At 42.5% G+C, this 117370-nt stretch overlaps 2 protein-coding genes across 2 annotated transcripts; both read right to left on the bottom strand.

Annotated features, from left to right (window-relative positions):
* Positions 1–38979: 38979 nt before the first annotated feature.
* On the bottom strand, positions 38980–110018 carry UGP3 (UDP-glucose pyrophosphorylase 3). Its single transcript, XM_086784831.1, has 17 exons — positions 108543–110018; positions 108208–108394; positions 107975–108124; positions 84755–84916; positions 84485–84657; positions 84258–84324; positions 83944–84107; positions 83504–83662; positions 82534–82625; positions 82347–82441; positions 82056–82133; positions 40629–40724; positions 40452–40526; positions 40258–40349; positions 40009–40171; positions 39678–39738; positions 38980–39442 (listed from the first exon to the last, which is right to left on the bottom strand). The coding sequence occupies exons 1-17, from the start codon at positions 109436–109438 to the stop codon at positions 39321–39323; spliced, it is 2832 nt and encodes a 943-aa protein (XP_086640957.1). The 5' UTR covers positions 109439–110018; the 3' UTR covers positions 38980–39320.
* On the bottom strand, positions 63321–64659 carry LOC147611764 (uncharacterized). Its single transcript, XM_086785034.1, has 3 exons — positions 64288–64659; positions 64021–64182; positions 63321–63915 (listed from the first exon to the last, which is right to left on the bottom strand). Exons 1-3 carry the CDS (start codon positions 64657–64659, stop codon positions 63631–63633), a joined length of 819 nt encoding a protein of 272 aa, XP_086641160.1. The 3' UTR covers positions 63321–63630.
* Positions 110019–117370: the final 7352 nt, after the last annotated feature.

Below are 117370 nucleotides of genomic sequence, written 5' to 3'. Positions count from 1 at the left end.
TAGTGTGGCCTCTTTCTCCCTCTCTAGCCGATAGCAACCTCCACTCTCCTCTCCTTTGCCCACGTGGAGGGGTTTCACTTGTCCTTTATCTTGTACATATTTGTTGAATTTAAAGGGTTTTGTTCTAGAACCTCTAAAACTTTGTATGTGTTTGTATCTTTAAATTTTAAATTTGGAGTTATTTTTCAAAATTTGAAGGTGCAATTACACTAAATCCTGGTTTTTTTCAACACTATCTATGCGATGTGCTCCTCTCTCTCTCTCTCTCTCTCTCTCTCTCTCTCTCTCTCTCTCTCTCTCTCTCTCTCTCTCTGCCCAGGTTCTATACACACATATATATACACAAATATTTATGTATATATGTGTGTATGTACACACACACGCACACAAATATATGTATGTATGTATATATGTATGTACACACACACACACACACGCACACAAATATATGTATGTATGTATATATGTATACGTACATACATGCATATGTATGTATATTTATGTGTATTATATTATATATGTATGTATATATATATAATATATATAATACATATGTATATATATACATGAATGTGTGTGTGTGTGTGTGTGTGTGTGTGTATACATGTGTGTGTGTGTGTGTGTGTGTGTGTGTGTGTGTGTGTGTGTGTGTGTGTGTGTGTGTGTGTGTATTACTAGATATATTATATGTGGCAATGAAGACTAATGAAACAAACATCCACACACTCAATAATCCAATGATTCATTAAGTGAATAAGCAAGCTAAATTTACTCTAGCAATGCCCCAACAAGAAGATTGCAACACATATAGCAAAGCCAAGCAAATCTAGACCAATTAAGCGTATTACACAAGGTTAAAATCCTCTTGTCAACACATTGTTGTATAGACAATATGAAAATTAGAAGTTAGTGATAAACTATGTAAGTTACTCTTAAAATCCAACTCCAAAAACACAGTTAGAAATCCACTTTAGCGTAAAACTATGATTAATCATCTCACTAATTAGGATGAGGGACAAAAAATAGATTACTATTTTTTGCAGTCCTAAATCAGCCCAAACACATAGTGTTGTAGGGCTTGATCTCCTCATTCTAACAAGGGTCTCGGATTTCAAAGTTAAGTCCAGGAACTCAAGATATGAGCAAAATAATGGCTATTGTAAAAGACTAAATTGATTTCAACTGTTAATTTATAATTAATCGTACTTAATTGGCACCAAATAGACCCACAAAATTAATCAAAATGCTTATAATAATGATGTGAATATAATGCAAATCTAGTGGATTAGAAATGGATTAATCAAAGACCCCCTTTTTGTTATGCTTTACAAAGTTAATAAAGAGAGATAATAATTAATTAATATTCTAATTAATGCATAGATTAAGGTGAAAATATATATAATGTGATGCATTGCTAATACCCAATATATAATTAATACCTAATAATTAATTAATATTCCATTGAAGTAGCTTCCATTGTCACCCATGGTGTTGGATGTGGAATTCCTTAGACAAACCCCTCATAGTAAGAAGCTATGGTGGTACGAGATAATAACCTCTACAAGCTCTCGCACTCTCACACTCACTCTCACCACACACTCAAGAGATAAGGTAGAGTAGAGAAGCTAGTGCTCTTAATCTCACACAAGGGAAGTGTCCATTCTCATTAGTTGAGTTCTCTTTTATACAATTTACTAAGTGCTCGAGCACTCAGACTTGGACAGTCGCCCTTTGTTCTAAATTGTGTATATGTGTGTTCTAGCTAGTCTTGCAACTTCCTGATGTGGGTGTTCTAGCCAATTCGTTGGGAACTAGCTCCTTTGTCAACACAAGAATTCTTCCTTTGTGCTAAGGGGGTAAAGGAAGAGGTTTCTATTCCTAGATGTAGAGGCGAGAAGAGAAGAGTCTTCATGATGGCTCTCTCACAAGAGGTGGATGGAGAAGAAGCTCATGAGAGGAAGAAACCTACACTCAAACCTATTCAAGCATGAGAATGCTTCCTTTATGCTAGGGGATAAAGGAAGAACTCTCTATGCCTAGATGGAGGCAAGAAGAGAAGAGCCTTCATGGTGGTTTTCTCTCACAAGAGGTGGATAGAGAAGAAGCTCATGAGAGGGAGTTAAGAGATATCGAGAGACACAGACATAGAGTAAGAGGGATACAGACTTAGAGAGAGAGAGAGAGAGAGAGAGAGAGAGAGAGAGAGAGAGAGAGAGAGAGAGAGAGAGAGAGAGAGAGAGAGTATGTTCAGCTCTTGAAGAGAAGTTGTTAACACCATTTTGGGCTTTACAAAGGCACTCCTCACTACATATGGGGGAAGTTAAATAAGTATTGTATAAATGGAACTCTAAAAGTTGTATATATTATGAGAAAAGTTGGTAAATGACCACGCTTAGTAGATTAGGGTTAAGTTTGGGCACCCAAGTTAAAGCTGGTAAATGACCAAGCTTAGTAGATTAGGGTTACATTTGGACACCCAAGTTGTGAATAAGAAGGGAAAATTATATATAAGTGAATTTCTCATAATGAAAATCACAATCCCCCTTTGTGCTTATTGAGTTGTGCTCATCTACTTGCTCTTGGTCCATGGCCTCTTGGTCATTGTGTGAGAGTGAGTGAGAATGAGATAAGTGAATCCTTGTAGCAAGGAGGTGTATCTTCTTGGTGGTGGCAATCAATAAGAAGAAAAACACATAAGATTGGAGCTAGCAACCATCATTAGTAGAGCTTGGAGGTCATGAATCCCGAGTGGGAAGCAAGGTAAGTCCCCTATGATGGTTGTTGTTTATTCCACATTTGGTAGAATGGTAAGAGTTCTAGTGAGTATGGAAATGAGCGATAACATTTTTGGCATCACTATTGGAGATAGCTATTTTACTATTGGTTCAGCATGCCTATGCTAGGGTTACACAGGTCACCCACCTATAGTGGGTGATAGGTGAAGGCCATGGTATTGGGCTGTGTCTAGAGAGACAGAGAGAGAGAGTGATAGAGAGAGAAACATAAATTGCAGAGAGATGATATTGCACGTAGAAAGGCAATGATTGATAAGTGTTGAACTCATAGAGTACATGCCTTTTTGTAGGTATAAAACTTTGTCTTTTGACTCACATTACACACTAATAAGACACGCACACTTACACATACAAATACACAAACTTAGGTATACATATAGAAGGTGGACACACACATGAGACTCTAAAATACCCAATAAACCCTTTTGGAGCAAAGGTAGAGTGACTTGAGATAACCCGCATCATGATCTATGACGAATGATGGCCTCTAGACGTGCTTCCCATGCCAACTTAGAGGATTAAGTTTAAGCATGGTTTAGAGGTTGAAGTGAGCACACATAAGCACACTCACAACTTTACGTTCAAACATGGCCAGAGGCTCTAAGTCTAAGCATGGATGCATGGCAACTCAGAGGTCTAGGGACCAAGGCACCTACATCTTGGAACTTCCCTTCCACGCTTAATTTGTGGGAGCTCCAAACCCCCCTTACTCTAAACAAGGTAAGCATTGGAGATGGAGCTTTTATACAACAAGGTGATACAAACATTTAGAAAAGAAAACACGAGGGAAAACATAACACACACAAGATTGTTTTTTGAATTTTGGGAGACATCTTGGGTAGAGACCCTAACTGATACACATAATACAAAATTTATAAATTCTGGGGAAATCAAGGTGAAATGATGAAATCCCCCCTCGACACTGGTGGTGTAAGCTTTTTCGATGTCTTTTGCATGGCTCAACATCTTGGAGCTCAAGTGTGCAAAAGGAGATAAGGTGTATGTTAATGGTGAAACCCCCCCTCAAAGCCAATGGTGTCACTTTTTATGGTGTCTTTTGCATGGCTCAACAACTTGGAGCTCAAGTGTGTAAAAGAAGACAAGGCACATGCCACCTAATGTGGATGCAAATCTTAGTGAAGCCTTTATTATTGATGATGGAGAATTCCACGGTGGCGATGACGTTGTTAAAATGGATGAAGGTCATGATCAAGCCCAAGCTCTTTAAAATCTCATTTTTAGGCCCATAAACCAATTTGTGTAATGCCCATCTGAACATCTACTTGTCAAAGTATTGTTGCATCAAAATCTTAGGCCTTAGGTTTGAAGGTTAGTATAACCTTATCTTCACAAGACCTTAGGAAGGTGTGGCTATGAACACATGTAGTAGTTTGCCCGGAGGCACTGATCGCGCTGATGGGGCATTGATTGTGGGGTCAATTTGAAGTTGGTGGGGGTGAGTAGCACATAGCATGGATTGGGAAACTAGTGTAGTGTGCATAGGTGCAAGGCCAAATTAGCTATGTAAAGAGTGGCGCTCATAGGAGATTTATGGTGGCAAAGGTTCTATTGACACGTTTATGGGTGAATGGCTACACAATCAGGATAGTAGTCATTGTTGCAAAGGTTCAAGGCAGTGGGCAAGCGACTAACTACAAAGTCATGTGCAGTGTAAGATCCCTCCTACCCACGTTATATATATATATATATATATATATGGCTTAAAAATAACAAAATCATGTACTTTTGAAGAAATGTAAAATGTGTAAATAGAGTGAACACATGGGAAAATTGCTATGAGATCGGTAAAAGTCCTTTAAAAATGAATATTTTGGTGGAAATTTTGATTTTTACCCTAAATGTGTCCACATGCCCTAAGAAATTCCAGATGGAAAATATAGGAGCACTTGTGCCCATGTGTGAAAGCACCTATTTGAAAAATCTGAGTCCATACTTAAATTCAGAGTGTGGGGTTTACCCTAGAGTTATGTGCTTCGTAAAAAATCAAGAGGTTAGCATCATAGAAAACCTAATTGGATAAAAAGGATTAATGTGTATGCACCATAAAATTAAACGAATAGTCAAAGTTTAAGTGGGCTAAGGTCCAGGCTAAGGTCCAATGGTAAATGGATTGGCCACACATGGTTTTTTAGCTAGGTGGTAAGTGTACATGGTTTTGGGGCTAGTGGTTTGGTGCATGGGTAGTGTTGAGCTCCTTTAACTTGAGTTATAGGAGTGCATGGTGGGCTCATACTTTAATAAGCCTTAGTCTAGCCCCTTTTTATGGATTTAACTTAGTGAATGTGGAGTGCATGGTGGCTAGAACTCCTACATACCATATATGGTAGATTTCATGCATGGGAGATGGGTGAGGGCTATATAAAGGGCTCCCATTTCCTCATTTTCTCCCACACCTAGTAAAAGCTCTCCTTTTTGCTATTTATTTTACCTCCTTTTCACCTTACAGTACTTATTAGCCACCCCTGCATCATCTAGTACCACCTAGACTAGCTATATAGGCCATTTATGCCATCACAATTCGGAGCGTGTGGGCATTGAAAACATACATATACTAAGCTTTAGCCTAGTATATTTTTTAAGGTTTTGGAGGTTGTTTTCTCACCTTGTAGCATACATATACTAAGCTTTAGCCTATTTACAAGTAGGTTATCAAGCCTTACATTAAAATGTTTAAATTTATACAAGTACATAGTCTTTTTTAGACATGTACTTTATACTCTAGAGACCATAAATGAATGAATTAACCTCTCTGTAGTTATAACTAATTTCACCCTGAGTAAATGATGTTTCACATCAAGTGTGAATCGTGTAATGAATTAATATAGTAAATCCTAGGATAAAAAAGCTTATAATCTGGTTTTAGCAACTCGCCTTAATGACTTTAGGAGGAGTAGCCTTGTAAAGGACCATAAATTATTTACAAATGGAATAAAATTAGGGGATTAAGATTTAGAAGGCTATGTAGAGATTGGATTATTTAATTAGTTGCGCACATGAAAGTAGTTTTTATTCCCTTTTCATATACATAGATTTAGAAGGCTATATAGAGATTGGCTTATTTAATTACTTGTACACATAAATGTAGTTTTTATTCCTTTTTCACATATAAAACTTTTTGTTTTTTCCCTAGATTGATATATGTAAATTTTAGGATAAAAGAGTCATTAAATTAACCCTAAATCTAGCAAAGAATTAGTGAGAAAAAGAAGTTAAGCCTAGAACTAAGTTTAAATGTGCTTATGTTGTATAAATCACTTTGCACCCTTGTGCATAGGAACACTGCACATATTAAGAAAAAGACTCTAGTAGAAATGACCTTTAAGGGAAGAACGGATTTGGAAATTTGAATATTTATTCAAAGGATAAAGAAGGGTTGAATAAAGAAAGGAAACACATTCAAAGATTCAATGGAGAACTAAGACTGTCTCATTAGATCTTGCAATGGTTTACCACGTTTCACGATGCATGTGTGATGCATGGTTACTTGATCATATTCGATACTTGTTTAAATACTACTTATTTAAATATTGTTTATTGTGGAGCTTGTGAAGATACCACACAAGTTGATGTGTGATGCCAAGTGGATGCCATCTGAGTGGTGAATCCTATCACGAAGATGGTCGTCTGAGACCTTGATCTATCTTGATGGTTGTGGTGTGCTCCTAGTGGAGTATAGAGGCAGCTCTCAAGTGTACCGGCAAACAAGTCTAGGCTAGATATACATGTCAATCACAAGACTTTGGTGCAATCATAACCTAGAGTGTTTGTTCCTTGTGAATGGTATGGCCATAGGAGATATGAGACTTGTGGGCCAACGCAACGGATGTAGCACAAGTTAGAGTGCTCATGCTCTTAGTGGTGCATATCTTTCTAGGTCCGAGGAGTAGAGGCATGGTGGGAGGAGTTTTTTTTCCTTCCCTAGCCTTAGACCTAAGATCCTCCCATGGGTACCTTTTTTCCCTGCCCGCAGAGTGCTTTTTTCCTTCCCTCAACTAGCCTTAGACCTAAGATCCTCCCATGGGTACCTTTTTTCACTGCCCGCAGAGGTGCTTTTTTCCACCAGTGGGTGATGCCACCAAAGGGAGCACCTAGTGGGGGTTTGAGCCTAGAACCTAAGATAAACATCTCACCACTTGAGCTACCACCTCATTAATGGTGCGAGGATACATTTTGCATATATGTGACGTTTTTTAATCTAATATCTAGATGGTATTCAAGAGTTTTAGTATGATATTTAGAATGTATATTTTTCACTACATTTTAATGTTTAAAAGTTTTAAGTTAAACGTCAGTTTTTCAAATGAAATGTGTGCCATGGAGTGTGTGAATTGTTTTCAGTAGGGTGTGTGAGTAATGAACTAGGAATATCAATTATGGGGTGTGAGTTCATGCCAGATCCATATGCCTCGGGGTAGGCCGGCAGGCTAGATCTAGATTGGATGGGGTCTAGGCTATGCCTATGGATCTAGTTGAAGTAGAAAATAGATACATAACTAGAAAGTGGGTGGTAGGCTAGACCTGAATAACCAGGTTCTTTCCAAGCGAAAGTAAAATTTGATTGAAACACTTAGAAAAATGGGTAAATTGGGAAATCAGACTCTAGGAAATGATGGAGTCAATCCAAAGGTAAAGAGGTAGCCTGCTTTCATGATCAAGGATTAAGGCATTGGTGTGTGTTATATGTGATGTATGTAGCTTCCAATCACCTCTTACTTGTGAGAATAGTGAAGGGACATTCATAAGAGGAATCATATGCATTTCTTGGTGTAAATATTTCCTTGGTAGGTGCGAGATGCATGCGGTGGTTAGTTAGCCAAACACTAGGCTATTGTTGCGGTCAACCCACAATGCACGTGAAAGGATCAGTGGCAGCAGGTGGAGCGGTCAACACACAACACACGATGTGAGCACCACCTCGGGTATCACACATGTGAAGGCGATGGACTGTAACCACTGTAGAGCTATTTGCCAAGATTAAGAAGGCATAGTTTAAAAGGGTGACCAACTACTGCAGAGGATATAGAGTATGTGTGCCGACTCATTGTCTGAGTGGTTGTGTAGTCTTGTAAGTTCTCAATATTAGTTGACAATTATGTCATGAAGCTTGATATTATGTTAGAATCTTGCAAGTGGTGATCTGTACTAGGTACCTATTCTGTGTTACTATGTAATTCTTGATAGCATGTTAGAATCTTGCAATTGGTGATTTGTACTGGGTAATTCTTCCAGAACGAAATTAAGAGCACACTTGCCATTACTTTTCTCTTATGTGTCACATGTTACTCTGTGATGTCTAAACCTATTGTGTTTCTGCTTAAGTGTACATGCTGTGTATGCCAAAGTGTGAGTGTGACATGGAAAGGAGTGATCTAGACTAAGAACTGGGAAACACTGTGCTTAAGCCTGCCCAACTAAGCGAAGATTGGAATGTTTCCCATGACCACGTAAGGGTTGGTGTTTGCGTCCACAATCTTTGGCAGGCATCCACACAGCTCCCATGGCATTGCCTGGCTAGTCTGATACACCAAACTGCTATCTTGCCATTCCGATAGGAAAATTAGTGATGAGGAACACCTGGGGATCCTGCTGGGGATAACTACTGGGTAGCATTCCACACTAGTGGTGGGCAAGGGAAAGTGTGAATCCATTTAGAACAAATTCACGGTGAAACCACAATATGAAAGGAATTTTTTGAAAAAGTCAATATGAAGATCCTTTCACCACACAACCCAACTAGATTCAAGCATGCTTCTCGTACATTTAAAAATCTAGAGAAGGTGGAAAGTAATGCCTTCCAAGAGACCCGCTAGGAAGCTCAAGTTGGGAGTACTTCGTACCGTCATAATCAAGAAGACAGTGCAAAAACATATGCTAACCTGCACAAGCAAGAGGAAGCATCAGAACTTAGGTACAATTTGGACCAAGAAAAGGAGTGCCAAGAGTGAGAAGCAGTGCACAATCGTGGTCTGGAAGACCTAGAAAGGGTGGAGCAACCAAACTAAGAAGAACAGCCACAAGAAAACCCCTGAAAAAGGTTCAAGGGAGCCATGGGATCAACCAAAAATTTCCCAGTGTTCTTAGGTGATAAAGGGAAAGATGCAGATCTACATGTGAGGAGGTTTGAGCAATATTGGAAAGTGGCAAGACCTTGGGATTAACAAGAACAAGAGCTGAGTAAAATCTATAGAGATGCCTTCATGAATACCTTCAAAGAAGACAAAGTCACAGAGTGGGTGTCAAGATATTAGGACAACCATTTCTAGACCTATGAAGAAGTCATGATTGACTTTTTGGAAAGATTCCACAAGATCAAGTCTGCAACTTAACTCTGTGATTGATCAAATGAGATAGTCCGACAAGAGGACATGGATGTGGAAGCTTATGCAACCAGAGAAGAGTGGCCGAACAAACCCAACCCTCGATGCAAATTGTTGCTGATTGGTTTGTCCAAGGGCTTAAGCCGGACATCTATGCAGCAGTCAGCACAAAGCAAGCGAAAACTAAAGAAGAATTCAAGGAACTGGTGGAGCTAGTCAAAAAGGAAAAAAAAAGTTGAGAAAGGAGACAAAAGAGGAAGCCCAGGAAGAGCGTCACCACTGAAAAAGAGGACGATTTAATGACTCTCGCAGGATACTCCAGTGTGGCAGTAACAAAAGAGAAAGACAAAAAGAAGAAATCTGAAAAGGTACAAACAAGTTACAGAGAGTCGATGCAGCAGGTAAAGAAGCTGGTGCAAGAAATGAAAAAGGGCAAAGGTGCAGATTTTCGGAAGAATATGTTTTGTTCACAATGCAAACAAGAAGGCCACCTCAAATAGGAATACAACATGCCTCTAACTTGTTCCATTTGTAACATGTACAACCAGAGTACATGGAACTGTAGGTACAAGATGGCAAATAGACCTCCTATGGTGAACAACATAGAGGGAGTGGAAAGAAGACCCCTTGGAATGGGAAGGTATGGGAATAGAGGTTGTAGAAATTTTTCAGAGAGAAGAGGCCAAGGACGTTCCAGAGGAACCACTAACTTCACATGCTACTATTATCAAACAACAGCCTAGACATACCAAAGCAGAATGTGCCATGAAGAAAAAGCATGATGAAGAAACATAAGCAAAATTGATGCAGCTCATGGAGAATTCGCCAAGTGCCAACATGATGGAGGTAGAGGACACACAGATGGAGGTTCATAACATCCTGGTAGTAACAAGGGCTAAGGCAAGTGAATTTGGTGTAGTGATAACTCCGCTTGGTAATCAAGACTCACCCAAAGGCTGTAAAGAGGTAGTTGTGGACTGGGAACATCAGGAAAAGTTGAGAATTCAAACTGCTAAGGAAATAGAAAGAAGGCAAGGTAAGAAAAAGGAGGATGACTCAAGAAAAATCACTGCAGATTTTTCGAAAACAAGTGGAAGCAAGCAAACGGAGCACTTTGATAAGGAATGCCTAGAAGAAAACCATAAAAATGCTGATTGGTTTTGCAAACAAATGTGATGTTAATGCTGCTAGATAGACAGGTTTGGCTAAAAAAAGTATTGGATTTATGTCCAAGGTTCAAGGCCAAAGTCCTAATTGCAGGCATTGAAGGACTTAACAAAGAATTGAAGCACATGGTGGAGGAAGAAACCCCAGAATGTGGCAATATGCAAGTAGAAGGACCACCAGCATCTAGAGATGATGAAGTGGCCAAAGTCACAATTCAACTCAACAATGTTCTCATTAATGATGCAGTAGTGCATGGAGGGTCTAGAGTGAATGTTGTCATTGAAGAAAATGCATTGGGATTGGGACTCAGGTGGGAGCCCATTCAGTTCAACATAAGAATGGCTGATAATAGGATAGTGGTACCTAAGGGAATCATTAAAAAATGTCTCAATGAGGATCAAACAGGTTGGATTCAAGGTCAACTTAGTGGTTATCACTATAGAAAACCACACCAGATCTTATTAGGTATTATTAGGAAGGCCCTGGCTGAGACATGGTAAGGTAAAACAGGAATGGGGTAGGAACATAATCACCATTAGAAGGGGAAAGCGGAAGGTTCATGTGGATCTCACTGATGCAACGAAGCTAGTAAAACCTGCTCAGAGGCCAGTCCTTCCATGCCGAAACTTTCAACATGTCAGAAGGCTTTAATGATGATGAAGAGACCAAAATACTTCGCGAACATCCAGACACCTGGTCCCATGTACATGATAAATGTGGATGAAGCAATAAGGCAACATACAGAAACAAAGGGTAGAAACGCAGAAGTAGCAAATGATTAAATAAAGAATAAAGAAGCAGATTCTGGGAAAGCCATGGAAGAAATTAAGTGGGCTCGAAATTTGGAGCAAGAAGGAGAGATTTAAGAGATCCGGGATTGGGTGCAAAAGAAAAAGGAGAACAATGCAGCTAAGGTGATCCTAGAAAAATTACAGGAAGTGAATTTAGGGGAGGGAAAAGAAGAAAAGAATGTAAAGATCAGCCTAGAACTGGAAGATGAATTCAAACAGGAGTTAGTATCCCTATTGAAGGAATACCAAGATGTCTGTGCTTGGTCATATGAAGACATGGAGGGCATCGACCCTAAGCTCTTCCAGCAAGCATCAACTTGAAAGAAGGAGTTATACCTATAGAATGAACCAAATTATGTAAAACAAGTGAAGGAAGAAATTGACAGATTATTGAGGGTAGGTTTTATTGTACGAGTAGAAAAAACTGTCCGAAATCTCCTATTGTAGTAGTCCTGAAAAAACATAAAGATCATAACATGTGTGGATGACCACACAAGATGAATGTAGCAACCAACTTAGATCCTTTTTCGCTCCCTTTCACGGACTCCCTAGAGGATGAGGTAGCCAGAAAAGAGATATACTTCTTCCTAGATGACTTCAACAGATACAATCAAGTGAAGATGGCTCTGGAAGACTAGGAAAAGACTACTTTTGTCACTGAATGGGGTGTCTTTGTGGCAACTGTCATGATGTTTGACTTGAAGAATGCACCAGCTACCTTCTAGAGAATCGTGTAGGAAATCTTCTATGACTACCTCTGATAGATTTTATGAAAGATTTTGTGGATGATTTCAGTGTGTCCGGGGATAAAGCTAAACACATATATCATTTGAGGTTATGTTTACAGAGATGCAGAGATACAAGGCTGAAGTTGTGAATCCGGCCAAATGTGTATTTGTAAGAACACCTAAATTGCAGAGTATAGGGACCTACAAGCGCTCGTGAAAGCTCACCTCAATCGGAGAACATGAGTCGGAGGGTGCTAGCGGCGTAGCCCTGGGAGTCGATGCCTGCTCTAATACCAATTGTTGGAATTAGGGTTGCAGGAAAGCACACAAAGCTTGGAGAAGAAGAAACAAGAATGCACACAACACACAGTGTATTAGATTGTGTCAATGTACAAAGATAAGTTAGCCCTAGAATGATGGGCGTATATATAAGCTGGGGGAAAAAACCTCCTAAGGAGGGAAAAAGTATCCCGGCGGTCCTAAGTGTGTTCACACACATCACTGCCTATATATATGGCAACAAAACTGACCCAAAAATGGTCAAAAATTGACCAAACTGATCTGAAAAATTCTAGAATCAATTTGCTTGGTTTGAGGCTCGCTTTTTCCTATAAATAAAAGCCTCCCCCTTTGTAAAAGCTTAATAGTGTTTATGCACTGTTACTCTACTTCTCCCCAGAGCCAAAAACATTGAATTCACTTGATAATTCACTTGTTTTTGACTAATTCCTCTACAAAGAATTGGTGGCCACTCTTGATCCAAATAGAGCAGAACCCTCAATCCCTCAAGCCAAAGGAAAGCTCACAAAAACTCCATGTAAGTTAATAAGTCTACTTTTTTTTTAAATTTTAATCTATGGTTTTCTGATTTCTTTGCTTTTTAATGTGAATACGGATGTTAAGCCTTGATGAAAAGGCTTCCCCCTTCTCTTCATTAAGAATTTCAGCCTTTCTTTATCCTAAAATGGGTAAAGAAAAGTTTAACAAATAAATTGAGTTAAACTTTTCTTATTGATTACTCTTTAGAAAGTGAAAATTAATTAGATTAGAGTGCTTTATTTCATCTTGGGATTAATTTTAAAGTAAATTTAGAATGTAAAAATTGAGAAATGGTCAGCCATACAAAGGAGGTTATGGCATAATTTTCTTAAATTTTGTGGAAATAAGTTTTATCTTTATGTTATTCTAAAAGAATAATCCCCACCGTTTGTGCATTCTAAAAGAAATTCTTTGTATTTTTAAAAGTGTTATTTTCATTAGATTCAATTTCTATGCATAGAAAGATGCATATTGGATAATTTTTTATTATAAAAGTGTTATTTTCATTAGATTCAATTTTTATGCGTAAAAAGATGCATATTGGATAATTCTTTATTATAAAAGTGTTATTTTCATTAGATTCAATTTCTATGCATAGAAAGATGCATATTGGATATTTTTTATTATAAAGGTGTTATTTTCATTAGATTCAATTTCTATGCATAGAAAGATGCATATTGGATATTTTTTTTATTATAAAGGCGTTATTTTCATTAGATTCAATTTCTATGCATAGAAAGATGCATATTGGATAATTTTTTTATTATAAAAGCGTTATTTTTCATTAGATTCAATTTCTATGCATGGAAAGATGCATATTGGATAAATTTTTATTATAAATATGTTATTTTCATTAGATTCAATTCCTATGTATAGAAAGATGTATATTGGATATTTTTTATTATAAAAGTGTTATTTTCATTAGATTCAATTTCTATGCATAGAAAGATGCATATTGGATATTGTTTTTTATTATAAAAGTGTTATTTTCATTAGATTCAATTTCTATGTATAGAATAAGATGCATATTGCAATTCAGTGTTTTGTGTATTTCTATAAAGGCTACACTGTCATAGAAAAAGTGCCAAGGTGTAATGTTTCCACCACATCTTTAGGCTTTAGTATTTACATGCAACCCTTTTACATGTAACCACTCTCATTCGTCCTTATCTTCATAACTACTTTAAAGGATAAATAAAATATTAAGGCTTATCACCTTATTTTTTTAGATCCATTTACCACACAACATAGAAACAACCTCTTACAACACTAAGGCTATTAAACCTTAATAATAATTATCAGATCACAACAGCTTGTTGCTGATGGGGATGACACAATGTCTTATAGTTTAAAGTCAAGGGGTGAAGCTACTATAAGAGACCACAATACCCATCCTAAATCCTCTTACAAGGTTTTTAAGACCCAATTAGGCTGTATAAAAGGGCAATGGGGACAGTTTTCCAATGCCCTAAATTCCAAAAGACAAGGATTCAATATCCTCCATGCATGATTTACGGATCAAGCAGACCAAAAGGAATATAAGGGCTATGAGGATAAGTGATAAAAACATGGATGAAGAAGATAGACTCTATGAGGATAAGTGATAAAAACATGGATGAAGAAGATAGACTCTATGTAATGATGCTTTATATTTGTGATCTCAATAGTCGGATAAGTGATAAAAACATGGATGAAGAAGATAGACTCTATGTAATGATGCTTTATATTTGTGATCTCAATAGTCGGATCGTGGGCTTGGCAATTTTTATCACCCAAAATTTGACCAGAAATTGATTTCTTCTCTCAAAATTCAAGTTGATATGAGGATAAGTGATAAAAACATGGATGAAGAAGATAGACTCTATGTAATGATGCTTTATATTTGTGATCTCAATAGTCGGATCGTGGGCTTGGCAATTTTTATCACCCAAAATTTGACCAGAAATTGATTTCTTCTCTCAAAATTCAAGTTGATATATTGATATGAACTTTAGTATAGTGAACTATGCTATACTATGAACTAGAGTGTATAGTGCATGGCCTCAGTTGTTGTAACAATTTGATTAGAAGCTGATTTCTTCTCTCAAAATTTGAGATGTTATATTCATATGAACTTTAGTAGTATATTGAACTATGCTATACTATGAACTAGAGTGTATAGTGCATGGCCTCAGTTGTTGTAACAATTTGATCAGAAGCTGATTTCTTCTTTCAAAATTAGAGATGTTATATTCATATGAACTTCAGTATAGTGAACTATGCTATACTATGAACTAGAGTGTATAGTGACTCCAAGGCCTCAGTTGTTGCAACTAAAATTATGCATATTGGTAGGAGTTTCTCATGTCTCTTAGTTGCCACCCCTTCCAATCATGTCAAAAAATGACCAAGGTTACCTAATTCAAAAGTCATTGGTAGACTGAAAATTAGGGAGTATACACAAATGACATATAAGGTCTTAAGTGTTATATATATACATAGACATATACATGTGTGTGTGTGTGTGTGTGTGTGTGTATACACATATATAAATATGTGTATATATACACGCACACACACACACATAGATATATATACATACACATATTTATATATATGTATATATATATACACACACATATATGTATATGTATGTTTGTGTGTGTGTGTGCGTGTGTGTGTGTGTGTGTGTGTATACACACACACACATATGTATATGTCTATACATATATATACATGTACACACACACACACACATTGGTATGTGTGTGTGTGTGTGTGTGTCTATATATATGTATAGACATGTGTGTGTGTGTGTGTGTAAATGTTGTAACAAATATATATTTGTCTCAAATGACATTCGTAGGACTCGGCGGGAGCTTCTGTCTCATATTTTTGGCACTGTAGATATGGATGAAGTGGTTGATTTGGAGTCCATGTTTTTAGCTATGGAACTAACAAGGCAGTAAAGGCAACTGGTAAATGGAAGACTCTAGGATGGGATGGATTGACTGTGGAGGTCTTTTTGCAATTTTGGGATATGCTTGAAGAGTAACTTTTTCTTATGATCAATAAGGCTTGGAATTTTCCTTTTGCTTGGTAAGAGGGACTGGTAAGACTGGTGCCAAAAAAGGATTTGTGATATGACTAGGAAGACTAGTAAGATTAATCAATGAGGATTTGTGGAATTCAGGCGTCATGCATTCTACTTGGTAGGAGGGACTGGTAAGACTAATCAAGGAGGCTTGGAATTAGGGTTTCATGCCTTCTTCTTGTTGGTAGGAGAGATTGGTAAGATTGGTGAGGCTGGTGCCAAAAAGGATTTGTGTCAAAAACTTTTTGCTTGGCGGCCTATTAACTTGATACCACTGATTCATAAATTCATTGCTAAGATGATCACTAATTGCCTCAAAAAGATCTTGAATAGGGTCTACATCCAAAGTAATATGGTTTTATGTCTCGTAGACAAATAACACAACATTGCTAAGGTCTATGTTGACATAGAGAATGCAAAATATACCAAGCAAGATGTGATCTTATTTACACGTTGATATTGCTAAGGCTTTTGATACATTCCAATGGGATTACATTGCAGAATTCATAGAGGAGTCAGGTTTCAATCCAAAAATGCAAAACATAATTTATTGGTTGTATATCTAGATAGCACTATACCCAGATGTATTTTGGAAAAAGGCTTATCCTCTCTATGGGTTTAGGGTAAATCTATTCAACAAGGTTGTCCTCTCATTGCCCTGCTCTATATACTATTGCTACTCAACCCTTCTTGAAATATATGGATAAGCTCATTGAGACTAGTAGATTATATGGGCTTTGTCTACCTGATGGTTGGCATTTGGTTGCTTAGGAATATGTTGATGACTCTTTCTTCTTTCCTGATAATATGCAATCAGATCTACAATGTCTCATGAACACCTTGCATATGTTTGGAATGGTAGTAGCAAGTCTTTTTATCAATTTTTAAAAATCAAAATTGTTTCCTCTTATTTTAGCGAAAGCTAATTGGCACTGCATTCTAAGACATTTGGAATATCCTATGAGATGGAATATTTCACTTCATGATGCTATAGATTGGGTACTGCAAAACTTATTAAGTCAGAATATTTGAAACTCTCTACTTGGCCACGTCATGTCAAAATTGAGAATCGTCTAATCAATTTTGAGGGCTTACATTCAATTTTTTCTCCCTCTTCTAGCATGGTCTAAAAACCAAATCTCTTGTTTTATGATAAAAAGTATTGAGATCTTTTGTCAAATTTCTCATGATCTTTATAAGGCATCCTTGCGTCTCTTTTAGAATGAGTTCATATGCTCACCAAAAATGCATGGAGGTCTTAACATTTTAAATATCCATTATCATGTTCTGGCATGCAAAGCCACTCTACTTCCAACTTTTCTCGTGCAAGAATATGCCTGGACACTTATGATTGTAGCTCTCTACTTTAACGTAAACATAGATGCATTTGACAAATGGTAGCTAACTCACTAGGGACTTTTATTTGGCTACATGGAGGGTAAGACTTCTAGATGCCTTTATGGAACTTTTATTTGGCTATATGGAGGGTAAGATTTCTAGATGCCCTTATGGAACTTTTATTTGGCTATGTGGAGGGTAAGATTTCTAGATACCCTTATGTCTCTTGTCTCTTACACACTAAACGCTTGTTTTGCAATATATTCAATGGTCGGGTAGACCTCTTAAGTCTAGCAATTATTGGAAATAGGGTTGCAGGAATGCACATACACACATACACAGTGGAGAAGCTCAAGGGAGTACATAATGAGATAATAGATAGATAATGAATGTGTGTTATACAAAGAAGATAAGTATACCCCAAGATGGGTGTATACCCCAAGATAATAGATAGATAATGAATGTGTGCTGTACAAAGATGATAAGTATACCCCAAGATGGGTGTATACTAGGACGGGTGAAGAAAACCTCCTAAAGAGGGAAAAAGTTCCCCGACTGGTCCTACATCATTATCAAATATGGCTATAAATCCCCCTAGGAAGTGATGATGTGAAAAAGGGGTGAGCTGGTACCTAAAAAGTACAGAGATGTGCCAGGTTCTTTGGAAGGTGAGAGGGAGCTCAAACTAATCTCCAAATGGAAGTAAGTCCAAAGCTTTGCAAAAAGCTTCAAACTTCTCTCATGAGAGAGCCTTCATGAATAAGTTTGCCATGTCCTGTGTTGACACATAAGCCAAGCTAATTTTCCCTCTACGGAGCATCACTCCCTAACATAATGATAATGCACCTCAATGTGCTTTGTGCAAGTGTGAAAAATTGGATTTCTCGCAACTACCATAGTGCTCTGAAACTGTCAATAAAGATGGTAGTGGCTAACGACTCGCCAATACCCAAATCAGCACAACAATAAGGCATCTGAGCTAAACACACTCAAGTGTAGCTATAAACGTTTCCCTATAACTAGTTTCATAGCTAGAAGTGGCCACAGTGGATTTCTTCTGGTGGCTGAGCCATGATATACATGAATCACCAAGGCGAAAGCAAAAACCACTTGTGGACACTCGTATCTCGTAACATCCAGCTCGACGCTTGAATCTGTAAATGTATGCAACTGTGATTTATCCCCCTTGGGATAAAACAACCCAAAGTGCTTAGTGCCACAATGAGTTGCTTCTTGCTGAGCCATGATATACATGAATCACCAAGGTAAAAGAAAAAACCACTAAAAGCAAAAACCACTCGTGGACACTCATGTCTCGTAACATCCAGCTCATTGAGTCTATAAATGCATGCAATTGTGATTTACCCTCCTCGGGATAAAACAACCCAAAGTGTTTGGTGTCCTTTAGGTAACGAAACACCAATTTGACAAATTGCCAATGCTTTGTACCTAGGCTATGAATAAATCTAATCAATATTAAGACCCCATTTGAATGTCAAGCCTGGTGTTTCATAAGAAGATAAAGCATCCAATAGCTTCTTAATATAGGCCAGCATCAAAAGGGTCATCTGTATCTTCAAGACTTTAAGTTTCTTAGTGCCAACCACAACATTCCATAGCCCTTTGGCTACCAATACATGCCGTATCATATAGGACCATAACGGGTAGTTGGTCCCGTTAAGCTTATCCTCTCAATGGGGATAACATCTGAAATACATCACTATCTACCATTTCTGATAATACCCAAATAAGTAATCACGCAACCTATAAGTACTTGATGCAATCAAGATGGCTCCTAAATAAGGCCACTAACAATGGAGACGTGCAAGGTGTATGAAAGAAATGTAGGGTAAAGTGAGTAGAAATTTTACTCGTAAGATATAGAGATCAATGCCACTGAAGTGTAGCTCAGAGACAAGATCCGATTTGGTGGAGTGTCTGATGATGCTTTAACGTACCCATCTGTAGTAGATCTAACAATACTACTCCACAATCTAATGAAAAACAATATAAATGTGGTCCCCAAAGATGTCTGCACAACAGATGATCCAAGAAGACAAGCGACTCGGGTAGGCAGCAGCAAAACAAGGACGAGAAGCATATGCCTTGATACCAAATGTTGGAAATAGGGTTGCAGGAATGCAGGCGCACACACACACACACACACAATGGAGAAGCTCAAGGGAGCACACAATGATGATAGATAGATAATTAATGTGTGATGTACAAAGATGATAAATACAACCCAAGAAAATTTATGTGCTCATTGGTGGAAACAAAACCTAAATGTGCACGCACGCACGCACGCACGCACGCACGCACGCACGCACAGACACATAGAGTAGAGAAGCTCAAGGGAGCACACAATGAGATGACAGATAGATAATGAATGTGTGTTGTACAAATATGATAAGTATACCCCAAGAAAATTTGTGTGCTCGTTGGTGGAAACAATACCTGAATGCACACACACACACACACACACACATTGTAGAATTTGAAGGGAGCACACAAAAATTTGGCATAGTAAATTGCCACTCAAATCTACATTATTTTTGTGGGGATGCTTGTTGGGAGTTCTCCCAGTTGGGGAATTTCTTGAAAAAGAACATATAGCTACTGTGAAATGCTCTTTCTTATTGTTGAATAAAGAAAACAATGATGCATCTTCTTTAGTCTTGTCCGGAGAACAAAATTTTCCTTCAACAAATTTCACACACTCTTAAACTCCGATTCCCAGAGTATTCCTTCTCTAGATTTTTAGCTTTTTGGCAAGTAGCCTTCTAGATTGGATCATGCACGATGGCCTTTTCTAATCTAACTAGATATTAGGCATTGTGGACGATATAGAATGTAAGAAATTAGTTGATTTTTCATTCCATAACAGTTGCAAGCTATTACTTTCGTCAATCCTTGCATTAGTCTTTGCTTGGTAGCATCCACCTCCATCAAATCTATGATGGCCACTTGGCTTTGTTTTTAACTTGAATCCTCTAGGAAGTTTTCCCTCACCTTGAGGGCTTCTTTTTTAATATAGTAAAAAAAATAGAGCTATTACCCAAAAAAGTGTGTGTGTGTGTGTGTGTGTGTGTGTGTGTGTGTGTGTAGAACCATTTTACTACCCTTTTTACTTCCCCTACACAGCCATCGTAGCAAGCCCTACATGCGCATAAAGTTCTTTTGGAAGGGCAAGTTAACCAAATTGCTACACCTCAGAAAGCATTGGAAATGGAAGTGTCTTTTATAGAGGAAGAGTTCCATGATGCCTTGCGTGGTTTAGGAAAATAAAAACCTCCTGGCTAGGATGGCTTGACAGTAGAGTTCTTTCTTCAGCATTGGGACTCTCTAAAAAATGAAGTGTTGTAAATGATTAATATTTGTTGACACTCTAGTGTGCTACCGCTTTCTTGGAAGCAATGGGTTGTGCATTTTCTCCCTAAAAATAGTTGTGATAAATTGGCAGATTGAAGACCTATCACCCTTATGCTGCCTATCATTTACAAGCTATCACCCTTATGTTGCCTATCATTTACAAGCTAGTTGCTAAAATGTTGGTCAATAGATTGAAAGATGTCCTTTATGATGGGCTACACCTTGCTCAATATGGTTTTGTGCACTAGGCGACAAATCATGGATATAACAAACACCTACAAAGGCATTGAATATGCTAAATACACAAATTAGGATTACTCATAATGCAGATAGATGTTGAAAAGGCGTTTACACAATTCAATGACAGTTCATAGCTCAAGTGATGACAAAATGGGTATTGGTCTAAAAATGAGGAATATCATATATTAGTTGAATGAGGAAGAGACAGCTCAATGTATTATTGGAAATGAACTCTTTGCTCCATGAAATCTTGGATAACCTGTGAGATAGGGATGTCCCCTAAGTGCATTGCTTTATGGGATAGCTACTCACCCATTGCTCTTGCACATGGACAATTTAATTGTGGAAGGGACGCTCCATGGTATTGAGATTACAAGAGCTAGTCAATTTGTTAGTCAAGTGTATGCAAATGATTCTTTCTTCTTTCCCAGGAACACACGACATGATGTCAATGCAATCATGGATGCATTGAAGCTATATAGTTAGTTGTTGGATTGAAGGCTAACTTTATTAAGTTTGAGTTGTTGCCTCTTAAAGAATGTGACTAGCATTCCATTCTTTGGCCAAGTTTCATATTGTCTCCAAACTAGATAGTATGGCATCTTGGATATCCTATTGGATGGAAAGTTTCTCTAAAGCAAGAAAGGCAAAGGGTTATGGATAAGCTGAATCATAAGATTGAGTATTGGAAATTGTCCACATGACCATTGCATGTACAACTGTGTATTGTCCAATCCATTATCATGACCTATATTCAATTCCACTTGCCTCTTGTGCCTTGGTCAAATAAGGATATTGATAGTTTTATTTCCAAAGCTTTAGAATGTCTATGGCACACAAAAATAGATACAAAGGCCATGAGATTGCTCAAAAAAGAAATTGTGTGCACTCCCAGAATAATACAGGGAGACCTGAATATACTCAATATTCGCTACCATAGAGAGGCAACTCTACTTCTTGAATTCCTTCAACAAAAGCCATCTTGGACTTTGATGCTGGCACATTCGACTACGCCAAAGAAAAGAAAAGATTTAGGAGGCAACTCTACTGCTTGAATTCCTTCAGCAAAAGCCATCTTGGACTTTGAAGGCCATATAGTGAGTTGCCCTTATTCCACCAAGCTTATACATGACTAGCAAATACTTCTTTGTTTTCTTTCTTGGGCGGCGAGCAAACCTCCAGATAGGGGCAATTGTTCACGAAAAGAAAGTATTCACTAGAGTTGAGCTTTTCAGTATTCATTGGCTACCCTAAAACTCAAAAAGGCATAATTCCTCTCCAATTTTGGTGTACACGTAGTTGATGATGATGTTGATGATCAAGGCAATGTATTCTCCACAGGTTATCAAAAAATACAATCTAGGTATGCATCACATGCATGTATGGCAAGAAGTAATTTCTACATTACAAGAAATTTAGCAAGTGCCTCCACTTGAAAACGAGGAAAGATTTAGAGACTGGAAATTTCATAGGCAACTCCCAAGTTATTCTCCTTTCTCTTTCCATCATCTCACGACAACTGCAGCTTATAAAATTTTTCTCCCCCCCACCTTGGATGCAAACACATGTGCAAATCAGTTGTGGCATATAAACAATCCCCTTCTCTAGTGGAAAGCCTCTTTAACTATAGTTTGGAAGAGCAAATTGCCTCTCAAACGATGACTTTTCTTGTGGAGATGTATTGTGGGTACATTCCCAATTCGCAACTTCTTAGCTAAGAGAGAAACATTGCACCTACCTATTGCAAAAGGTGTTCTCATCGCCAAGAGACAGTTATTCATTTGTATTGGGGATTCCCCTCTTCTCGTGCTCTCCTAGACACACACTGTCAAATTTGTTATAGGGATGCCCCTCTTCTCGTGCTCTCCTGGTGGACAGACAGTTAATGCAATTGAGAATGTGATTTCCCAACAACTTGGAGAAATTCTTTTGGATGTTCTACCAACTTTCTTTCCCTTTGACATGGTTTTGCTTTCTTGGACTAGAGATTGGGATCTACCATGCACGAAATCAATTGATTTTTGGCCATCAAGAGATCATGTGTTTTCCATTTTTTAGGAGGTCTCTATCTCTCACTTTGAGATTCTTATGACCTCGGAGATCATCCTCTCAACAACTAGAAGTGTTTTTCCACTATTTTTGATGTTTGAGTAGTAGTTGTCCCGCCTTGGAACAGCTATGATTGTACCATACAATCCTTAAAGAAGCAGTGGTTTCACAAAAAAAAGTGTGCGTGTATGTTTATGTATAAATACAAATATGTGTGTGTGTGTGTGTGTGTGTGCACGTGAGCGCTTACCTACTACGACTCTGCTTGTCTACGTCTCTGCTCACCTCCTGTGACCTGCTCATTTGTTCGTATGCTTGATGTGCAACCTACTTTCCTACTCGTCTACAACTTGCGACCTACATGTTTGCGTCTTACTACCTGTACGTTAGCTTACTGCGACTTGCGTTGCTTCTTGTAACCCTTCAATTTTCACCTTTTGTTTCTCTTCTCGGCACATCCCCTTCTCAGTGTGTGTGTGTGTGTGAGAGAGAGAGAGAGAGAGAGAGAGAGAGAGAGAGAGAGAGAGAGATTTTATTAACGTCTTCCAAAAGACCGAACTTGGCCTATGAAACAAATCAGTGTACCTGTGTGGGGTATTCTCTGTCATCCAAACAAAAAAAAAAGTACTAAACTAAAAAGCTGAATTTGGGTGTGCAATAAGTGCAATGAGTGGGGGAGGGGATGGAGCTCTACTACTAGGAGAATGCAAAGCTATATGCATGGAGTATACAATCATGATATTCAACCTAGCTAGCTCCATCCTGTACCATACTACTGGGGATATAAAATGGTATACATCAATGAAGGGGGTGTCCACAGCTCCCTGAAGAACATGCCTGGGTCTGCTCTAAAGCGAGCCAGTCGCTCCGCACCCTCTCTAAGAAACTGAGCTCTGATCTCTGTCATCTCTCTCTGGTATAGGCGTGGTGTCCAAAAACCAGGTGTCCTCTGTCTCCTGCGGGCTCTGAGTGTCTCTGCTCTCTCTGGAGAGTAATTCCCTACTGTGTAGGGGCTGGGAGTTGGGTGGATCTCTGAAAAAATGTAGTAATGTGTGTCTGTCGTCCCCCCTCTGGAGTTGTCTGAGCCTGTAATGATGTCTCTCTGGGATGCTGTATGTCTAGAATGAATCTTCCCAGTATGCGCTGGTCTGCTGCCTCAAAGATCTGGCGCAGGGAATGTGGCTCTCTGAATAAAATGGGATATATCTCTCTGATGACTGTATATGCTCTGCATCTGCATACATAATGCTCCTCACTCTCCACCTCCTCTCTCCACAATCTGCATACCCTCTCCTCTCGGGGGATCCATGCTGCTTTGCCAGTCTCGATCTCATCACATCGATCTCCAATCGATGTGATGAGACTCTAAGATCCAATAGTTAAAAGGGAGCCCTGTGTAAAAAGCCCTCCATGTATCTAGGCCTCTCTATAAATCCATCATTAATGATACTCATGAAGTGATCTTTGTGGTATAGCATCTTCGGTGTGGAAGAGGCTATGTAGACGATATCCATGTCTCTCGTGTATAGAGTTGCCATAGGTCCTGTCTCAGTACTCTGTTCCTCTCACACTATGAGAGAGATGGATATGTGGTGCATCCCTGTCATACTGGAGTGGTGGTAGATGATCCATGTCTAGGCCATGCTGTGAGAACCAATGTGTGACCTGTGCATACCATGATCCTCTGTCTCCTCCTGCCTCAGTAGCTAGCTGTCTAGATGCCTCAAAAGCTCTGTATGACAATCTATCCTATGGCATCTCTCTGAATCTGTCTAGCAGGCATATAGTCTGGAATATGGCCTCTACCATCATAGGAGGCGTAGCAAACTTTGCTCGGATAATGTCATGAGGTACTGATGGTTTGTTGCGTATCATGCGTGCCATCATGAGGGCCTGTGATCTCTCTATCTATGTCCACAAATGGGTAGCAAGGCCTGGCACCCATACCGCTGCTCCATACATCAGTGTGCCGGTGTGACTAATGTGTCAAATAGCCACCCCTTCGTCTAGGGCTCCTGAAAATGCGCCTCGTGGCACTGTCTCTCTAGCATAGCCAATGCTGCATATCCCCATGTCAATCTAGCTCTGGCTACTGCTGCTGAACCCATGGTGAAGCACGTGGCTGCTATGTAGAGAAGGTAACCCCTAGGTACACGTATGATGTCACCACCTCCACCTGGCGTCCTCTACGAGAGTGAATGTCAGCTCCTGCTGCCCTGTCTCGATGTATGAAAGACCATAACCTTGGTTTTCCCAAGGTTCGACAACAGTAAGACCCCTCTATGTGCAGAAATCATTGAGTGCATGTAGATGCTGCTGTAGACCTCCTGGAGACTCAGACACTAATACAATATCATCAGTATAAAGCATAATATGTACTGAGGTACCTGCTGCTAGATCAACTCCATCTCTGCCTCCCCGTGTAATGAAGTCAGCCACCTCATCAATATATAACCCAAATAGCATGGGGGAAAGTGGGCATCCTTGCTTCACACCAATGGTGCTAGCAATAGTCTCGGACATAACTCCTGGGCATCTGACTTGCCCAAAAACCTGCTCATATAATGCATAGATGCCCCATGTCATATCTGCTAGTATGCCAAGAGACTGTAGGTGCTGAAAGAGCCTCTCTCGTGGTACTGTGTCGAGCTTTCTCTTCCTCACTTTGGCCTGATCAATCATACATCTCAAAGTGAATACATGGTCAGTGGTAGAGAAAGCTCTCCTGAAGCCTGCCTGCCCTTATGAGCGTGAACGTGCTTGCTCAGCATATAAGCTAAGCTCTTGCTCCAACACTGCACCATAGAGTTTGGCCAACATGTGGCCAACCATAACCGTCCTCCCTGTAGTTGCTCGGATCGAGCAGATCCCCTGTTTTGTGGATCGGCACAATGGTATGCATCGTCCACTCCGCAGGCAAACCCTCTGCTAGTGCCCTGTTAAATAGGTGTGCAAGAAGAGGAGCCAAAGAATCTACTGCATATATGAGATGCTCACCTTGTAGGCCCATATGGTCGGCGGCCCGTCCATGCTGTAGGCGGCGGATAGCTTCCTTTACCATCGAGTGGGTAAAGAAGCTAGCTGTGGTAAGTCGAGGCTCCTGTGAGGTATAGGTGGCTGCTGTGGGGCGTGGTATAGGCCCTCTGCATATGTGTGCCATGTCTGTGGGTCTGCAATGGGTGTCGGTGTCCTGGGCTCTCTGAAGTGCCGCCATGAGATAGGGCTATCTCTACTTATCAAGAAATGGAAGATCTCTAGCTCTTGTATCTCTGCGGGCGGCGAAGGCCTGCCTTTTGCGGCGAGTAAGTCTCCTCATCTCTCTCCTCGACTCCTGCTTTGTGATGGCTCCCAAGGCTTTCTGTATGCAGAGCCGTGAGTATAGGGCTCTGCACTCCTCATCATACCATCTAATCTAGGCATAGTCTTAGATCTCGTAGGCTCTCCTGAGTGGACACGAATGTGGGAAGCTCTATAATGCAGCCGTGTGTGTAGGAGTTGTTATATGTACATTATGTGTGCTATGTTATATACACATTATGTGTGCATATACTAGGAGGCTAACCCACATTAGGCTTGTGAGCATGGGAGCATGGGAACAAGCTCTAGTGGAGCATGGGTTAGGACTAACCTTAAGGGTTAAGGTTAGGGTCAGGCATCCAAGGGTCACACATGAGGAATGGAAAGTCAAGAGTCACTTGAGGGCCCTCCTATATAATAGGGGCATGGGGCACACTCAAGGGGGCTTGGAGGTTTGGGCTCCATGAGGCCAAGGCTATGTTATGCTCTCTTTGTAGAGGTTCATATCTACTCACCTACCATTTCACACTATAGCTATATGCTATTGGATTGTGTTATACCTCTTGATGGTATGGGACATCAAGGTAGAGGTATGATGTATTTCATTCATTATTCATGTGTGCATCCCTTGGGCTCGGGGGTGGTTGGGTGGTTGAGTTTATGCCTGATTTATGCATGTTTATGCATAACAATTATCTAGAGAGATCTTAGGGTTTTAACAGTGGTATCAGAGCAATCTCTATTTAATTGTTGATTTTTTTTAGTAAATTTTAATATTTACTAATAAAATGTTATCTTTTGTTGATTTGTGTTGATGAATTGCACGTGGATCATCGATTTGGTGATTGGAACGTGTGTAACTATAATTCAATGGACGAATCGACGTTGCGGGGGAATACCGTGAGTTAATGCTATTTTTCTCTATTTTTTATGGTTAAAATTGAGCATTAATGGAATTTTTTACAAAAATACCATAAAGTTTATGGTGGATATTTTTGTAGGATGGATTCCTTGAATTTCTAGAATTTTTAGAAATTTTTTCCTAATTTTTTAGGAATTTTCTGAGCATTTTTATGATTAAAAATGTATTTTTATACATTTTTTGCGGGTTTTTTCCGCGGGAATGCAATCAAATTTCTGTCAATTTCTACTGAAATTCAGTACGGGACCTCATGTTGATGCATGAGATGCTCTCCCGTGTGCGTGGGACTCTCTCCGCCTCTCAAATCTGATTTTTCTTTCTCTTTTCTAGGTGAAAATTCTCTTGAAAATGATTTTTTTAAACATTAATCATAATTAATGCTAATTATGATTAAGGGTTTAATAAAAAGCTTAATTAAAGATTAAGCTAATCTCTCTCTGATTAAGAGAGAGAGAGAGAAGAGATTGAGGAGAGATGGAAATGGAGAGGAAAGGGAGGAGAGAGGGGAGAAGAGAGAGGGGAGAAGAAAGCTAATCTCTCCCATGCATCCACGCGTAGGCGACAGGGGGGGGGGGCTGCGCTGCAGCCGGGCGAAAAAAATCGCCCCCCCCCCCCCTAAAAAATCAAAACCAAGTTATAAGCTTATTAAAGCTTATTTTTTCATTTTTTTAAAAAAATGAGTTTTTTATTTAAAAAAAAAGCTTTTGAATATATTTCAAAAAAAAGCTTGGAAAAAGCCTGAAAATTACAGAAAAATTTGGGATTTGAGGAAAAAAAATCCATGAAAATTCTTGGAAATTTTTTATTGAAAAATTTTTGGCTTTTCATCTTTCGGAAAACCTTTGGCTTTCCGTTTTCCCGAAACCTTTTGGCTTTCCGAATTCCGGAAAAACTTTTGACCTTCCGTATTCCGGAAACTTTTGACCTTTCACATTCCAATTTTTTTTGTCTTTTCATTTTCCCAAAACTTTTGGCTTTCCGTATTCCGGGAAAACCGTTGGAATGCCGAAATTTTTTGACCGTTCGTATTCTAAATGCGTTCGGGGTTGATTAAAAATTTCAAAAAATTCTTGAAAATTAGTGGAAAATTAGACAAAGGTTATTTTAAATTTTGGAAAAATGTGGGGTTGGTGTTTGGCACGTGGTGTGTCCATTCGGGCGCCCGTGACCATTCAAATTCTTTTAAAAATATATTTTTTGAACCAGAAAATTAGAAAAATCCATTAAAATTAAAAATTTTCATTGGATTTGAGAATTGTCGGGCGAAATTGGAAATTTCGTGAACGATGGGATTCTCAGGGAAAATTAGAAAATTTCTAGAAATTATTTTTAGAAATCCTAAAAATTGGTATTTTTAAAATATCAATGGTATTTTGGCAAATTAAATTGCTAAATTTTTTTTGAAAAAATATAGGTTTGGAATGCCATGAGATAGGTTTGGTGGAATTCAAAATTATTATATTTTGAGGCCCTCATAAATTTGGGAAAATTTAGAAAAAAATCATGATAATTCTTTTTCTCGAGAATTTAATATTTTCGAGGGTTATTTAATGTTGAAGTACGTTTTCTCGTGCTGACATTAGATATATGCGATTTATTCGCATATTATTAATACGATTATACCTCGTATTAATGGATATTTATGTTTGGATTAATTTTAAACGATGTATTCATGATTTTTTACCATTGTTTAGCCATTCTTTTTGGACGTGTTCCTTAATTTCTTTTGATGGCTATAATTTTCGTTCAAAGTGTGTTTCACCTTTGACATTTTTCCATGATAATTTATTTTGGCACTTATTAAAGTGTGGATTGTGCTTAATTTCTTAAGCCTGATATAAACTCTATCATGGATTAGTTGATCGGTCTGTTTTGGTGGAATTTTATTGGATGTTTTCCAAGTTTTATATGGACTCATCAGGTTCTGCCTAGATCACTTATGTCTAGGGTTTTCTTATTGAGTGCTACACACATGTGTTACACTTTCTTACTTTGGAGTTTTATTTGAACAACATAACGTTCATATGCTCCAGATTGATGAGTTGGCCACCAATTTAAATGCTTCTTTTGGCATGATTATTGTCCATTAGATGGTATGCATTGATTTTTATGATCAACTATGGTTTTTATGGATTGGAATAGCTTCTATGCTTTTATCCATGGTTTTATAAGGATCTTTTGATCTTTTGAATATTTACATATGCTTTGAAGGTAGCATTTGCCTTCGTTTTTTACACGTAATTTTGGAGTATATTTATTGTACTCTTGTGTATATTCCAACTCGGATACCTAGTTACTTATATATCTAGGTGAGTTATTATTCTACCCTAACTTTATTGTGTTTTGGGTAGTTATCATTAGAAAGGCGCCAAAAATTCAATTTCTTTTCTAATGATGTACTCATAAGGATTTATTCCTTGATGTAGTCTCAAGTATATAGAGACATTTTTAGTATGTGAAAGTTTGGATAAGGCCATCTTATTCCTTTTACACAGGATTTTATTTATATTTTCCTAGACGGCATACTAAGGAGTTTCAAATTGTTAAGATATGTATGAGTGGTATCATGGTGGTATGGGACGCTAGGGATCCCTCACATATATTATCTTATGGGATAATTTGGGCTCAAGATTGTTGCTTTGCTTACATCACTTAGCATGTTGACCTCAACATTCAAAGACAATCTTATTTTCTAAATTCACTAGAAGTTATAGTGTGGGCATTCTCTAGATAAACTTCTTTTATCTATAGCCTGCATGTTTTGATGAGGGTAATCTCATCGGCATTTTCACTTGTTGAAATCTCTTTCTTTAGAGTTCAAACAAGTTTATCTTGTTGTGTTCGGATAAGGAAATTTGGATTCTTCCTTTGTTGGCATTTCTTTCTTTAGTTCCGTACTTTAGGTGATTTACACAATCAACCTGATAGGTTTACGGATGGACATATGTGACTCATCGAGACGTTGATGATTCTCTATGTTGATATGGATAACTCGAGACGTTGATTATTCCATATGCAGATGTGGATATGTCAGGGTGCCGATGAATCCCTGGTTTCTGCTGTTATAATGCCATGCTTTCCTACTTTATTCCGAAAGGTTTACAACGAGGAAGTTACTTTGAATGTGAATTGTTCTGATCATCCGCAGTAGTCTGATGGACAGAGTGTATGAATCAGATTATAGTGTATATGCTTTGTGCATATGTCTCTAGAAAATCATCATATTGGGAAATATCTTCCAATGATGGAATTTGCCTATAACAGTTCTAAATTTACGGCTTTTATTTTAGTCCGTGCATACTTATGTATGGGTATCAACTCAGGGCACCTATTGATGTCAGTCTTAAGAACATCGAGCTTGATGCATCGAGGGATTTCTTGCGAGATATGCAGGAAATTCTGACCGAAGCTCGAGATTCTATCAGGAGTGCTCATGATAGGGCACGGTTTTATGCTGATAGGGGACGCTCATCTCGGTCTTTTGAACCAGGAGCGTTGATTTATTTTAATGTTCTCAGACTTTGTCAATGGAAAAATGCTCGAATTTATCTCCTAGATATTGTGGTCCATTTCGAGTTATATATCGGATTGGCACGGTTGCGTATGAACTAAGACTACCTCCAATTGTTAGGGTTCATCCAGTCTTTCATATCGATAGATTGAAAGGGAAACTGGGAGGTGAGGATGACACAGTTACTCCTCAAGAACTCGTTGAAGTCGATGAATTATCCTATGTTCCACATGAACCTGATAAGGTACTTGAATTCAGGGAAAGGAAACTTTGTAGTTGACTAATCCCTGAGGTTAAAATAAGGTGGAAAGATAGGGAAATTGAGAATTCGACTTGGGAGTCAGTTGAGATTGTTCAGCGCAGTTCTCCTTCTTTTCATTGCAAGAGTGCAATGTTTTGAGAGAGGAGAAGTATGTTATATGTACATTATGTGTGCTATGTTATATACACATTATGTGTGCATATACTAGGAGGCTAACCCACATGAGGCTTGTGAGCATGGGAGCATGGGAACAAGCTCTAGTGGAGCATGGGTTAGGACTAACCTTAAGGGTTAAGGTTAGGGTCAGGCATCCAAGGGTCACACATGAGGAATGGAAAGTCAAGAGTCACTTGAGGGCCCTCCTATATAATAGGGGCATGGGGCACACTCAAGGGGGCTTGGAGGTTTGGGCTCCATGAGGCCAAGGCTATGTTATGCTCTCTTTGTAGAGGTTCATATCTACTCACCTACCATTTCACACTATAGCTATATGCTATTGGATTGTGTTATACCTCTTGATGGTATGGGACATCAAGGTAGAGGTATGATGTATTTCATTCATTATTCATGTGTGCATCCCTTGGGCTCGGGGGTGGTTGGGTGGTTGAGTTTATGCCTGATTTATGCATGTTTATGCATAACAATTATCTAGAGAGATCTTAGGGTTTTAACAGGAGTGATGCCAGCTGGGCTGTAATGGTATCCATAGGTGCCAGGGGATCCATGAGTAGGAGCCCATCCTCTACTCTGCCCTAGTGTATATGTCTGCCATGTCATGTGTGAAGTAGATGGTAGTGTGTGGTGTCGGTATGTGGGGGGCTGGTGATACTGGTGATCTAGCTAGTGAGTATGTATGATCTGCCCTAATAGGACGAGGTGGGATGGAGAATGAGGTGACAAGCTGTGATGCCTCCAAAGACCCCATAATGTTGTCTACCACCGTGCCTCCGGTTCGTGTATGACCCCCATGTGGGAAGCATATCAGCCCTCCTGATCCCGGCCACTGTAGCATCCCGTTATAAATAACGAGACGATGCCTGGCTCCCAACTCTAGTAAGTGGTCCCCATAATGTCCTCTGTCTGGTCCAGTGTCCTCTGATGCTACCCGACTAGCCCCTATCTCCTCTAGATCCCCATGTCATCATAGTCATACACCTCACACTGTCTGCTCTGTGTGTGGGCATTGAAGTCACTCGTAAGAAATACTTCCCCTAGTGTAAAATAATGCATAATCTCCCCTAACAGACAAGTGTATGGCGAGGCTCCTGTCTCCTCCTCCTGTGGCATGTCCTCTGTAATGACATAGGAGGATCCTGATGGAGGAAAGTAACATAGGGCTATGTATATAACCCTGTCCTGTGAGAGTTGTAAGCTGATCCACATGTATCTGGCCTCTGGATCCTGTGCTACCACTTTCAGTCTCCCCTGTAGCTCTCGTCTGAATAGAACTGCTACTCCCCTCGACCCTCTCGAGGTACCCTGGCGTGTGGTCCTCCTATATGCTGACTCCCACCACTGGAATCCCTCTACTCAAGGTAGCCCTCTCTCTGGGCTCTAATGTGTCTGTGTCAGAAGTATGATGTCTCTCCTCATCATAACATGCTCCAGTCGTCTAGGCTGCACCCATAGTGAACCATTACGGTTCCATACTGCCATGTGTATCTCTATCAGCGGCCTGGTCTCTGTGTCCCATAGGCCCCAAACCGCTAATCTTTGGGCCGACCATCTCGATAGAAGGCCTTCTTGCCTTCTCTCCTCGCGTGTAAGACATGTGGCATGCAAGCTCTCCTATGCTCTAGCTGCAACCTCGTGAGATCATTATCCAAGAAAATAGGAGCTCCCTCTAAGCCTCGTAGTATGACCCTCTTCCTTCATGAAGGTGACCCTCTCCGTCTCTCTCCTGCAAACTGTAGGATGATGGCTCGCTTGCGTGTTGAGTCTTTCCCGGCTCTCCATGCTTTGGTTAAGGGGAGAGGGTCCTCTTCCCTGTAGCCTAGCTTCATGCATAGAAGCTGTCCATCTTTCTCGGGAGTGGAGTTGGGTATCTCGGCTATGTGACTCAAATGTTGAGGCGGCAGGCATGCCTCATCTTCTCCTCCTCAATGGTGGTGTGAATGATTTGAAGTTCTTCCCTTTGAGTCTCCTCCCTCACTTCTTTACGGATGTTCTTCTTCACCACCTCAACCCATCCTGACTGCTTGGCTTCGAGTTTTCCCTCCATGTCCTTTGTGATCTCCTTGGAGATCTCTTCTTTGATGGCCGTGAGAGTGTTGTCATTGATCTCCCCTTCTTCCTTCTCGATGTTCTTGACGGCTACCAGTTCCACTTTCAATGCACTCACCTCCTCCTTGAGTGCTGTGTTCTCTTGTTCAAGGTCCGTGACCCGTGCTTCAAGGGCCATGATGTGCCGCTGTAGTTTGTTCTCCACCTCATTGAGGTTGGAATTGGATGTCTTCTTGTTCTCCTTGATTAGTGCCTTCATTGCCGTCTCGAGGGCCTCGAGTTTCTCTTGGAGACTCGGTGCCATTCCTTGAGATTACTCTGCAGTCCTTCAGCAGGCAGGGAGGAGAGAAAGAGAGAGAGAGAGTTATGTTGCTGCCTTGGGGGCCTGAGGAAGGGTGGGTGGGAAAAGGAAGGCACAAGGCTACCGGACAGGCAGACGGGCCAGCATAGCGCCAGCAAGGCAGCGAGGCAGAGGGGCTAGTGGGCGATAGTAGCGAAAAGCGGGCGGCGAACAGAGATGCAGGCAGCGAAGAGAGAGAGAGAGAGAGAGAGAGAGAGAGAGAGAGAGAGAGAGAGAGAGAGAGAGAGAGGGTCGGTCTGTGTACAGTGACTTCTACAATCATGGCGGCTATTTATGAAAAAAAAAAGGAATCAAGAAAGGAAGAAATGACATTTCGAAGTCAACAATTCAGGGGTGCTCCATAACAATGAAGATGCTCAATTTGTTTATGATGTGTTGGATGATGAGTTTGAACATATTCATAGAACCTGGGATAAGCCTGTACCTACTCTCAAAAACAAACTCAAGGTGCCTTGTGTGGTCTGGCCAATCAAAAAATATTCACAAAATGTAATCATAGTGTTCTTTATATCGGGTAGAATTCCCACGGCAAGTGATGTTGCAAAATGGCTTCAATCTTTATTGGGTGTGGCAATTATGTGGAGAGAGTGTATTATGCAGACAAAAGATTTAATGAAGTGCTGCTCACCCAAAATCAATACAAGCTGTCTGCAGACACTAGAAAAATCGCCATTGTACCTTGGAAATCAAATGGTGCATATATTACCATGGATACCCACCACGAAAGATTATCAAGGACTCATCAAACATAGATGCCCTATATAGGTGGAAGTAGTCAACTTTCCAAATTAAATGCGAGAGGATTTACCTAGGCTTGCTACTTCTCTTGGTACAGTCATATGCCGACCTCCTCCTTTGGGTAATAGGAACAAGTTCTGTATCCTTTGGTACACAACTCAACCCACGCCCTCGTTCATTGCAGTGGAAGTAGATGAGGTTCATATGGGTGAAATTTACTATGAGTTGTTAAAATGGGGTGTATTTGTTGGTGCATGTTACAAGTGTGGTAAATTTGGTCATATGGCCACTCAACGTCCCATATTGTTGCATCCTCCACCACCTGCTGTTGTGATCTCACATTCAACATCAAACGTCAATGTCAAAGTTCAGGTACCTCCTATCAAAGGTGGGAAAACTGATAAGGCAAAAAAAAAAAGCCTTGTCTCTTAATGCAAATGTATCCTATTCACAAGATGCGCAAAAATGCAAAGAAAAGGGAAAAGAAAAATTAGCAAATGATGGCTAAAAAACTAGTGTCGCAACGCAAGCAACCGCTACCAACATGAAACTAGGCCCTGGATGCTTCCTTCTTGCACATGGTTGCGTCAAATTAGCAAATAAATATTGTGGGCAAAAAGTGGAAACAAATGGTGGAGTTGCATAGAACGCAGACTCTTATGGAAGTGCAAGAGATGGAATTGCTAATGTAGGCACATGAAGATGAAATGCAAGAAAATATGTTGCACAATGATAATGGAGAATACATGCCAATGGTGGCAAATGCCTGAGCAGGCTGTGTCATCTACTTTTTTGTACATATTTCTCTTGGTAGTCCCTCTTAAATGCTTTACGTACCATGTCAATGGCCTCCATGATGTAAATAAATGGAGGTATTTTTTATTCTATGTAAATATGATGGAACCAGATATAGTTTGCTTGCAAGAACATAATCAGAATTTGCAGGTTATGGCATGTTTTATGCAGGCCTGGGTGCATACTCAGGAGTTGCCTTGTTGGTCAGACATGACTTACAACTGATTTTAGCACATAATGACCCAGATGATTGTTGGTTGGTGGTTCAATGTCTAATTAATGCTTAGATGTATGCATTTACAACTCTTTATGCGCCAACTACTTCAACTAAGAGAGCAACGTTATGGACGGAGATTTGTGACTACCCTTGGCTGCATAATGCTTTCTTGTGTGGGGATTTTAACAATGCCCGTCTCAACAATGGGAGAACTCGTATGGACATTCGCATATGCTAGCTTCTGAGAGATTCCGTTGGAATGCAATGATAAATACTTTACAGGCTGTTGATTTGTGGACTCAAATGTGTCCTAGGGCGTCTAGCTTCACGTTCCACCACAGGGCTTTTTCTCAATATCAAGCCCACCTGGATAGATGGTAATTATTACATGCGGATCAATATGATGATTTTATATACAAAATTTGAGTTGATCACTCACAAGTGTTAACTAATCTTGTACCATTGTGGATGGAGCTATACTCTGAACTACAATTAGATGATCGCCCTTTTTACCGCCGTCGTCCACTTCTCATCAATAATCTTTACCTCTCGCATGACATTTTTTATAATTTGGTCAAAGAGGTCATTACACCGCGAAAGTTGCAAATATTGAAAAGTTTGGATTTTGCCTAGTATCATTTTGTTCAGAGGATCCAACTCAACATTAGAGACTATGGTCACTAGTAAATGCATGAAGAAAAACAAAGAGTCCATAATGCAAAAGCAACTTGTCAAGCTCTGGCACAGCTTGCTTACATGAGGAATCTTTCGGTATCTGAAGAGGACGATTTATACAATGCAAAACATGCTCTTTCTGAAAATGACATACGTAAGCTAGAAAAATGGCAAGTCAAAGCCACGCAATGGCCATTCAACGATAAGGGATTCTCTTCAAAGGATTTATTCAAAAGTGTACATTTTGAACACCAAAAAGACACCATTAAACGCGTCAATACCTCAACGCAAACTCGGACGACATGTTCTAAACAACAATTGGCTGATGAGTGTGTGTCCCACTATGAGCAATGTCTTTGCTACTATATGTCCTTCTAATGCGCAAGTTCAGGCAACCACCCCAAGGATCAATTTCTCTCTCATGTATAGTATCCCAAGAAGAGGCATTCTCTATAGAACAATGCTTCACCGAGGCATAATTGCAAGAGGCAATAAACAATTGGGCACTTGGAAATCTCCAGGTCGGGATGGTTTAACTATGAAATTCTTCTTGCACTTCTAGGATGACCTCAAACATGCGTTGCTTTTCAGGATAAATGATGCTTGGTGTACTTGGAAGATGCCCAAATCATGGAAAGAAGAGCTTGTAAAACTTTTCCCAAAAAAAGGTATGTGAGACCTTTGTTGATTAGCAGCCATTATTTCTAATGCACGTAGTATACAAATTGGTCACCAAAATGTTGGTCAAGAGGGTAAGAGGGATACTTTATGCAAGCTTACACAAGGCGCAATATGGTTTTGTCCCGTGAAGACAAAGAACGAATAACATTGCAAATGCCTACATCAAGATCGAATATCCAAAATATACAAAACAAGATGTGCTTATTTTGCAAGTGGACATAAAGAAGGCCTTCGACACAATGCAATGGGATTTTATTGTGGCGACCATGTGCAAGATGGGCTTTGAAATTAAGATGTCCAATCCTGTGTATTGGTTATATCAAGGCAGTGAGGCATCAGGTATTCTTGATGTTGAACTCTCTAACTCGCGGTCCTTGCGTAAGTCCTTACGTCAAGGATGCCCTTTGAGTGCCTTACTATATGTCATAGCAACTCATCCTCTACTTCTATATATGGTTCATCCTACTTGCCAAGGTGCACTTCGAGGTCTTCAATTGCCATCAAGCAAGTATTTTATGGCACAGGCTTATGTAGATGATTCCTTCTTCATGCCATGAGATGATCATCCCCGCATTGTGATGGATGCCTTGGATTTGTTTGGTACAACTACAAGTCACCAAATTAACGTCTGAAAATCCAAGCTTATCCCTCCCGAGCCACAAGTTCGTCATGATGTCTTGTGGCCAAGGACTCTTGTTCCCTCCAATCAACTGGTTAGATATTTGGGTTACCCACTTGCATGGCACACGTCGTTCAAAATCCATGTTGATTGGGTTTAGCAAAGAATAAATGCTAAATTGCAATATTAGACGTTGGGTATAGTGCAGTCCATTCTCATTGCATATATACAATTCTTTTAGCCTCTGCTTGCTTGGCCAAAGAAGCACTTGGATGAGTACACGTCTACTATACTAGAGATACTTTGGAAAATCAAGCACAATATTAAAGGCCTCAAACTATTGCAAAAGGACAAGACAAGCTATGTCATCAAGACATCATGGGGGTGTCATGATTCTCTACCTTCATACTCATGTCATTGCCAAGAAAGCCACTTTGCTCGCTGAGTTTGCAACTCAAAAACAACCTTGGACACAAATGTTAGTAGCCATGTACACCACTTTTAAGTCCGCCACATTTGGTGCAAGAATCTCCAACTACTAGGAGGTGGTTTTTGGACACTTTATAGAGAAAATCCCAGGCTGTCCCTTCAGCTCTAGATTAATCACGGACTTGAAATTGCTAATAGGGAAACTAGAATGCCATGAAAGATCACTGGATGTTGGAAACACCATGCACCTAGAAAGCATACATTGGAGAAAGTTGTTTCGAGCTTCGTTCGACCTTCTAGAACCAACGAAAGCTTGCTTCCTATCACAAAAGAGTGTACATTTCGTGGCAGATGTGGTCAACGATGAAGGCTATGTTAACTCTTTCCCAAAAGCAAGCTATAGGTATGGGTTAGGCATGCACTACAAGCCTCCATGGCACTCATACACACCTTCTTACAACCTTTGCAACCAATGCCTCCGCTAAATCATGAGGAGCGATTGAAGGATTGGCGGGCTGCTTCACCTCAAGCTACAAGGTTACAAAATAACAGTTAAAAGGGTATATATCATAATGCTTGCTCCTCCTTCGATTGTGGATCATGCTAATGCGCTTTAAACAATGCACGAAACAGATATATGGTTAGGGTGACGATTTGAGAAGGATATGGCAAAATGGTTGGCAAAGACTACTCCTTTTGGAGATGCCTTTCGGTGTATTTTTCGAAGAGAGGTACACTACTATGGCAAGAGGCCACCGTTGCATGCTACATGATGAGACAGTGCCTCATTTGCTATGGTATTGTGATTTCTCTCCTGTCCTACCAGAGAGACTCAACGCATCTTCACATGCGATTTCTAAGATCTCATTTTGGGAAGACATTCTAGCTTTGCGCTCAGATTCCACAATGATATACCAACTTCATGGTATTCTTGGCGTGGACTACTTTTTCGGGATTGTGGACAACATGTCCAAATAGAAATCAGATGCATTTTGGACACATTCTCTGGATCGATACACCTACTTCCGACACTTGTTGCGATGGTCTCTACATGACCGCCGAAACTTGCAACAAAGACAACTAGCAATACGTGGCCTCCTTTGACTACTTCTAGGCAATCAATGCCATGAACCCTATATAGGGACCTCAGTTGTATCATGATGTTTTGTTTGTGGGTTTTTTTTTGGCTTTTCACCTCCCAATGAGGATTCCCACTGGTAATGTAAGAATTACTAAAAAAGTGTGTGTGTGTGTGAGACTGATTTTTTGCATATTGTATATATATATATATGTGTATGTAAATATTCATGTGTATATATGTATATATTCATGTGTTTTGTGTGTGTGTGTGTGTGTGTGTGTACATATTCATGCATGTACATATATGGCTTTAGGAAGGCAGCAGCTGTTTCGATGCATATTTAACTGCATCCACCATCACCGAGTTTTCAAGCAGACGACATATCTGGCATAACAGACATACCAGCCCTCCATCGAAGCACCATGATGGAGGTTCACTACTGTAGTAGCAATGCAACATTTGTAACGGGGCTATAGAAGCATCTATTATCAATGCTATTAGAGATATTGAACCAATTTATACCTTACAAACCAGTATAAATCTTCCTAAATTGAGAATTCTTTTTAATAGTTCTAAGATGGCTAATGTACATGGTTCTCCTTTCTACACGAAGTTGCCTTGGGAATACACCAATAAACCATCACGTTAAGAGTGAACTCACGATAATGAATGATATAACTTACATTTCCTTCATCAAGGTGATGAAAGAATTTCAGCAATGGGAACCCTTTAGAGAGACTCACCATTGTCCCAACAATTTACATGCTTCTCTGGCAGAGAAGGCTACCAAGGGAAAACTTTAGTTTTCCATTGTTTCCATGGTTAATTGTACATACCCTCCATCTTGCAGTGTGTACTGCCAATGCCAGGTTCCAGAAGGCATTGCGCCCGTACACAGAGGATGCAATGAACAAGAGATACCTGGAAGTCATAACATGGAATAGGTCCAAAAGTTGAAATCATTATACTCAAATAATGCAGCACATTCTATCTATAATCCAACACATTCAACGCATAATGTCTGCAAAATGAGAGACAAAATAATGCAGCAGCCAGCTATTTTAGTTTTGCAAGTCATGTGCACACTATTAGAATCATCCTGTGAAGGTGTGATTAAAAACGGCCAACTATATCAGAAATGGAGAGACAAGTTTACCATTGTTGCCTTGTTCCACCCTCATTCTATACCCATCGGATACTTCAAATGTGTGAGAGCCCTGGGAAACAAAACAAAAAGAGGGAAAAAGAAATAAAAAATATCAAACCTCTGAAACCAGGTAAGGTAGGACTCAGGCAGGTAACACAGGGTCTGCTGCCCATCAGCAGGACCCATCCAACTGCCATAAGCCTTGGACGGCCACCCATGACCTAAATTTTAGATGGGCAATATAAGCCCATGCAAATCCCCACCCACTGTCGTCTGTAACCAGCAAAGGCACCTCATGAGAACACGAGAGCATGGACGAGGCGACAAAAATTATAAATACCAGCAAAGTCACGTCATGAGCTTCAAATTCTGCATTGCCGTGTAAAACTATTCTTAGGCTTTCTAATCTCTGCACTTTATGTTGCCAATACACATTCTCCTTGGAACTCCAGTCCACACCTCTGTTGTGAATATACACTCTTTGCAGCTTACACCTTCCACACCTATTGAAGAAAGGGCATTCTGGTTACAAACACGCTTCTAAATGTTCAAGATTTGGACTGAAAATATGGCCTGCTTCCATACTTACCCTTCTCCATAATGAAGAATCTTTTCGCCATATTCACACTCCTTCAATGAGCCTACTGCATTCTCAGCAAGAATCACCAGACTTCCATCTAGCTGTTAAGGGCAGTGCAGCATGCATCAGAAATCAACATGTGCATTCAAAATTCTCCTTTCGAAAAATGGAGAGCCAGAGAGTTGGGTTAGAAAATCAATTACCTGCACGTCTTGCCAGAAAATCTCCGCAATCTCGAGTTGAAGCTCGGATCCCTTGCTTATCGAGCCTCCGTGTATCTGGTAGCCAAGGAGTTTATAATTCCCAAAAATAACCCACCAGGAAAACTCCAAAAGCTATGTGAATAGGTTACTCAAAACAGCAACGTCACCCGCTTGTACCTTTTGTCTAACAATACTCCAAAGAGGACCTATTGCTGGGTGTAGAAGCACGATAAAGGGAGGCCCTGATTCAATGTAGCATTCATTGCTTTCCATCTGCACAAGGCACGTGGACATGAGAACAACGATGAATACATTTTCTTGAACTCTCCCAAAAATGTATACGTATTTCTTAAAAACTCTCTCTCTCTCTCTCCACAGGCCGGGCTGGTCCCACAATGGCAGGCGTTTTGATCCCCCTACTACTTTATGCACATGACATTGTCCTTTCAGATTCAGCCGAGGGGCTTCAGAGACATTTGGTGCCTTACAGGATTTTTGCAATCAGCAGGACCTTACTGTTAACCTTGGTAAAACCAAGGCAATAGTCTGTGATACCTCCTGCCCCTACACATCAAGATTCAGCTTCACATGCAGAGGGGATCCTGTAAAGATTGTCTCATCCTAAGTCTACGTTGGTGTCACTCTCACTGCCCACACTTCCCCATGGTTCTCACAGCACATGTCAGAGTGACACGAGGATATGCAGCATTGAGCTAACTTGAACAGTAGTGCTTACAGGCACATTTCCAAGAGCCCAAGATGAAGGGTTGGCTTTATGACACCCTCGTCACACCAGCCTTGATGAATGGAGCAGCCTTCAGGGGACCATAATCATCCGATGAGAATTGGCAGCGAGTTGAGAGGCCCCAGGTCATGATGTTCTTTCCTATGATCGGCAGCAAACCATCAGTCCCACACCAGATCATCCGGGCAGAGTTTGCTGCAGCCCCGATGATAGTGGTGTTGGGGTAAAGGCGTTATGCCCACCCTTATAGTGTGTACAAGCCCATAAGTTATAGTACATAGTACACTTAGTACTTTTAATGTACTAAGTGCACTATGTGTACTAGTGCAATATACATGTGTGATAGGGGAGTTACACACTCATGCTTTTCATGAGTTGACTTATCCCCACAACTCTCTCTCTCTCTCCCTTGCTTCTCTGTGTATGTCTCCCATGAATGAACTCTAAACCCTAATTGCTGTTTTCTCCCCATCAACTGGTATCAGAGCCTAGAAGGCGGTGCTATTCATCTCTTCTCCTTGATAGCTGAACGAGCTGCTTGCTTTGCTGCTGTCATACTCTGTGGCATCAACACTCGCAGCAAGGCCTGCAGGGCATCAACACTCGCAGCAAAGCCCTTTAGTGTGAGCAGCTTGTATCAAGGTCACAGTAGCCAGGCGGGCGTTGAGCCATTGGCGAAGGCAGCAGCCCTAGGCGACCTGTAGCGTGGCTGAGGCAGCACACGTCCATACTCAGGCGGACACGGAGGCTGGTGAACATTCAACTAGTTGGGCGTTCAACTGGCTACTCCGCGTAAGGGGCTAAGCTGCTGCGCAAGGAAGCCAAGGCGTAAGAGCTCCGTTGGGCGTTCAACTGGCTACTCCGCGTAAGTAGGCGAAGTCACCTTCGCCTACGTGGCTGGGCGAAATCAGGTCAGCCCACACAAGGCGTAAAACTCTCGAGGGGAGGCGTAACAAAACCAGCGCTGGGCTTTCGTAAGAAAGCACCAGCATTAGAAGTGCCCCCCCACCTGCACAGAAGCCTGACGAGCAGCAGCATCAACAGCAAAATCGACGCCCTCCTTTCCTGCAACAGAAATCAACCTGCAAATCAGAAAAAAATCAAAAATTTCAGAGGTATTTGCCTCTAATTTTTTGCGAATTTCTTATCAATTTAATCAATTGAGCAGGTACAGGTGCCCAATTGCTCAATTTTTGAGCAAAATTGGCAAAATTGGGTGACATTGGTCACAATCAGGATCAATTTGCAGGAAATTGGTCAAATCAGGATCAATTTGCAGGAAATTGGATGTCGAAATTTGGGGCTTTTGATGTAATTGTGCAATTAAGCACTCATACATGCTGTATGATGTGAAAAATCGCACATTTGGGCAAAATTGCAGCAAATTGCAGTGCAAATCAAAGGGCTTTTGTGTCGATTTGGTTGATTTGCATGCAGGCAATCGCATTTGATGCTGTGGATAATGTGCTGATGCCTTACAAGCACTCAATGTGCCTGTAAATCAAGGGGCTTTCATGTATTTGATGTATATGTGGCCAGGGGAAAGCATCGTGAACACTCTGGATGCCTTCATGTGCGTCAATGTACCATGCATGATCAGAAATTGATCTCAAATCAAGGGGCTTTTCAAGTTTGTATGCTTGTTGAGCTTGGCAAAGCAGCAGGCAAGACATTTATGCCTTGAATCCTCAAAAATCAGCTTGCAGTCAAGGGGCTTTTGCCCAATTTCTGTTCGGGACTGTTTTATGCAGTGTACAGGACTGTAAAAGTCTGATTTTCACTCATTTGGACAGCCAGGAGAGCATTTATTGCTATTGTACCTACTGGTACAGATTTGGCACAGCTTTGTGCATGTTTTGGCATGGCTGTACACTGTTTTGAGTGACCAAAAGATTCAATTTCAGCTGCTGAACTTGCCGGTACAGGTTTGGTACATCATTTGTAAGCACTTGGTACTGTTGTACAGTACTTTCAAAGGGCAAAAGAGCACATTTAAGGTGCTGTCCAAAATCTGCAGCAACCAGATTTTGGTGTTTTCATCACATAAAGTGGGAGAAAAGTTGCATTCTTGCTTCCGCAGTGGGAGATAAAGCTTGGGAGAACATTTGTAAGCACTTTGTGTGCTTTGGGTGCAGTGTTTGCACATCTTGGGTGCAGTTTTTTGCACATTTGCAGGGAGTCAGGCATTAAAGGTTGCATATTGCTATGGCAACCACAGGTGAGAGCTCTTCATTGCTTCACATCAAGAAGCTTGAAGGCTCGCATAATTATGATATTTGGCAAACCCAGTGCTACAATGTGTTGCTCCAGAAAAAGCAGCACAAGCCTATCAAAGAAAGGGGTGTGATGCCCGCTTCTCTTACAGCTGAAGAGTGGGAAGATATGGATGAGCTGGCAAGATCTACTATCATGTTGTCTGTGTCAGACTCATTACTTTTCAGCATTCGTGAAGAGAAGACAGCTTGGGGAATGTGGCAGAGATTGCAGGACTTGTATGCCCAACAAAGTGCCTCAAGCAAAGTGTATTGGTTGAAGAAACTCATAGGTCTTCAGATGAAGGAAGGGGCATCTATGACAGCCCATCTCAATGAGTTTAATGGTATTGTCAGCCAGGTCATCAATCAAAAGTTGGCAATGGACGATGAGTTCAAAGCCACTTTTTTGTTATGCACTTTGCCAGAGAGTTGGGACACATTCAGGACAGCCACTAGCAATTCGAATGCTATGCTGTCATATGCAGATGTTGAGGGTGCTCTTCTTCAAGAAGAGATGAACAGGAAAAACAACTCTGTTGGCAAGTCCAATGCAATGAATGCACGTGGGAGATCCCAGCAAAGGGGGAAAAGCCAAGAAAGGGGAAGGAGCAAGTCTCGCTCCAAAAAGGATTTGGAATGCCATTATTGTGGCAAGAAGGGACACATTAAAAAGCAATGCTACAAATGGAAAAATGATCAAAAAGAAAAGGGAAAAGGCAAAGACAAAGAGAAGGATGAAGCCAAAGATGTAAAGCCAAAGGGCAAAAGTGGAGTCAAGATTGAAGAAATCAATGTGTCACATGCAGGTGGCAGTGAGGATGAGGTCCTCTTTACGTCTTCACTTGATGCCCATTCACTTCTTACAGGTGGTCATGGTATGCACTCATGGATCATTGATTCAGGTGCCTCCTTTCATGTCACAGGTTGCAGAGACTTGTTTGTCAGGTATACTGCTGGCAATGAAGGAGTGGTTTATTTGGGTGATAACCATGCATGCAAGATTCTTGGCAGAGGTGATGTAAGGCTTGTATTTTCAGATGGCTCACAGCTTATGCTCCATGATGTTAGGCATGTGCCTGAGATCAAGAAGAATCTGCTTTCTACTGGACAGCTTGATGATGCTGATTATGTTACCACATTTGGTAGTGGAAAGTGGAAGATTAGTAAGGGCTCACTGGTTGTTGCCAGAGGCTCTAAGGTGGACACTCTTTATTTCATGCATGCAGGTGTTTGTCACCATGCTAATGTAAATGCAACCGAGCTGCCGGAAATTTCTATGTGGCATAGCCGGTTGGGACACATGAGTGTCAAGGGAATGGAGCAATTGTCTCGTTTGGGTTACTTGCCTTCTCTAAAGTTTTCAAGTTTTCAGTTTTGTGAGCATTGTATATATGGTAGGCAACTACAGTGCCCCCACAAGAAAGCTCTTGGACAGAAAGATGCTCAGTTAGAGCTTGTGCATACAGATGTATGTGAGATGCCTCAGCTTTCTTTGGGAGGGGCAAAATATTTTGTGTCTTTTATAGATGATGCCACACGCAAGGTGTGGGTCTATCCTCTTCGTTTGAAGAGTGATACATTCTCAGTGTTTGAGAAGTTTGTTGCTCTTGTTGAGAATCAAACTGGCAAAACACTGAAGGCTTTGCGTTCCGACAATGGGGGAGAGTATATGTCCAAACAGTTTCAGGACTTTTGTGATGCTAAAGGCATCAAGAGGGAGCTCTCTACTCCTTATGATCCTCCACAAAACGGGACAGCAGAGAGGATGAACAGGACCATTCAGGAGAAGGTCCGTTCTATGTTGTCACATGCTGCATTACCTCATGGTTTTTGGGCTGAAGCTGTTATGACAGCCGTTCACCTTATAAACAGGTCACCTAACACGAGGCTTGGTGGGAAAGTGCCAGAAGAAGTATGGACAGGGAAGCGTTGCGTACGTGCACATACGCAGGGAAATGCGCACCAAACTTGATCCTAAGTCTCATAAATGCATATTCCTAGGATATGGTGACAGAGGTGAAATGGGGTATAGACTTTGGGATCCCATGAATAGAAAGATCATACGCAGCAATGATGTCATTTTTGATGAAACATGCATGTATAAGGAGCCTGCAAGGCAACAGGAGCCTGGCAGAGTCATCTTTGATGATGATGGACATCATGGACAACAACAAAGGGCTGTAAATCAGCCATTCAGCAGGAAAACCAGCCCTTAAATGGTGCTGAAAATGGTCCAAATGGACAGCCAGATATGGCAGAAGATATCCCTATGGATATACCACAGTTGGAGGATATACCGGGCATGATTTTTCAGCCTTATGGCATGGAACAGGAGCCACCAATGGGTGATATGCAGGCTGGACAGCAACCTGCAAATGATAGTCATTGGGTACGGAGGTCCACTAGACCCTCCAGAGTCCCTGACAGGTTTGTTCCAGGGGTTGACTACTTGATGCTCACTGACTGTGGGGAGCCCTCATGTTATAAAGAGGCTTTACAGAGGGCAGACAAGGCTCTTTGGGAGCGTGCCATGAAGTCAGAGATGGATTCTCTGCATAAAAATGAAACATGGAAGTTGGTGCATTTGCCTGCAGGCAAGAAGGTTTTGCCATGCAAGTGGGTATACAGGCTCAAAGTTGCATCAGATGCTAAGCCAAGATACAAAGCCAGGTTAGTGGCTAAGGGCTTCAAGCAGGAATATGGTGTGGACTTTGATGAGATCTTCTCTCCAGTGGTCAAAATGACCACACTTAGGGATGTGTTAGCTTTGGTTGCACATGATGATCTGGACTTGATTCAGATGGATGTGAAGACTGCTTTTCTTCACGGTGATCTCCATGAGGAGATATATATGCAGCAGCCAGAGGGTTATGCAGTGAGTGGAAAGGAGAAGCTTGTATGCAAGCTGAAAAAGAGTCTTTATGGGCTCAAACAGGCACCAAGGGAATGGTATCATAAATTTGATACATTCATGAAATCTCAGAAATTCAGGAGAAGTGACATAGATCACTGCTTGTACACCAAGAAAGCTTTGGATGGCAGTCTCTTGATTCTCATTTTGTATGTTGATGATATGTTGATTGCCGGGAAATCTCGTAAAGAGATGGATGCCTTGAAGAAGAGGCTGCATGAAACCTTTGATATGAAGGATTTGGGTGATGCAAATCACATTTTGGGTATGCGGATACTTCGGGACAGAAATCAGCATGTGTTGTATTTGTCTCAGAAGGAATACATTGGCAAAGTCTTGCGGAGGTTCAATATGGATGGGGGGAAGAAAGCTAGTACTCCTTTGCCTCCATATGTGAAACTCAGTGCTATGGACAGCCCACAGTCAGATAGAGACAGGGCTGATATGGCCAAGATTCCGTATGCTTCAGCTTGTGGCAGTCTCATGTATGCCATGGTTGCTACTAGGCCGGACATTGCATTTGCAGTGGGAGTGGTTTCTAGATACATGGCCAACCCTGGCAAGAAGCATTGGGAAGCAGTGAAAGGTGTCATGAGATACCTGAAGGGCACACAGGATTTGTGCATTTGCTTTGGCAAACAGGATGCATTAGTGCATGGTTACACGGATTCGGATTATGCCGGTCATCCAGATAACCGGAAGTCTACTACCGGTTATGTGTTTACATTCACAGGAGGTGCTGTGTCATGGATATCCAGGATGCAGAAGTGCACAGCCTTATCTACTACAGAGGCCGAGTATATTGCAGCCACAGAGGCTTGCAAGGAGGCATTATGGCTATCTCGGTTAGTGGTTGATTTGGGCTATACAGGGCATATTCCATTGTTGCATTGTGATAGTCAGAGTGCCATCCAGTTGGCAAAGAACCCTGTCTTTCATGCAAAGACGAAGCATGTGGATGTGAAGTATCACTTCATCAGAGAGGTGATAGAGAACAAGCAAATTCAGCTTGTTAAGATTCATACGGATGACAACCCGGCTGATCTGTTGACGAAGAGTTTGCCTCCGGAGCGGTTTGCTCATTGCAGACACTTGATGGGCATTGGATGAGGCCAGTTTCAGTCTTGATATGGCCTTGTATATTATCATGTACATGCTGATTTTTTCTTTTCCTTCATTTAAGGGCACTTTGCCTTTAAGTGGGAGGTTGTTGGGGTAAAGGCGTTATGCCCACCCTTATAGTGTGTACAAGCCCATAAGTTATAGTACATAGTACACTTAGTACTTTTAATGTACTAAGTGCACTATGTGTACTAGTGCAATATACATGTGTGATAGGGAAGTTACACACTCATGCTTCTCATGAGTTGACTTATCCCCACAACTCTCTCTCTCTCTCCCTTGCTTCTCTGTGTATGTCTCCCATGAATGAACTCTAAACCCTAATTGCTGTTTTCTCCCCATCAAGTGGATGCACTCTTTGTTGAAATTTGAGCTAAATGATGAGCTATGGTGGATCAAACACTAGAATCAACATAATTAACAAAGTGATTAGCAAGTGATTAAGACGTAATTAGTGAATAATTAGCACATAGATTAATGTAGGCATGGATACTCAAAAACCAGCAAATTCTCATTAGGGCTATGCCTCAATTTATAGAGTTTACATCAAGCATCAAATCCCTTTGATTTCTCCATGATTCACTCCCAGAATATCTCCACCTTTTGCCTGATTCTCTCCACCTCTTCTCTTTTCCCAGATTATCTCCCAGAATATCTCCACACTCCTAAATTCCCTCATGCTACCCATTATTCTCTCCCAGTAGATTCTTCTCACCTTTTCACAGGTTCTTTCACAATTACATCTCCTCTTTTACAGCCTCTATCCAAGAGCTTGTTCCCACACACACCCTATTCACTTGTATATTTCAACACCTCCCCTCAAGTGAATAATCCTAGCACACCTGGACCCTGTATCAAGTTTCCCTCTTACTTGATAGCCCGCGACCAGTGCCTCAAGTCCCTAAACTCCATAGTCCTTGACACTCTCTCTCTCTATGTGTCCAAGGCTACTATAAGTGCCCGCGACCTTGACTAAAGTGCTCACACATACATCTACCACTTGGCCTACATCATCGGTGGCTCAGAGGTGGTTTTACTTTGTTGGGACAGGTTACATTGGGTTGTGGGCTCTCTCTCTCTCTCTCTCTCTCTCTCTCTCTCTCTCTCAGAAAAGATGATCCGACTCCACTTCCCTTGGAGCCTCCATGAAGTTTGCCGATGTCGTTCCTTCTTCACTGGGTTTGCTGTAGCAGTCTCTCGCCATGTGTCCTGGCTTTCCACATTTGTGGCAAGTGAAGGTCCTCCCTCCTACTCTGCCTCTTCCTCGTCCTCGTCCTCGAGAGAATCCTCCTCGGGTGAAGAATGCTTTTTCCTCTCCTGCTGTTGAGTCGAGCTCTTTCTTCTCTTTGCCTCTGCTCTCTTGCTCTAGTAGAGCTGCTTCTATCTTGTGTATCTTCAGTTCAGGTACATTCTTTAGTGTTGCTACAATGTTTTCATAATCTCCTTTGTCCACACTCTTCAAAAGTACAGCTAATGCTTCATCATCTTCTACCTTTTTGCCAATAGCTGCCAGCTGTTGCTTAATACTTTTATATTTGTTCAAGTGTGTGATTAAGGGTTCACTTTCTTTCATGTCCAATTTGTAGAATTGCATTAATAGATTTATCTTGGAATTTTTTGCTTGTGTACCAAATAATTTATTGAGTTCATCCCATGCATCTTTTGCCCACTGTATCCCTGTGATATGATGAATGATCTCATCATTTAAACTGAGTGCAATAAGTCCCAATGCTTTTTCATTCCTACTCTTCCACTCATTTTCTCCTCTCTCTGGGCATTCATCTCTCCCTTCAACTAATCCCCACAGATTTTTCCTCATCAGCAAATACATGGTTTTTGTCTGCCATGTATAAAACTGTTCCCCATTAAATTTGGCTATTTCCTGTGCTGAATTCATGGTGATGTGAAGGGGGTCTTACCTCTTGATCCAAATTCAAGATTCAAGGGCAGTCTCTACCCTTTTACAACTCAATCTGGTGTTTAATAGATGATTACAATAATTTTATCAGCATAAAATCACCAGAAATTACATTAAATTGAGGGTAATCAATTTGTACGGGATGGTTGGAGTATCAAACCAACTCCGATTTGAAATCTGAAGTTATAGGGATCTGTATCAGATACCTAATGGTTAATTTGAACCCTCAATTGCACCAAAGTACAGTGATTAGCACTGATTAATCACTGATTAGCAAATTAATGCTCTGGTTTGTGTGCAGAAAACAGAGTATGCGGGGAGCTCAGATCTGGTGCCTTCCACTTCAAATGAGCTCAAATGCTTTCAAAGGCATCAATAGCAATGAGTCTAGTAGAGGATTAAGCCAAGAAACACAAGATTTGACCAAATAATAAAAGCTTAATCTCTGTTTTACCAAAGTCACCTGCAGATTTGATGAAGAGCTTGGATCTCACTGTAGACTTGATGAAATTGATTTCTGTCTTCACCAGCTTGTAGAGCATGCTTGAAAACCCCCGGGGCTAAGAGGAATTGAAGCAATTTGATTTGATGAGCTCAAGATCTGCAAATCTATCAGAAAAAACTGCGCTGAATGAAATAGTGATTTCTCCCTCATGCGCCGGCGGTTTGCGCTTCTGTCTGGCTTGGCTGGAGCCCAAGTGAGTTAGCTAGCTATGGTTAGAAGCTTTTGCCCTAATTTGATGTGTGCTAGATGCTAGAGACCCTCCACTGGCTGGGGGTGAAGGGGAAGATGAAAAACTCACTAAAAACTGATTTTTTTTTGCTAATTACTTACTAATCCTGATTAATTCACTAATGGGCTCATAAATCTGGTTGATTCTAGGCATGGCTCTGATACCATGTTGAAATTTGAGCTAAATGATGAGCTATGGTGGATCAAACACTAGAATCAACATAATTAACAAAGTGATTAGCAAGTGATTAAGACGTAATTAGTGAATAATTAGCACATAGATTAATGTAGGCATGGATACTCAAAAACCAGCAAATTCTCATTAGGGCTATGCCTCAATTTATAGAGTTTACATCAAGCATCAAATCCCTTTGATTTCTCCATGATTCACTCCCAGAATATCTCCACCTTTTGCCTGATTCTCTCCACCTCTTCTCTTTTCCCAGATTATCTCCCAGAATATCTCCACACTCCTAAATTCCCTCATGCTACCCATTATTCTCTCCCAGTAGATTCTTCTCACCTTTTCACAGGTTCTTTCACAATTACATCTCCTCTTCTACAGCCTCTATCCAAGAGCTTGTTCCCACACACACCCTATTCACTTGTATATTTCAACACTCTTCTAGACAGTCACATGCCTCCACCCACGTAACCGAGGCTTGTTGCCCTGGAGTCCTCCAGACATCTAGCACTCAAGGGCCACCCCCGAGTATAGTATGCAGTCACATACCTCCATCGCATCAGTCACATGGATCCCCACGGGTAACCGAGGCTTGCCCTGGAGTCCTCCAGACATCTAGCACTCAAGGGCCACCCTGGAGTATAGTATGCCCAAGTTCTCAAGATATGGGCTCCATGTGGACTGCCTCCCACCCCTTCACTACAATTTCGACTCCCCTTTTCTCCAGCTCTTACACGAGGACACCAGCCGAGTTATCTGGTTAGATCTTCTCATCCTCTACACCCACGACAAATGGATCTCACCTTTCAAACTCCCACCGAAGATGCACTTCTACAAAGATCACTTCCTCAGGCTCACTGAGGATGGATTCATCCAGCAGCCACACCCATGCCATGTGGATTGCGATTGACAAGATACGAGTTTCATTCCACCGCCTTAAAGTAGGGGACAAGGAGAGTTGAGTGGGTCTTCAAGATTGCTTGACAACATTCGAGATTTTGTAAATGTATGGCCGAATGATACCATCCAACATTTGATGCATTCAACTTTAGTTGCTGCCAGGGACTACATGGTAGACGAACCAAAGAAAAAGACAAGATTTGGAGATCAAAAGTCAACGGTACTTGAGAAGCATGAGAACTCCAAGAATAGGTTTCAACCTATGAAGCCGTGCGGCATTCCAAACACCTACAAAGGAAAGCACAACTTGACCAATGAGCAAATAGCGGTCTACCGCAAGGAAGGGAAATGCTTTAGATGTGGCAAAGAGGGACACATGTCGGCCCAACGTCCAGATCGTCCTAAGGGACTTACAGACAGTCACAGGGCGTGGGTATTTTTAGACTCAAGAATGTTGGGGATGGCACCATCTACCCGTTCCCATTCCCGTCCCATGTCACTCTATAGTCACAGGGAATGGCATTCAAAAAATCTTTTCCCTCCCCGTTCCCCGTTCCGCGTCCCATGTGACTATGCCTAGAGAGCATGAGAAGTCCAAGGAAAAGTCAAGCCTGTGATTAGTGGGATTCTCGATGTATTGGGAAACACTTAGGAACCCGAGGCTAGAGAGTTATGCCTCTTCTAGGGCAAAGAACAGGACAAGAATGCTAGACACAAAATGTGCTGTGATCACAAATGCAAGTCAACCCTAGCATGTGAGTCACATCCATATAATATAGAAGTACAAAAGTTACATGGATAGAGTGTCCTTTCACATTTGATATCCAAGGGGAAAAACCACATGGGAAAAAGTACCCTTGGTTAAGCCCTATTCACACGTAGCACTACTATAAGTGAGCATATGCCTACAAATCCCCCCCTATAGTGGGAGTGTGAACCTGTACAAGGTAGCAGATCACTTTCTGTATGAGAGTAAGTCCAAAGCTTTGCGGAAAGCTTCAAACTTCTCTCACGGTAAAGCCTTTGTGAACAGATCTATAACATTATCCTATGTAGGGTAGGAAGATAAATTGATCTCCACTGCATATAGCCTCCCTCTGACATAGTGATAATGAATCTCAATGTGCTTGGTACGTGCATGAAATACGGGATTTCGTGCCACAGCCATAGCACTCTGGCCATCAGTGAGAATGATGGTGGGTGTTTGCTGACACTCAGGAAGATCAACCAATTATCTCCTCAAACATAGACAATCTACTGTAGCTGTGAAGACTGCCTTGTACTCAGCCTCGCAAGTAGATGTAGCAATAGTGGGTTTCTTTTTGCTCAACCAAGATATGCATGAACTGCCAAGAAAAAAACAGTTCCCACTAGTGGATTGCTTGGTATCATAATCACCAACCCAATCTGAATCATTGTATGCATAAAGCTACAAGCTGCCCCTCCTGGGATAGAACAAACCAAGATCCAGGGTACCCTGAAGATAACGAAAAATGCGTTTGACCGCTTGCCAATGCTTTGTGCCTGGGCTGTGCATGAATTTACTCAACAAAGACACCCCAAAAGGTATGTCAGGCCTGGTGTTACACAAGTAAATGAGGCATCCTACTGCCTCACTGTAAATGCCAACCACAAAAGACTCTCCAATATCAGGTATAGTAAGCCAATTTCTACTCTAGCAGAACCAGGTGTACGACTTACATTCATCCATGTGAAACCTTTTTAGCAAACTTTTTATGTACTTAGTTTGCTACATAACAATGCCATCATCTCTATGCATAAACTGTATGGCGAGATAGTAGTGTAAAGGCCCCAAATCTAACATATCAAATTCAGCTTTCAAATCAGCCTTGAAATCTGAAATTTGTGCTTTGCTAGTCCCGTTATGAGCATGTCATCTACATACAAGATGACTATGAGAATATGGCACCGGTTTTCTTCACATACAATGTGCTTTCAACTGGACTATTCACATAACCTTGGCTGGTTAGATGAGCATGTATTTTATCATACCAAGCTCTTGGAGCTTGCTTTAACCCATACAATGCTTTGTGTAATCTGCAGACTTTATGTTCCTCACCAGGAACTACGAAACCAATGGGCTGATTTACATATACTTCCTCTTGTAAATCCCCATTTAAGAATACAATTTTGATGTCCAATTGATGCACTTTCCATCTTTTATGTGTAACCAATGCAATCACTGATCGGATTGTAGTCATTCTCGAAGTAGAAGCAAAAGTCTCCTCATAATCTATTCCCTTTTTCTGAGAATAGCCTTTAGCCACAAGTCTTGCTTTGTACCTGTCAATAGTACCACCAGACTTTCTTTTGACTTTGTACACCCACTTTGTTCCAATGGCATTCTTGCCTTTCGGCAAGTCCACAAGATCCCAAGTATTGTTCTTCATGATAGAAGAGATTTCATCCTGCATGGCTTGCACCCAGTGCTCATTCTCCTGTGCTTCTTCATAAGAAGAAGGCTCTTCTGAATCAAAGAGACCACCAATGGCTAATGCAGACTCCCCATGATGCATATTCAATGCATGGCTGGAACTAGCCCTTGTTCTACCTGTCAATGGAGCTGCAAGTTTGCTATCTTGCAAAGTTTTCAACAACCATCTTGGCTCCGATTTGGCTGTGTCTATGGCTATTTGCTCTTCCTTGACAAGATCTTCAACTTCTTCCATAGAAGGGGGTTGAATTGCTGGCTGTTCCACATGTTCTACATGAGGATTTTCTTGTGTAGGGGTTGGCTGATCTGAATCCCCCCTAATTGCAATGGGTAATAGTCCATCAAACATGTCCTGTATGCCTGGGCCCTGTATCATGACTTTCATACAAGTTGTACATGGGCTGTACTGAATTTTCAGCAAATACCACATCTCTACGGACAAAAATCCGGCGTGTTGTTGGATAATAAAGACTGTATCCTTTGCTCCCATTGCTATAGCCCACAAAAATGCATTTCATTGCTTTATCATCTAGCTTTGTTCTCAGTTGTTCTAGCACATGTGCATATGCCAAACACCCAAATGTACGCATATAATCCACTTTTGGCTTTCGGCTATACCAAGACTCAAATGGTGTTATGGTTTTCAAAGCTTTTGTTGGACACCTGTTCAACACGTGAGTTGCACACATTATAGCTTCCATCCAAAAATTGTGAGGCAACTTTTGTGCTTAATGTGTCCCATGCAAACTTCAATGTCTAGCAAGACCGAATGTGTGGAATAATATACCTTTTCAATGAAAGGGCTATCAAGGACATAGCCAGTGCATCCCTGGAGTCCTATCTCTTTTGCTCTTGTGTGGGAGCAAGTTCTACCTTAGGAGCTCTTTGAGCACCTCCCCTTTGAGGCGTTGCTGGTTGTATGGTAAGTGGGCATGTGTCGTCACCACACACGATGCCCCAAAGCCCTTTTGCCTACAAGCAACTTACGGATCATGAAACTCCAGAGAGGGTAGTTTGATCCATCCAACTTGTTCTCTTGGGTGAGCACAGCAAATACATCTGTAGCATCTTGAGCCATGTCGACAAAATACACCTGCAAGAAAACCAAGTAGAAATGTGCACTGCCATGCAACCAAATGTCCTGTGTAATTTTTTGCCTGCACCTGAAGCAAGTATAAACCTACACCAAATTATCCAATTTTTTGCCTGCACCTGAAGCAAGTATAAACCTACACCAATTACACTCAATGTGCATACATATGTGACAAATCACCGTTGAAATCCCCGATTACACGCTCCAAACTGAAAAGCCCCAATTTTTATGCACTGCAATTGCTTCAATGTGCAGTCAATTGCCCAATTTTCACAAAAGCCCCAAATTTCTGCAACTAGAAGAGACTTAATTTGTTGATTTTGACCTTAATTTGAAAAACCCCCAAATTCCAACCAAAGCAGCATGTTCAATTTTTGGCAATTCTGCATCAAATTGAGAAGTCTGCATATGGTGCTTCCTGCAATTTTCCATGCAAAGGGAAATTTTGTCAAACCCCAAAATTCTCCGAACCTACACCTGAATGTCTGCACCAATATTTGTTTTTTGTTTTTTGAAATAAAAATACCTGCAAGTGACCCAAAGAGCTTGAAATGACCTCTTGAGGTGGAGTTGAACTATTGCTGGGAGCCGAGGGGAAGCTACAGGTGGCGGGACTGAAGGGCGACCACATACAGAAGGCGAGCAGAGTGCTGGCACGTCAAAGTTAAAGTTAGAGGTGCAGGAGACGGATGGCAAGCGTCTCAGGCGGGCTACTCCAGGCAGGCGCATGTAGGAGCTGCAAAAATCGAACAAGTTTGGATGCTGCTACAGTCGGCGTAGCAGGGCGGGTGGGAGCTTGAGACAGTCGGCACAGCAACAGACGGGCGCACGGGCTGAAGCTGTAGGCGGCAAGATATAGAAGGTACAAGCGACGGGACTGCCAGACGGATCTGGGACGGCAATGGAAAAAGACCCCAAAAAACCCACAAATCCGGCACTTGCCACGTAAGCCTCAAATGGGACAAAGCTCAGCCAAGCGCCGCCCACCAAGGTGAAAGCATTGCCCATTGGCTGGGCAGTGGTGGAGCCCTCCCCACTAGCGCCGCCTGGGTTGGTGGCTGGAAAGGGCTGAGGGCTGCCAGGGGGCAGAAGCAACGGTAGCAAAGAACACCACTGGGAATTCGGGGGCGATGGACGGAACCTACAAGTGACGGACGGACTGTGCAGCAACGGAAGAACGCAGGAGCTCGCTGAAAGCTGGGCGGTGGGAACTGTACGTCTAGAGGGCTATAGCCCAGCTCTGATACCACTTGTTGGGAGACTCACACACTCACACACAACAAGGCTTCCTGCAAATTAGGGTTAGATGTAGGAAGAAGAAATGAATGAGAGAGAGAGAGAGAGAGAGAGAGAGAGAGAGAGAGAAATGAAATGAAATGAAATGTTATATTAACGTCTTCTAAAGGCCAAAGTGACCTATGAGACCAAAGTTACAACCATGAGACATCTGATACACTATGTGGAAAAGAAAAGAAAGGACTGAAGGTAAGTACCTAGCCCTACAATACATCAGTAGGGAGCATCCGGAAGCAGCAACTAGGGAGAGTGGGAAGCTAATGCTACTAGTCAAAATGGGGTACATGAGTACATGGATACATGAATACATGAATATGGGGGAGTACAAAAGTGACAGTGAGTACAACAATATATGGCTAGAGTGGTAATCATTCTAGGAGCTCTAGCATGGGTCTCTGCCGGATGGCCTGGATATCTGCCATAGTGAGATGCCTGGTCGGACCAGCCCGATGCCTCGCAATGAGAGGGAGAGACTACCGTTTCTAGAGGGATACAAGGATTGTTTTACAAATAATATTCCAAGAGAATTGCCTTCTAAGCGACTAGAGGATCATGTGATAGAATCGATTCCGAGGAGTTCAGCCCCGAATCACCTTCTTGTCATGAGTACGGTGCAACCAAAAGAGATTATGACACAGGTACAAGACTTGCTATCAAAGGGATTGATACGGCCTAGTTTCTCACTCTTTTCTTCTCGAGTGCTTCTAGTGTAGAAGAACGATGGCTCATTCCGCATATGCCTAGATTACAGAGCCTTGAACAAGATTATGATCAGGAATCGGTTCCCTATACCGAGGGTTGATGATATATTGGATCGGCTGGAAGGCACGTCGTTCTTTAGTCGGATTGACTTAAGGAGTGGCTATCATCACATTCCGATCTAGCCACAGGATATTCACAAGACTGCCTTTCATACCACTTTTGGATTGTATGAATATTTGGTGATGCCTTTTGGACTCACAAATGCTCCGGCTATTTTCAACCGCATGATGAATGAGATCTTTAGACCACATTGGAAGTATACATACACTTTCTTTGCTGACATCATTGTGTTTTCCAAGACCAAAGAGGAACAAAGAAATCATTTAGCTAAGGTATTCCATGAGTTGTGGGAGCACAGATGTTCATCAATGGAAAGAAGAGTGAGTTTTTCTTAAAAGAAATACATTACCTTGGACAGTGTGTGTCTTGAGGAAGGAGTGCAAATGGACCCAACAAAGCTTGAGGGCCAGAATTGAAATCCATACACGAGGTGCACAGTTTCTTGGGATTATGCTCCTATTAAAAGAGGTTCATTAGAAACTTTCCACCATTGCCGCTCCATTGCATGATCAAACCAAGAAGAAAGTAATGTTCAAGTGGGGTGAGCGTTAAAGACATGCCTTCAACCTATTAAAGGAGAAGCTTACTACTCGACCGGTATTGGTCATTCCAGACGTAAAGAAATCTTTCGTGGTGAAATGTAATTCAAGTGGGAATCGTATAGGGGCAGTTTTGCAAGCTTACTACTGGACTGGTATTGGTCATTCCAGACCTAAAGAAATCTTTCGTGGTGATATGTAATGCAAGTGGGGATTGTATAGGGGCAGTTTTGCAACAAGAAGGGCATGTGATTGCCTTTGAGAGGTGAAGGTTGCAACATACCGAGAAACACTTGCAAGTTTATGACAGAGAACTTCAAGCCGTGATTCATGCCCTAACTTCATGGAATCATTATTTGCTTGGAGCTGATTTCATGTTCAAGACCTATCATCAAAGTTTGAGACATTTTTTGATCCAAACTAAACTTTCCAAGAAGCACATAAGGAGGGCAAACTTTTTTCATTTCCAAACTATCCATACACCTCTAAAGAAGAATGTGGTTGCATATGCTCTATCTAGGAGACCACAGGTACATTCAATGCCCATTGCCTATCATAGAGAGTTAGATTCCATGAGAGATCACTATGTGCATGATGAGGACTTTGGTGGGATTACGCGGACGCTAGAGGATGGTTAGACAGTTAATCACTATTCCTTGAAAGAGGGATATTTGATGATGGATTCACAGTTATGAGTAAAACAAGGATTAGAGGTAAAAAGTGATTGAGGAGTCACATGCACCACCTTATGCAGGTAGACATCATAGGAAACACCTCTGTAAAGTTTCATATGATTTGGATTACATCTTGGTCATCCATAGTTCAAATCAAGTTTTTAGGACATGATCAATGACAATTTTAGTTTTCAACTAAATTCAAGGTTTTAACTAAATTCAAGGTGTTTCATCAGCATTATCAACTTAAGCTACATACAAGATTTTATTTAATTTAGATGAGGAAAAGATGATCAGCCATGTAATTCAGTAAAAATCAAAAAAAGAATCTTGAATCTGAAGTGAGCCTGAAATGTAGGGATGAGTTGGCATATGTTGTACACACAGGACAGGCCACAAAATCCTCAAGAAAGCTTCCCAACGCTTACACATGCAGTCTGAACCACCCTGAAGCTTCCCCTCCTGACCATAGAGGCTATGGATGATATCAAGTCAGACGCACCTGGTGGACTGTGCCAACGAAGTGAGGGGGCCTTCGATGGCTCCACTGCATAGAGTGCCATGCACATTACTGCTGCAAATCTCCCATCTCTTGCAAGAACCTAAAGTCCAATGACCAATAGGCCTCAGCCTTACGAGGCCCAAGCAACAGTGCCCCACGTGACAGTGCAAGAAGGGTCTCTATCTATAGTTAAGATGCGGACGATCCGCTACCAAACCTGCTAAGACTTCGGGCAATCCCAAAGACTGACGCTGGAACTCGTGGGGATGGCCATACCTCAAACATAATGATCGCCTACCTCCAAGTGCCAACCGCCAGACTCCTATGTGCCAGCTACCACTTAAAGAGAGTAATCTTCTGCAACCAAAAACTATCCCACAACCTCTTCCAGAAATCTAAGAGAAAATGTGGCGAGTGGCCTTGTGACTACCAGTGTCATGTTGCTACTGCTCAAGTGCTCTCAACCTCTGGCATCTAAATCCTATGGCCCGACCGTGCAGTGTATGCAAAAAAGGGGGTCCCAGGAGTCTCCTCACTGTCCTCTAGATCATGCCATGTCCACTCCCCCGAGTCCCATTGGAGGCACATGAGAGGCCAGCTCTCCAAAATCCACAAACACCAGAGTCACTCTCTGGCCACCTTGGCCTATGGAGGGTCAATGTGCCACTTATGTGAATGGAAACCAATCACTTGACCCTCTGCAAGGTGCTTTCCCTAAAATCCTCCAAGGGGGGCTCTGTTCTCTCCACTCTAGCATGAGGTCCAATAGAGAAGGTGAGTAAGGCGGAGCTCGCATCCGCGCCATGAACTGCCAAGGGTATATCATGCCTTGTGAACACTCCCAACCACTACGGGGGAGGAGGTTCCAGGATCGAGGCCACCCACTCCTAGGGGATGGAAGAGTTGATGTCAAGGCTGAGTACGTCCCTGCCCCAGATCAAAGTAAGACCGCTCTCTTGGGCCTTTGGGGGCAGCTATCCAAATGTAAGCCAATCTCCAAGTGACCTAGCAAGACCCGTGCTCAAAGCTCTCCACGATACATATGGGCGAGCCCCAAGCATGTGACCACTAGGCAAACTGATGAGAGGGTTCCAAATCAGAGGCTATCGGAAATGCTTTTCGAGGCTACTAAAGCTAATTGCTGAAGGGCCAACCTGAGATGATCCCAAGCACGCAAGAGACTAGCTGCAAATATGTCCTCAAATGCTGGGCTGAAGTCACGAGCCTGCATCTCCATGAAAAAACATCTAGTGCTCAGAGGCCAAGGACCTCCCAAAATCGGGATGCAAGTGGAGATTCTAGCCAGGAGGAAGTCCTTCCAAAGCTCGCCACCTGAAAGAAGGCCTCGAACAATCAACTTGCCCTAAAGAACACTGCCCAAAAGAACACAGCTCTCATTGGATGGGTCGATGATGCCCAGGTCCCCCTCTACGTCGCAACTAAATGATTACTCTCTAAGCCACCTTGGCTTGGGCAGGCCTCCCATCGCTACTACTAGTCCACAGAAAGTTACGGATCAACCATTCAACCTGACCAATACAAGCCCGAGGAAGGCCACACAGGAGGTGATATACCACATGGTGGTGAGAAGAACCTTGTTCACCACCACAGCCCGGACAACTAAAGAAATCCTACCTAAACTCCAGTATAGTAGCTTCTTCTGAATGCTCAGAAAGAAAGGCTAGTTGCAGCTTACGGGAGATATCAATGCCCACCTAGCATCCAAGATAACGAGCTGGAGTGCCCCTCGGGATCCACCGAAAAGCCTCAACTAGATGCCAAGTCGGGGCAAGTGTTGAGCCAACCCAAAATCCCCACGACTTTTGCTAGTTGATCTGCACTCTAGATGCACAACAAAAGATCTCTATTGCCTCAACGAATCTCTCGAGGTTCCTCTCATCCCATAACAGGTATGTTGTTGTGTCATCCTCAAACTCGGAATCAAGCAACTCCACCTATGCGTGGACGAGAAAGACACAGTGCTTGAAGGCCAGTCCCTTGGGCAGAGAGAAAACTACTCATGGCCTTGGCTACAAATAGAAAGAGATAAGGTGCTAGTGGATAGCCCTACCAGACCAAGCAAGAAAGTAGAAACCTACCGCCTCTTGCTCCCTGAATGAGAACCTAGCTGTGTGAAGCTAAGTAGAGTCCAGAAACACCTTGGACCCACTCATCTAGGAATCTCATCGTGCCCATCGTCCCCTCCAAAAAGCCCCAATCTACTATGTCATACACTTTCTCGAAATCAAGAAGGAGAACAATAAGATCCTACTGACGCATCCTAGCCCAAGCAATCGCCTCGTAGAGAGTGAAGACGTTCAAAATGCTCTGTTCCTAAACGAATCCTGTGTGTACCATGTATCAAGTCAGAAAGGAAAGGTTGCAACTGTCGGCTGATGGCCTTGGCCTGAATTTTGTAGGCAGTCCCTAGGTGGGTGATAGGTCCCCACTCCCAAATCTCCAGTCTCTCATCACCCTCCTTGGGAATCAAATGGATCAATCCCTCTAACAACCTCTCTAACATGGCCCCGTAATCATTCTCTCATTGAAGGCAACTCTGACACCGCATTCCATGAGATCCCAAAGTCGGAGAAATAAGGAGATCGGAAGCCTGTCCTCTCCTAGGCATTTGCCCCCTAAGTAGTGCCGTTATAACCTCCGCCAACTCCTCTGATGTGACAGGGGCAGACAAGAAGTCCGGAGAGTGGGAGGAATCACCTCTCTCATATGCCAAACCCACTCACATGTATCCTGCACCTATGAAGATATGGGGGCATCTGTGAAAGAAGAGCTAAAGAAATCTATGGCAATGGCGCTCACATGGGGGGGGTCTCTAACAATGGATCCATCCTGGCCTTGCAACTTGCGGATACCATCTCTCCACCTATGTGGGTCTGCAATCTCAAAGAAATCCCCAGTAACCCTATCTCCCACCTGCATCCAAAAGGAGGCTCTGGCATGATATCTATACTCTACTCTCCGCTCCTCTATGGATCTGAAAGCTCTACGGGTGGTAGCCAACTGACCCTCAATCCACAGGCTATCTGGTGCACTCTCATGAAGCCGCTATAAGGAAGCTAGGACCTGGCGAATGCTCCTCTCCTACTCTCGGAAACCAACCAATCTGCTCTGGGCTGCCTCTTGTAATAAACTGCTAATCTCTCCAAGGCCTACATCCAAGGTACCTATCCCACTAATCCGAAGTGAAAATCTAGCCTCTCCCAAATTTCCTCTATCTTGCTGCATATCTCAGAGTCCTAGATGAGGCTATCAGGGATGCGGGTGCTCAAATGTCTATCCTACCTCCAGAGCTCCTCCAAGAAAAGAATAACCGGTGCATGACCGAAAAAAGTAGTGCTTGCCCAAATACCAATCATGCCACCACGACCGCACGCCCACTCATCTACATAGAACTGATCTAATCTAGAAAGCTTATGGCTGGTGCTCCTCCTGTCGAGCCTCGAGAAACACAAACTCTAGGGGCTCTGTCCAAACTCTAGTAAATGCCAAGGGTCATCCCCCCTAAAGGCCAAAATCAGCTCCTCTCAAGCCGAGAACTCTATACCAAAAACTTTACCCATGCCACCTCCGATTATGTCCTTTGCTGACTCTAGCATGTTAAAATCCCCACCCATACACTAGAAAACCACTTGCGGAAGGGTCTGACGAATTGTACTCCAGAAGGTGGCTTTGCCTACTGCGATGTTCGGCCATATAAGTTCAAAAAGCCCACACAATCCTTTGCAATCTTGATGGTCACCCAATGAGCTCATCCATTGACAATGGTGCTTGAGTCAACCCCTGCCGACAAAAGCTGCTCACTGGCAAAAGAGCATACACCACCCTGTGGGCCAAAGAATAGGACGAGAAGGTGTGACTCTTGCCCTGCACAATCTTCCCGCAGCGATAGGTACGCCCCTCTGAAAGATGGTGCTCCTGAATGAAGAGAATGTCAATAGGTCCACCAACTGCTGCTCTATGAACTCCTGTCTAAGAACACCATGCCTCTGAAAACACTGTGGACCTCCCGAACCCTAAACGTTCCATAAGACAATCCGCATAACTAAGATCGGTGGGAGGCAAAACTATCACAACTTCCCTCAACTCGAAGAGTCTTGGGTGCGGGTTTCAACAAGTAGTCACTATTGGTCTTGGGCCAAAGATGGGCATGAATCCTGTGCTCCATGTGGAGCCACTCTATCCGAGCCCTAGAATATGCATACGCTAGACTCCACCTCTTGTAATGCAAGTATCTATAGGATAGGAAAAGGGGTGTACTACCTCTAAAACATGAAGAAACACAAAAAGAAGCACCTCCAAGAGGCCGGATCACCATCTCTGGTCAACAGCCCGCTGTTTGGCTGCGTTTTCTTCTCCAGTGGACACTATCTATTGCAGAGGGGGTCTTGTGGTGACTCTTAGCTTTGGTGGCACCCTTGGTACCTATGGTGTACACTTCTCTCTTCTGAGGTATTCGTTTTTTCTTATGAGATCAAGGTGGTAAGGTACGTAGTGTACAGTACGCTATCAGTACGTACGGAACGTACTTCTGTACGGAACAAATTTTAAGGTACGTAAACAGTACGTACCATTTGTAAACAGTCCTAGAAACCTGAATATTTTGTAGACAAAGCAACCAAAATACTTAAAATAAAGAGACTGAACCTCATTACTTAAAGTTTAAATCAATTATCAGTTACCAAGCCCATTACACAATACCTCATGTTAACAGTCATAGTGATATAAGCAAGAACCATGAAAGTCATAGATGATAAAAGAGAGTACAAATATCATGTCTACAGCTGCCAGCACATGTCCTGGTCCACAAGTGCAAAAAGCAAAACAATGAAACACTACAGTTGTCTAGACTCTAGAGTCTAGACGCAAGAGTCTCAAATCTCATCATCAGATGAAGATGATGAGTCTTCTGAAGAGAGCATGCCTCCATCATTGATACCATTGCCCTCTTCATCGAACTCTGGCTCAGCAGCAACAAGCTCCAGTGCATCCTCGTCATGTGCCTCGGGAATCTAAGTGTGAATGAGTTCGACAGCCTCATTTGCACACCTCTGCTGGGTGCGACGAACTCGAAGCTTTCCCCTGCGAATGCTCTCTTGTCTCGCAGAGCCTGGATCTGGAGCTGCCGGGCATAGAGGAATGCTGAGAGATCGTGCACGTGAGCGGGTCACACAACGATCCACGCTCTCAAGCTCTCTATGTAAAGCTCTCAAAATCTCCTCTTGCTCATCTCTAATCTGCCGATCCACAAGCTCCGGGCTGGGTTTATCTACCATTTTGAGTAGTGTTGGATCAACCTGTTTAAACATGCCACAAATTGCATATTGGACAATGGATATTCATTGAACTAGAAAAAAATTTCTACTTCTAAGTTCTTCTTGAGTCCAAATTTCAATTTATACCTGCTTCGGTGACCCCAAAGCATGGTAGCTTCGCACGAGCCTCATGTTAGCTCTGCAATACACCAACTTCTCTAATTGAGAAGTACTAAGGCGATTCCGAATCTTAGTGTGTATAAGGGAGTATGAGCTCCAGTTCCGCTCACATGCTCCAGCTGAGCAATCCTGTGCAAAAATGAGTGCAATGCGAGCAAATTTGTAAATCTTTTAATGCTAAAACATCAATCTTCATTTCCGAAGAGTATACTTTAGAGATTAATTACAAGTTACCTGAGATAGAACACGAAGAGCAACTCGTGAAAGGTTTGGAAGACCAACCCTTCCATAAGAGTGCCACCATGTCAAAGGGAATTTCATGGCATCCTTCATCAATGACACAGGTCTCGCAAATGAAGCACCAATACCACTCATGTAAGTGGTGAACTCTCTATCAATCTGAAGTTGCTCCTCCTCTGAGAACATCCTTCCCACATACTCTGACTGCTTCATGCTCAAAGCAATATTATTCCATAGCTCTGGCGACCTGTAGAGAGGATGGAACATGGCAGCCATCGCATGGATGGGACGGCTCATGAATGTCCACCGTTTGTCTACAATGTCCAAGATCTCACCTCGGCTGAAAATGAGAGATTGAACATACATGTCTTAGGTTATAGTGCTAAGAGAATCGAGAATCGAGAAGTCATAAAAATCAAAGAAAGAGGAAGAAATTAGAACTATTGCTTATCGTTGAGCAGTCATCATGGAGCACTGAGCAACATGGTCTTTCATTTGCATAAACAAATGAAAGACCAGCCCCAAAGTTGAGCCCTCCATGTCTGTAAGTCGGAGAAGGACATACACGGGCTTAAGTGCAACTGAAAGGCTATGAACTTGCTGCCAAAAATCATCATCCAGGATCCGCCTCTACAAGTATTTTGTACGCTCATCCTCTGAATGATGCATCTGTCGCCACCTTGGATCCACAACTGTTGATGATAGTGAATCTCTTATCTTGTAGAGCCTATCCAAGACCAAGAACATGTAGGCAAACCTGGTCTTGGATGGTCTCACCATATCCAAAGGGCTATGGCTCCGAAAGATGGCAAGAGCCTGATGCTTCTTGCGGAAGAAGGTGGTGATCTTTACAGCATCTGCAACAATGGGCTGCACCCAAACAAGCTTCCCAATGTCTTCCATAAGTAAATCAAGACAATGGACAGCACATGGAGTCCACACTATATGTGGAAACTCTGCCTCGACCATTTGACCCATTGCCTTGCAGTTAGAGGCGCTGTCGGTCACCACCTGCACAACATTGTCCTCCCCAACCTCAAGGATAGCCTGTCGAATGTGGCCATAAATGAACTCCCCTGTGATCCTGTCGCCTGCTCTCCCTGCATCCACGGCACGCAAGAAATAGGTGCCCAAGCAAGATGACACAAGGATATTGATTATGTGCCTCTTGCGAATGTCTGCCCACCCATCTGAAATAATAGTGCATCCAAACTCCTGCCAACCTGCTTTCACAGGTGTGAGCGCCATGTCTATCAAGGCCTTCTGCTCATCCAACATGGATGTACGCATCTTCGTATACTGAAGACCTGTCCATGTCTCAGTAGGCCCTACCTGCGCAATTGCTTTCACCATTCTTTTCCATTGGTCTGTCCTTAACACATTGAAGGATATATTACACTCAATAAGAGTACGACAAATCTCCATTTCTGCCACCCTTTGCCGCTCCTTTACCCAAGCTTGTGATGAGATACAAGAACGCAGAGTGGATTGCTTTGATGCCTCCCCTGTACCTCTCGCATCTTGTGGCAGGAGGTCCTCATCATCAACAATACGTGCCCACTTCCTGCCTGTGGTGGATTGGGCTGAAGCCGAAAGACTTTCACCCTCATCTACTGTAACCTGTAACATCTCCAATAAAAGCATCATGGAGAGCATCTTGCGTACTTTCACCACCTCTAACACTGCTTGCACCACCCATTGCAGGACAATTCTCCGCAATCAATTGGTCCCTCACAGCTTGTGGTATTTTATCACATGGACCACATTGATTGGTGCACCCGATACCTGTCATGTGCTTGATGACGCGAGTTATGGTGCTAGTGTACTGCTCCCCGCAATACTTGCATGCCCATAGCCGAGTACCTGACCCTTGCTGAGAAGGGGTGTTAACAACCCTCAGGACATTGGTGTGGATTGCCCAGTTCGGGTTAGTCTTGCGCGGCATGATGAAGCCTGGGCGTGAGAGAGAGCGAAGAAGAGCGAAGAAGTTACTCTGCAGAGTTTTGCAGGTACACACGATTGTGCACGTATTCATAAATGCCCAAAATTTGGTCGCTTATCCACAAGCGCATGGTCGCCACACGCGTTTCGCCATGCCACACCATTTATTATTTTTTTTAAAAGTTTCCGTACAGATCCGTACCGTACCGTACGGTTGTGCCGTACTGTACGGATCCGTACGTACGTACGGAATCAACCTTGTATGAGATTGAGCCCAAGTTTTAGTGATGTTTGCACGGACTACTCTTTATATGTTCTCTCTAAGTCTGCAAAAGTTGGATGGCTCCAACTATACTTTATGGAAGGTGAAGATGAAATCTGCCTTGCGTGGAGTGGATCTCTGGGACTGGCTTGCTACAGCTACCAATGCCACCCCTCCCACCCTTTCTACCGTTGGTGCACAAATTGATGTTTGGCAGGCACATGATCGTTGTGTTTTCTACTTTCTGATGTTGAATTGTCAAGATTCTGTTCCCTCTCATGTGCGTACAACAAGTGCTGCACATGAAGTTTGGAAGGCATTTGCAAATCTTTACGGATTAAGTCTCCGGGTCGGATTTCGGCTTTGGAAAAGCAGCTTATGAATCTTTCAGTTTCTGCCTTTCCATCTTTATCTGCTTTCATCATGAAAATGAAAGATCTCTGAGATGAGCTTGTTGTGTGTGGCAAGGATATCTCTACACAGGATATGGCTATTCGGCTTCTCTCCAAGCTTCCAGAGAGGTTTGATGCTTTCTTTCAATCTCTTATTTCTTCTTCTCATCCTGTTCATATCACTTGGGAGGAAGTTCTCCCCTCCATTATGTAGATTGAGTCTTGCTTTGAGGAGCGGACCGGCACCTCATGTGGTTCTGATGGAGCTTTGGCTGCTCGAGATAAAGGGAAGAATTGACAAAAGGAAGGGAAAGGGGGTTCTGACAAGAACTCCAAAGGACAACAAGAAAGATAAAGACAAAGACAAAAATAAATCTTCTAAAAACAAGGACGTGGAGTGTCACTATTGTGGCAAGAAGGGTCATAAATAGCCCCAATGTTACAAGAAGAAGCGGGATGAAGAAGCAAAGGACTCTACCTCTACAGCGATGTCCCAGACCAAGAAGAATGATGGTATTCTTTTATTAGTCGGTGCTCGTCATGTACTGGCTCTTGTGACTTCTCAGTCGCGGTCTTGGATTGTGGATAGCAGTGCTACTGCTCCCATGACACCTCATCGGGATTGATTCGAGGACTTTACTGCTAGGCATAGTTACCAGGAGTTTTAGAAACGCCTCATTTGAAACGGATTCCAAAAAGGTTTCAGAAGTTGCATATTTTTTTGGAGCATCCAAAAAAAAGTTTCATACAAAAAATGCAAAAAATATATATATATTTCAATATAGAATATACATGAAAATATGTATTTAGGCCATGACCAAAGCTCAAGCGTCCTTGTTGAGATAGTCAACTAGTCACTACCAAGCAAAAAAGGAATGTCGAAAAAAAGTTTTGTAAAAAAAATGCAAAAAAATATAAGTTTAGAACTTCTTGGATGGCCTGATTCAGATTGGACTAGAGATCCAGATACTCTGCGTTGGACCACTAGTCGTGTTTTTTCACTTGGGTCAGGAGACATTTCATAGAGCAGTAAAAAACAACCTACTATGGCGCTTTCCTCTCCAGAGGCGGAGTATCGTGCAGTTTGTTATGCTACCTGTGAGGCGATTTGGTTGTGAAGATTATTGGGAGAACTTGGCTTTCCTCCTACTGGATCTACTCTTCTTTGGTTTGACAATCAGAGTTGCATCGGCATCGCCAAGAACCCTATGTTTCATGCTCGTACGAAACACATTGAGATTCAGTATCACTATGTTCGTGAACGGGTTCTTGCTGAAGATTTGTGTTTGGAGTTTGTCCTTCAACAGAGAATTGTTCACCAAGCCGGTGTCTCAGGCTTCCTTGGCTCATCATCTTCAACTTCTCGGAGTTTATTCAGCATCTGGTGCTAAGAGGGGGTGTTAGCATATTCTGCCCATGTATTGTGCCCATATTTGATCCCTTTTATGGCCCTTGGTTGTGGATTGGCCACCCTTATTTTCTCATGTTTTTTTTCCATTTTTCTGGTATTTTTTCAATCGGCCAAATTATTTTGTCCACTTGGCCGGGTCTGTTGCTCTAATCGGCCAACCCCATATGTCCTATATATAGGTGCACTAGCATCTCCTCTTTTTGTTCGTTCATTGCTTGAGGTGTGGTTCATGTGTTGACATACTCTCACATTTTGTATCCTTCACTTATGAGAGACTATATTGTCTCTTGCTCGGGATTGCTTTCATTGCACTATATTCAGCTTATTAGCTTCATATCTCTCTCTCTCGCATGCACATCTCAGATCAGCACACTCTAGTGCTCATCTTGCTTCTGCTCTATGCACTCTTTCAGGAAGGTCATGGCATGAAGTTGAGTTGCTGATTTGGACTCTTCTTTATGCTTCTAACAGGCTGAAGCCTTAGTTGATTTACAGATCTTTTGTGGTACTTACCTCTTGAAGCCTGTTACCCCATGTCATGAGATACCTAGGTGATAACCCAAAGATGCAAAGGTGGATTATGGCTCTTCAAGAGTTTGATATGAGTTTCATCAAAGAGGATAGTGTAAGAGCACACATGGCTGACATGGTCACCTACAGGGAAGTTCAAGTAAAACCCAAGTCCATCAAGGACGTTGAAAAGCAAGTTGTACCTAGTCCTAGCTTGCATGAGGAATTACAGCATATCGATGATATATTGTTTTCAGAATAGGGCTTTTAAGAGTAGTATTGGCAAAGGAGGAGCAAGGTTTGTTTTTGTGGATGAGCAAGGAAAAGAGCTATGGTATAGCTGTCAAGAGTTAAGAGGTAAAGAGCAACAATGAGACTGAATATTTCAGCCCATGTTTGGGTCTTGAAAAATGCAAAAGAAGAGAAGTGAAAAGGCTGATCATCAAAGGTGATGGACGGCATGCTCATCATAAGGCAAGTACAAGGCACTTGGAAGGTCAATAAAGATGAAATGAAAGGTTGGTTGTTTAAGGTAAGAAAGCTTCTTAACAGTTTTCAAGCTTTCCAAATATGGCATGTATCCGGGAATGATCACAAGAGAGCCCATGAATTGGCAGAGCAAGTCTTTACCAAAGGTTTGCATGCAATAAAGGTCCAGAAGCCTTTGTATCAAGGTAGAGAGTCCCTTCATGAGGAAGAGCATGTTCTTCTTACAGGTTTTACAAGAAAGAACTTGGATGCTTCGAAGACGAAAGAAATTGTCAAGAGAGTCATGAGGTATGTTCTGATTGGTGATAGCCTTTATCACAAAGGGACTAATGGTGTTATACGAAGTGAAACCGGCCTCTGGTAGAAACCAAAGTGCAATAGACTAGCAGTCACCCAATCCAATTGTAGTCCAGCCAATAAAACCAATAATTAGGAGCTAGAGTGCTCCAACACATGAAAGAGAACGACACCTGTTGGCCCCAAAGCTTGGCGCCCCTTTCGGTATTTCTTTATTCAATTTCAATGGAAAAGTTTAAATGATTACAACATGGCCATTCATGGCTCGTATGTCTGCAAGTCCAATCTACCAATCCTCTGGACCTCTTAGCATAGAGGTTACACACAGCTTTGTGTCCCAAGAACACCACTGTTATCTCCTCTAATCTGCTAAGTCAGTGCATCCTTGAGGCCTTGAATATGCATCTGACTGAACCATGCACACAGCCACAAAGTCAGCCATGAAAACAGTCCACAAACTCTTCCAAATCAGTCCACAATCTTGCCCTGTTTCCACCCTCTGAACTGCCAAACCCTTCCTCTCACAAATGGCCATAGAGAACTCCGGAACAATCACAAGCCAGTGAAAAGAGAGACTCAATATGACACCTCCTGCAGTCCTGCCTGCTCACAAAGAGAGAGAGAAACTTACAGTACTTGTGTCGCTTTTCACAAGAGAGAAGAGACGCAAGAAAAAGCCCCGTTCAGTCCTGCCCTCGTCTTGCAGCCAGGAGAGAGAAAACCCGTGAGAGAACCTGCTGTCCAGCCTTGTGTTCCCCTCCTACAGTCCACGCTTCTCAGCTGACAGTCAGCTTCTTGCCAATAGCAAAGGAGAGAGAAGAAGAAGAAGATCCTGCAGGCGCTTGTATTCTCTGCAGCACAGCAGCCAGCCTGTCCTCCAAAAGCCAAAGAGAGAGAGAGAGAGAGAGAGAGGAAAAAAAGCCGTGTGTCTCTGTCCTGTAGCGCAGCAGAGCAGCCAGCTAGCTTCACTCTCCAAAAGCCAGACCAGGGCGTGTATTCAGCAGCGCCTATATACACAACAGCGCAGCCCGCCTGCAACTCCCTCGAAAAGCAAGAGAAGACCAGCAGCGCAGACCGGCCTGTGGTCTTTTCCAAAAACCAGAGTTCAACGCTGCCCGCCAGCACACCTTTCCCAAAGCATGAGAGAGAAAGAGGCGTGCCCACCCTCCAAAAGTGTTGAAGCCTCCAAAGTTAGCCTAGGGGTCACCAAAGGTTATAAAACCTTTTAAATTTTAATTCCTTGGCACCAAAGGTTATAAAACCTTTAAGCTTTAATTCTCTTTGTTCCCTTCACACTTGGGGTTGTCCACACATGGGTTAATAAACCTTAGTTTCCTTTGTCCCCAAGTATGAACCTTTAAATATATCTTGCTCATCGACCACCATGCTCACACTTATACTGCACCAATTTCACAGGGTCATGACACGAAGAGATTTATATCATGATGAGATTCAAGATTGCTTGTCATGAGGGATGTGGAGGTCATTATGGAGTTAACATCACAAAGAGGAAGGCTTTGACAGCCAAGCTTATGTGGCCAAGCATAAACCAGGATGTTTATCATTGGTGCACGAGTTGTCATGAGTGCCAAGCATTCCGGAAAAGGATGCTGATTCGAGACCCTATGCATCATATCTTGAGTTATAGGGCTTTTGAAAAGTGGGGAATGGCTGTTATAGGGCCTCTTCCAAGGACCAAAAACAAGAAGCACTATATTATCAATGGAGTGGATTGTCTAACTAGGTGGCCAGAAGCCAAGGCAACAAGCAATGCTACAGCAAAACAGGTGTGTAAGTTCCTTTATGAGATGATTTGTTGTCATTTAGGAGTCCCTTTAGAGCTGGTGACTAATCAAGGACGAGAGTTAAGGGCTGATGTGATGAAGAATCTTGCCAAGTTGATGAACATAAAGCACAAGTTCACTACTCCTTATCATCCCCAATGCAATGAGCTTGTGGAGAGTTTTAATGGTGTCTTGCAAAAGTTGTTATTCAAGCTTGTGGAAGAACATCCAAGGAATTGGGATATGTATTTGAACAGGACTTTATGGGCGTACAGGGTGTCAGAAAAGAATGCTACAGGGTTCACTCCCTATCACCTGGTATATGGTGATGAGTGTGTGTTGCCTATTAATATCATGCTCCCTTCGCTTGATTTTATCTTACAGCATGATTTAGCATTGGAGAAACAAGAGAAGCAGAGATGGACCAACCTGCATTCTCTACTTTTGGATAGGGATGAAGCCATCAAATGGTATGAAAAGACTAGTCAGAAGAGAATTGAAACATTCAATGAAAAGCTAGGCAACAAGGATTTCGAAAAAGTTATGCTGGTGTTGAGATATACCATTGCTCTTGATACCACTTTCCAGACCAAATTTAGAGTGAATCGAGAAGGTCCTTATGTTGTCCATGAAGTCTTTTCTAATGGAAACTACCAGTTGAAGAATCTTGATGGCAAGATGCATCCCAACAGGATCAATGGCTTGAGGTTGAAGCCATACCACATCAAAGTCATGTAGAGCAGGAGACAAGGTGAAACACTTGAAAGTGTTTCACAATGGGGTTGGGGCAGATATGTGAGGTTTTTTGAGCCCAATGAAGTCATGACATAAACAAATTTGAAGGAGGAAAAGGCAAGTTGTAGAAAGATGAGATGTACATATACTAGTCTAAAACAAAGTGTGTAGTCGACATAGTATGAAAGCAATATAACCAAGATAAATGGATAAATAGAAATGCCATGTACAAGGAGAAATCTAGATAATGAAAAAGGAAAGCAAGCGACGGGTGGCAGTTTCATTTTAGATAGGGAGAGTAGTGTCTTTTTGTTTTTGGATGAAAGGATTTTTTGCAGAAGACTGAATGAGAAGAAGAGTTCAGAATGAAGACTGTAAATGCAGTGTGAGTGAGGGCAGGACCAAAGCAGAGGGAGTGCATGTAAGTCAGTGGATCAGCTGAAGGTTGCTGAGGCAAGCCCTAGGATATCTAATTGCACCTCTGTTGGAACTTGGTGCTACCCAAAATTTTGCTCGACTATAGATTTGTGTTTAAAGAAGAAGATCTGCACAGGTGGTTGCAGATTTCATCAAGGAGGATTGAAGCTGCGGAGGATCCCTCAATTTTTATGTTCTTTTTCTCTTGTTTGAGCCCAAGGTCTCAAGGTTGTTGAGACTCGTTGGTTTTATCCATATGCAGTAGACAGATGCTTGTGGTTTGAATCTTTTGCAAGTGGATGATGTGCTATGGTATTTTAGTTGTGATGGATATGTTATTTTGATTGAAATTGTTGAGAAAAATTAATTGAGAGTGAATATCTGAAGTCTATTGAGTCAAGGCTGACTCAGTCGATGTCAACTGAGAGTCAACAGTGTCAGACAGGGTCAGCTGAGTATCAAGATCAGTTAACTAAGTAGAAGGGTAGAAGGATAGAATTAGACCTTTGGAGTTGAGTGGGAGTCAATAAGAGCAGGGGCAGCAAGGCAACAAAGAGAAAAACGGGTGATCTGGCGGTAGGAAGAAGGCTGAAGGTGGTGAAGGCGGAGGTGAACTGGAAGAATGGAAGGTAGGAGGCGGAAAGAAATGCCCGGGGAGGAGCCCGCAAGAGAGCACGACAGCGGGCGGAAGGGGGAAGAGAGGAGAGGCGGGGGCAACACGAAGGAGGATAGGGGGAGAGGGGGCACATCAGAGAACAAGCAAGGCAGCCTGGGAGACTCTCCCTAGGTGCTGAAAAAATACAAGTATCAGTACAAAGAACTGAGAGGCTATATCATACAATAGGAGGGGGGACAAGGCAAACAGGTGGCCTGTAGTGCCAACGAGGGGACCCCGCGTGTAGGGTAGAGAAGGGGCCGCTGCGCCAAGTGGTGTGAAAGGCCTGGCACCGCAAGATCGCCTCACCCGAGTCGCCCCGAATGCGGTCATACTGTCCTCGTAGGGTGTGGATCAACTCCTGCCAGATCCCCCGAACAGTCTCTGCTGGTGGCTCCAATCTCCCCTCAAAGGCCCTCAAGCACCGGGCCCTCCAGGTGAACCATATGGTGAGGCTACTGAGGAGCTCCCATCGTAGATCCCTCTCCTGTGTCCAGCCGGCGGACGAGAAGTCCAGGGAAGGAACAAGGCGAGGCTGGCCCCTAATGAATCTGATGGCCTGGCTGTCCTGCTCTGTCTCATAGCCCATAGCAGGCCCTGATGAAGTCGACCAAGCAGCGGCACCCCACGTATACATACCCTTTGGAGAAAGGGGGGCCAGAATGCACAGCATCCGCAGCCAAATCTGCTGCGCCTGAGGGCAGTCCCATAAGCAATGTCTCTGTGTCCCCCTAGGGTGGCCGCATCGGATGCAGGCCGCCGGAAGACCACTGTAGACAAGCCAGGTGCCAACTGCAGAGCCCCTGTGGGCGACCAGCCACTGGAAAGTCGAGAATCTGAGTGCCTGTCGACTAGCCCAGATCCTAGTCCAAAAATCCTCCAGGAACTGCCAGTGCCCCGATGTAGCTGGAGAGACCATCCTCCTCGCCGTCAAAATATGTCGTCCCAACCGAACAGTATACTCGAAAAAGGTGATCTCTGTGGCCTCAGGGGATGCATAAGGATCATGCCACTCGTACTCGCCAGGGTCCCACTGGAGCCGGGCCAAGGGGCGCGCTGCATATGCCCATATGCGCCAATCAGAGTCCACATCTGCAGGGTCTGGGTCAATATGCCACTTCCGAGAAGCGGCGGCCACCGCCCGTATCCTCTGAAAGGTGCACTCTGCAACCAAAGCTCTGTGGCATCATCCCAGTGTCCAAAACATACTCAAAGCCCCTGCGGAGGCCTGGGCCCAAAAGGTCCCAATAGCGCATAAAAAAGGCAGGCGTCAATCCGTCCTCCCCTCGGCAACTATGGCGCGGAAGGGCCCTCAAGGCCTCAGCAAGCTCAACCTCTGAGAGAGGCTCACCCAGAACTGTACGCATACGATCTGTGACCCTCCTCTGCACATGGGCCCACACAGTCTGTCTGCAAGCATCCCGAGCCTCAGTGGCTGGCTCCGCTGCAAGCAGGTCTCTATAGAACCCAGTGGCAATGGCTCTGATCTCCTCGGGCTCAGTAGCTACCGATCTGTCCGGCCTCCCAAGCTGGTGGACTCTTGCTCAAGCATGGCGGGGCCCAGTAATCTCAAAAAACTCCCAAGTCACTCTATCACCAAGCTGCGTCCACTGAGAGGCCTGACAGCGATAGTAAAACTCATGTCTCTGCTCCTCTGCCTCTCTAACCTCCTAGCGTGCCTGGCTCAGCTGCGATGCCACCCACTCACATGTAGACTGTTCCTCCTGAAGGCGCTGAAGCGAAGCAAGGCTACGTCTCAGCCGACGCTCCCGCTCGCGAGCCTCTCCCAACCGTGTCAAGGCTACAACGTGCAAATAAGAGCTGAGCTCGATGAGTCCCTGGGCACACTGGCCTGCTGCATCCTGGTCAGAGCTCTGACTATCATGCCATATCCTCTCAATGTCCTCAGCGAGACTAGGATCGGTAAGTACCCTCTCTGGGATCCTCAACTGCAAGCTGGTCTCCCGTGTCCTCTCCTCAAGTGTCAAAATAACTGGCGCATGGTCTGAAAAAGAGGTGCCAGCGAGAATGCCAACAGAGCCCCCTTGCTCCCCTAACATGTCGCCCACATAAAAGCGGTCAATCCGTGATAGATTAGTCCCTCCCTGCCGGCGATCCGACCGAGAGAAACTAAGACTGTCCTGAGAGCGCGGGAAGGCCTCATGCTGCCATGCATCAGTGATCCTCAGTGTCATGCAAAATCGCTCCTAAGCTGCAAGCTCCATATATAATGTGCACCGTCGAGGCCCTGTACATTCCATCAGATGATCCTCATGGATGACCTACTCAGGTGGATGCTGTCTCAGCCGTACGGCGGGCCTTCGCAAGCGGCTTGGATGGAGAATAGTCCCCATCCGAGCGGCTACGAATCTGCCCACCCGGTGTGCTGCAAGAATCTCGGATCAGGCGCCAGTGGCTGTGTCCCATGGCGACTGCCTCCCGCTCAGACAAAGCACCCTCGTGTATGCATACATATCCAGGGTCCCGTGCTAAGTCTGCCACTATGCGAACGACCAAATGTCGAATCCCTGAGGCGTCCACACTCCCGGGATCAATAAAAAAATGAGCCAACTCCCATAGTCGCTCACATGATGAGAAAACTCAACTGCCTGAGTCTTCAAAGTGCTAAGAGCGAGCTCCAGAGTCCACTCTAGGTCGCATGGGCCACAGAGAGGGAATGAGAAGGCCACCGCTGAATCAAGTGCCTCCTCCCCGCGGGCCGGAGGTATCACTACATGCACTCTGATGGGGGTGCTGGCTCATGGGGGCCCTCTGCTCCAAAAAGCCGTGTGAAGGAGTAATCAAAAGCCTACGAGCGCTGCCTAGTGTCGAGACGACTCAACCGACTGCGGATAGAGGATATCGGTGAAGCCCGATTCAGCATGGTAAGTCTCCTCTGCGGTGCTCGAGCAAGGTCGGTGCTGAGAGCCCTCCGGACTGCAGGTGAACGCCAGGGGACTGCCAGGGCCTCCCGAGTAGCTGAGGCGAGTGGGGGGGAGGAGGGGGGGGGAGAAGGGGGGGGGAGAAGGAGCCGCTACCGAAACCGGAGCGGAGATGGGTGGAGGCAAAGGTGGAAGCGAGGCGGAAGGGGGGGACGGGGGAGGGGGGGGTGGGGGCGAAGGAGGGGGTGCTTGCATCTCCTGGTCCTCAGTCGACGCTGGTGTCTCCTCCTGGAGGGGAGCAAAGCTGTTCCTCACGAGAACCCAGTGATGCTGAAACTGTGGCTGCTGCTGCATCGGTCTCTGGGCGTCCTGCTGGGGCTGTCTCCCTCGACGGCGCCCCTGACCAGGCTGCCACTCCGAGGTCTCTGTGGGCTGAGCAAGTGTCCCGGAGGCTGCCTGCCGAGCCGCATCTGTGGGCGGGCCATCAGGGGCCTGCTGCTGCGGTACAGGTCGGGGTCTCCCCGAGGGGAGACCTTGGCCAGGTGGCCAACCTGTCTGCAAATAAAGCACTGGTTCAGGAGCCCCGAGAACTCCACTCTCTGATCAATCCATCCCCCCCCCCTATCCGAGGTAGCTGAATGACCTTCGGAAGGGAAGAGATGTCAGGCACCAACACTCTGACCGAAGGTAGCCCAGCTGCTCTAGCCACCACTGAAGCGGCAGTGGGACCAGTCTCGAGCACTGAGCCCACCAGTGCTCCTAGCCTCGAAAGGAGCGGAAGGTACTCGCGGCGGAGTCCAGGGAAGCAAACTGTAACATGGAAAAGGCGCTCTCCCTGCTCGGCCGCTGTGCTAGGTCAAAGCCATGCTGCCAAGGTCTGAAGAATGCCCGAACGCCCCTGATGTCAAGGGGACTCATGGCTAGGACCTGGGCCACGCTCTGGGTAGTCTCGAACTCGATCTGGTAGTGTCCACGGCCCAATAGCTGAACGTCGAGGATCTTGCCCACAAGAAGGCGGGCCTGAAGAAGATCCCGGATCTCCCCTCTGCTGGGGCGAGTGCCGACTATACGGCAGATGGTGGAATGTGCCTGGAGGCGTTCCACCTCTACGGCGAGGCTCGCTTCCTCTTCCGGCGAAAGAGAAAGCCTGATGGGGGTATCCTCAGGGGCGGTCGAGGGGGCTGCGGAAGAGTCCCTCTGTGGCGGGGCGGGAGGCGCCTCCATCAGAGTCTGAAGCTATGGCGAAGGCGGAGCGAATGCGGAGAGACTTGCAAGAAGCTAGCTGCACACAAAGGGCCGAGGGGGAAGGCGGAAGGTTAAACAAAAAGGAAAGAACCCCCTGGAGGCGGAAAAAAAGGGGAGGGGGGGAGGGGATAAGGCGGCGAAGAAAGGAGAGGAAGGGGGGGATTGGGCGCTGAAGAGGGGGGGGGGGCGCGATGGCGAGAAGAAGGGGGGGCGAGCTTCAGCGTGAAAAAGGCAGGCGGAGGGGAGGCGCAGAAGCAAGGGGGGAAACCCCGAGGGGGGGGGGGGGGAGCAATGCGAAAGGAGAGAAGGGGGGAAAGAGGGGGCTGGCGGAGGGGGGGGGGGGGATTGGGCGCTGAAGAGGGGAGGGGGGCGCGATGGCGAGAAGAAGGGGGGGCGAGCTTCAGCGCGAAAAAGGCAGGCGGAGGGGAGGCGCAGAAGCAAGGGCAAGCGGGGGGAAAGCGGGGCGCGAGGGAGGGTGAGAGGAGAGGCGTGCAGGCAGCGCGAGCAGGGGGGGGAGTGCGGGAGCTTCAGCGAGCGCTTCTTGTGGATGCTCAATTCAGTTTCGCACTACTAACTCAAAGTATCCTTTTTTCTTGGACAGATTTGGAGGCAAAGGATCACTATTGGGGTCAAATAAGGTTTCCCATACTCTTTGACCTGAACATTGATGAGATATCAGCATTCTTGGACAGATTTGGAGGCAAAGGATCACCATCGGCTCAGGTGGTAGTGCCCATCTTGTTATATCCAGGTTTGGATCACCATCGGCTCAGGTGGTAGTGCCCATCTTGTTATATCCAGATGACATAGTCCCGATATCAAATTCATCAACCGAGGGGTTACAGTAACATCTAGAGGCACTTGAGAGGTTTAGTGACAAGAAACCTCATGGTCAATCTCGCGAGAACCAAGGTCAAGGTCTTCAATACATCTACAAGGTCACATCACCGCTATCCTTCATAGAGAAGCCCAGGTGCCATAGGGCACCAGGGTACAAGATGTTGCACCAGGCATGCTCTATTTGGGTTGAGGTTGTAGACTTTCCGTCAACTATGTGGGAATTGTTACCATTGGCCATGTGTACTATTGGAGAGGTGTTGGTGGAGCCCAGAATGTCGTCCAAGAATAAAAACAGGGTTTGCATGCTGTGGGATACTGGGAAACCCCGATCTCGACAATTGAGGTTATGCGTGGATGGATTTGACCCTTTGTATTTCGAATTAAAGTGGGGATCGTTTGCAAGCCATTGCTTCAATTGTGGGAAGATGAGTCACTTCATTTCAGAGTGTCCAGAGGAGGTGAATGTTCAGCCACAACCGAATGTGTCCCACGGTCCGCGACTCATGAGGATACATTAGCTCCTGCTTTGCCATCTGGTTTCAATATAGAGAAGGGCAAACAAGTAGCAAAACAAAGTGAGCAAGTGGTAGATAAAGGTAAACAAGTTTTGGCAGATACAAAAGGTAGACCTTGGCTTTTGGTGGTGAAAAGAGGTGCTCGCCAGACAGCTACTTCTAGTGGTAATCAAAATGTGGGTGCTGGTCATGGTGCCTCTCCATCATTTCATCCTAGTGCCACAAGATGGACTCGAGAGAAACATAACCAAGGCAGGGTATCACACTCTCGGTATAGTCTGAGACCTCAAGTTATGAAAGAAAATCAAGTAAATTTTTCTCTTCTATTTGATTAAAAAAAGGGGTTATGGTCTCAACCTGGGACAAGAAGTATCCAGATGTTAAGTGGAAACAGGATACATCACCTAATGATACCCGTACTTTAGTGAGAAGGAACAACTAGATATTTTGCTCGCGAAGAGTATAGGAACAGATGGAGAGAGAAGGCATTGAAATTCTTGTGCAATATTTTAAGGAAAGAGAGGTCGATGATGGTACCTCTCATTGATTGGCTTTCTGTTTTGATGGATTATGAAGATTGCTCTTTGGAATGTAAAAGAGGTGTGTTCGCCGTCCAAGAATTATCGCATGTGGCATATTGTGTTTCAAGGTCAATGGGATATGTTTTGTGCTCTGGAGCATAAACAGCATTCCATGGCTGGACAAGTGTATGATTACAAGGAATTTCGTGTGTTTTATAGTGGACACCCGACTACACAATCAGGGGACATGATTGCAGTGAAATCTCAGTTTAAGCCATCGTTGGTCATGCAGGATGTCTGGGGGTGGTTCATTGTTGTGAAAGTGGAGTTTATGGATGAAACATTATGGCTTGTGGGGCTGTATGTGCCTAATGGTGCTGCACAGCGTCATCAATTATGGGATGAATTATTGCGTTTGTGCAATGTTAAGCCTGGCTTTGTGTTGGGTGATTTTAATGTATGTGAATTGCCGGACCATGCTTATACACCTCACTCTATTATGGATGGGCCAGAGAGGCTCAGCTGGAATGTGTTTACCAATCAAGTTTTGAAACAAGAAATGTGGTCATGGCTACACCCGCATGAGAGAGGATTTACATATGCCTCTCAACAGTACGTGGATACAAGAGCTCGTTTGGACCGAATGTATATTTTCTAGCATGATTTGTTTCTGCCAGAGATATTGTCCATGCAAATGAAATATAATCATATTTTGTCAGGTCATTTCTCTTTGGTATTGGAGATGAACAGCCATTCTCTGGACACTTATAGGCCATTATTGGGAAAGGCTCCTCTTAAGGTTGGCCAGACTTTCTTGGAACATACTATTTTCCATCAATTTATGTTACAGGTGTTACAAAACTTTCGAGGCCATGTAATCTATGTTGGGGTGTTAGCTTGGGAGTGTTGTATGTTCAATATTCAAAAGCTTTGCTTGCCACTATGGGATTCATAATGCATCATATTTTAGGGAGAAAGTTGCAGAACCTAGAATCGTTAATTTTAACTAGGTGATTCAAGAGAACGGTTCTTGCCCTGACATTGAGATAGCTATTGATGGGTTGTCCCATCAAGTTGCAGCCTCGCATGAGAATCAGCTTTTCACGAAGCATGTTAATGAGTTGAAGGTCCCTCTCGCTTCTCTTGAAAATACAAGTATCATGCCTGCGAGTTGGAAGATTGGGCTTGTTCATTTATTGCCTAAAGTTCCATCCTCAATTAATCTACGTTAATGGAGACCAATCACACCTTTTTGGGGACTGGGTCTTGGGGTGGACTCCTCGAAGAGCATAGAGAGACTGAAGGTAATGATGCTATCACATTTGATCAGGATCAAGGCCTTGGTGACACATGATATTGTGCTAGCAAAGTCTGGGGCAGCCCCCTTGGTCACAGACAAGCGAAGGAGAGAGAGAGAGAGAGAGAGAGAGAGAGAGAGAGGCACGGTAGACTACCATGCTCCTCATTATCATCATTATCACCATCATTACCAGCACTAGCATGGTTCTCCCAGCAGGTGGTTAAGTGGTTTGACACAGCCTCCCTCCTTTTCAGTATAGCCTGTCTCCCCATACTTTGATCTCTCACAGCAAGAGATCAACCGTGTCATCGGTTGATCTCTTGCTGTGAGCATGGTACTCCCAGGTGGTTAAGTGGTTTGACACACATGGACCGCCTCCTCCTTTTCAGTATAGCCTGGTCTCCCCATACTTTATCTCTCACAGCAAGAGATCAACCGTGTTATTCGGTTGGACTTGTTGCTAGGGCTTCACATACATCACGAATGGGTGTCCCCAACACAGCCCACAGCTTAGCAGGAACCTCAAGTTCTATAGAGACCGCTTCTTGAGAATTTCGCAGTATGAATTCGTTGAGAGCCCGGGTAACATTCAGACACACATGTCACATGCCATGAGGATAGTAGTTGGTCAGCTCAGGGTATCTTCTCACCGCCAACACATCACACAGGAGGACAGGGTATGCAGAGTATGCACTAAATGAGAGGCAGAGGATGAGGAGCACATGTTCAAACGTCCAGCCTACTATGAGATCCGAGGGAGATTCCATTGCTTCTTCCGAGAGGGTTTCAGTTCACTCTCACAAATGAGGCAGTATGAGGATCAGAGATGCCTAGGCATGCTCCTAATGGAGCTCAGACACAAATAGAGAGGCAATATTGAGGCAGCACTCTGAGAGACAGACTGAGCAGGACTCATCACAGATTTCTTTGACATATGCCCCAATATCTCAGAGGCCACCACGCAGACACAGCCCTCAGTCCCACGCACCCAGGAGGGTTTCTAGTGAGAGGGCTTGACCTTTGCTGTGGGCGAGACGTCCCCAGCCCCAAGCATCACAATCCTTCACCCGCCAGATGCACATCCAGGATGCCCTCCAGTGACATGGCAGACTCCCATCACAAAGGCCAGACATTCTTTCAGCCATCAGACCTACACTGGCCGAGGATGGTATCACTGTCAGCTGATCGTTGTGAGGCTCCCTCTCACACAGTGCTATGTGCTTATACCAAAGGCATTGGCAGCAGTTGTCTTTCTTCAGTCCTTTTCTTTCCGTGGCTTAGTATTTCTAATGCAGTATTGCATCAACTTTCAGTCTCATAGACCCTTTGGGACTTTGGAAGACGTTAATATTGCTTTCTTTCTTTCTTTCTTTCTTTCTCTCTTTGTATGCATTCATGCGCGTGCGCACGCGTGCATGTGTGTGTGTGTGGGTGAAGGAGTTCATAGACCATTTATAAAGACTCCTTCCAAGACTCGATTCAGTAAATCTTAATATAAGTAAATGTTTGCAATCCTCAAGAACTCAAAATATGGACAAATGTATCATAGGCGGAAGACCATCATACCTCAGGCATATCTATCAAACATGAAGTCAGTAGTTCATGTGCATTCCACGTAACATCAAGAAAAGATCCATCTGGTGTCTGCCACTCAAAACGAAAGCAAAAATCTCTTAGTATCTTCCTTGTTCGTATGACCCACATGCCAACGAATAGCATGTGAGCATATTTGATATATGCAGATCTAGAATCAGAATACAAGCACTTAACATATTTGATTTGGCACATTTCCTTCAAGCTCAAAGCTTTTCTCACTCATTCATGAAAGAGAACCAAAGGCTTCGGTGCTCTAGATACCTGATGTAAGGAGAAATCCGTCGGTTTCCTTTGCCGCTTTGCAGAAGAAGTAACCTTGCGCCTCTGGTTGTAGATAAGAAAGGTGTCCAAGCAATCTCGATACATTACAACAACAAATAACCAAACAAGTCAATACAATCCACAAAGGATTTTTTTTTTTTATAGGAATACCAAGCTTAACATATACCATGCCGAGCAGGCGCCAATCTAGATGAGAATTTGTTGGACAGCAAATCTGCAATGTTTTGCATTGTACATTCGATTCTACCTGCATAGGTACTGTTCAAGCCTGGGATCAGAGAAATAGCAGCATGCTGGATATACTAATGACACGGATTGACAACAAAACAATCGTGTATGCATGTCATGTATGTTATGTGTGTATGTATGGTATGAATGTATATGAATGTACTGTTATGTATGTAGTTACTGTTACGTATGTATAATTGTATGTGTTGTATGTATGTATGTATGTATGTATGTATGTATGTAATGTATATGTATATGTATATGTATATGTATATGTATGTACTGTTATGTACATATGTACTGTTACGTATGTATAAATGTATGTGATGTATGTACATATGTATGTATGAAATGTAATGTTATGCATGGTATGTAGTTATGTATGTATGCACGTATGTGCATATGTACATCTATCATGTATGTATGTAATGAAACGGTAATTACCTATGTATGTACGTATGTATGGATGTATGCACGTATGTATGTATGCATGCACTGTATCTACAGATGCATGGTATGTAAATATGCATGGTATTTATGTATGTATGCATGCATGTGTCTAAGTATGTATGTGTGTATGTATGTTATGTATGAATATGTATGTATGACGATGTGTTGTATGTATGTAGGTATGTTTGGATGTATATGTATGTGTTGTACATACGTATGGATGGATGGATGTTATGTATGTATGTATGCATGCATGCAATGTGTGTATGTAATGCTATGGTATGTATGTATGTATGTATCGCGGTATATATGTGTGCACAGTATGTACACATGCACCATATGTGTTTGTGTATGCATGTATGCCTAGTATGCCTAGTATGCATGGTAAGTGTGCATGTATGCATGCATGTATGTTATGTATGCATGCATTTATACAAATTCAAATAATAGCTTCAAACCTGTGAGTAGCTCCAAGGTAGTCCTTGTATACTATGGGCTTTTTCAAGTTCAAGATCATGCCAGGAAGAGAATCAGAACTTTGCGCTGAAGCAATCTTCTCCACAGAAGGGAGATCGACATATAGAACGTTTGTATTTGCCGGATACTGGGCCTGCATGCTGTCATGTGCCGCATTCTCAATTAGCTTTGCAGGTTGACAAACAAGGACATACAGCATTTCATTGTCAATTTTCAAATAAACAAGGTGATTGAAATACTTTGGCACAAAAAAAAATGATTATTACTTACTTTTCTCAAATATACTTAAAAAATGGAAAACGTAGAGCTTCACATCACACCAGCAATATATAAAAATAGCTACTCTGACTGGAAAGATCTCACACAACCCTAATGAACCACATAGTATGTACTTGTTTTCCAAGCATTCACTAGCATGTACCTGCCCGGGGAAACCGGCACATCTGGAATGCCCAACTTGTTGAACTCAGTGTACTCAATACATGTCACTGAGTACTCCCATCCATTTTTTGTACTCCTCTCAACAAGCACATTGACACCCTCGGCCGCCCCGACCTTGCGTTCACATGAAGCGAAACCAAACTTCTGCACAATTGTGAATCAACAATGTGTCATTGATAGAAATATCCATTTTGTTGAGTCACTATCGATACTCTCATCGAGATCATCATAATAAACACCAAACACATAATGCCTAACCTGAACCCTAAACCCCATAGTGGCATAATGTCTAACCTTGTTGTGTTTGTGTCCAACTCCTGCTAATGCCAACAATGTCACATCGGTGGCTGCAATCGGGTTGCTGCACGCATGCACGCATACACAAAAAGGCTGCATAAGAAGGCTTGCACAACCATTAAAAACAATCAATAAGCAAACAAAACTACGAATATTCTTAAACGTAGCAAAACACCCAATTCATTTGATACCGGCTTCCAAGCTAGCAACCGATGCTTTCTAACCTGATTTGGCGTACGATGGCAGATTTGCGGCCTTTCTTGTAAAACCAGTCAAAAACCCCTTTATCAAAAGCCAGTTTCCATATAACTCCATGGCCTCCAGGCTTCAAAATCGGTGCTAGAGGCTCACTAATCAGCCAATGGCCATCCTCTGCACCTACTGCAGGTATCAAAGGCTGAAATAAACACCCAAAATACTGCTTCAGCAACCTTAATATTATTGAGAAGCTTCTTTTCCAAAAACATGAAGAATGTGAGTTCATCCGTTCTCACCTGTTCAAAAAGATGGAAGCTCAATTTCCCACGCCCAAACCAGTCCCGGCTTTCACACAGTCTCGTAACCAGCTCATTGTTCTTCTTTGCAGCGCTTGTCATGATGGCAACAGGCGTGACTTCTTGCTTCCTGTAGATTTTGAAATGTAGGTACTCCCTTGCCTAAACCCATACAATTGTCATTGTTAGTATCTTGGAAAGCACACAGAACAATCAGTTTCCATATTCTGTAATTATTACATCAGCACCCTACATGAGAGTCGTATATTTTTTAAAGTTATTTATGCGCAGCTTTGGTGCATGTAATGGCTACTGTGGCTGACTGCTAGGCTGGCCCGGCCCATCTTGGATCCATGACCCACAGCCCAATCACAACCCATATATATGAAACCAAGCTTCTGAACACCATACCTCCAGACTGCCCAACTCCAGACCCACCCTACTGCCATCTTTAAATTAGCAAAACTTTCAAACCAATCTTGTGCAGAGAGTGTAGCTGTTTGACTGTGCCTGTGGAATAGACCCACTCTACTCCCATCGTTAAGCTCACAAAACTTCCAAGCCTATCTTGTGCACAGAGGGTGTGGTTGGTCAGCAGCGCTGTGAAACAGCCCTGCAACACCCACAGTAAAAACAGCAGCTGTGCATGCCAGCAGACAGAATCAACGCACACAGCAGGAAGATAGGGATGTTCAGATGGATGCAGCATATGAGTGCATAAAAAGGCTGGGTCACATGTGTGGCAGAAAATCAAAGCATGTGAGAACTGGACCTTGCACTCTTGTAAGCCGCCAACACTCGTATGACCAGTTCGCTACACCACATACAGGCAACCTACAAGCACTTGTGGTTATCCAGCAGTGCATGTAGCAACTTTGCAATATAAGTGCAGTGCAGTTCTGTTATTGCCACCAAGAATAAAGCAAGTTCCCATGGAGAAAACTGAAGACACCAGCAGCAGCTATATATCAATGCGGCATCCATGCATCATCAGTGGTGCTGGAAAAGCCGTGTGCAAACATTCATCATGACTCACAATGTGATTACCATGTATACTTCCACTCCAGCACGAGAAAGGCTCATCATCAACTACCAGATACCCAAGTATTTTCCATTGCTTTTGTGTGTTTTCAAGCTGTTTTCTCTAAATAGCCCGAAATCCTCATCCAATTTATCTCACATAGCATTTGAAAAGCCTGTAAAGTGGCTCATCATATAGGTTACATTTAGAGACACCGAAAGAGCGTGTACCTCACAAAACAAGTACAACTGCCTGGAAAGTGGAACAACATGGACAAGTTTAGTTAGACTAAGGTTGTGTTCACGACGGTCAAAGACCTCACATGTCACATTGGTATCAGAGCGTTACAGGTAACCAGCCTTAGATCATTTTCATTCCATCAGTCATTCAGTCAGACATCATGTTAATCGCTTCCGCACAGTTAAACCCAGTTCTCAAAATCTTGCAGGCCACCCTTAGGGATTTTCCCTTAGGTATGCATTAGTAACCCATCCATTTGCATTCTTGCACAGCATATAGGGTTGCACATGGCTTGCATAGTAGTCATCTTAGCACTCATCTTAGCAATCAGTCTTGCATCTGCAAGGCATACATGTTTGCCCATGAACTCTCTGGGGAAGAATGACATCCATCATCAAAGGAGGACATAAGTTTTGGGCTTCCACTGGCAGCAGCAGGGGGTTTCTCTTCCACAGGAGACGGAAGTTTGCTCCAACATCGCCTTAGGAGGTTCAGAGCTTCAGGAACGACGGAGATGGTGGGTGAAAGGATTCCACAGACATGCCAGGGGTGACTCAAGTATTTCCAAGCAGTTTTAGCAGCATTTGCCAGTCCGTTCCCGCAGTGGATAGAGTCTTTGGCTCAAAGGATTTCACTCCTACATATGACCTCGGTCCCGGCAACAGAAGTTTGAAGGGGGGCAATGGTTCAGTGGAAAAGGATCACCAAAGGAGTCGAAAGGTTGCCAGGTATACCACCCAGCAACAGTTTAGCAGAGGGGAATGTCACGTGCACACCCATCAGGTGTACAAGTGGCATGGCATCATCAGGCATATAATCAGGATATTCATTTAGACATATTTCAGTATGAGCATCATATGGGGGTGTTTTATCACCAACATCAGCACTCCAATCATCATGAGCATTGTAAGGCATTCATGTGCATCAGCCGACAGCATCTGTAAACCAGCCGATTGGCATTTTATAGCATTTATGGTATTTTATGGCAATCGTGAGCATTCAGTGCTGGCCGACTGCAGCAAGGCTGGGCGACCAGCACCAGTCCCTCATATAAATAGAGGCGCATCAGCATTCAGTCCACCATAGCATCCGACATCAGCGTTTTCAGCCCATCAACGCATCAAGTTCAGCATCCAGTTCAGTCCCTCAGATTCAGCCAACGCATCTATCTCCTCGGCGTTTCCTTCCCAGGCAACAGGAGAGCATCTGCGTTTTCAGCATCGCATCAGCAGGCATCAGTCCCAAAGCCATCCCTTCAGTGTTTCCTTCCTAGGAGACAAGGGAAAGACAGTGGGACAGCAGTTCATCCAGCATAGCAGCATATTCAGGATATTCAGCATATAGTTCATCATTCCTATCTCCTACATAGAGGGAAGCCGGCATCGAAGGGTGGACCTCAGCATTGGAGCAGGGAACAGTCCTGAGCATCAACATTCAGCCTATTCCTCTCATCCCAAGAAAGATAGTCATCTAGGACAGCATCATAGATCTATTCAGATCTCATTGTAAACCATTCATCTAATATAGTTGCATTGCATTGCATTGACACTATCTGTCTATCTTAAGCATCATTAAGTGCAGTTTCGTTAGACTAAGGTTGTGTTTACGACGGTCAAAGACCTCACATGTCACAAGCTCGGTAGAAGATTCGGTAACTTCAATGTTCAAAATTCAGTAACCGTTCATGACGAAGATAACACACAACATAGAGAAAGGTGTGCAGAAATAGAGAGAGAAAGAAAGAAAGAAAGAAAGAAAGATTTTATTAATGTCTTCCAAAAGACTGAACTCGGCCTATGAGACAAATCGGAGTACCTGTATGGGGTATCCTCTGTCATCCCAACAAAATGAAAAAGTACTGAACTAAAAAGCTCAATTTGGGTGTGCAATAAGTACAATGGGTGGAGGAGGGGATGGAGCTCTACTACTAGGAGAATGCAAAGCTATATGCATGGAAAGAGAGAGAGAGAGAGAGAGAGAGAGAGAGAGAGAGAGAGAGAGACAATATTGAGTCCCAATTCCCGAATACCCTCTACAAGGCCCCCACCACGAATGGTACATTTGCTTTATTAGAATGATGCAAATTCTACAAACAAATATGGTTCGTAACCTGCACTCTTCACCTTCGCTAAAGCCTAGAGCACTCCCCTTGGCTGTCCTGGCACTTGGAACACACAAGCCCTGTAACTTGATTGAACACAATGCTAATCAATACACTAAAATACACTAAGATTTGATGGACACTTGCTCAACTACAAGAAGTAAATTACTGAATTGACAAGAGACACACAATGAGCCGGAACGGCCAACCCCTCCCTCAAATAAAGTATATTGATCTTGGGAGAATCAAGTACATAGTGTCATGGGCATTTCTGACCAAATTTCCATACCAATGCATATGAATACAGTATTGCAAACAAGTGGTTGTCAATGTAGACTTGCAATCCCCACTATCCTCTCAAGTGCCCATGTTCCCTACCATCTACTCTCTATTGTTCCACCAACACATGGTAGCAACAATCTGCAAGAGAGCACGTAGGACAAGAGAACACTACACATGGTCTGTGATCTTGTAATCCGGTTCCTCCCTCCTGCTACTTGCTTCCATATTTAAGCATAAAAGCTTACCAATAGTAAGTAGAGTCGATGACAGCGGAAGTCTTCGCGATGGAAGTCCTTGGAGTGTTGAGATCTTCGATTTGTCGCCTTTCTTCGTCGCGAACAAAAGTCTTCAAAAGGATGAAGGGAACCTTGGGAAAGCTTCCTGTCACCAATTGGCCGACCATTTGGTCCATCTCCAGTTTTGTGTCTCGTTCACTTGAGGCGAGGCCGGTGTCTCATGTGAAGAGGCCAATATTTTTTGCTTAACATGGACGGGAGCTAGACTGGTGCCCATTTGGTTCCAATGACCTTCTTATGACGAGGGTGATCCACAAGCGACCATGTGCCATTACGGTCAAATCTTTCGAGTTCGAGTTCCATGGCCTATTTCCAGGATGGAATTTTAAAAGCATCTTTCCACGAAGTTGGCTCATCATGTGCCACCCGTGTGTTAGCAGGATGGTGTCGTATGGACGGGAGCCAAACTGGTGCCACCCGTGTATGACCTGGACTGTGTTCTATTCATGGGATTGTCACGCCATGGAAGAGCCAGTATTTGTGCCGTGTCGTGTCTATGGGACTGTCACTCCATAGGGAGGCTCGTGCCTGGAACTGTGTTTTATCTATGGGACTGTCACTCCATAGGAAGACCAGGATTTATGTTTTATGTCGTGCCATTTTTGTGCCGACAGATATTTTATACTTGTTCCATGAACGGGAGATATGTCCATGATACTATTTGCACATGCACTCATGTTTTGCATGTTTGAAACTGTTTTCGCATGACTTGTATTCTTGTGTTTGCCTGTTGTCACTTACTGAGCGGGGACGCCTACCAGTGACTCATGAAGTTTTCTCTGTCTTCTGACGAGTTTTGTTGTGTGTGAACAGGTGGTAAGTGTATTGCACTTGTTGGTTTAATAGTTTTATTTCTAACCTTTCATTTTATAAGGTTGTAAGTTCACATTTCATTTAAAAGTGGGCACCCATTAGGGGCACCCACATATGGGCCAAGGTGGGGAGCCACACTTAACCCTTTGTGTGTGTGGGGGTGGGTGCATGGTCACCTACCCACACCACACCATGAAGCTGGCCGCCCCCATGCAAACGTGGGGAGCCGGCCAGCTGTGGTCGTTTATCTCCCCCTCCAACATCTACAAAAGAGAGCGACCACCCTTCGTAAAGAACAAAGAGAACCGGCGATCGTTTCATCTCCTCCGGCTGCTCCTCCTCGTTGGCTCTCAGGCGGCTGCATCTCTTCAGGCTACGCTTCCTCCACGCCTCTTCCTCTACAGGCTGCAGCCAAGCGGCTGTGCTCTGCAACCAGGCTGCTGCTCCTGCCCTACAGGCGGCTGCGCCACCTCACAGGCGGCTGCAGCCAGGTGTTACATCTCCAACAGGCACTGCTCCCTCTGTCCAGCAAGCTGCGCCATCTCCACCTCCTCTCTTGACGGCTGCTCCCTCTGTCCAGCAGGCGCTGCTCTCTCTGTCCAGTAGGCTGAGCCATCTCCACAAGCAGACAGCTGTGCATACTCTCTACAGGCGGCTGTACCTCTTTTCCATCGGCGGCGGCTGCTCCTCTTCCCATACAGGCGGCTGTGTCCTGCTCAGCAGTTGGATGTGATCCTTTGCAGGCGGATTGCACCTCCCTTCCATAGGCAGCATCTCCCTTCTTCAGGTGGCTACACCTTCTCCACAGGCAGTTGCTCCTCATCCTCCTCGACCAGCTGCTGTGTCTTGGTGTCCACCACTAGTAGCTGCACACACACCTCGGGTATTGGTCTTCCATCTGCGAGCTACAAGTAAGTGAATTCAGATTTAGGTAAAGAACTTTGTTGTAAATCTGATAAAGGATTCTCTCTAAGGCTAACACCCGTTCGGTGCCGGGTAGTCCAAGCTTTTGGAGAACCACGATCCAAAGGTGCCAAGATCGGGAGAGCCAAGCGTTAGTACGGGAGCGCCTGTTTGTGCGTGGTCCAGGAACACTAGTGGGGCGCTCTCCGCGGAGTCCAGTGAAGGCACAAGACCGTAGAGACTGGACCACTCAAGTGGTCGCTCTCCTTCGAACATCTACTTCGAGCCTCTTGTTTGGTACTGTATTCATTTGTACATGGACATCATCTCGTTCATTGAACCCATGGAGCATTGTATTTGTTAAATACTCCCAATAATATATCATATATTGAGGGGGGGGGTCGGCCCGTTCCGGCCCTAGTGCTGGTGTCCATCTGTCAACATTTCATTTCATTTCAATTTTCAGTTGTTGTTAAGTTGTCCATTTCAAATTGTGATATTAAGTTGTTCTATTACGCATGTGGGTGTCCAACGGAGTCTATTCCCACTTGACGGGATCGGTTTCACTTCCTCTATGGTTCAACTTGAGAAAGGAGGGCTGAAATTAGGGTTTTCAGCAAAAAGACCAAAAATTACAGCAATAAAGAGAGCTGCTTTGCTGAATTTCAGTCATTAGGAGTGTGTAGGAGAGTGATTAGCATCCGCAAAAACTCTACGAAGCTTGAGAAACACCTTAGCAAGCTTGGAAATGGAATTGGGAAGGAGAAAGTGCAAAAAATGCAGCCCAACAGCCCTCATGAAAGAGGCGCCAATCTCTAGAGAGAGGAGGAGTGAGGTGGTGTGTTGTCCAGTGTAGGTGGCAGGCAAGTGCTTTGTGGAGCAAGCTAGAGTGGACACATGGCTGGTTACTCCCTTTGTACAAAGGGGATAAGGTTTGGGCGGTGGACATTGGGTTATGTCCACCTCGGGACATCAGTGTGTGTGAACACCGAGCTGGTTATAATTTAAAAGTGAGTTTTGGTCGCCCAAAACTTAATGAAATGTGTACACACTCACTTATAAATTAGTGCTAACTCCTAAGGCTAGATTTGTGACCAATACTTACCACCTGTCACATGATAGTTTCACACGCACGGTTCGCGAGCGGGCGTCCCCTTACCCGGAACTACACATTGGTCAAGCAAGCATGAAAACAGCATGCAATTTCAATTGCAAGCAAGCAAGCAAGCAAGCAATTTCAATTGCAAGCAAGCACATAAAGATGCTATGCAATGCAGCATTGGTATGGACAATCCCCGTTCATGAGACTATACCAAAATAGACATGCTCCAGGCAAGTACACGAGATACCAGACCCAATGGAATACGAATCCACCAAGCGTTTCCGGGCATGTACATGGAGGCACAAGTCCCAACGAAAAGCCAAGTCCACAATATCACATGAGTGGCATCAATCCCCAGCATATACAACTGCCATGGACACCAGTCCAATGTACATACATGATAAGAAAGCACAGGTGGACCAATTGGGTGGCCAAATGGTGACAAGCCCTTTGTGAATTATCAGATATCTAGACTGATTTCTGCCAGAGGTATTTATACCCTCTACATATGCTAGTCAGCTGGTTCTAGTAGGGTCGGCCTGCCGCTCAAAATCCCCCGACCAAGTTGCGAAAATCCTAGACATCATCTTATTGAAGGTTGTGGGTGCATTTGTAAGCCCAAAAGGCATGACTACGAACTCGTAGTGACCACGCTCTGTCCAAAAAGCTGTATTTGAAATGTCAGCTTCAAAAATGCGGACCTGATGGTAACCACTCTTGAGGTCAATCTTAGTGAAAAACTTAGCACCGTCTAAACGCTCCAAAATGTACTCTATCCTTGGCATAGGAAACTTATTCTTGATAGTGAGTTTGTTTAATGCCCTGTAGTCTACACAAAGGCGTGCAGACTTGTCCTTCTTTTGGACAAATAGGATAGATGCAGCAAATGGGGAGGAAGAAGGCCGAATGAATCCGGCTCAAGAAGCTCAGATAACTGCTTTTCCAATGACTGCACCTGGCTGCTAGGCAGCACTTTGGCCCTGGCCAACTGGCTGCTGGGCAGCCTATCAGACCTGGCCGCCTGGCTAGGCTGGCCTCTATGGCCTGCCGGCTGCTTGGCCAAGCCCCTTGGGCTAGCCAACAGCCTACCCAGCCCTCCATTGGCTGGTGGGCAAGGCCAAGGGCCTTCCTAGCCCTTCTTGGCTGGCCTAAACCTACCTAATGCCCAATCTAGAGATTGACACTCTCTTCTGGGGTAGCCCTAAGGGCTAGACCCCTCCTACATGCAATCCTACATGCTTCTACAAATGCCTGGTAGCAACACGTTGCAAACCAACTACTCAAGTCACCTAACATCATTCTAGACGTAAGACTCACAGTATGGACTAGCACTGCTTCATGTGCAAGACAATGCACACCTGACCTTGGATGCTTACCCCTGGCTGACTCGTCTCGGACTCGGCTCACATGGGACCAATTTCCACTCCACGTCCTACACCTCCTTGTGACATCTTGACCATTGTGGTGTCAAAATACGCAGCGGAGATGATGACCAGATCTGGGAGCACAAGAGCAAAACGCATGCAGAAAAATACAGCACAAGAGAGAGAGAGAGAGAGGCGTGTAACTCTGCTCTATATACACAAGAAAATCTCGAGGTATGATACAAAACTGGCAAGGGGACTGGGGGCCTATTTATATGGCCCCCCAACAGCAGTCGGCCTGCTGTAGGGCAGCCGACTGGCCCTGAAACTCCACGACCAGCTTATACATCCAGTCGGCCAGCTAGTCAGCAGTCGGCCACCTCAGACATGGAGTCGTGGACAAGTTCCAGCAATCGGCCAACAAATGGGCTGCCTCCCAAGCCACAAAAAAAATAGGAAAAATAGGGGGGAAATGCGAAGAGTAGGGAGAAATGATAAAACACCTCATAAGGGCGGGCACACCCACAACAAAGGCCCTGGTGTATAAAACTAGACAGGAGATGACTTCTAACACCCCCTGTCAACTCCTGGCTGTGAAACCAATGAGAAAATTCAAAAAATCTATCGAAGTCGAAATTTTAGTTAAATGATTCATTTATCCCTCATAGGAATTCGTGATTAGTTTTGAATTCAGTTACTTAAATACTCAATAAATGAAATTCAGTAAAGTAATAATTGAAATATTACCCTTTGATAAAGTGAGTTCAGAGAGAAGCTTTCCAGACTCAATCTCCTGAATCAGACTATGACCAAGACGTAACTCCTTCGTCAGTTTCAAGAAAAGACGATGCGACCAGTTTAGTAATCTACACTCAAATCACCCACCGAATCTGAAACTAAGTTGAGATCTTTAATTTTGATCTGAGGATCAAGAATTCAGAATTCGAGGAATTCTGCTTTAAAATCCAGACCTGTGATCTAGAAGTCTTGGAATACGGAATTAAGATATACTCATTATATTCAAAAGAAAATCAAAACTGAAAACTTGCATAGAAACCTTGTTTTCTTAAAGGACCGTGACCCGTCTTACGCCAGAAAGCTGGAAGGAGCATTTGGTATATGTGTTTTTTCTAAGAGAAGTTCGGTTGTAACAGTTGGCGTGGAGTATTCAAAGGAGGGCTCACGCGGCAAAAACCTGCCCAAGTCTTGACCAGCCTGGATATGGTGTAAGATGGTGTGCTTCCGGTACAATGGACGAGGGCCGACAAAGCGGTCCCTGAGTAAAGTGCCATGACACCTAAGGAGGATCCTGGAGGGTTCTAACCAGGCGATGCACGGGCTCGCAGTGCTTAGGACACCCATGCATATGTCGTGGAAGATATATAAATGTGTATGATGACAAGAAAATTATTGTAATCTGTTACTGAATCTCGTTGTTGACCTGCTGGTCTCAACGGAGAGTCCAGAGTGAACTGTTTTGTGAGAAACAAGAATTGAATGGGAATTTTGAGTTGTGACATCTGTACCAAGTAATTGTTTGTCAATGGATTGTTTTATAAATAAAAGTTTAAAGAGAAGTGTGTGAGTATCTGTATTCTAAAGCAAAAGTTAAGAAAGGCTTTCAATTATGGGTGAGTGAGTACTAGTCTGGTTCTACTATTCGAGTGGTTGGGCGGTGGCTAACCCATGGGCCGGATGGGGTTAGACTGGAATCGGTAGAGTTTTAATAATAAAATTGATTAATAGGATTACACTTGAAACTCGAGTAGTTAATTAAAAGCCTGAAGACTTCTGAAATGAATAGATCAACAACTGTGCCTGATTCAATTTAGGAAAAAAGCGTTGATCCCTTCAAGTCAAGTCTGTAATAGTTTCCCTTCTATCTGGTTTTATCAGATGAAGGCAGTTCAGTATCTTAACCTCGTTAAAAGAATTCGTTAAGAAAATAAAAATAGTGGAATCGTCCCCACTTTCCGGGCATGGGAAATTTTTCCGGTTTCAGTTTTCGGAATGACCACCAGCTTAGTCTCGTACCTAGACATTCGAGGGCGAGGCCCTGAGTGGGAAACCCTGCCCCGCGCAAGAGGGAGCTCCTTCCGCTGCCAGCAATCAGGAATCCAGTGTGCGGAGGAGACAGTGGGCTCTCACAGTTGGTATCATAGCCCTGTTGTAAATTTACATAACAGCAGCAGAAATTGCTTAAAATTTTTAAAGTAAATCTGGGAAATAATGTTTTCGCTTATTAATATTATGTTGAAGGAACTTCAAAAATTGAAAACTCATAAATTGAATTGGAATTTATAGATGGATACCCCGAATCTATCTGGCATTCTTGAACTCTCCCAAAATCAGGATATAATACCTTATCAACTCTGCTACGACCCGAGTGAGCAGAGTGAGACTCGCACGTCATTTTGAGAGTCTTTACTTTCCTGATCCTCTTGAGCGACGTCAGTATATGTGGTTCTGTGGAGGACGATATATTAATGTCAGTACCAGTCTCAGCGTCAGAGGCTCACGCAAAATATTTCCGTAGCCATGATTCTAATAAGGCTAGGACTTGTTCAACATGTACAACTCTTTGATCATTCACCCAAGAATTTCAGAACCTCATGCCGAGTTTTCAGGCTTCTTAGCCGCTTTATCCCTAGAGATAGAATTACAGCACCTCTTTCTGTAATGAATCGTGTGTACCATGGCATGTCTCCTTCGCAATTTCGCTTCTTTATGCGTATACGATTGAGACAGTGATTTTAGGGAGCCGTGATGCTCTATGTATATATCGAAAACTTTTGATAATAAATGATGTTTTGCAAAAAAATTCCAAATTGTTTTCATGATTGTGAATGTGGTTAATCTTGTTTCATAAAGTATGATGAAATAATTATCTGTTTAAAGAATAAATCGCAAAAATTAAATAATCAAAAATCTGTTGTCAAAATTAAGTTGACGAAAATCTCGTTTTGTCATAATTATGAGGCGCTCGGTCCGTGCAAGGCAACCGGATCCTCTAACCGATGACGAAGAGTTAGATCCGGATGTTCGAAAAGCCCTGCCCAGATTCCCAGCTTAGTCCCTTCAAGGGTGAAGGAGAACATTTAAGTGAAGTAGTGAAAAAGTGGATTGAGGCAATGGAGGAATACTTTGATGTAACTGGCTACAATGAGAGAAGCAAGATGGCTCTCGCCAGATTAAAGATTGTGGAAACGACCAGGGTCGCTAGGAGGAATCATTGTGAGACTAACCATCTCGATCGGAATACCTAGACCTGGACTGATCTTAAAGCTTACCGTAGAAAGAGGTTTTGTCCTCCGGGCTTCATTGAAACTAAGATGAATGAGTTCTTGGAACTAAAGCAGGATAGCCGGACAATTGAAGAGTACCATCAAGCTTTTGCCCTTCTCCTCAAATATTCTCCACAATTGGATGAAGAGCAGCTGATGGCCAGGTTCATTCAAGGAATGAATGAGCCATTGGACACCTTAGTGAAGAATGCCAAACCTGTCTCAATGGCCGAAGCAGTAAGAATGGCAAAGGACTTTGCTTAAGCCTTTGTTGTTAAGGTCCCACCAAAGCCTGCACCATCTAATTTTAAAAGATTCCAAACCCAAGGAAGTACTTCAAACTTTCCTCTCCCAAAGAGGCAGCAAGGCCCAATTCAGAATCAGGATGCGGGAAGATTCAGAAGTGAAGAAGACCTTTGTAACGGGAGGCGGATGCGTGTATTGGAATCGTATAAATGTGAACAAGATTCTGAGCACTTAATACTTGAGCATTACAACCACAAAGCTGAAAATAATAGTACACCACATAAAGGGACCAATGATAGGCTGACCCCCCCCTTTAGGTTATATTACCAAAAGAGTCTGCAAAGTACAAGATTACGGGTGCCTGGGGATTCACCACCAGCCTGCACCTGATTCTTCCAAATACATTATGAATGAATACATTTCAAACAAGAGAATCTGTAGGTACATCCGCCCTACACACAGGTACATCCGCCCTGCACAAGCCTCTTCAGAGGTACATCCGCCTTGCACAAGAGTATCACAATCCTCACAGGTACTCCGCCCTGCACAAGATGTAAATGGATCTTTAGGCCCTGTTTCCACGCGAGAAACTGATCCAGAAACCTGTGTTCTCCGCGAACAAGTGTCCCCAATGCTTGCCCTAAGCACCTGCTATACCAAGAATCCTTGAGACACATCCATGTTCACATATTCCATTGCTGTCCGGCCTGTTTTGTGCAATAACCAGTCCAAAACAGCAACTTTCTGTCGCGAGAAATCCACCTGTAAAGGGTCCTACAGCCCTGTGGAGGTCCCTAGAGCTGTCCTGTACTGTCCAAGTTGACTTTGGACACCTATAACCAGCCCAAAACTCGCAATAACCAGAAATTGCAGGTCTGAAATTTACCAACCAGCCCTTTAGAAGAGTGTGGGGATCGTTGTCCAAGCTTGTGTGAGTCCGGGAAGCAAGCAACCAGCCCTGTAGCAACTCCCAAAGCTCCAACCAGCTCTCCAATATGTTGAATAATGAGTAAAACAGCCCAAAAGGCCTCTTGAGGGAGGCGCCTTTTTCAGGTGCCACCTCAGGGGCCTGGTGGGTACACCCTGCACAGTACCTACATATGTACGAGAAACCTGTTCGCCCTGCGGGGCATCAAGGGCAATGGCATCACGCTGAAAATGGCCATAAGCTATCCGGACTTCATTAATTTTGGTCCAACCAAATGCAAACGCATTATAAGTTGTCCGGCCACTTATTAATAAGTGTGGACCTGCAAACCAATAAACCTTAGTAGTAAATGAAGTAAGCTGTAAATTGAGTGTGGACGCACTTACCACCTGCAAAACCCATAAGCCCACAGTTTTAGGCCCAAACAGGAGTGCACACACGTGTCCACAAGGTGCCCGGGCGTCCCCGGTCCCTCGGACTTCACAAGCCAAAATAACAAGCATTGTCCAGGCAACAAGACAATGTCACACAAAGTAAAATAAAGTTATGACATGCATCATTTATGCATTGTGCACAAGTAAACTTGGAGAACCACCTATCATCATTCTTGTACTTGAAAATATTCCGCCTGCCATCATAACACACCATGTGTGCATGGCCGGAATCCACACAGGCACCGCCCGAAAGTCCACAAATGTCATGCCATGTCCTTGGACTCATATGCATCCACTCATATGATCCATACACATACCCAGGTATAATACATACATGCATCCGCAGGTTTCTAGGCCTGACACGCATCCGCATGTCCCTAGAATATAGGAGTTTGTGACAACCTTTCCCCCAGAACACTTTCTCAGGAGCCCCACCTATTTCAAGGATTCAGAGGGTGAGCTCAAAAGTGAGAACCGGTGTTTTGGAGGTCAGGGTTTTGGTCACTAGCTGAAAGACTGCCCCACTCCTGCCATGTCAAGGGAACAGGGAAGTCAAGGACCGAGAGTGGAGAGACCAGCCCCTTCCTATCAGTCAAATCAAGGTCCATCTCGCCCAAATCAGGGAAATCCCAGGAAAACTCCAGCTCAGTCGTCTGCCTCTGTCCAGAGTAGCCTCAGAACTCCTTCCCAGAACTGGGGCAACCAAATAGAAAGAGTTCCGCCTCAGACTGCAGCAACCAGAGTAGTCACAATTGCAGAAGTAGTGGAAGAGGAAAGAGGACAGATTTATGTTGCAATTGAAAACCAAGGGCCAAATCGCCAATTCTCCGTCATTCATACTCCAGCTGAGTATCAGGGTAAGCCTTTTAAGCTTTTGATCGATTCAAGCAGTACTCATTCTTTCATTTCCCTTCGATGCTTGCGTAAGCTAGTCTTAGATCAGAAATCAAGGAAACCCATGCAAGTTGAATTGGCAAGTGGGAAGATTCTTTTCACTCACCTTGAGACAGATCGTATTCAGTTCAATCTAGATGGGAATTTAACTGACAATCAGTTCAGAGTTATACCTTTGGGAGTTTTCGACGGGATCCTTGGAATGAATTGGCTCCACAAAAATCAAGCTGACATTCACTGTCATAATGGAATCATTTCCTTCCGTGATCTTCACGGAAACAAGGTTCAAAGAACCGGAATTTCAGGATCCCAAAGTCTGCAGTTAGTAAAAGCTTCTAAGTTACTAAAAGGACTTAGAAAGAAGCAGCGCATTTATCTTGTCAAAATGAATTCGGTAGACTCAAAGTTAAGAGCTAAAGAACCTAAATGGTTAAGTGATTATGATGATTTATTCCCAGCAGAGCTAACAGAGATGCCCCCAATTCGGAAAGTAGATCATGTGATAGAATTGACCCCCGGAGCTCAGCCAGTAACCCTACGCACGTACAAAATGCCAGTTCCTGAAGCCATCGAACTCAAGGAACGGCTTAGACAACTGTTGGAACAAGGGTTTGTAAGACCCAGTGTTTCACCTTGGGGTGCGCCAGTTCTCTTTCAAAAAACGAAAGATGGAACGCTAAGACTCTGTGTGGACTACACAGGTCTCAATCAGCTGCTGACAGTTAAGAATAAGTATCCTATTCCCAAAATTGATGAGCTTCTGGACAAGCTAAGTGGAGCCCAGATCTTCACAAAGATAGATCTCAAATCAGGGTATTATCAGATCAGGATTAATGAGCAAGATATCTCGAAGTCAACCATCAATACTCGGTATGGGCATTATGAATTCACTGTCATGCCATTTGGATTCACAAATGTCCCCGCTACATTCAATCGCTTAATGCAGGACATTCTCGGAGAATACTTAGATGATCTTGTTCTTGTTTTCTTCGATGATATTCTGATTTACTCAAAGAATGCAGCTGACCATGAAACTCATGTCAGAAAAGTTCTTGAGGTTTTAAGGAAGCACCAACTCTTTGCAAAAAAGAGCAAATGCACTTTCTCTGCCGACTATGTTGAATACTTGGGCTTTCTGGTATCAAAAGATGGAATTTCTTCAGATTCTGCAAAAGTCCAAGCAGTTATAGATTGGCCTGAACCCAAGACAGTGAAAGAAGTCAGAAGATTCTTGGGATTGACTGGTTGGTATAGAATTTTTATACCAAAGTATGCTCTCATAACTTCCCCCCTGACTAATCTTCTCAAGAAGAATATTCCGTTTCAATGGTCTGCCAGGTGCCAAAGTGCTTTTTATAAGCTGAAGACCGCCTTAGTAACCAATCCCGTTCTAAAGCTGCCAGATTTCTCTCTACCCTTTGAGGTAGTAACTGATGCCAGCGGTTTTACCCTGGGAGGTGCACTCATACAGGAAGGTCATGCAATGGCCTATGAATCCCGAAAACTCAGAACGCATGAGAGGAATTATGCTACCCACGACCTGGAACTACTTTCAGTAGTATATGCCTTGAAGTTGTGGAGACATTACCTATTGGGTCAAAGATTCACTTTGATGACAGATCATCAAAGCTTAAAGTGGATCTTTACTCAAAAGGATCTCAACATCACCAGAGAAGGTGGATGCAGACCCTGCAGAAATTTGATTTTGAAATCAAGTACCGCCCAGGCAAAGAAAATGTGGTAGCAGATGCCCTCAGCAAAAAAGCCTCCTTGCTTACAATTACTGTAGTGTCAAATCCTTTGATTATTGAAGCAAGTGAGAAGATCATGCAGGATAGATTCTTTGGCCCTATTGCTACCCTACTTATGCAGGAAAGCAAAACTCCACAGGAGTTGAACCGAGTTCAAGGGTACAGCCTAGATGATGGAATTATGTATTATAATCGCAGGCTATGCATTCCCAATGATGAGGGAACTAAGGGTCAAATTCTGAATGAAGTCCATGACAGCCTTATTGCAGAACATCCAGGTTTTATCAAAACCTACATGTCCGTGAAGAAAAGCTTCTTATGGCCTGGTCTAAAAACCGATGTACTTAATGATGTACGTCAATGTCTGACCTGTCAGAAAGTCAAGGCCGAGAGAGTAAAAATGTCTGGGAAGTTACATCCATTAGACATCTCCCAGATGAAGTGGGAATGCATCAGTATGGATTTTATTACTAGATTACCTTCAGTGCAATCAGGTTACAACTCCATCTTTGTGGTAGTTGATAGACTAACCAAAGTTGCCCATCTGATTCCAGTAAAAGAAACCTACACTGCAGTGGATGTGGCCAGAGTGTTCCTCAAAGAAGTCTTCAAATTGCATGGCCTACCTAGAAGAATAGTAAATGATCGAGATCCCAAATTCACATCAAGATTCTGGACTGCATTTTTTGAAGTAGTAGGAACTTTCTTGGATCTCAGCACAGCTTACCACCCTATGACCGATGGTCAAACAGAAAGGGTAAACCAAGTAATCGAAGATATACATCGGTCATGCTGTGGTGGCAGGGAACCCAAGAAGTGGCTAAGCTATCTGCACCTAGTCGAGTTCGCCTACAATGCTTCTTATCACCGAAGTATTGGGATAAGCCCTTTCAAAGCTCTGTATGGACAAGATTGCTTAACTCCATTAGCTTGGTCCGATCCATTGATTAGGGTCGAGATGTCCAGACAGATGCTTGACGACATGGTGCAGCAAATGCAGGCAATTCACAAAGATATTAAAGCTGCCCAGGATAGACAGAAGCAATATGCATATAAGAAGAGCACACACAGAAAATTCAAAGAAGCAGATATGGTCTTCATTCGAGTATGCCCTAAAAGAAGTTCCCTATCTCTTGGGAAGTACAAGAAGTTATCCCCCAAATATTATGGGCCATATCTGATTACAAAGAAAGTAGGTGACTTAGCCTTCGAGCTTCTTCTGCCTCCTCATCTCAAAGTACATAATGTATTTCATATCAGCCTTCTTAAAAAGTATGTACCAAGCCTAAATTATGTGCTTGATAATGAAATCTTAACTTCTTAAACCCAAGGACAGATTGAACTCCAACCTAAAGAAATCCTTGATGTTCGAGAAATGGTTCTCAAGAATAAAATTCTGAGAGAATTATTGGTCAAATGGAAGTTCTATCCTTTTGAAGATGCCACCGGGGAGAAAGAAGCCGAACTATTGCGGGATTACCCCCTGTTTGCGAGATGAGGACATCTCGCGTTTTTCAAGTGGGAGAGAATATAAGATTCCTCCCCAGCCTCTCAAGATGTCCAACATCTTCTCCTGTAATCAAATCTCTCTTCAGAAATATAAAAAATATTGTTTCTATCTGTTTTAGCCTAGAGAGAGAAAATATTCTAGACAGAGATTATTCAGATTTTGAAAATTTTTGGATAAAAAAATATCTCTTCTTATTAAAATAAGTTTCCCCGAAACAAAAGTTCAAAAAGATTTTCAGAAGGTGCTTTAGAAATCAAGTATAATCTGTTCAAGAGGCCTTATCCTAAGAGTCCAAATTTCTTAAAAATTTTAAATTAAGATTTTGAGGAGCCAATTAAATTCATCCAAATGTGTGGAGAAGATAAATTGAAGAAATAAAGAAAATCCTCTCAAAAATGAGTAAATACTCACATAAGATGAAAAGTAGACTAAGGACCAAAGGAAATACTAAAAAAATGAATTTTTGACACCTAATGAGAATTCCCCCCTCATGAAGGAGGCGCCTATTTCACATGTGGTGCAGTTTTAAATTATCAAAAATTAAGATATTTCATCTCTCCTCTCTCCTAATTCAAGTCTAGTTCCAAAAAGTAAGCTAAACTGATCTAAAAATGGTTAAAAATTGACCAAACTGATCTGAAAAATTCTAGAATCAATTTGCTTGGTTAGAAGCTCACTTTTTCCTATAAATAGAAGCCTCCCCCTTTGTTGAAGCTTAATAGTGTTTTATGCACTGTTACTCTACTCCTCCCAAGAGCCAAGAATTATAAATTTTTTAATAATTCACTAGTTTTTGACCATTTCCTCTTCTAAAGATTTGGTGACCACTCTTGTTGCAAACAAGAGTAGATCCCTCAAACCATCAAACCAAAGGAAAGCTCCCAAAATTCATGTAAGTTAAAAATCTTATATTTTTCTTTACTCTTTTAATGATTTTTTAATTTTTGTTTTGTTTGAAATGATAAATCGATGCTTTGTCTTATTGGAAAGGCTTTCCCCCTCTCTCATTCTTAAAATCATCCCTTCTTTATCCTAGTTAAGTGATCTAATAGTTGAAATTAAACTTTTCATATTGTTTCTTTTTTTAGAAGTGAAATTTGATGAGTTTAGAGTGCTTAAAACCATTTGGGTATAATTTTTAAGTAATTTTAAAATATAAAAAATTAAAAAATGATCAACCATACAAATGAGGTTATGGCGAAATTTTCTAAAGTTTGGTAAAATAAGTTTTATCTTTTATCATTCAAAAAGAGTAATCGCCACAATTTGTGTATTCTAAAAGTGTTATTTTCATTCTAGGCATTCAAAAATGCATAGTAGAAATATTTTTATTATAAAAGTGTTATTTCTTTTAGATATATATTCTATGCATAGAAAGATGCATATTGGTTATTTTTTTATTATTATAAAAGTGTTACTTTCATTAAAATAGATTTTTATGCATAAATAGATGCATTAAAAAAATAATTTTATTATAAATGTATTACTTTCATCAATATTCATTTTTATGCATAAATAGATACATAAAAGAATTTTTTTTTATTATAAAAGTGTTACTTTCATCAAAATAAATTTTTATGCATAAATAGATGCATAAAAGAAAATTTTTTATTATAAAAGTGTTACTTTCATCAAAATAGATTTTTATACATAAATAGATGCATAAAAGAATATTTTTTTATTATAAAAGTATTACTTTCATCAAAATAGATTTTTATGCATAAATGGATGCATAAAAGAATATTTTTATTATAAAAGTGTTACTTTCATCAATATTGATTTTTATGCATAAATAGATACATAAAAGAATATTTTTTATTATAAAAGTGTTACTTTCATCAAAATGAATTTTTATGCATAAATAGATATATAAAAGAATATTTTTTTATTATAAAAGTGTTACTTTCATCAAAATAAATTTTTATGCATAAATAGATGCATAAAAGAATATTTTTTTTATTATAAAAATGTTACTTTTATCAAAATAAATTTTTATTCGTAAAATGATACATAAAAGAAAATTTTTATTATAAACGTATTACTTTCACTAATATTGATTTTTATGCATAAATAGATGCATAGAAAGATTTTTCTTTTTTTATATAAAAGTGTTATTCTTTTAGAAGTTGTATTTTATGCATAAATAGATGCATACAAAATTTTTATATCAAAACAAGAGTTCTCTTGGATCCTTTGTTTAAATCCCATGAATATTAATAAATGAATTAAGTAAATACTCTGGGAAAGAAAATTTTACCGTTTCATATTCTCTAGGATATTAATGAGAATTCAAAAAATCTATCGAAATTGAAATTTTAGTTAAATGATTAATTTATCCCTCATAGGAATTCGTGATTAGTTTTGAATTCAGTTAAGCAAATACTCAATAAATAAAATTCAATAAAGTAGTAATTGAAATATTACCCTTCGATAAAGTGAGTTCAGAGAGAACCTTTCCAGACTCAGTCCTCTGAATCAGACTGACCAAGACGTAACTCCTTCATCAGTTTCAAGAAAAGACGATGTGACCACTTCAGTAATCTACACTCAAATCACCCACCGAATCTGAAACTAAGTTGAGACCTCTGATTTTGATCTGAGGATCAAGAATTCAGAATTCGAGGAATTCTGCTTGGGAATCCAGACCTATTATCTAGAAGTCTTGGGATACGAAATTAAGATATACTCATTGTATTCAAAGAAAATCAAAACTAAAAACTTGCATAGAAACTCTCTTTTCTTAAAGGACTGTCTTACGCCAGAATGCTGGAGGGAGCATTTGGTATATGTGTTTTTTCTAAGAGAAGTTCAGTTGTAACAGCTGGCGGGAAGTGTTCAAAGGACGGCTCACGCGGCAAAAACCTACCCAGGTCTTGACCAGCCTAGATATGGTGTAAAATGGTGTGCTTCCGGTACGATGGGCAAGGGCCAAAGAAACATTCCCTGAGTGAAGTGCCAGGACACCTAAGGAGGATCCTGGAAGATTCTGACCAGACGATGCTTAGGACACCCATGCGTTTGTCGTGGGAGATATATATATGTCAATGATGACGAGAAAATTATTGTAATTTGTTACTGGATCTCGTTGTTAACCTGCTGGTCTCAACGGAGAGTCCAGAGTGAACTGTTTTGTGAGAAACAAGGATTGAATGGGAATTTTGAGTTGTGACATCTGTACCCAATAATTGTTTGTCAATGGATTATTTTATAAATTAAAGTTTAAAGAGGAGTGTGTGAGTATCTGTATTCTAAAGCAAAAGTTAAAAAAGGCTTACAATTATGGATGGGTGAGTACTTGTCTGCTTCTACTATTCCAGTGGTTGGGCGGTGACTAACCCATGGACCGGATGGGATTAGGTTGGAATCAATAAAGTTTTAATAATAAAATTGATTAATAGGATTGCGCTTAGAACTCGAGTAGTTAATTAAAAGCTTGAAGACTTCTCAAATGAATAGATCAACGACTGTACCTGATTTAATTAGGAAAAAAGCGTTGATCCCCTCAAGTTAAGTCTGTAATAGTTTCCCTTCTATCTGGTTTTATCAGATGAAGGTAGTTCAGTATCTTGCCCTCGTTAAAAGAATTCGTTAAGAAAATAAAAATGGTGCAATCATCTCTACTTTCCGGGCATGGATAATTTTCTCGGTTTCGGTTTTCGGAATGACCACCAGCTTAGTCTCGTGCCCGGACATTCGAGGGCGAGGTCCCGAGTGGGAAACCCTGCCCCGCGCAAGAGGAAGCTGCTTCCGCTACCAACAATCGAGAATCCGGTGCACGGAGGAGACCATGTACTCTCACAGTCCAATAGTTGTGCTCGGATCTGAGGGTTCTTGTTGGGGACAATGATGTTGACTGTCCAAGAAGGAAAAACCCTTCACATAAGGCCCTATGAAAGTGTTCACAAGAATGGGTCTACAAGATTGTGCCCTCGTGCAAAGGGTTCTACTTGAAGACCTTCATGGTCCTTAGAAACACCATTATGCAACTTCATTAGGGCTCAGGTGACTTTGATTATTATTAAAGAGAATGTCTAGAGTGCAGCATGGAATGTGTGACATGCAATAATGTGGGCTGATTCGATACGTCGTAAAGATGTCTTTCATGAGCTTCACATGTGAGGGGATTTGTAATAGATGTGGGTGCTCTCTTTTCCTCAAGAGTGCACCATCGTCCGAGATGTCAAAGTTGGTACAACTCCATCTCGTGCTTAGCTAAAAATGCACGCTTCTTTCGATGAGAAAGGCCATGAGAGCATTTCTACATTTCTCTTGCAAAGATCCTCTTGCATGTCACTACCGTAAGAGATGAGATCATGTGTTCTTGCATTCCTCACCATACCACCCATTGTGTGGTTGTGAGCCCATTGGGCGCTTGCTAGTTATGTAGGCGGTCTCGGGGATTGGACTGAATAATGGATAATGGAAGACAGTTGTGATGTAAAGGTTGAGACAGTTAATGTGAGATCAAGGTCAGCAAAGATGAACAAGAAATAGTGAAAGCAAGATATGTCTAATTAGCTCCTATAGATGGTGGTGGAATTGTGAAGTCTTGGATCTTTCGCAATAAGAGCAAGAGACCCCATCAAGTAATCCATAGCACTTGACTCCCTCATGTAAGACTATCTGAAATGGGCCAACAGGACATATAAGTAGCTCATGCATGGCCCCCATGTCTAGAGAGTGTCTGTGTAACACGGCGGGGTTTCCACGCACGACTATTAATGCGATTAATCACTTAAATTAAAGGCAATTAGATCATCCACCTAATCACAAGCACACAACTTGAGAACTTGACACCACATGGGCCACCTCCCCCCCTTGGAATTTATGTCATATTCCAAGGGGAAGTTAATATGTTATACAAGCTTTGGGGTGGTGCTTATGTCCAACACCAAGTTATCCAAATTACAAAGTACAATGTCCCAATGATATCCAAATTCACATGGTTTCCGATGGTCCATGAATTCCATACATAGCGTGCATGTCTATCATCAGATCCTCTATTACACTCAAAAGACTTTTGCCATGGTATGGGTGGCAGTTGTCACTATTTGGGCATTCTTGGTGTTTCCAAGCTCCATAGTGTCAACATGACACCTCATGGTAGGGGACTTGCGTTTATGCCGTAGGCATATGGATTGGCACCTCATGGTAAGAGACTTATGTCTACACCAAGGACTTGCGCCTGTGTGCTAGGGTTTTCCAAACACAGAAAGCAAAGTGGGACAGAATCACATATCACATAGAGCACACACAAGAGTCCTAAATTATTGCTCTATATTATGTACAAGAAAGACAAGAAAGAAGTAATACAACTGAAATTCAAGTACAAGATGTGGCAACATCATTAGGCTGAGCACTCGCATTTACCAGTAGTGTTAGACTGAGATCCAGAAGATCTAGCTTTGTACAAAGAGAACATTCGATTGTATTTCTTTTCATTCTACATAATACAAAGAGTAAAGTAGGATACTTGTGAAGGCTTGTCTCTTGAAGTCTCTTCTATTGTCCATTCTATATATATACCTGGATGAATCTAGGAACATGCCCAAATTCACCTTTTAGGAACGTGCATGTTATATACTCATGGTAGTCAACCCACAAGACTATATAACTATCAACTCCATTATGCATAGTATGGACTAGATACTACGACATACCCACTAACGTCATCAATGCCCAATAGTGGGTGTAGAACTCTATATCAAGATATGCTCTCACACACGCACTCCACACACACACACACATATGGGCATATATTCACACAAAGCCCTTCGTACTGAGTTTCTGTCAAACCTCCGGAGATGCAAGGCAGCCTCAGCCATAATGAGATCCATTCTATCTCTATTCACACTTGCATTACATTAGAATGCCTCACACAAGAGACTACGCATACAATGCAATCCCTGGTGTGGAAATATTGGTAAACCTAACCGACACGACAAACTCTATGCATGAAATGCAATCCCTAGTGTAGAAATATCAATAAGAATTACATCCTATCCCTTCGAAAACAACCTACAACTATCACATTTATAAAAGACTTAACACCTGTAAATCTCTGATAAGGCCTTCCAGCAGAGTCCGACCACAATAGGGGAGCATTGCCACAGGTAGGCATTCCCCAGTCACCTCATCTACAAGCCCCAGTCTATCTCCAGCACCACCAAGGGGGTATATTTCCCCCATCTCTGGCAAAGACTACAATTTCAAGACAAAGTAGAAGGTTAGATAACACATCAGAGTAATCAACTCATGCAGGCAATCAATCAAACTGAGCTCACCTCAAGACCCCAAGCTGCAGCCTGAACCGCATAATCCTCGTCTTTTGACAGGTCAGGACCCACTGGAACGGAAAAACTTGTCACTATAGGCCCATCATTACAAGAACTGCTACTTCTTTGCCTCGAATCAAAAGCAGCTTCTCCACTCTCTGCACATTTAATTAGCTCCAAAGCTGTTGCTTGGTACCTGCACAAAAACACTATCACAGTTCACTAGAGCAAGAAGCATAGAACATAAATGATTCTTCTGAGATTGAGCCAACCAGGTGGTATCATAGGATGATGCCAAAATATAGTGTAACGTGGAAATGAGGGAGTACGGAACATTTTCTCACCCAATGATGCCACCAATGCTATCATAGAATGTCTCCATTTCATGAAGGGTCTTAATCAACCTTTCCAGCATGCTCCTTAAAGCCTGGGAATGGTGGTGGCCGGCATAGTATTCATTGCTGGCGTGATGTTTTTTGAACACTGCACTCCTGGTCGATCCATTCAACACAATCCCTGTTTCCTCAACCGTCACCCCACTGCTACCTAATTTGCCATGAGGTACTGACCCATTCTCCATGTATTGTACTTTGGCCCTACCATTCGTCCCCAAAACCACATGCATTGCAACACCATTCTTTTCATCAAGCTGATTTAACCAGGCTGGAGTGGCCTGCAGTAAATGCTCTTGATCCCCAGCAACTAAGCATTTCAGCAAATATACCTCATAATCACCAAGGATTGCTAAGGCCAATGAAATGATGGGGCTGAGAGATACATCAATCTTCCCAACGTGACCAAAAGCTGCTCCTACACGTGGGTTGCAGTTCAAAAGCTCTAGCTTCTGATCGAGGCTCTTAGCGTTGGCTAGAGTATCTTTCAACGCCTTGAGCTCCCTGAGTTGCCCATCGAGCCGCCACGGTTTGATCTCCTCCTCATCAAAAGCGGGCCGTGCAGCAATCGCCACAGCGGCAGAGACTGAAACATTGCTGTTCTGCTTTGAAGTAAGGCGGAGACCCCATGAGAAGCCATGGGGGTCATGAAAGCAACCGTCTTGGGGACAACTGTCACTTTTGCAGACAGCAATGGGCGTCCAATGCCGTCGCCTTGATTTTCCAGGAGCTTCCAATTGACACCTGAAGCTTCCTGTGCCAAGCACAGCTGCCTCCGGAAGCTCAAAAAGAGCAGCGGGAATGGTGTCATGGCCTCTCAAGCTCATGGAAGAGAATTGCATTGCCATGGTGAATGAGGGGAAATGGGCGGGTGCCAAACCACATTCCGGTGTCTGGCACCACAGGAATTGATGGGAAAAACGCTCTCTGGGATGCGAAGCCGGCGAGAACTAACCTGTGCAAGCGGCAGAGAAGACCCGAACCGAGTAGCTTTGTGTGAGTCTACAGCACGCCTTCACCATTGGGCTAGCTCCCCTGCACCGCCCAAGCCTTTTAAATGCAGCGACAACACCTCCCGCGGGCGGGAGCTCCGGCAATTACACTTATACAGAAAGAACAGGGCGATGGAAACGCTAACACAGGGCGATGGAAACCCTAAAAGGCAAGCCGTGACACAGGCTCACAGGAAAACCTAACACAGGGCTGGGCCAAAGTGGCGGAGCTTGATGAGCTGAGAGAAGGTGGGTGATTTTGTTAAAGTTTTTTGGTCTCTGGGCTGTGCCAGAAACGTATATTTGCATGCTTTGCCAGCTCAGCCTCATAGCAGCAGGCAAAGCATATGCCCGTAAGTGTTTGGTATATCCACCTCCTTATTCTTATTGGTCGTCCATAGATGCAAGGGTTCCTGCATCCCACCCAATTCTGCCCGTCTCATCAACATTTCAATGAAAGTAAAAAATTGCACATGTTCTGTAGGTGTATGGGAGCCCTTCTTAAATGAACCTCACTAGTCCTCTCAGCACTATCTCATGCCGTATCTTATAGACCCTTTTCAAGTGAGATCTATGCTCACACACGATCCCGCCACTTTGTCGTCCCCAAACTGGGTCGTCGGATCCTAATAAACTAGGGAATCGACCTCAAAAAAGGAAAGAACGCTCATACTAGATGGGGGGACAACGTGTGCTCGTAATTTTCAATCCTCGCAATTAGGGAGGAAATGGCAAAGAAAAAACAAACACCACTTTTTAGGCTTTTTTTTTTACATGGGATGCATTTTTGGTTGAAATCGCGCGCGCGCACGTGTGTGTGTGTGTGTGTGTGTGTGTGAAGCAACACGAGTTCTACATGCATGAATAGTAAAGATTGTCTTTTCTAATTTGAAATTATGCATATTATTGAAAAATAGAAGAAACTAACTCTTTTGGCTTCTTGTGAGATTAGAGAGACATTTTGATTCTTGGATTTTGATTTGGGTCGGTTGGCTTCAAACAGAGCTCGTTTAGAGATACAAATAGATATTTCTGCCCTTTGGAAGCCTATTTGGTAGAACTTAAAGCAATCGTGGATGAGATGGAAGCAAACTTGAGATGACTGCAATTATTTGGGTGATTTAGATCTCTATCTCTCAAAACATTTAATTAATTTGACATGTATTAGGATTTTATGATGATTATTATGCTTATGACACTTTTATATTAGAGGGCTACTTTTTTGCAAGTATGTGATTATTCATGAATAAATGGATAAATATCTAATTTTGGTGTACACAGAAGAAGTATATGAATTTGATTCTCTTTTCTAATTTCAAGAAAGAAGACTTTGCTAAGATGTTCCTGATCATTAGAGTACACACAATTGAAAACAAGTTCACCTTTGCAATTGCCTTTCTCGTAATTTTTGTATTTAAAGATACGAAAATACACGAGGTCTAGTGAGTGGTGGTATTTATACCATTTTTAAAGATAGGAAAATACACGAGGTCTAGTGAGTGGTGGTATTTATATCATTTTGAAAGATGCTAGAGCCTGTTAATCGTTGTGAAGGTCATCCTTAAGACAACAATATTCCTAAAGCTTTGTTACCTCCTTGTATACTTGGACATAATGGTTCACAAGATCTTTGTTTTGTTGGTGTTGCCACCAACTCTATGCTTTGAATGTTTGATGACTCTTCCGAAACCAATAGCGACACCTCCTCTTATTCAAAGCACAGAGTTGGTGTTGCCACCAACTCTGTGCTTTAAATGTTTGTTGAATCTTCAGAAATGAATAGCAACACCTCCTCTTGTTCAATCAATACCTTGAAATCCTTTGTCTTTCATGTGGATGTTACAGTTATAACTGATGTGTCAACCATTAATGTGCAGCACTTCCTAAAATTAAAGGGAATAAAAAACCATTAGACTAAGTTCTCTCTCTCTCTCTCTCTCTCTCTCTCTCTCTCTCTCTCTCTCTCTCTCTCTCTCTCTCTCTCTCTCTCTCTCTCTCTCTCTCTCTCTCTCCCCCTAATGAAATAGATTTGAAATCCTGATGAATTTGTTGTATATTGGGGTGACACCCAAAGAAGTCCTTCAAAGTCAAAGAAATCTAGAGCTTAAGGGTCTAAGAGAGCCTAAATTTTTATAGATTGTTTTAAAGGTGTAAACATGTTTGAGGAAGGTGAACTATGTGAATCTTCACCTTGCACAAGAATAATGCAATAGTTGGATTTAGTTTGGCTATCCACCGAGCAATAAAGTATAGTGAAGGAATTGAAAGAATCTATGCATAAACTTTCACATATAAGGATCTATGCATAACCTTGCACATATAAGAAAACAAAATGTGAGTGGACATATGGATGATTTTGCTTTGCCAACAGGTTATAAAATGCAGGTTCTTACTTGCCTTTAATAGAAAGAGGAAAGCAAAACAAGGAAGTAGAACCATGGATTAACGAATAGAGGATTATTTTTAATCCTGCAATTTTAGTGAAGAAGCGGAGGCAAAAATAACAATGCTTCTCTTTGGTGGAAGTCAATTATGTGTAGCAAGTAGCATCAAGGAATGATAAAGTAGCATGGCCAAGCCAAAAAGGTCCCCTATTGGAGATGATGGTAAAGATTATTGCTTACAAGGACAAAATGACATTGAAATTAGAATGTGTTATGTCCTACTTAACAAAGGCCTATAAAAATTGTTATATTGTTGACATGTGGTAAAGATTTCAAATGGGGAAAAGGATAAAGAGGATCCCCTTGTTGTGTACGAATTCTAACCAACTTGCCTTTGCCTATATATGCTAAACATGAAATAAAATTGATACATGGTGGAAAGCCTATATGTGTAGAGCTCCTTATATCAACTATTAATAGAGGATAGTACAGAGTTGAAAATGCAATTGTTGAAATTTTTAGATCATATGGATGGGTCAATGAGCTTATATGTTGACTACAGAGGCTTAAACAAGTTGCCACATCATCCATGATGTGCATGGTTCTTGCATTAAGATCAAGATCGACTATTGGCCAAAAAAGCATGCTTTCTAGAGTCGTTATGGCACCCTTGGCACACACATCAAAATGGGCCTGCAGAGGCTCGCTAAGGGAGGCATGATAAGATAGGTCTCCAATTTACCTAAATCTACCTAACTAGCCCTCTAGTCTTCCACAAAAGACAAGCTTGGAGGAGTTGAAGCTAGTCCCTTTGGACTATATACACCCTCCCTTTTAGCTTCCACACTTTCTTTGCATTACTTGGCATCCCTTTTCCATCTTGCGATTCCCACTTCCCATGCGAGATTTACACCTCCAACACCCCCCCCCATTGAGCACATAGGGAACTAGCCCAAGACCATGAACTAGGGCTTTAATACCATCTTTAAAACCAAAAGTTACCAAGTCGTCCATGATGTGTCATGGTTCTCACATCAAGATCAGGATCGTGGTGGCTTGCCACCATACGTGCCCAACATGCTTTCTAGAGTTGCTAGCACCCCTAGAGGCACACACATCCGCATGGACCTACAGAGGCTCTTGCATGCTAAGGCAGGTAAACTTATGGGAGTTGAAGATAAGCCAAGTCCCCTTACCCTTTCACCTTCCACATTATCTTTGCATGTAGGATTATTTGGCATCCCTTTTCTCATCTTACAATCTCCACTACCCGTGCTACCTTATGTAAATTTGCTGCCATGCCTCTAACAAACTACTAATCTTGACTCTCGAAGGAAAGGGTTGTTAAGTACATGTTGAAGAAAACAGCAAAAAGAGTCAAAGGAACTACTAATCTTGACTCCCCAAGGAAAAGGGTTGTCAAGTACATGTAGAAGAAAGTAGCAAAAAGAGTCAAAGAAAGCAATTGTGTTGGTGAAGTGCACCCACATACATACACCTTCTACCCATTGCCTATGCACATCACTTGCATATTTCACTATGGGCATCACAATTTTTTTCACTTCTCGCGTCTCCTCACTTCATGGACAAACACATTCACATTCACATGCACCTAACCTCATCAATGCCAACCCTCTAGGTACATCTCTGGATGGGGGGACCAAGGCAGGTGCAAGCCTAGCCATAGAATAACCCATCACCTAGAGAACCCTCGACCTTTACAGGTACCTTGTAGGAAGGCACCTCTAAAGTGCTTTAAGGCATATAACCTCTACTTCACCTCTAACCCAACACCAACAACACCTCGCCTTGGCCGACGTGTTCACCCTCGAAGAAACCCAATGTCTAAACATCATGCTATTAGATCCGAGCATAATACCCATCATTTTCATAAGGTCCTAGCACTCATTTCGCCACACACAAAGTGCGGACTGCTTCTACCATCTACCCCATGTTGAAGGGTCCACACCACTTCCCTAACTAATGGGAAGTTTCCATGCCACCTCAACAAACTTCCTACCACTAGGGCTAACCAAAGCTTCCCATCACTTTGCCTTGCATTTGGTTGCAAGGCTTCCCATCACTTTGCCTTGCATTTGGTTGCGGATCATACCACATAATCTCGTTTCCCATCACTTTGCCTTGCATTTGATTTGCAGATTAGTCTTGAACTAACCACATAACCTTGACCATATCTTGGACCATCCACACCATTGGTAATAGCTTCACCACTGCCTTGGGTGATGCAAGGACGCGGTCACTATTAGGAAGGGAGTATATTCACTACTCCATTGGTTAACATGCATGACCAACCATAAGGTGCTTTTCTATCTTACCCGCACGAGGATGGACACTTAACTTTTGTAAGACGTCGATCTAGAATATATAAAGCAGCAAATAGTTGTTTAAGACCTATAATAGAGACCGTTCATTTTTTGTTTGGTTGGTCTAGTGTGAAAACTAGTCACTTGTATATGTGTCATTTTTTACAATAAGCAACACACAATCATTCCCTTTGCAAACAATTTACTTGTAAGCTCTCCTTCTTCCCTCTTCTTGCTTGCATGTATGCTATTGAATTCATGCTTAAGTAGGCTAGATTATAGGCTTCGCTCTTTAATTAACTTCTTCTTCCCCTGCCTATTATGAGAGAGAACCATCTCTTTTTCCTCCATCTAGGCATCGTGTTATATGCACATTATGTGTGCATATACTAGGAGACTAACCCACATTAGGCTTGTGAGCATGGGAGCATGGGAACAAGCTCTAGTGGAGCATGGGTTAGGACTAACCTTAAGGGTTAAGGTTAGGGTCAGGCATCCAAGGGTCACACATGGGAAATGAAGAGTCAAGAGTCAGTTGAGGGCCCTCCTATATAATAGGGGCATGGGGCACACTCAAGGGAGGCTTGGAGGCTTGGGCTTGTGAGGCCAAGGCTATGTTATGCTCTCTTGTGTAGAGGATCATATCTACACACCTACCATTTCACACTATAGCTACATGCTATTGGATTGGAGTTGTATCTCTTGATGGTATGGGACATCAAGGGAGAGGTATGATGTATTTCATTATATTTCATGTGTTCCCTTGGGCTCCACGGTTGTTGGGTGGATGAGTTTATGCCTGATTTATGCATGTTTATGCATAACAATTATCTAGAGAGATCTTAGGGTCTTAACAGTAGTATCAGAGCGATCTCTAGTTAATTGTTGTGATTTTTCTTTCTTATTGCAATTTTTGGTTTTTTTTTGAAGTAAATTTTAATATTTACTAATAAAAATGTTATTTTGTTGATTTGTGTTGATGATTTGCACGTGGATCGTCGATATGGCAATTGGAACGCGTGTTACTACTATTCAATGGACGAATCGACGTTGCGGGGGAATTCCACGAGTTTAATGCTATTTTTTCTTATTTTTTTATCGTTTAAAATAAGTATTAATGGAAATTTTTTCAAAAATAGCACATATTTTATTGTGGATATTTTTAGTAGAATGGATTTCCTAAATTTTTAGAATTTTTAAGAAAATTTTTCTAAATTTTTAGAAATTTTTTGAGCATTTTTATGGTTAAAAATGTATTTTTTATACATTTTTGCGTGTTTTTTCGCGGACGATCAAATTTCTGCCAGTTTCATGCTGAAATGCAGTAGGAGGCAGTATGTTGATGCATGAAATGCTCTCCTGTGTGCGTGGGACCCTCTCCGTCTCTCAAATCTGATTTTTCTCGTCTATTTTCCTCCGCCCGTGTGAATTTCTCTTAAACGGGATTTTTTAATTAAATATTAATTATATTTAATATTTAATTATGATTAAATTAATTAAAACATAATCAGCCTCCTCTCTAAGAGAGAAGGAGAGGGTGGAGAAGATAGAGAGGAGAGATAATATCTCCCTCTCTCTCAATTCTACGCACAAGCAGGGCGGCCGGGGGGGGAAGGGGGGGGGCTCAGCAACCCGTCGGTGAAAAAAAACGTACCCCCCCTCTAGATTTTTTTTATAAGCTTTTAACTAAAGCTTATTAATATTGGTTTTTAATTTTTTTTTAAAAATGAGTTTTTATTACAAAAAAAAGCTTGTGGAATTTTTTTTAAAAAGCTTGAAAATTATGAGAAATTATGAGATTTGAGAAAAAGAAAATTCTATTAAATTTCTAATTTTTTTCTCTTAAAACCTTTGGCTTTTCGCATTCTCGGGAAACCTTTTGGCTTTCCGAATTCTGAAAAAACTTTTGACCTTCCGTATTCCGGAAACTTTTGACCTTTCACATTTCGATTTTTTTTGTCTTTTCATTTTCCCGAAACTTTTGGCTTTCCATATTCCGAGAAAACCGTTGGGATTCCAAAATTTTTTGACCGTTCGTATTCTAAATGCGTTTAGGGTTAATTGAAAATTTTAAAAAATTCTTGAAAATTAGTGGAAAAATAGACAAAGGTTATTTTAAATTTTTTGGAAAATGTGGGGTTGGTGTTTGGCATGTGGTGTGTCCATTCGGGAGCCCGTGACCATTCAAATTCCTTAAAAAATATATTTTTTGATCCATAAAATTAAAAAATCCATTAAAATTCAAAATTTTCATTGGATTTGAGAATTGTCGGGCGGAATTGGAAATTTCGTGAACGATGGGATTCTCAGGAAAAATTAGGAATATTCTAGAATTTTTTTTTGAAATCCTAAAAATTGGTATTTTTAAAATATCAATGGTATTTTGGCAAATTTAATTGCTGATTTTTTTTAGTAAAATATAGGTTTGGAATGCCATAAGATAGATTTGGTGAAATTAAAAATTAACAAATTTTGAGGCCCTATAAAATTAAGAAAAATTAGGAAAAAATCATGATAATTCTTTTTCTCGAGAATTTAATATTTTCAAGGGTTATTTAATGTTGAAGTGCGTTTTCTCGTGCTGACATTATATAGATGCGGGTTATTCGCATATTATTAATACGATTATACCTTGTATTGATAGTTATTTCTGTTTGGATTAATTCTAAACGATGTTTTCATGATTTTTTACCATTGTTTAGCCATTCTTTTTGGACATGTTCCTTAATTTCTTCAATGATGATGGCTAGAATCTCGGTTCAAAGTGTGTTTCACCTTTGACACTTTTCCATGATAATTTATTTTGCACTTATTTAAGTGTGGTTTGTGCTTAATTTCTTAAGCCTAAGACAAATTCTATCATGGGTTAGTTGATCGGTTTGTTTTGGTGGATTTTATTGGATGTTTTTCAAGTTTTATATGGACTCGTCAGGTTCTGCCTAGATCACTTGCGTCTAGGGGTTTTCTATTGAGTGCTACACACATGTGTTTCACTTACTTACTTTGGAGTTTTGTTTGAATGACACTACGTTCATATACTCCCGGATTGATGAGTTGGTCACCAATTTTAATGCTTCTTT

Source organism: Cibotium barometz, chromosome 47, assembly GCF_041138505.1.
Source record: "Cibotium barometz isolate CiBa-2024 chromosome 47, ASM4113850v1, whole genome shotgun sequence".
Classification (NCBI taxonomy): Eukaryota; Viridiplantae; Streptophyta; class Polypodiopsida; order Cyatheales; family Cibotiaceae; genus Cibotium; species Cibotium barometz.
Note: the sequence above shows the minus strand (reverse complement) of the source record. Positions and strands in the feature narration are given on the sequence as shown.

Coding starts and splice junctions, on each gene's coding strand:
- LOC147611764 (XM_086785034.1), bottom strand. CDS start 64,659: ATGTATGTTCAATCTCTCATTTTCAGCCGAGGTGAGATCTTGGACATT. Junction 64,183..64,287: donor CTCTTCGTGTTCTATCTCAG/GTAACTTGTAAT, acceptor ATTTTTGCACAG/GATTGCTCAGCTGGAGCATG. Junction 63,916..64,020: donor CTTTGGGGTCACCGAAGCAG/GTATAAATTGAA, acceptor ATGTTTAAACAG/GTTGATCCAACACTACTCAA.
- UGP3 (XM_086784831.1), bottom strand. CDS start 109,438: ATGGCAATGCAATTCTCTTCCATGAGCTTGAGAGGCCATGACACCATT. Junction 84,108..84,257: donor TTGGACACAAACACAACAAG/GTTAGACATTAT, acceptor ACAATTGTGCAG/AAGTTTGGTTTCGCTTCATG. Junction 82,626..83,503: donor TACCTTGGAGCTACTCACAG/GTTTGAAGCTAT, acceptor AGGCTTGAACAG/TACCTATGCAGGTAGAATCG.